The sequence below is a fragment of the Haemaphysalis longicornis genome, unplaced genomic scaffold (genome assembly GCF_048455015.1).
Source record: "Haemaphysalis longicornis isolate Haplotype H1 unplaced genomic scaffold, Haemaphysalis longicornis Haplotype H1 scaffold_5, whole genome shotgun sequence".
Taxonomy (NCBI): Eukaryota; Metazoa; Arthropoda; class Arachnida; order Ixodida; family Ixodidae; genus Haemaphysalis; species Haemaphysalis longicornis.
In genome coordinates this window covers 31,206,080-31,350,258 of record NW_027526385.1, presented here as the reverse complement: position 1 = coordinate 31,350,258, position 144,179 = coordinate 31,206,080, and the positions used below count along the sequence as shown (strand labels likewise).

General features: G+C 46.2%; 1 protein-coding gene and 1 pseudogene across 3 annotated transcripts in view; both read right to left on the bottom strand.

Annotated features, from left to right (window-relative positions):
- The window catches only part of LOC144138028 (fatty acid synthase-like), a 69,503-nt gene extending 10,126 nt beyond the window's left edge, over positions 1-59,377 (bottom strand). The window contains exons 1-21 of one of the 2 annotated variants that reach the window (XM_077670077.1): positions 59,190-59,377; positions 50,355-50,491; positions 48,512-48,844; positions 46,790-46,990; positions 46,255-46,377; positions 45,763-45,996; positions 44,125-44,426; positions 43,079-43,468; positions 41,584-41,773; positions 22,764-22,993; positions 22,096-22,299; positions 21,557-21,814; positions 20,952-21,168; positions 19,582-19,836; positions 13,450-13,623; positions 11,771-12,995; positions 10,551-10,705; positions 6,524-6,736; positions 4,678-5,007; positions 3,846-3,965; positions 2,664-3,022 (exon numbers count right to left, since the gene is read on the bottom strand). In XM_077670077.1, the coding sequence (XP_077526203.1) occupies positions 2,664-3,022; positions 3,846-3,965; positions 4,678-5,007; positions 6,524-6,736; positions 10,551-10,705; positions 11,771-12,995; positions 13,450-13,623; positions 19,582-19,836; positions 20,952-21,168; positions 21,557-21,814; positions 22,096-22,299; positions 22,764-22,993; positions 41,584-41,773; positions 43,079-43,468; positions 44,125-44,426; positions 45,763-45,996; positions 46,255-46,377; positions 46,790-46,990; positions 48,512-48,844; positions 50,355-50,491; positions 59,190-59,224 (5,685 nt within the window). In that variant the 5' untranslated portion in view covers positions 59,225-59,377. Of the gene's footprint in view, positions 1-2,663; positions 3,023-3,845; positions 3,966-4,677; positions 5,008-6,523; positions 6,737-10,550; positions 10,706-11,770; positions 12,996-13,449; positions 13,624-19,581; positions 19,837-20,951; positions 21,169-21,556; positions 21,815-22,095; positions 22,300-22,763; positions 22,994-41,583; positions 41,774-43,078; positions 43,469-44,124; positions 44,427-45,762; positions 45,997-46,254; positions 46,378-46,789; positions 46,991-48,511; positions 48,845-50,354; positions 50,492-51,232; positions 51,562-59,189 lie in introns of those variants that run through there. The other variant, XM_077670078.1, reaches the window with a different exon arrangement.
- A 15,193-nt stretch (positions 59,378-74,570) lies between these two features.
- Positions 74,571-139,483, bottom strand: LOC144138027 (fatty acid synthase-like; annotated as a pseudogene). The gene is made up of 26 exons (XR_013315804.1): positions 139,354-139,483; positions 138,526-138,664; positions 135,150-135,478; positions 130,981-131,181; positions 127,421-127,543; positions 124,504-124,737; positions 121,536-121,837; positions 120,082-120,471; positions 117,585-117,774; positions 114,917-115,146; positions 111,061-111,264; positions 109,747-110,001; positions 109,323-109,539; positions 104,032-104,286; positions 102,900-103,073; positions 100,624-101,848; positions 97,674-97,828; positions 91,975-92,187; positions 87,825-88,154; positions 87,108-87,227; positions 84,770-85,134; positions 81,809-82,162; positions 80,104-80,347; positions 79,475-79,711; positions 78,446-78,663; positions 74,571-74,791 (listed from the first exon to the last, which is right to left on the bottom strand). The product of XR_013315804.1 is annotated as a fatty acid synthase-like (transcript).
- Between the last annotated feature and the right edge of the window lie 4,696 nt (positions 139,484-144,179).

Sequence of the window (144,179 nt, the reverse complement as noted above, 5' to 3'; positions counted from 1 at the left end):
CCTTGCCAATAGAAAACGACCAGAGGGGTTTTTGTAGGTGCGGCAACCTCTGGTAATAATAATGTTGCCGCATTGAGAGATAGAGAACTGTAAAACTAGGGTGATGAATAAACATAAAATATTATTATGGGAACTGCGCAGTGTACAGCTGTCGGCAAGCTACAGTAGAGAATTTATTTTACCATGTGCATCACACGCCACGACGATGGGTCACGCGAATTGAGAAAAATAGTAAACCGGTAGATGTTGTGGTGGAGATAGCGGCATCGCTGTGAAAACGCTTTAAATAAAATCCGCATATCGCATTTCAGTGCGCTCTTTATAGATTGTGTCAGCAGTAAGTAAATACCAACACAGCAAATTACCATACTGCGCACTCCATACCAATTTATAAAACAATAGTGCATGTAATGGGGTCCTGGTCAAGGAACACAATGCTTGGCGGACAATGAGACCTTGGTTTTGATATAACGCCGGGTACTGGAGTTGGCCGTGTTCGGTGTCCCCGCATGTCCGCAGCCGTCCCATTGGGGGTTAGGGCGTAGGGTCTCTAACCCCCCTTAGGAACACTAACCCTCAGGGACCAATGACTGTTAACACCACACGTTGGACGAGCATATTCTGTATTCCTATTTGGTGTGCATGGCTGTGTAAAATTTGGACGTTTATTAAAAAAAATTTTTCGTTGTTGTATTTTTGTTGATTCCGTATACGTTACCTTGGTACAAAAGGATCTGGTCAAGAGTAGTGTTGTATTTAACGTTTGCACCTTTCTTTGCGCTTAAACTGTGTCATAAAGTATCCATCAAAACCCCCCGAAACAACTTCTGTACTACTGAGCGTTTTGCTTAGGAAAAAAAAAAAAACAGAAAATTTTTAATTTATAAAGCAATAAGCTCCAGTAGCCCTTTGAATTTGCATCGAAGCAGAGTGAAAGAAACGAAGAAATTTCCCAGCTAGAAGGATAAGCTATTCTGCGCCAATTACGAGATGCCGAAAGTATGCTGTCAGCCCCAAATGTACGGGCTGTGTATGTAAATCATTGAGTCATTACCTCAGCACGCACCCGAATCGTTTCGACAAACATCTTATTAGTCAACTTTTGTCTCGAAATGTTAACAAAACCATCTTTAGAACGCTTGTCAGTGGGTAGGATGTGGGCCAGGTATTTACGTGCGCTCGCTGAACGACAGAATTAATTTTGATTTATGTTTTGTATTTCTATTGGAAGGTAATGCAGTAATGCGGAAGGTAATGCGGTACATAGCGATTGGGCACTACACCACAGTGTAGTGAAGAACAGCGACGCAAAGTTCGCACGCTAGAGCAAAAATCTTTTTGCCGGCTACAAACTCTTTCAGATTGCTTGCGAAAATAGTTACTCTTTACTTAGAATTATACAGGTCAGAATATGGGCTATGCCTATGGACTATGACGCACGTCATAGTGGAAGGCGCCGGATTAATGTTGGCCACCCGCGGAGATCTTTAACCTGTGCCGAAATCTCGACACACGAGCGTTCTCGCATTTCGCCTCCATCAGAAAAGGAGTTACTGCGGCCGAGATCAAACCCGGGTGTTTTGGCTGAGCAGCACAACGCCTTAGCCACTGAGCCACCGCGGCGGGTTGAGGTGGTTGGTTCGTGTTGGCTTGTACGCCTCTCACCACTACACGCTAAAAGAGAGAATCGATGAGACCACCAGCATAACGAGCTGTTTGTGTTCACTTCTACATCGTCTGAAGGCATCAAGTTGTCTGATGCACTAGACTCTCGTTAATACGAGGTCCACGAGGACCGCAAGAACTTTAAAATAAATGCACTTACAAGGGGAAAAAAAAACATCATTAATATTTTCCAACACGTCTCCCTCCTTGATTTCGTTCAGAATCTCGACTTTCGTCACCATGTAGAGCGTAGGACACGCGTATTGCTTTGATTGCTTGAACTTATCACTAAAATGAAAGCCTGAGGCATTCACCGCGCAAACTGCTTACGAGTGAACGAGTGATCGAGAATGAACGAGTGTTTCAACTGCCCTGCTGCTTTACCAATTGTTCTCGGCCTCGGATTCCATAGCGCCGACAAACTACAGAGCACAGCGTGGTTTTGACGGTTGCAAACTTTGAAGTTCATCGAGAAATGATGGTCAGCTCGATGCTTTTTGTTCGAAATAACTCCAATTAATCAATATTTTCGGCATTAGCTTGGAATTATGGACCAATGTATTCCATTGAATTGCATGCAAAATTCCCTGGACTAGCGCATCACTTCAAATTCACAGAAAATTCTAATTAGGTGACTTGGAATATCGAGAGGCGACTGCACATTTTCTTTGGTTTAACAACGTCTTTTCTTTCCCGGTGTTATTCAGTACCCAGGTACCTTCAAGAACATAGCAAGATGCAATATTGGTTGTGTTTCACCGAGCAATATTCGGGAATTAATTTGTAAATTGAATCAATGAATCGAACCAACAATATTGGACCCTCAACAGATTAGTGTAGCCACCACAGCGTTCGATTCCGCTTCGTTTACCCAGCGGGCTTGTAAAAGCACCGTTCCGTGCCAGACGTCTTTTTGGTACTTGCACGGACAGCCGTGTAAGGTTCTCTGATGCATGAAGGAGTGCAGCAAAGTAGTAACTCCTTAAAACGTGGCTCACCTCGAGAACTACTTTACCGATGTGGCTTGCCGACGCCACGAAGCGGAAGGCCTCTTGGACTTCCTCCAGACGGTAGACGGTGGTGTGCAGAGGCCTCACGGCTCCGGAGGTGATGCCGCCCCGTATGAGTTGCGCAATTCGACTTTTTACCGGAGCCCCAGAGGTGTCGTCGCTAAAGAGTGCATCAGGAGAAATGTTGTGGAAAGTGACGTTTTTTGGAAGCGTGGACTTCTGCAGCGAGACATCATCGAAGAGACGATCGAAGCAGGTGATGTCCAGGAAGCGGCCGTGTGGCGCGACGCAGCGCAAGGTTGCCCGGAGGTTTACATCTGCCAGCACGTTGAGAACGAGGTTCACGCCTGCATTTTCGAAGCAAAGTATTAGGTGTTAAAAGAAATGACTACAGGTTGGCCTCCAATATCACAATTAGCGGAAGGCTACGAAGATTTTTACGAGTGTCGTCAACACGTTTTTGTAATTTTAGTACATTTCGAAGTACTTCAAGGTAGTTCAAGTACTTCAAGTACTTCAGTATTTCAAGGTAGTTGTGTATCCCCTGTCAACTTCTTTCTTCCCATTGTTTAAGAGTGTATTTAGATCTCTATGTTTGTAGCACAGGCGTTGTGAGGATCAGAAAATTTGTGGTACAATAAAGGTGAACTTGTGGTCGGAGGTAGAGCAAGGCGGGAAGCTAGAGCCCGGGTCGCGTGCTGTGAAATGGAAGCAGCAGTGCGGAAAAAAAGGTGGGAGGAGGGGTTTCAGAAAACAAGAGGCAGCCCATGCCTGTAAGGGGAAACGCAGCGGCAAAGGAGGGTACCCGCTGCCGCATGTGCTAAACGAGCCACCTTGAGAGGTGAACAAAGGTTGCTGAGGTGGTGTAGTCGAGGGGGCTCCTGATGTGGTGCCGAGCGCGGCGGCAAAGGCGAACAGAAAGTTCGATACCGGGTCAATAAAATATCGAGCTAGGCTTCTGCGTTCAAATTTACAGAATGTTCTCCACATACGTAAACTGCCACCGAAGTCAGTAAATAAAAAAATGCCATCACATTTGAACCAAACGAGTCGGCGGAAAAAACCTACATTGGCTTGTTACGATGTCAATTTTAGAAAGCTTTCAGAGAATCTTCATGACTTTCCAAAGGTGTAATTATACAGTCCTATGAAATATCGTACGTCACTCACCCTTTCCGTCCGTCTCTAGCAAGAGGTGCCTTTCAAACGACGTGTCTTTCGAAATCACGATGTGCCGTTCCTCCAACTCAGGGAAATGGGATTTCAGGAACTCGTGTTTCTCAACGGAATCTGCAAAGAACACCAAGAAGGGCACTATTGTGTTCCTTCTAAAATCATCATTTGTGAATCACATGACCGTCAAATTTCTGTGTTCGATCAGTTCCGGAAACGATTTGCTAGCGTTTAATGGTCGGCAAAGGTGCCACTTATACCCAAACAGTACCAGTTGCTGATTCTAACAGGTCGTTCCAAAAGGAGGCTTCTCAAACCTGCACCCACGAAAAAGGCTCTCTGCATCTAGTGAAATACGTGGTTTAAATAATAAAAATAGACCACAAGAAAGGCCCAGGAATGAATTCGTCAGACATTTTGTCTTCTCCGTTCCGTTAACGAACCCGCATCTTGAACCGAATGTATTAGACGAGTGTCTTCGATCGATTGTGAGGTTGAACTCGCCCAAGCTGTAGCCGGGCTACGTGGCGTGCCATAGTGAAGGTCTCCGGATTCATTCTGACCACGTAGGAAACTTTATCGTGTGCCGAAACCTCAACACACGGCGTTTTGCTTTTTGCCTTCACCAGAAACGGAGCAACAGTGGCCGGCATCTAACCCAAGTCCTTAAGCTCAGTAGCACAACGTCTTAGCCACTGAGCCACTGCAGCGGGCTAGAGAAATGACTTATTTTTGCATGAGTTGTAAGCGACAATGTTAGGGCAGGGCCCAGCCAGCATTGCAAGTTTCTCTCACTCAAGCTCGGGCTAATACCGTCGTACAAACTCACCAACTGTTGTAAACACGGTGCACCCCATGGACAATGCGATCGAAATGGCGGCCTGACCGACATCGCTGCTGCCTGCATGAACGAGAATTGTCTCTCCAGCGCGGAGGTTGCCCCGCAGCAGCAAAGCGTAGTAGGCGGTGGAGTAGACGGCTGGAACTGTGGATGCCTCTCGCAGACTCCAGGCAGCAGGCACTTCCCACAGGAAGTCTGGGTCTGCCGAAACTACCGTTGCCATGGCCCCTGATGCGACCAATCCCATTACCCGGCGTCCAGACGGGTCGCGACCCGAGAACTCTATTCCCAGAACGCTGTCCGAGTTTGCCAAGCCTCCTGCACGAGAAAGCACTACTTAAATTTGGTTTTATAAGAATAGATAACGTGCGCAATGCATGCCCCTATGGTTATAGGACTTGTATAAGCGATTTTCACGTCAATACAAGAAGGGGGTAGACGCATTGACGACCAACTTCTTCAGAAGCAATCTAAGCCTTAGGCTTTCCGTAACCGCAAGCTCGATTTATGTGTCACGTTACAATATCTTCAACGCGCACAATCCCTTTAGGGTGCATTTTTGGCGTGCGTAAACTGAAAGAAAAAAAACTGGTTTAATGCGAAGCGGGGAGCAAAACTTCTGTAAGGTCTGCCCATATAGTTTGTGCCAGTTTAGGAAAATATTCGCAAGAGCTTTCGAGGGGGCACCGGTAAAAGACAGCCATACAAGCTTGGCGTATGAGCTGAGGTTGTGCGTGTGATTCTCAGATTTTGTTCATTCTCTCTATGTGGACAATCATAGCGTGAAGCTGTGGGGTATGCCTGTCTCACCCTGACAAAACAGACGGCGTCATAGGTGGCTGATTTTAGCTCTTCGAATGACATGGCAATGTCCTTCCACGACAAGCGGAACGTGCGCCTGTAGTAGTATTAAGGTATTGTCCATAAAACGCATAAGTTGCTCTATGACAAATTTGTAAGCACCTTCTTACGAGATTTCCCAAGTACGTCAATTTGGTAATTCACTGCTGATGCTAGACGACAAAGATCACTGTTGGTTTTTGGGCGACTTCGTGCCCAAGATGCCTGATCGTCAGTGTTTTGACGATAACTTACTCAGTAAATGGCTGTAACGCTATAGGACACGTGACAGTTACCCGCTAAAAAAACTGTGCTATCTACACTAACGTGAAACCTGGGGAGGGGCGAAGCATGAAGTGCATAAGTGCATTCTTGTCGTCTTGGCGTTTGTTCCCGCGGAAATGAAACCATTGGGGGGGTACAGGTATACAGCTTTGCTTTAAAGGTCTCGTATCTTTGAAGGACAAAGCGTGCTAGGTATTGGAAAATGAATGTCCCGATGTGTCCTTTTAGTTAAGAAAGTCAGCTTCTTTACCAGGAAAACCTGTGTAAGCTGCCACGTTGGTGGGATTTAGTTTAAGGTGCCTTAGTTAAGTTAGGAGGTTTAATAAAGAAATGCTATATGTACGTTCTCTTTAAATCGCTGCGGTTGGTGCCCTAAAACGTTTGATCTACAGATTCCAAGAGATTCATAAAGGGGCAACTGAGGTAAAAGTTTTCATTTGTTTCCACTCCTGCCACGACTTTGTTTACTCGCACAACCGAGTGTACAGCCACACGATGTTGTAGCACTTGACGGATTCATAACACTAGGTTTGAAGCCTGAACACTCTTTCAGTTCGCCGGACAACAGTATCGTGCGTATGACTAAAAAAGGCAACGAACTAATGTTTTGTTTCCAGAATCTCAGAACTTATTTGCTCAGTAAGAATCTTTGTTACGTCAAGCCTTCTAAAAGAGGAAGCTCCCACATATGTACACCACATAAACTCACCGGGCAAAGCATTGCACCAATGTTCGCGGTTTCCTATCATAAGGTCACGTGAGGTTAACGGGACGTAGTATACGCTGCACAGTAGTCGCGCTGTGTTCTGGGGTGGACATGGGGATCTGTACGGCAGGGAAGACTCGTGCCACTTAACGCTGGAGAGGTCACCCGGAGTCATGCTAATGTAGGCGAACTTCGTGGTCTTCTTCGGGGCATCACCTGTAATGTACAGGTATAGAGACCATAAGCTCCGTTAGGTATCATAAGTACCGAATGGATATTGTGGCATTTATCATAAAGCCATGATTAAGATAATTAAAAACATTGTTACAACACACAACGCTGGTACAGGCTGCTAGATAAGACTCTTTGTTGCATTAATATGATAGTTCAATTTGTTATTTACGAAACAGCGCTGCTTACTTCCTTAAAGGAGCCATGAAAAGAAAACACAAGTTTGGTTCATTCAAAAGATTGCCTCATTAGAATCATACTGACACCACTTTTAACGTAAACTTCGCTCAAATAAGCTCTATAATTAGAAAAAAAGGGAATGGGAATGCGACCCAATAGCTCATTTCCCGCAACAGAACCTATGATGTCATACCAGCCAGATCTGCTATTGGCGGAGGCCGGTGAAAGCAAACGCAAATTAGGCAGAACTTGTAAGCTTGCCGAACGAGCTATTAACGCTTAAATTTAGGGTACCTTTTTTTTAAGCCGTAAGAATGCTGGGACAAACAGTGGAAGTTATGAAAGCCCCGGTAAACATAGTAGTACCGATGCATACTGCTGTTGGTACTGCGCGCACTATGCTTGATTTAGCTGCACAGGACTGGGGGCATTTGGGGTCCTTTCAGATGACACTGGCGGATTGACGCAAGCAACGGTGTCTTACGTGACCATATTTGTCGAGCGAGCACTAGGTTTCACGAAACGATTCTTTTCTCTCTGAACAAAAACAAGCCAGGTTTAAATACGGTCAAAAACAAACCAAAGGCAAAAAACGGCTTGCCCCGGTATGGTAGCGCCATCTATGTTCACTAACGGTAAACAAGGCTTCCCAATAGGCTGCGGAGCGGTCGGTTCCGGTGATGTCATTGCAGACCGCGAAAACGCATGATTTAGCGGGAAAACCAAAATTTTACCTTAAATTTATTAATTTCTCAGTGAATGAAGTATTGTTTGCATTCGGACAAGCGCTGGGGGCACTTTAAAACACGAAATCTTTCTAATAACACAAACTTGTATTTCGTCTTCATGGCTCTTTTAAAAGGTTTCCAAGTAAATATGTATTGTCTGTGTGTTTGTTTTTAGTTATGTTTGAGAATACTTGAAATTTTTGCAATTGCTGAAAAGATGTCATAGGTACATGAGTTGTTTAGGGTTTGTAAAAATTGTTGCAACCAAATGCAGTAGGCGCGATGGGGCAGACACGTTGCTGTTATTATTCCCAGACACGGGGACCCGTACTGGACCAGAAAGAGAAAATTGCTGCTGTTTAAAGATTGAAATACCCTTCCTGTCGGCGGGAAATGAGGTACCAATGAGCTTAGCAGCCTTTGGAGGAACGCAGAGAAAACAACTGATTTATCTGTTATCAGTCCCTCGAAATGAAGTGACCTTATTACTATTAAAGACACTATAGTGTTTGGTGGGATACTCAAACACAAAAATTGATCTTTCTTCCGATCGCTCTGTCTGCCCCACGACTGAGCCTTCGGGGCAAAAGTTTAAAGAATAATTGAACAAGGCGTTTACCAAGGCAGAACCGTTCTAAACTCCTGGAACCGCTGACAATGGTCACCATATCCCCATTATTTGGCGCAATAGAAACTTCAGCAGCATTGAGGCGAAATATATGTACGTAACCGACAATTCCATTGCGAATGCATTGGTTGCACCGATGAGTGCGCTGCGAGTAATTTATATTAATGGCGTACTTAATGAAGAGAGACGAGAGTGTGAACGTAACCATTTATTCATTCATCAGCACCTGTTTGTGTTATCGTTGTACCTGACGGCCACAATCACCGCCTTGTGGTCGCTGAAGTGCACGGTCAAAGGGTCTTTGAGAAGCATACGCGCGGCACAGTTTCGCGTAAAAACCACATCAATGCAACCCGCGCAACACGCCCGCCCCGCGCGCGAGCTCTCTCCGCCGAGTTCCGCGATGCGAGCGCCCTCACACGCCCGAGCGCGCTCCTCCTCTCCACTCACTCTCCGCTACTCCGCCCGAGCTCCGCGATGCGAGCGCCCTCACACGCCGAGCGCGCTCCTCCTCTCCCCTTGCCCTCCGCTACTCCCGCCCGAGCTACCACGTGCTCCGGTTGCTAGGCGCGCCACAGCTGTTGCTAGGCGCACGCCGGCCAACGCACGACAACCCCCGACTAATAAATGCATTCGCATTTAAAACAAAGGGCGCGCTGAAAATGGTGCAGAACGGGTCCAACACATCGCAGATGAAAGCAAGTGGAAGAAGAGCAGATCTCCGGCTTGTGCTGTCCCATGCAAAACAAGAATCAAAAGAGAAAGAAAAGCATACGCGCTGCCCTAGGAGAAGGTGCGCGAGCCACGTAAAAGCGATAAAGTTGAATTGCGTTGAAGAAACCTTTGTTCAGTTCACCACGAGAGCAGTGAGACAGGGACGGTGAGAACGCGAGGGATGGTAGCGGAGAGCGGAGAAAAGGTAAGGTGGAAGAGGCGGCAGACGACTGTCACCTTTCGTCGAAATTTGCAGTGAAGAAAGCGAATACGCGGACAATTTTTTCAGGCTCAGCCATACTTGGCTTTTCTCCCTATTTTCCGGTGGTGGCTGATGTTGCATTTTTGCCATGGACACAGCTGGGTTTTGTCTTACTCTCTCCGCGTAACGCTTCCGCGAGGCCTGCTAAGCGACTCGGGGTGGGAGCCAGGGGAGCTCAAGTGAAGTTACACCAGCTAATACCCTCTTTGTCCCGTGCCGGAGCAGCCGGCTGGTGAAGTGCAGTTGATGTCTTACCTTCCCTGCGCTTGAGCTGATGGCGTGTTCGCCAGGGAAATTTAAACGTTGAACGTTTCTTGTTGTGCGCATTTTTTAACCACCCACTTGTTCTCTCTCATTGTTCCAAAAACTCAGCAACTAATCCAAGCGCAATATCGCTCTTAAAAAGTCAATTGCAACCGATGTATGCCAAAGCGAATGCTTCGCGCTACGTCGCTTCCCAGAAATGCGTAGGGTCCCCCATTTTTTTCGATGCAGCCCATGCGCACACAACGCCATGGAAGATCCGTGGATGCAAAACCGACTCCAGCTGGAAGTATGTGTACACTGTTTTAAGACGCATCAGCAATGACCGCGAATGTTAGATGTGGTAAAGACACATTTAAGCACGCTTTATTGAACCAAGAAACGACGCCACGCCCAAAATGCTCGTGTCTTCCTGTAAACAGCGATTTCTGAAGGATTACTTTCGCTCGGTGTTCGCGAGCCTCTTAGCCTCTCATTAGTGAAGGACGCAGATTCTTAGCGGAAATCTAACTAGCTCATAAAAGGCGTCGATGGCTTGCGTGCTTCGGTGGCCGTAATGCTTCCCACAGCGGCTGTAAGGAGTAGTAGTGTTTGGACGTAACGGCATATGTACTAGGCCAGTTTCTGGGCTTTAAATTACGTTCAGACGCTGCCCTAGGTCTCTGAACAGTGAGGTATTTAAGATTCTCTGATCGGGTATAGCTAAATCGCATTTTGCCAGAAGCGAAGTTCGCTTGCAGCGTCGTTTTCTAGATGAGGAGCTCCTGGGTACATGCTGATTCGTGTCACTTGGTCAAGGTTACAACCCATGTTCGACTAGCTGATAGATTCTCGGTAGACTGAAACAAAACAAGAGCGGGATGTGCCTAGGTTATCACGGGTGCATTGATATATCTGGTATTTTCAGACTCCCTTGGTTTATACCGGGGTTCGCTCTTGATGTTGCCAATATCAGCTGAGAATTGCTTAAGGTGTAAAACATGAATTGTTGAGTCATTAAGAGCAGAAATAGGATATTCTTACTTGGCTGTACACGGTTGTGCATGTAGGATCCCCACTGTCCATGACTGTAAACGTTCATGACAAGATCTTTGGAAAAAACGTGTGCGTACTCCGGGTTGCTTGGAGAAACATTTGAAAGTTTTTTGCATCCGCCGTGGCTCGCATCAAAAATGCATCTGAAAACAGCGTGAGTAAAATTAAGCACCGCTGCTTTCTCTGCCTTTAATCAGCGAACAAAAGTTGATGAGATGTTTATAAAAATGCAGCAAGTGGAAGCACATACTTCCAAAAACATAAGAAACCTGCCTTACTTCTGCTCAGACTAGTAAACTGCGCGAACAATTCTTGCAGGCCATAATTTAGATTAACAGCCACCGTCCGGGAAGAATAAGCAGATCTTGTGATGCTTCAAGCTAAAATTGATTAAAGAGAATACTACGACAGTCGAGGCTTGAGCTGAAGTAGGCGCAGAAAAGAGGTAATAAGATTTTCAGAAGTTATTTGCAGCTTGGTGTCCGTGGAAACAAACAAAATATTCGGTTTAATTAGGAGCTTTTGATCCCCAGAAATTCACAATTTCGAGTCTCGTTGACCACATTAAAAGATGTTTTACGAATCCTTTATATCCTTAGGGGCGATTGTATAAACAGCCGTTCAGAATATATTCATTGATTGATTGTTGGGTTTAACGCGCCGACGCAGCGCAGGCGATGAGGCGCGCCGTAGTGGAGGGCTCCGGATTAATTTTGACCACCTGGGGATCTTTATCGTGCGCCGAAATCTCGTACACACGGGCGTTTTTGCTTTTCGCCTCCATCAGAAAAGCGGCCGCCGCGGCCGGGAATCGAACCCGCGACCTCGTGCTCAGCAGCGCAACGCCTTAGCCACTGAGCTACCGCGGCGGGTCAGAATATATTCAGCTCCACTGAAAGGTAGAGCGTGGATGACCCAAGGCAGGACCAGTTGTTTTCATTATACCGTACGTTTGGGTTCCGAAAGAAATTAAGTTTATTTTGCGCTTAACAGGAATAGCAAAATGTGTTAGAAACCGACGCGTAATATGCTAGAAAACGCATGAAGCTGCGTGGAACATGGCACTTGTTTTAGTCACGTGAGGTTGACAGGCGGCTAAAATAAGTACTGCCACAGCACAGATGGAGGAGTTGTTTGGTCAAAAGACTGTATCCCAAATTTCTCGGTATATAGAGGTTAGGCCTAATGTGTTCTTAAAGAATTCCTACCTGATACGCCTCCCGACACTTTCCTGACGAAGACACTTCATTAGCCCCACGGTTCCTCCTATGCCATCGTTTTCGTCGAGAAGCCACAATGTTTGTCCGGGAGGCCCGCTTTCGCAGTTGAAGGCCTTTTCTTTTAGGGTCTCGACCCAGTCGTAGCTTGAACTGTCCACATTGATGATTTCCTGCGTGGCTGATTCTAATGGAGGAGGACACATTCGAAATAGCATCAGAGACGACCACCCGTTGGATTTCTGGGCGACTAAGCAGAATCCGTTGCATTCGAACGCTGCCTGCGCTGCTTCACAAGTGGGAACCTCAAGGGGCGTTTCGTTGACACGTTTCAGGAAAAGTTCTGCAGGGGTCAGAGCTGTGCGCATGGAGATGAGCACAAACGCGTATCTGCTGCAATATCTTGAGAGTTTCCGTGACAGGGCACTCAATTCTATGAAGTCACCTGCGTGCACTCTTGCGACGATTAAATGGGCTTCGTGTAATTCGCCCTCTAAGGAAAAGACCGATTCAAAATCGGTCATCTTGATGCTTTCCGAGTGCTCCTCTGTGTTTGCGCAGACTGGGAATGCGTGGGCTGCAGAATAATCTGTCTTAAGCACTGGGTTGGTAATAGAACAGAGTGACAGCACCCTGGGTGCCAGCAGCAAGCTGAATTTTTCTAAGCCCAATTCCAGGATTTTGAGTTTGTTGCCAAACGAGTTCTCACTGACGACGTCCAGCAGGTACCTCAAAGGGTCTTCTGCAAGTAGTGCTGTGTTCAGCAAATCTTCCTCGAGGTCTTTTTTATGACCAGATATCGCTGATCGGACGCTGGTAACCAAGGAAGACGGTGAGTCCTTTACGCAATTGAGAATAGTGTTCAGGGTCCTGAGGAGGCCATGGTTCTCGGCAGGGTTATCAGGGAAGTAATGCAGTGATTTAGCTGATGCTCCAGGAAACTCATTGGTCATATGCAATGCGTGGGTGTCGTTACTATGGCAGAGGTCTAGAATGCGACGGGTAATGACGGAGCAGATCTCAACGTAATCTTGCACTGAAGCCTGTCGTTGTTGAATGTCGGAATCACTGTTGAAGTACGGCACAAAATGGCACTCTTCCAGAAGTGGTACTTGTGATTCCCTCGAAGGGAGGGTGGGGCTGAAGACAACATTCCGTATGACCATTCCGGCCGCGCTGCATGTGTTGAGATACCGTTCGTACACCACGTCCACACCTGTTCAGACGAAAATGGAGGAGGAGGATTCTTTGTTTAACTACATCATTTTGTCTTTTCAGTAATGTTTCTTTTAAGGTTTGGGCGGCTTCAGCAACACTTCAGGATAATTGGTTATTATACATTCCTCTTATTTATCCCATTACTGTGGGAAAAATGCCTCAAAATTCCTTTATTTTGCTTTTATAAATTGCATACAGTACGTATTGTAGGTATTTTTTACGCTAGTTCACTATGAAGTTTCTTTGGAACAGACGACATCAGTGTTGTCGAAATTTTTAAGTCGCGTTTCGTTAATATTTCTACAGTGCGGCTTTTCCTAAAGAGTAATTTGTGAAACCACATTAAAGTCATCACATTTATAATGTTTTAGTTGTTGTATTATCAGACATCGTGTGCTCCTCGGTGTTGAAAGCATTCGAAAATCAATGATACAAAATTGATGATCACTGACCGGCATCTCCAACGTTCGCGATAATGCGTTCTTGGACATGAGGGTCTACAGAGCAGTACTCTATTCTCCTGGGCAACGTCGATGTTCGGAGGTGGTCGTTTAAAGCAACAAATTGGAGCATGGCATCCATGAATGTCACCCAGTTGTCCTCCCACTTGAGCTTGCCGTGCTGAACTGTAAAGACATTATTCAAGTACTTCGCTTGCTTACTGCGCACCAATGAAAGGAAATGATTACCGTTCAAGTGATCTGCGCAAATGAAAAGGTATGAACTGAAACGTAAATTGGTGCCTCACCGGGATAGAGGGATGGCGGCGCGTGGATGCGCAGTTTCACGCACGTAAAAGGTGCGGACGTATAAATTAGATTTCTTGAGGGGTATTTAAACAAATTTGACCTCCCTAAATTATTTTAAAATATTCCGCGTAAGTTCGTCTTGTTTTGCACGTCTACTTCCTTTCTGCACACGGACGACACAGAAATTCTGACCAACAAGAGGCTACTTGCTTTGCTGTAGTAAGAAATGCCACACGAACGCCACGGGAGCCTCGGCCGTACTGTAGCTTGGAGTAGAGACGCGGGTTGGATCGAAGACTTGGAAGCCATTTTGTCAGATGGTTTCGTAATTCAGTTCAGCATGAATATCGAAAGAATGTCTGAATTATTTATTTTATGTCAACTTCGGCACGCCTCGTGGGATATCGGTTGCTTCGGCGTGTTTTAATCCACTGTTTGAAAAAAAAAAAAAAAAAACTCGCACTGCAGAGATCCAACGCAGAGCTGGTCAGCTTCATTGTTTAGCTGAAAACCAGTGAAGTAACCATACCAGTGTTTTTCGAAATGCTTCCAGTGTTATATAAATTGCCTTTTCAAAATGGCAAGAGAAGTGTCTGAACACCGATAGTCAGATACTTGGGGTCGTTGCCTTTGGAGCGGCTGGGCCCCCCAGAATAAGTCAATATGGTGGCGCCATCTGGCAAAAACCGTGGGCACGACACTCCGTGGGTATCCTAACGCCACGGCCACGTGGGGCCAGCGATTTCGCTGATGCAATCTTTCGATGTTTTGTTGCGACGTTCGTATCTGCAACCCGGATTGGAACGACTCTCGACCGCGTCATTGCAACGCGGCCTAAAGAAGGTTGAACTACTCAAGTACTCCTCGTACTTCAGCGCACACAGACCCATGCTCTGCATGGTCGGAACGGACAACGAGGAATATGATGGCACTCTGCTTCAGTGGACATGAGTAGGCTGATGATGATGATGGCGATGATGATGACGACGATGATGATGATGCCTCATGTTGGTAGTGGTTCCAGTGCGACTGTGCAGCAGCATCGTGCCTTACACCCAGGCGTCACCGGAGGCGGGAAGGCGTGTACATCGGCGCATCATTAGTACATGCGCACAGTCAGTGACCCTTCCACACGATAAATAAATCTATGTTTTACGAATAATTCTCCTTTGAAAACCACAATTCTGTGCGCACCACACTCGAGGCGAAAGTTGCAATCTCCTGGAGTTACCGGCGCATGCCACGCCAGCAGAGCGAACGCAGTAAAAATGAAATCATCTCGAACAGACCTCCATTTCCACGACGGAAATGGTAGGGCAAAAGCATCACGTGTGACATAGACAGCCGCTGCAGAACACTATCGTCTTCTGACGAAATTTGCAGCGAAGCAAGCACATATATACGCGGGCAATTTTTTTGTCTGTGATAGTTCAGGCTACCATGTTGGAGTAGTTTAATTTCACTTTAAAAAGAGCCTATTTTCGCTTATGCCTGCAGTGTAAGTTTTTTTTTCTATTTTCAGATGCATCTGGGTCGGGGGAAAATTACGTTTTCCTTTCGCTTACAAGAAAACTTCAATTCGGATTGTATTGCTTAAAAAAGTACGTAACCTAAGCAAAGGTGGGAGCAGACGCGAATGCAAGATATGATTGCATGCCGTTTGCAGTTTATCCCCTACTAAGTATGCTTCGAAGTATTTTCCTACGCCGACAAACCAGACACGCTGTTCACGCAAGGCCATGAGATATTCGGATTTTCAGTGGCATGCGCAAGCTCCCGTATTTCCACACTCATCGGCCACCTTTCGAATCCACTAATCCTATCCCACTTTGACGGCCGAAGCATGGTCGGTGGTGCTTAGTTCTTTTAGCTGATAACCAAACCGATATGCAGCGGCTAATAAATATTTGCGGCCTGGAAGCCACTGACCTCGGATTAAACTTCAGTGCAGAAAAATCAGGAATAATGGTTTTCAATGACGCTACCACCGACGTATTGTCTATCCAGCAAGGCGAATTACCTAGAGTGAAGGAATATAAATATTTGGGAGTGTGGATAAACGAAGGGGATAACTACTTAAGTACTCACGAGGAGCAACTTAAGGTTAAGGGAAAGCGAAACGCAGCTATAATGAAGCATAGAGCGCTGTGGGGGTATAACAAATATGAAGTAGTAAGAGGAATGTGGAAAGGAGTAATGGTTCCGGGTCTCACGTTTGCGAATGCTGTACTCTGCTTAAAATCAGACGTTCTATCAGGCCTTGAAGTAAACCAGAGAACGGTAGGACGTTTGGCCTTAGGCGCGCATGGAAAAACAACTAACGAAGCAGTTCAGGGAGATATGGGCTGGGCGTCGTTTGAAGTTAGAGAAGCTCAGAGTAAAATATGCTTTGAGATGAGGCTGAGGGCAATGGATCAACGAAGATGGGCAGCTAAGGTTTTTAGGTACCTATACTTGAAAAGCGTGGACACGCAGTGGTTAAGAAAGACTAGAAGGCTAACGATGAAATACGGAAAGAACAGTGGGGAATCCAAAACAGCCAAGGTAACCAAAAAAGAGGCAAGGCAGATTGAAACGAATAAATGGAGGGAAAAAATGGAAGCTAAAACGTCGTTAGAGATGTACAGGGCTGAGAAGATGAACATCAGAAAGGAAAATTTCTACGATAATTCCCAGGGCAGTGCTTTGCTTTTTGAGGCTAGAGCAGGTTGCCTGCGAACTAAGAGTTTTGTGGGGAAGTATTCACAAATAGATTGGAGTATGCGTGGTCTGCGGAAAAGAAACAGAAACTATGCGGCACATCGTGTTAGAATGTGAGAGTACCGATCCAAATCTACATGAAGGGAATATTGGGCTTTCAGAAGCCCTAGGATTTAAGGGTATCACAGAGGAAGTTAACTTCAAGGCTGTCGAGGGGACGAAAAGAATATTAGAATGCTGGTGGACGAAAAGCAGAGAGGGGAATATTGCCTAGGACAGTTACCACCTGTAACGGAAAAAAAAGTATTTTGTGCCTAATAAGCTTTTTGTGCCTGCCCTAAGCAGCGCTAATATTGAACAAAAAGTGTAAAACATAGGTATATTAGTCCTTTTTGGTAAGATGACATGTCATCACCCCGATACAAAGGGGAAACTAATAGAAATCATCATCAATCATCATCGGTTCCAAGAGACCGCACCACCCCTTGCTTCGCCTTGGCTTACCTTGAAGGTGAGAGGGACGCTATAAGGCGTTTCCTGGGCCTATACCCGAAGTAAACAACTTTGATAAAAGATCCTGGCACACCTAAGCAGTTTCGTATGATGTATGAATGCGTGTGAATCACTCCTAACTCAGGAGAATGGACCACTAAAGAGTAGTGAGGAGGAGGGTTATGGGGAGGTATGTCACTAATTTTAGGGTCGATATATTATGTGCTGTTGAATTCACGGCTATTTAGTGTGTGCTGTAAGAAAGCCGGCAAGGTTTCCAAATTTATTGACGCGTAGGTCTCACAGCACCAAGCAAGTTGAGAAAGCCAGGTTCGGAGACCAAGCTATTCGTCAAGCCTTTTTAAAGTGGGGTTCGTTACCTTACGCCAATCAATGGCTGATTTGACAGTTTTCTAGCGCAACATGATCAGTGTTGTTTCAAAATTTCAATGTCAAACCAAGTTTTTTTTACTCGTCCCTAGAACCTTGTGTCTAATCGCTCACCAGACGCAACTCGAAAACAGCGTCGGGCCGCGCTGTATGGTTCCGCGCATCAGGGAACAACGCATCTTTTGCAAACTCAACCAACTAACGCATGAGTAATTCTCTCGCGTGAAAAACCAAATCACTACTGCGGCAGGGTTGCGTATTGATGTTAGACCGCAAATTTCACTGAAAGTTATGGAGTTTTTGAAGAAACATTTACTAGAGCAAGCCCCTATTTCTTAAAGGGACCCTGCAACACTCTTTGAGCAGTGCAAGTAAACCTGCGCGACGTTTAGATTACACTGCCAAGAATACCTGAGCCAAATATTACACGTGCACGTGAAGCGGTGAGCGCGCAAATCGATGTGAAAGACGCGGAAAAACAAACCGCTCTCTCTTCAGTTGTCCTCATTATGCATGGCCTAAGGGACGTCACATAGGCCATGGCTGCCCGATCGGCTGTCACTGGTCAACTTCGCGGCTAGATTCTCCCATTTCCGTCGTCGTCATCGCTGTGTACGAACCTCTTCTATGCCTGAACCTGTAGGCACAGTTTTGCCGTTTCTTTTGTGTTTTGAGTGGACGCGGAGTTTGAGTGATGAGCTCAATACTTCCTTTTCAACGGGACCACTCGACTACAAACGTTTATTGCTTCAAAAACGCCCTACCAGCCCGAGCGCGCACTTGCGAGCAGGCACAGATGCCTGCTTTTTTGTGGCACCAGACCGGAAATAGGCCCCTCCGCGTTGCGGAGAAAAGGAGAAAACTACCCGGCATGTGATATATCGAAGGCCGCCGAAGAGAACGCCGCGAGCCGCCCCCCTCTCCGGGAAAGAGCGCGCAGCTTTCGTCGCGTTCCGCGGTCGAGTTGAGAGGGAACGATTATGCGCGATTTCTCATCGCGCGTAGTTTCGTTAATTCTGAACGGATTTTCATAATTCTTGCGGGAGGAGATTTCTGGGACAATAGACTTTATCCCAAAATACACTACTAGTAGTCGATGGCAAGTGTTGCAGGGTCCCTTTAATGTTTATTAAAATGAAAAGGAACTGCGAGTCCCTTGGCCATGCAATGAACAACCTTGGTATAACAACAGTATATGGTGCACGGTAGGAGCAAGATGATAATGTCGGCGTACAACAGTGGGTGGTGAGCAACAACAGTCTTGGGTGCATGATAGGAGCGGGTGGATAATATCAGGCGACAATAGTGGGTTGTGCTACAAAATGCAGGTGATTGTCCCAGGCCGCTTTTGCTACTTTGGGTTGGTGTAATGATGACAGCGCCGATAAACCCCGTCTTTACGATGACCCCCCTCCCTTCTCGTGGCCTTGTTGGGTCCTCCCTCCGGTGGCGGAATGTTGGGGTGGCCTCCGCCGATGCCAGCGAGTCGCAACCCTTTGTATGGGCCTCTTCGGCGGCTTTTACGCGGCGTCGGGGAAGGCTTTCCTTCCCTCCTGACCTTCGGGGACGGCCAGGGGGGGAGCGGAGGTCAAAACCCTTATTGGCATGTGCGCTGCTGTGGGGGAGGCGGCATTGCTTGCGCCCTGCTCGCGCATGCTTCAACTAGTTTGTTCGGAGCTGCGGTCCAGAGCGGTCGCGCCAAGACTTGCTCCCGTGGTGGTTTCTGGGCGCCAGAGCCCCACGAATTTCTCGCGAACCATGCGGCGGTTCGGCACCTTTTTTGGCCTCCGGGCCCCCATCAGGGATCGCGCCGCGATACCCCCTTTTGTGCGCTGCGGCGCCTTTTATTGTAATTCAGTTTTCGTTTGTCTTGTGCTATGTTTGCTTCATAGTCTGTAAATAGGTGTAAATAGACTTTTTCTTCATCATCTACTTGCCTCGTCTCGTCATCGGGTCCTTCACCACCCTCCACGATGACACCAATCACCTTGAACAACGAACCAAACTTTACTGTTGGTATGTTCGAGGAATTAAATAATTCAACGAGTTTGGTCGTCGGGTAACAGGAGCGTTATAGACAAGAATCTGTCTTTCGTTTTGAAATAGACGAAATGTCCATAGGTCATGTTCAGTAGCATCCGGAATTTCCCAGGTGAAGCATAAGCTTGGATTGGGAAAAGAATGAAAAGTTCTCGTCGCAACACCTACAGGTGCGCGCTGGTCAGAGGCGTAAAAAAGAAAGAAATTACTCACACTGAAGATCAGCTTTTACAATGCCCTGCAAAACCCCGTTGCACTCGTATCCCCGTAGCCGCAGTTCCTTGTAGACGTCCTCGGCGTCGAGCTCGTACACCACTCCTCCTTGGGGGGTGCAAGGTGTTCCGACGTTGAAAAACTTGAGGTCTTCCTCAGCAGTGCGAATGCGGCCAGTCGCCACAGCATTGTCATCGTTGCTCACTCGAAACTCTCCTGACTCGTGCATGACGTTCACCAGTAAGCGGACTTTACCTGTGGATCACAATGAAGCCTGTGAGGGTGAATTGTGGTAGGGAATATGGATGGCTACTGTGGGTTATTTTCGCGCTACCTGCAGCGTGACAGCCGTAGGACCGATACGTAGCGGTCGCGTAAAATGTGCCTTTGAACTTGATGTCGTCATAAGTGTCGGACACGTGCGGGACGCTTTTTGTGTTCGAGTTTGCAGTCCCCGGATCTTATTTCCGACGCTTGACAGAAGACACGGGGCATATCATGAGGGCATCAATTTTCCGAGTTCATTCATTCATTCATTCATTCATTCATTCATTCATTCATTCATTCATTCATTCATTCATATATTTTACAGGGTGCTTGGTGAGACTGTGCTTCAAACAATGCAGAATCTGCTTGCGCTCAGGTACAACACTCAGCTGTTGTACACGAACAAGGTACAACAATATTAAAACGTGATCACTGATACGGGAGCAAATTGGCAACACGAGATGGGAAGTCAGATATGGGCAGCTTGGGTTGTTCGTGTAATGAAAAGAGGAAGGAAACCCAGCAGACAAGAACGCCAAGAACGAGGCGAGAGGACGAGTTTGTCATTCTTGCTATAGAAATAAAAATGTCTCTGTGTGTGTGCGTGTGTGTCTGTTACGTGCACACACGCACATACGCACATACACACGCACACGCAAGTATGCTCCACGCACGTTTTGTTTAATTAGGTCCCCACAACACTAAAACCAGGAACGTTTATGTTAGTTTTGCTTTCGCTCACTGCTATCCTGAAATATATTAAAGTAGCGTTGTATATTTTAAGAAAAAGGGTAGTTTGTCAAAATGCAACAATATGATTTATAGGATAGACACGTTAATTTCGAAACAACGATATCTGCTTTTTTCGTATGGCGGGTTAGGTCCACATGGATTCTTAGTGAAAAGTTACCTAAGCTGGCGTTTCGGAATGGGCAACACAGGGCGCTCATTAAAAGGGTGAAAAACAAAGGAAAAGGAAAACACGGGGTAAGCGAGTAAGGTGTGATTTAAATTCTGGAAGATTCCGCGCGTACACTAAAATTACGAAGATGCAGCTCGTGGGCAGGTAAATAATTTAGCGTATGACTACACCGCCAACTCACCACTCGTGGGTAATATGACGTTCTGATGAAGAGTCACGTTCTCGAAGATGACAGGCACCTGGTCAAAAGGCTTGGCACAATCTGCGGTCAAACGTTTCCAAGCCAGGACCATGTAAGCAGCAGCGGGAAACACCACCTGCCCATTCAACTTGCGTTCCGTGAGGTAGACGTCATTTTCATTTGCCATCAAGTCCACCTCTACGACTTTCTCGGACACCTGCGGATGCGCGGATGGTGGTGATGGTTAATATTTGAAGAATTGTGATTTGCTAGTGTACGCTGTACCCACAAATACTCCCACGGTTGACCACTTCACCTTTGCTTATTTAAAAATTCACCCTCACCATGAAAAAAAAAGAAAATAAACATGCTAAATACTGAGTATACACTGTGCATTTATATTAATGAGTCCTGTATTTCAGTTGTGCCAGTGCTTCAAGCACGGTCGTTTACGTCCTTCTTTACTGGAGGTCCCCTCTCAGCCCTTCGCTCTTGGACCTCCGTCTGTATTTCCCCTCATGGAAGTTTGATTAATGAATGAATGAAAGAATCTTGTTCTTAAATAATGGGCGGATGAGAGGTTGATTCCGTGGAACAAGTTTCACCTTAGGTTTGTTGAGAAAGTCATGCCATCCCACGACGTTCCAGCTCTGAGAGTGGTCCCAGCTGACGTAATGCGCTATGCTGGGAGTACCTCGAGGAACAGGCCATGCCACAGGTGGGTAAAGTGAACGTAGTTCGAGTTGCACACCAAGAACGTGCAGCTGCCCGAGCGTCCGTAGAAAGAGTGTCTTGTTGTCTGAATCGCTCTTCATGAGACCCAGGCATGTGGTTGCCTGCCCCAACACTCCACGCAGAATTCCCTTGAAGAAGAAATGTGTAGAATACATCTCGGTCTTTCAAAAATACAAGATCAAAGGCTACCAATAGAGTAGGAGGCATGCCCAGATTGTTCGCAGGAAAAAAAGCTCTCGCGCAAAATGCTCGTAACAGATGTAGATGTAAAAGGAGGACCAAAAATACCCAGAATTTGGAGTACTGGCTGCGGAGAGTAAAGGTATTGTATTTAAACAGGTATTTCGTCGATGGTGATATGATCGCTACTTCATGAGCGCATAACATCATTTATGATTAGTATTATTACCTTCAGCATAGAGTGGGGGGCGATCTCAATCACTATGGCCTCACGGGGTACGTGCTGCAGAGCCTTGTAAAATAACACAGGAGAGAGAAAGTTGTTCACGAGGTAATCCGCAGAGCACCTCTGCGCGATGGGCTCTTGCCAGCTGCTCTCCGGAACTGAAGAGCTCACCCAGTGAGAACTGCGCAACTTCGGCTCTTCTATCACCTGGTGGACAGAGTAAAAGAAACAGCATTTTACAGAAAATCAACCTTAACATGTCTGGTTTCGCCTGGTAGTTGTAAGGGAATGTGGCCATCTGTGTTGGTGGAAGGCCTGTTAGGTAAAACATCCTCAGCAGTGGTTTTTCTGGGAGCCTCTACAGTCATGCTTATAGATTCATATGCACTGCTGTTAATCTTGAGGTGCCCGTGTAGAGATTAACCTTTTAACTAACTTAACATGTATCTGTGGGGCACTGAGGGAATTGTAAGTCAAGCGTCGCTATGACTCAGCACGTTAAACTGAAAATTTACATCCAGCCCTTTTATTGTAATGCGTTTGTTTGTGAGGCCAAATACTTCGAAACAACGCCTTGCAAGGACTTTTATCGAAAACACTCGGAGCAGTGGCTTACTATGAAAACAGGAAATGTCGATTGACGCACAAAGGTTAGTAAATAAAAACTACACCTGCTTGAGGGCTTCCCGGAGTGCAGGTCCAACGCTGCGTATGTAAGGGGAATGCAAGGCCATGTTGGCGCTGTTCACTTCGGAGACGAATACGTTTTCCGCCTTGAGCTCTTCTACCAATCTGGCCACGGGATCAGCGAGACCGGAAACTGTCACATAGTCCTCGCTGTTGTGGCATGCGGGAACTACTCCATCACGGCATCGGGATTCAGCCTCTGACCACGGAAGCCCTGCACATATGTGTTCAGCACTGACTTTTGTTTAGTGCAGGTTGAGCCGAATAGCCGGGCCACACTGGGTAGAAGGGTCATATAACGTAAGGGTGACAAGCAGCAACACCTTGCGGTAAGTGGAGAGGGCTTGTGTGCTTCTTCGCCCTGCTACTACTTTGTCACTTACGTCCTAGAAGGACTTATACGCATTGAGACTGACTTATAGTTATTTTGTACACGATGCTTGCAAGGTTTACACCACTATGCAATATGTAGAAAAAAAGGGGCCTCCTACAAACCTTAACAACTGTATTTGGACGTACTCGGCGGCGACCGTAACTTTACAAGTAGGGTTAAGAGTCACTATTTATTCTTTTGGGAAAAAAGCTAGCGGAACACTGGGAAGAGAAAATTGAGAGAGAGAGACACAGAGTAGAGAGAGAAAAGGAGAAAAGGACAAAAGTAAGGCGCAGGGGACATTGAAGGGAGGAAATGACGGCAGTTCGGCTAGCTTTTTCAGAGGCAACGGCTTGTTCATGAGCAGAAAAAAATAACAGTTCGTGTTCAGTGCCGCGAAAATCCGGTTTCGATGCAACACCATGATATTACATCTATATATATATATATATATATATATATATATATATAGTAAGGAAATGAGGGGTTCGTTGAGGCAATACAGAAATATAGGTCGGCAGTCTACAATGCCAAAGGAGGCATAGGGGTGTGGTTAGGCTTTTTTTCTTTTTCACTACGGTTAATTAGGTAAACTTTTTTTTAATATACAGAAGAAAGAAACAAAAACACGTGCCTAGAGTGGGGACCGAATCCACGCCTTTCGATTACATGTCGAATGCCTTACCAATTCGGCTATCTGGGCGACTGTGTTCTCCTTCACTTTTTGGGCTATTTATATTTACTAGAGGTGTATCTGACGCTTGAGGGTGGTAGCCAGCGCCACTCTGACTATACGGGGAGAAGGTGACCTTCTTTTTAACCCCCGGGGCGTGACTCGAACGTCTACAGCCTGTCATGAGCGGGTTACTGGCGGGAAGCCCTCTTATGCTACCTAGGCATCAAGGCTGCCATAAACCGAGACCCTCGCTAGGCTTTCGCAGAATAATATAGTGAGGAAATGAGGGGCTCGTTGAGGAAATACAGAAATATAGGTCGGCAGTCTACAATGCCAAAGGAGGCATAGGGGTGTGGTTAGGCTCTTTTCGTTTTCACTACGGGTAATTAAGTAAACTTTTTTTTTAAATATACAGAAGAAAGAAAGAAAAACACGCACCCAGAGTGGGGACCGAACCCACGCCGTTCGATTACATTTCGAATGCCTTACCAATTCGGCTATCTGGGCGACTGTGTTCTCCTTCACTTTCTGGGCTATTTATATTTACTAGAGGTGTATCTGACGCTTGAGGGTGGTAGCCAGTGCCACTCTGACTATACGGGGAGAAGGTGACCTTCTTTTTAACCCCCGGGGCGTGACTCGAACGTCTACAGCCTGTCATGAGCGGGTTACTGGCGGGAAGCCCTCTTATGCTACCTAGGCATCAAGGCTGCCATAAACCGAGACCCTCGCTAGGCTTTCGCAGAATAATATAGTGAGGAAATGAGGGGCTCGTTGAGGAAATACAGAAATATAGGTCGGCAGTCTACAATGCCAAAGGAGGCATAGGGGTGTGGTTAGGCTCTTTTCGTTTTCACTGCGGTTAATTAGGTAAACGTTTTTTTAAATATACAGAAGAAAGAAAGAAAAACACGCTTCCAGAGTGGGGACCGAACCCACGCCTTTCGATTACATGTCGAATGCCTTACCAATTCGGCTATCTGGGCGACTGTGCAGGCGTGGGTTCGGTCCCCACTCTGGGCGCGTGTTTTTCTTTCTTTCTTCTGTATATTTAAAAAAAAAAGTTTACCTAATTAACCGTAGTGAAAAAGAAAAGAGCCTAACCACACCCCTATGCCTCCTTTGGCATTCTAGACTGCCGACCTATATTTCTGTATTTCCTCAACGAGCCCCTCATTTCCTTACTACATTATTCTGCGAAAGCCTAGCGAGGGTCTCGGTTTATGGCAGCCTTGATGCCTAGGTAGCATAAGAGGGCTTCCCGCCAGTAACCCGCTCATGACAGGCTGTAGACGTTCGAGTCACGCCCCGGGGGTTAAAAAGAAGGTCCCCTTCTCCCCTTATAGTCAGAGTGGCGCTGGCTACCACCCTCAAGCGTCAGATACACCTCTAGTAAATATAAATAGCCCAGAAAGTGAAGGAGAACTCAGTCGCCCAGATAGCCGAATTGGTAAGGCATTCGACATGTAATCGAAAGGCGTGGGTTCGGTCCCCACTCTGGGCGCTTGTTTTTCTTTCTTTCTTCTGTATATTAAAAAAAAACGTTTACCTAATTAACCGTAGTGAAAAAGAAAAGAGCCTAACCACACCCCTATGCCTCCTTTGGCATTGTAGACTGCCGACCCATATTTCTGTATTTCCTCAACGGGCCCCTCATTTCCTTACTATATTATTCTGCGAAAGCCTAGCGAGGGTCTCGGTTTATGGCAGCCTTGATGCCTAGGTAGCATAAGAGGGCTTCCCGCCAGTAACCCGCTCATGACAGGCTGTAGACGTTCGAGTCACGCCCCGGGGGTTAAAAAGAAGGTCCCCTTCTCCCCGCATAGTCAGATGGGCGCTGGCTACCACCCTCAAGCGTCAGATACACCTCTAGTAAATATAAATAGCCCAGAAAGTGAAGGAGAACACAGTCGCCCAGATAGCCGAATTGGTAAGGCATTCGACATGTAATCGAAAGGCGTGGGTTCGGTCCCCACTCTGGGCGCGTGTTTTACTTTCTTTCTTCTGTATATTAAAAAAAAAGTTTACCTAATTAACCGTAGTGAAAAAGAAAAGAGCCTAACCACACCCCTATGCCTCCTTTGGCATTGTAAACTGCCGACCTATATTTCTGTATATATATATATATATATATATATATATATATATATATATATATATATATATAGCAGAACAGAAAGATACGGGGCGAAGGCCTCAGTAAGGACACATATCAAGGTTGCAGTCGTTCATTGCAGGTGCTATTCGGCTGTTTCCGAGATATTTAATAGTGCCGAATGACGTGTGTCTGTCATGTTTCTTTATTACAGTGCTAAATAGGCGAAAATATAAGTCGAGAAAAAATCCGCCGTTTTTTCCGGGAGCGGGAGTCAAACCCATATATATATATATATATATATATATATATATATATATATATATATATATATATATATAGATATATATATATATATCAGGGCGTCGAAGCGAAAAAAATACCGGTTCGGTTACGGTTCGGGTTCGGGTGAAATAATTTCGTTCCGGTTCCGTTCCTGTTCGACAAAATCACGTACCGAACCGGTTCGCGAACCGGTTCGGGAGCTTGAACCGGTTCGCGAACCGGTCCGATGAGTTGAATTATCACTGAAATTAGAAAAAAAAACATTGACTAGTTCAAAACGACCGTCAAGTCAAAACACAAGCAAAAATTCAAAATTCTGCTGTTCCCCAAGGGCTGTGGCGCAATTGCAAAGAAAACTTTAAACAATCACGAGATATTAGAAAAACAGATAAAGTGGCGACGATTTACCACCTTCTTTCTCGCTCAGACTCTATGTTGTCCCAGCGACTATTCATAAAGCCACCGCCAAGAGTTATGACGGTGGGATATATTTTCTGTCCTTTCCTTTTTTGTTGAAATCGCAATCGTCGCTATGCAATCACCCATCACGCTAACCTTGAAGCCTTAAATTTAGTCCTGCGTACTGGCGCGTTCAAATACCAGTGCTCAATACCAACGGCGCACATTTTTTATATTTGTAACAAAACAGAAAAATCCTACAACAGGCACATAAATACTACCAATGAATTAGAATATTTGGACACCCTGAATAATTTGTTAGCTGTCACCTTATCGAATGTGTTGGCCACACTTTTGTTAAAAGTAAGCTTTAGTTAACGCTCAGTCACTGCATTATTGCTCTGACCACTGCAATTCCTTCTGCGATACCGAAAGTGTGCATTACAATCAGTATGTCATCGTACCGCCTGAAACCCTACCATCGTTCCGTGTGCTACATTGCGGAATCTTATAACAGAGAATGCGGTTACAAAATGAAAGGGAAATTTGACACGCGGAGCATGAGATGGGACTTTTAGGGTAGACGCTCTTTAATTCGTCCACAGCAGTACTACCCTCCGAAAAGAGTCGCAGTAGAAGCAATGTAGCGAGTTGGGCAAATGGCTTAGCAATCGGCTTAGCCACTGAGCAGCTGCTGCGGTCACACTTGTCAAGTATTAATAATTTGCAGGTGTCGGACCTTGTCAACAAATTATGAAATGCAAAAAGTTTGCACACATCGGGTGTGGGCTTTCGCTGTTGCGCAGTCGAGCACTCCTGCAGCCTGATTGCTCCAATGAAGTCGCAACTACGGAAGGGCAAATTCGTTTTATACCCGATGCAAGCTGCCGAGAATGACATTTCGTTTGGTCAGCTTGCACTACGCTCGCGCATTCAGCAGCAACAGACCGTTGCTACATTAGTGCTCATTCATTCCCCCTGTTGTTACATAGAGCGTGATAATGTTCAATTGTGTTCAATTCAATTGGGGAAAGTGCGCGAGCAAGTACGAAGTTGATGGTACGTGAAAGAAAAAAATGTCTGAATTGCATTGACTGTGCAATATCAACAACAGAGGGTCGAACCGTTTCGGCATGAACCGGTAACCGTTATTTCTTTTTTCGGTTCAGTTCCGGTTCGACACCCTGATATATATATATATATATATATATATATATATATATATATATATATATATATATATATATATATATATATATATATATACATATTAGGGAAAATAAGGGTTGGCAGTCAAGAAAACCTCGGAAAGCAAAGGGGAGGTTGTGGTCGGTCATGGAAAGAGATGAAGAATTTTTTGAGTCAGAAAGAAATTGGTGACAAAATGCCCGCCGGGTGGGATCTGAACCCCCGACCTCCAGAATACCGGTCTGGTGCGATAACCACTACGCTACCGGTGGGGCTGTTTCCCCACCAGTTTCTCCGGTATTTATGTTAGGTATTTTTTGTTTCCTGTACTTGGGGGTGGTAGCCAGCGCCACTCGGACTACACGGGGTGAAGGGGACCTTCTTTTTTTAAACCCCCGGGCCGTGACTCGAGTGCCTACGACATGTCGAGAGTGGTCGTCCAGCGTTGAACCCTCTTAAGCTACCTTTGGCACCAAGACTGCCAGAACAGAGGCCCTCGCTAAGCATGTAGCGAATCAGAAAAAGGGAAATGAGGGGCTCTGTGAAATAAGACAGCAAATAAGTGTTGGCAGTCAAGAAAACCTCGGAAAGCAAAGGGGAGGTTGTGGTGGGTCATTGAAAGAGATGAAGAATTTTTTTAGTCAGAAAGAAATTGGTGAAAAAATGCCCGCCGGGTTGGATCCGAACCCACGACCTCCAGAAAACCGGATCCTACCCGGCGGGCATTTTTTCATCAATTTCTTTCAGACTAAAAAAATTCTTTATCTCTTTCTATGACCCACCACAACCTCCCCTTTGCTTTCCGAGGTTTTTTTGACTGCCAACCCTTATTTTCTGTCTTATTTCACAGAGCCCCTCATTTCCCATTTTCTGATTCGCTATATATTTATATATATATAATGTTAGGATGAAAATAAGGGGTATTTGCGACAGTTACACAGTCTGCGATAGTGGCATGCAGCAGCTCATAAACGAACAGTTCGCAAGGTGGCCGATCAACCTTCTTCCTTCTTTCTCGAACCGAGTATCGCCCAGTGTCTCTCGTCGTCTTCGTCGTTTGCCTGTATTTGGAGCGTCACGTAACATGACCCCTCGGCGGCAAAAGCACCGTCCCGGTGTTTGCTAGGAGTCGCTATCGGCAGGCGTCCGATAGGCCTTGAGGAGAGATACGTCAACGTCCGATGAAGGAGATGCTTGGGATGGGGAGGGCAGTATAGGAGAAACTTCGTACGTGACATCCGTCACCTGTCGCAGCACCTAATAAGGTCCGCTGTAACGGGGCATCAATTTTGCGGAAAGGCCAACACGGCGAAGAGGCTTCCACAGGAGCACCAGAGAGCCAGGCGGAAAAGACACAGTGCGGTGCTTATCGTCATAACAGGACTTTTGGGCCACCTCGCAATTACACCACCGTGCGCGAACGACGTTACGTGCCAGCGCAGCCTGCGTAATGGCGGCGTGGGCGCAGGCTGTCGGTGAAGAAGTGGGAGCCGGCAGTAAAGTGACCATTGGCAAAGCTGGTTCTCGACCGTACAACAGATAAAACGGGTAATAGCCGGTTCTATTATGGCGTGAAGAGTTATAAGTGAATGTGACATATGGAAGCACGGCATCCCAGTCTTTGTGGTCAGATGAGACATACACGGCTAACATTTCGGTGAGTGTACGATTAAAGCGCTCGGTCAGACCATTTGTCTGGGGATGGTATGCTGTGGTCAACTTGTGCTGGTGAAGCACAAGCGAAGCAGGTCGGCGACGACTTTGGAAAGAAAGGAACGACCACGGACTGGGAGAAGTTCCCGCGGAGCACTTTGCGGCAAAATGACGTTTCCTACGAGGAAGTCGGCAACATCAGTGGCACAGCTTGTTGACAGGGCATGGTTGATGGAATATCGGGTGGCGTAGTCGGAAGCAACCGCAATCCACCTATTGCCGGACAGTGATGAAGGGAAAGGGCCAAGGAGGTCCAAGCCGACGCGGAAGAATGGTTAGGTCGGAATATCCACGGGCTCAAGGGGACCTGCAGGGAGCACTGACAATTTCTTGCGGCGCTGGCACAAATCGCAAGCGTTGACGTATTGTTTGACCGTCTTATAAACACCAGGCCAGAAGAATCGGTGGCGGGCGCGGGAATAAGTGCACGCAACACCGAGATGACCCGCCAAGGGAACGTCGTGAAGCTACAAGGAGGATGTCAGGCCCATCCGAGCGGTAGTTACTACGGTAGAGGACTCCCTCACGGAGGAGGAAGGCTCGTAGCGATGGGTCAGATGGGTCACATTGGAGGCGTTCGATTATTGCGCGCAATGAAGAGTCACGGTTTTGCTCTTCTCCCATCTGTAGGAAATCGGAGATTGCCAAGATGTGGGCATCGTCAGCGATGTCAGTGGTGTTCGGCGTACCGACGGGATAAGGGGATGGACAGTGGGCATACTTGTGCACATCTCCAGACTTGTGAACGACGTTGAAGTTTTACTCTTGTAGTCGTAGTGACCAACGACCAAGCCGCCCGGTCGGGTCTTTTAAAGACGTTAGCCAGCAGAGCGCATGGTGGTCTGTCACTACGGTGAAATCGCGACCATATAAGTAGAGTCGAAATTTTCCGACGGCCCACACCAGCGCAAGGCACTCGCGTTCCGTAATGGAATAGTTGCGTTCTGCCAATGACAAGAGGCGGCTCGCGAACGCCATCACCCGCTCGTAACTGTACTCGACTTGGGCAAGCACAGCACCTATGCCATTGCCACTGGCGTCACTGCGCACCTGCGTGGAGGCAGAAGGGTCGAATTGGCCCAAGATTGGTGAGCAGGTCAGAGTGTCGATGAGGCGAGAAAAGGCTGCGGCTTGCTCAGGGCCCCTAGCAAATGGAGTATCGTTCTTGAGAAGTTCGGTAAGGGGTTTGGCGATTTCGGCGAAATTTCGGACGAAGCGGCGGAAATAAGAGCACAAACCGACAAAACTGCGCACATCTGTTGCTGAGCGTGGAACGGGAAATTTTCGCACAGCTTCAGTGTTGTCGGGGTCAGGTTGCACTCCTTTAGCATCGACCAGGTGGCTGAAGATCGTGATTTGCCGATGTCGAAACTTGCATTTGAAAGAGTTAAGTTGAAGTCCGGCTCGGCGAAAAACGGCCAGAACAGCCGACAGTCGATGGAGGTGGGTCGAAAACATTAGAGAAACGATGGTAACGTCATCAAGATAGCAAAGGCAAGTCGACCATTTAAAGGCGTGTAGGAGAGAGTCTGTCATCTTCTTGAACGTAGCTGGGGCATTACAAAGTACGAATGGCATTACTTTGAATTCGTACAGTCCGTCAAGTGGGCTAAAAGCCGTCTTTTCACGGTCCTTGTCATCGACAGTGAGCTGCCAGTAGCCGGAGCGGAGATCAATGGAAGAAAAGTACGCGGCACCATGAAGGCAATCGAGCGCATCGTCGATTCTTGGAAGCGGATCATCATCATCATCATCATCGCCAGCCTATCTACGCCCACTGCAGGGCAAAGGCCTCTCCCATTGTTCTCCAATTACCTCGGTCCTGTGTCAACTGTGACCAATTTATCCCGCAAACTTCTTGGTCTCATCTGCCCATCTAACTTTCTGCCGCCCCCTGCAACGCTTGCCTTCTCTAGGGATCCACTCTGTTACCCTTAATGACCAGCGGTTATCTTGCCTTCGCATTACAAGCCCTGCCCACGTCCATTTCTTCTTCTTAATTTCTACTAATATGTCTTTAACACCAGTTTGCTCCCTGACCCATCCCGCTCTCTTCTTGTCCCTTAATGTTACACCTATCATTTTCCGCTCCATTGCCCGCTGAGTCGTTCTCAATTTAAGTTGAACCCTCTTAGTGAGCCTCCAAGTTTCTGCCCCGTAGGTGAGTACCGGTAAGATGCAGCTGTCATACACTTTCTTCTTCAGCGACAATGGTGGGCTGCTATTCATTATCTGAGAATGTCTGCCATATGCACCCCACCCCATTCTGATCCTTCTAATTATATCTGCCTCATGGTTGGGATCTGGGGTTACAACTTGTCCTAAGTAGATATATTCGCTTACCATTTCCACTGCCTCGCCACCTATCTCAAACTGCTGTGCTGTCCCAAGGTTATTCATCATTACTTTAGTTTTCTGCATATTACTTTTTCAGGCCCACAGTTCTACTCTGTTCACCCAGTGCGGAAAGCATGCTTTGCAATTCGTCCCCCGAGTTACTTAGCAAGGCAACGGATATACGTCCGTTGGATATACGTTGGAAGGGATATATGTGGAAGCGGATATACGTCCTTTTTTGTGATTTTGTTAAGGTGCCGGCAGTCCACGCAGAATCGCCAGGTTCCATCTTTCTTTTTAACCAGGACAACTGGTGACGCCCAAGGATTTGGGGATGGCTCAATGATGTCTCTATCAAGCATTTTGTCCACCTCCTTTTGGCTTACAAGCCGCTCAGCGTGGGACACACGATACGGCCGTTTGTGCACAGGGCTGGCATCTCCGGTGTTAATACGATGACGGACGATGGATGTCTGGCCCAGAGGACGATCACCGAAATCGAAGATGTCGCGGTATGACTCCAAAACGCAACGCAGTTCCTCAGCTTGCGTTGCCGTTAGATCAGCTGCAATCATCTTCGAAGTTTGACATCCTCCCACGGAGGAGTAGGGCGGGGTGTTTTAGCATGGATTGGAGGTTCGAGAAAGGTTGCTGCGCAAACGTCGTAATCACGGAGCGGCGCCAACGTGGCGAGTGTCATACCGTGCGGAAGAACCTGCGGACAGAAGCTGAAATTCAGGAATGGCAACGTGACTTCGTTGTTGGTAACAGTCACTACGGTATGAGGCAGGCTCACGCTGTGCGCAAGCTGCACATCAATGATTGGTGACACTACGTCACCATCATCATCATCATCATCAGCCTATCTACGCCCACTGCAGGGCAAAGGCCTCTCCCATTATTCTGAACGAGACAGTAGTTCAGAGGAGATAGACATCCCATCAGTAACGACCAAAGAAGTAAGGAAGGCTTTGAAAGAAATGAAAGGGGGCAAAGCACCTGGTGAGGATCAGATAACAGCATACGTCTTGAAGGATGGCGGAGAAATTGTACTTGAAAAACGGGCAAACCTGAAACGCAATGCCTAATGACCACAGTGGTACCGGAATCTTGGAAGAACGCGAACATCATCCTAATCCATAAGAAAGGTGACATGAAGGACCTGAAAAATTACAGGCCGATCAGCTTACTGTCAGTCGTCTACAAGGTATTTACCAAGGTAATCGCTAACCGAATTTCTGCAACCTTAGATTTCAGTCAGCCTAAAGAACAAGCAGAGTTCCGTAAAGGTTATTCAACAATGGACCATATTCACACGATCAATCAGGGGATTGAGAAGTGCGCTGAGTATACTGAACCCCTATATATAGCCTTTATAGATTATGAGACAGCATTTGACTCGGTCGAAACCCTAGCAGTCATTCAGGCATTACAGAACCAGGGGGTAGATGAGCATTATGTAAGAATACTAGAGGATATGTACAATGGGCCTACAGCTACCATCATCCTCCATAGGGAGAGCAGTAAAATACCTATAAGGAAGGGTGTCAGACAAGGATACACAATCTCTCCAATGTTATTCACAGCATGCTTACAAGGAATATTCAGAACGTTGGATTGGGAACAGGTGGGTGTACGGGTTAATGGAGAATACCTCAGTAACCTCAGATTTGCTGATGACGTTGCCTTGCTAAGTAACTCGGGGGACGAATTGCAAAGCATGCTTTCCGCACTGGGCGAACAGAGTATAACCATGGGCCTGAAAATTAATATGCAGAAAACTAAAGTAATGATCAATAACCTCGGGACAGCACAGCAGTTTGAGATAGGTGGCGAGGCAGTGGAAGTGGTAAGCGAGTATATCTACTTAGGCCAAGTTGTGACCCCAGATCCCAACAATGAGGCAGAGATAATTAGAAGGATCAGAGTGGGGTGGGTTGCATATGGCAGACATTCTGAGATAATGAATAGCAGCCTACCATTGTCGCTGAAGAAGAAAGTGCATGACACTACGTAAACACCGCCAAGAACTTGGGATATGCACGACAGGAGAACATACGTTATTGCTCTCGGTGCCAAGCGAATGTGCTTTTTCGAGGTAAGCCTGTCGTCGGGCGCGTCGTCCGGAGCTGGTAAAATCGGCATCTGAGGCCAAGGACACCGGTAGGACAGTCAATGAGGGCGGCGTGCTCAGATAAAAAGTCAAGGCCAAGGATGAGGTCATGCGAGCAACGTCCAAGCAGAGTGAACAAAACAGTCGTTTGATGACCAGCTACAGTCACACGAGCAGAGCACATTCCGATAACAACAGGTGTCCCTCCATCAGCGACTCTAACAAGATGTGATGTTGGTGGCGCCGTAACTGTGTAAGCGGCGGCGAAGATGAGCACTCATAACAGATAAATGCGCTGTTGTATCGATGAGGGCACTGACAGAAAAGCCGTCAAATTCAACGTCCAGTAAATTGTTCCGGGTAGCCGAGGTCAAGAGAGGATTTTCGGACGTAGCCGGGAATGCAGCGTCACCTCCGGGAGCTGCATTACCTAGTTTTACGAAGGAGGTGGAGTGTAGTGAGACGTCGGAGATGGGCAGCGAGGTTGTAGTGAGCGGGACAGGCGGCGTTGGGGCGAAGGTGAACGGTTGGACCTGGTGAGGCTACTTAAATTTGGTCGGGTTCAGCAAAGGACGGGAAGAGAAGCAGAGAAGCAGAAGCAGAAGCAATAGCCTCCATTCTCGGCGCACGATTGGGGTGATATCCGACGGTGACGAAACAGGATCTTAATGACGGAATCTACAGTGGCGTATATATAAGAGAGAAAATAAGGGTTGGCAGTCAAGAAAACCTCGCAAAGCAAAGGGTAGATCGGGTGGGTCATTGAAACAGAAAAAGAATTTGGAAAGACAGAAAGTGGGGAAAAAATGCCCGCCGGGTTGGATCCAAACCCACGACCTCCAGAATACGCGCCTGGTGTGATGAACACTGCACTACCGACGGGGCTATTTTTCCTTCCACTTTCTGGGGTATTTCTGCTAAGGTATTTTTGTTTCCTGCGCTTGGGGGTGGTAGCCAGCGCCACTCGGACTACTCGGGGTGAAGGAGACCTTCTTTTTAACCCCCGGGCCGCGACTCGAGTGTCTACGACATGTCGAGAGTGGTCGACCAGCGTTCAACCCTCTTAGGCTCCCTAAGGCACCAAGACTGCCAGAAAAGAGGCCCTCGCTATGCATTTAGCGAGGGCCCGGGCTTAAAAAGAAGCGTTAGGTCGTGACTGGGTCGGCAGGATTGCTCTCATATAAGTTTTTTTTTGCTTCACTCTCTATATCAAATTTTGCTATATCGAACTATTTTACAATCCTCGCGCTGTTCGATATAAGCGGGCTTTACTGTATGTCCTGCAGTTGATAATTGGTGGTCGAAAAATTCCGGGATTTTTTTCACGCACTGTCCACTGCGCAACTTCTCTCGTGTTTTTCCCTTCAGATCAGTCGCAACAGTGTCAACGATATCTTCGTCATCAGAATATGAGGGAAGGTATGCGCACCAACGTTTAAAAGGTATTATAGTGCAGGTAGCGCGCGCTGAGTGCAAGGCTGAGCAAACGAAAAGTCACACTCGGCAGCCTACAGGAGATATGAAACATCGACTTCGCCCTTTCATTGCTGCCACTGTGTAGTGACAGTCGGGCCACAAGACTGCTGCACTGTGCAAAGGTGAGGGCCAACTCCCGAAACGTTCATGTTTGTGACATTTCATTCACCTGGAGAGTGCAAATACTTGAGAGGTGTGACCTTCAAAAACTTTTCGGTGTTCAGCCTTTGGCTGCTGACCACAAGGCTGCTGGTTCGAACACCGCGTCGGGCTGCCGTTTTTCTAATCCAAATGAAAAACAAAAACTTCCATATGCAGAGACTTCGATGGAGGTAATGATCCCAGGTGGTCTGAATTCTCCTTCCGGCCTTCAATACACGGTGTACGCCATAGCCAAGGACTATACTTCGGGTACCAAGCGCGCCTATATTATTTGACAAGTGTGTTCCTACGGGCCCATATCGTGGTTTCATGTTATCCCACGCCGAGTTCCCACACGAATAATTTACGCTGTTCTTTGGTGACTTCAGCCATTGAATAAGCGAAACACCAGAAGGTAGAGTTTACTCTAGACTTTTCTTCTTTGCCCAGCCTTCAACATATTCAAACGTGTCATCACGGAGAATGCAGCCAGCGCGGTGGTGCCTGATATAACAGTCAGTTTTTTAGTAGGCGTAGAGCGGACAACTTAACGTTTTCAAACGGATTCAAATAATGCCAACATATATAGCAGCTCTGTTAGCGTACGGCATCCCTGTCTCCATTTGGAAGAAACCTATACCTCGACCTTTCGGGCGCTACGTATTTTGTTTTGGAAAGAGAGTGACACCAAACAAGTTGGTGACACATGCAGAAAGGGAGGCCTCTCCCGCGTTATTCCATTTGCACAGGGCTAATGCTTCGCGATTTTTCCGCTGTTATACATTTTCAGGGATGCTTTGTTTTCCGACATGCACTTCCCTGACTAGTCTAACTGACTGCTCTGCTGCCACTGCTACTGATTCCGCGGCGAGGGGGTGATACCGCTGTCGATAACGGTATCACCCCCTGCCTCACCCCAGCCCCTCGTCAAAAAAATTCAATCTCGTGCTTCAAGAGCACCTCCTCGTATTCTTCCCCGCCCTGGGTTGTGTGTTTGCGAACGCGCCGCACATACCCAGTGCGCTGCATTTCCTTTTCCTTTCCCTCAAACCACAAGCACGGCAGGCGAGTCGCACTTCAGTTTGTGATCACATCATTCTTTACAAAATCCCGCAGCGTAACGGAGAAGTATTCGTATATGGTGACGCACACATTCGTAAGAGCTATCTCAAAATGCACCCCGTGATCAGAGTAATAATGAGTGATTTAACGTTAACTAAAGCTCACTTTTGACCAAATGTTGACTCACACCATCGAGAGGGTACTGTTGATAGATTATCTTTGGTGGCCAGACACTCGAATTGATGGGTAGCATTTACCTGGTTGCTATAGGATTATTATGCTGGTGCTACGCCTGATGAAAAAAGTACACTGCTTGGATTTTTTTAAACACGTCTTATGTCGATGTACCGAAGGGACTCGACTGTACCGCGACCTAACTTCAGGGGTTTAGCGTTCGAGGTGATGCATGTTTCCAGAGAGATGGTGATTTCAACTAAACAAATAAAAAACCCCACAGACATTTAATGACCCTTCTTCGTTTTAAGTGGTCGCTAAGACAACATAAGAGCTGGACGGGAAAGCTGGTAAATGATCATTACTTAATGTGTTGTTTTATTATCCAGCCTAATTGCTCACCATTGCTCTTGAAATTGCGGAAAAGGTATTGGGAAAAACCAGTATTTTGAATTCCCCAAAAGTACATTTAGTTTTAGTGATCGTTGCAAAACATTTCTATCAGACCTCATCAATATAATAACTCACCAAAACACCATAAGTAACTCACCCTAACATAGAATTACACAGGGGGAGGTGCATATAACTGCCCGAGGGACGCAGGTTGTTGACCCTTTGGCTAGGGAAGGATGAATGCAACCCATCCGTCCGCCCAGACAACTAATTGTGCATGTTTGAGTCGCACATCCGGAGATCATGCCGACGCTTTCAATGGCCCTTCCTATGCACGTGTAAGGTCGTCTTCACTGAAACATGTGACTGCGAACGCGTCCTGTGCCCCTTTGCCGTATTAGCCCCGGATACAGGGATCGCCGAGGCAGAGTTGAGTGGAGAAAAAGGGGTTTTCTCGATACTGGGTACATTTTACTAGCTCAAAAGACGGACCACACAAGTAAGAAAATCACAGGACGAACGTTAGAGATAAACTGAATTCATTAGAAAATACACATACACACTATGACAACTGCGCATGCGCCTAAAAAAGGGGAGAGAGAGAAAGGGACACTTAAAGGGACACTGAAGTGATATGTAAACATTGCGGGATTACTTGCGCAAATTGTAGTCCGGGGTCCCCAGGCCATGTTACGACCACTCTGGGCGCGTTTACGCGCTTTTATTTAGTAGAAAACTTAATTCGAAAATGCTGTCCTCCTCTCTTTACGCTCGCCCATTTTCTGCGGCGTATTCGTGTGACGTCGAGAGGAGCCGAGCTCGCAATTGGCTGAGCTATCTGCACGGCTCCCCGGCCTTCAGACAGAGTCAGTCGGCCCAGCGTTTCGTTCGCCGGACGCCGACGGGTCGTCGCAATTCGTTCGCTCAGTTGAAACGAAGCCAGGGCCAGGACACGTTTGTGAATGGAAGAATGGGCCTTTCTTTACTTGGTTAGTTTGTACATTGTATCTAGCTCCAAGTCAAGGTCGCTTCACACAAGCGCTGCGCAAACGCACATGCGACGCTTCGCTGACTGGTACGCCCGTTGGAAAATATAAGGCCTCTTGAAGGCGGAAGAAGAGTCAGATATTTTTACCGTACAGCGTAAAAATAGGGTGCGGGAAGCACTTTTTTGCGCTGGGCGAACAAGCACAGCGGTCAGCAGCACGACTACGCATCTGCGAACGCTTTTCCGTCTACGAAATGCAATTGCTAGACGTGAGCTATTGCGAAAACTCGGGGGACGCTTACTGCACGAGCACAATACAACAAATAGTCACCTAAGCTGCTTGAAATGCCAAAACTAAATAAAAATGTAAACATGTTGTACAATATATACCTTATATTACCATGGAGGGCGCAGCCCGTCTCGTAACCGAGTTGTCTAAGGCTGCAGGTATGTCGCCGCCGAGTGTTTTGCAAGTCACGAGTTCGAGTCCCCGCGGGTACGCGCTTTTTTTTTTGTAAGTTAACTTTTTCGTTTTCTGCCGATGTTTTCTACATTGAGTTTACCTTTGGTTGGGCCGCAACGTTCATGGCTCCACGAACTAGTTCACAGAACGCGCGCAGGCTGGCGCGCGTACAGGCATTTTACGGTACAGGCATGAGTGAGGCAAGCTCCAAATAGGGGGAGGGGGGGGGGGGGGAAGCGCATGACATTTGTGCGTCTGCGGGCACGCGGAGGGCGTCCATGCACTGCGTAGGCCTCGGCTAGTGAATGCTACGATTCCAAGCCGTCCTGGGAGGCTTATCTTTATGCATTTTTACAGCTGACAACATGGCAGAAGCGCGGTACGATGATTACTGAGTTATTGAGAATGCCCATCCAACAACGCACAGGTTGTGTTTTTCAAAACCGAAACCGAAACCGAAACTTGTTTGGTTGCTCACCTTGGGCATCGTCCAATCACGGTCCCGCTCCTCCCAATGTCACAGCTTTAGTTGGTGCGGCCGCCGCAAACCGCGCATGGTAGTTTTTCTTCTTTGGCGCTTTGTAAAATAATTACCGATTTGTCAACCGGATAAACGATGAAAAGTGGGCTAATTTGAGCCAGTCTACGCAGTGCAAGCAAAATCGGGAGCTTGACAAATTCACTTCAGTGTCCCTTTAATAATCAACCCGTGTGCGGGTTAATCTTTGCTGCGGGAACCTCACTTGCTTAATGGACAGTGCCACAGAAGGGGTGCTGATACACTCATCGCATTCTTGATCAATACAATACGCCTCGTAGATTTCACGTTCCCGTTAGGAGCGTGACATAAACAAGATTTCTGTTTTTTCTCGACTCAACCCATTCATGTAGAATGGTGCAGGGCGAGTCGGAAAGCCGTAGAGGTAAGTCCGCTCGACTCGCAGACCGGAGGTGGGTTCATTCGCTCGTTGTGCTGAGTCTACGAGCTATGCGGAGCTGAATAGGTCCTTTTCCGGCAACTCCTATAGTAACCTCGCCTCAGTTCTTTGAACGGAGTTCATATCAGCGCGTGGGGGGGTGGGGGGGGGGGCGGTAGATCCAAGCTGGACCCCCCAGTCGACTCGACTCTCCCTCGTTGAGTCCAAAAACACGCGGCTATTGACGGAAACCACGGGAACTTGTGTGCCACGACAGGGACTATTTGAACGCCCCTCTGGTGTGGTTTTCTCTTTCCATTTTTAAGTGCGAATGCACTTCTTAAGCGACCCTGAATCACGCGTCCACCGCCGTCCGTCCGTCCGCACCACATACCCACTTAGGGCGATTGGCCAAGAAGAGTTCCTAATTTCTTTAGCACATACCAACTTAGGGCGATTGGCCAAGTAATCTGAATCACGCGTCCACCGCCGTCCGTCCGTCCGCACCACATACCCGCTTAGGGCGATTGGCCAAGAAGAGTTCCTAATTTCTTTAGCACATACCCACTTAGGGCAATTGGCCAAGAATCGGGCGTGAGAAGGGCTAATGCACCCGCTGAAAGGAGTACTGACACGAAATTTCAAAGCTGAGATCCGCTCTAGCAATCAAGTACAACGACAACACAAATAGGTGTCTGTGAATAAATGCATCTTTCTTTCTTTGTAGTTGTGTGTGTGTGTGTGTGTGTGTGATCTCTCTTTCGCGAACATTACCGAACCGCGCTAATTCAACTCCTGCATTCGCACTTTCACATTCTTCCCCTCGGGGAAATGCGGCATTGCGTCCGCCTTGTTACACCGGCGGTGTTTTTTTTTCCACTTTACCTATAAGAGGACAAACGATGGTGGTTTTTGCAGACTGTGTTTGGATAGATTTGTCGGTTCTCCTCTTCTGTTTGCATTTATTTTTGCGAGAGCCTTTACTCGCATCGTTTGGTAGATGTGTTTTGTATTTAGCTCCGTCGCCCTTGGACTACGATCTTATGAATGCACAGAGACGAGACATTTTACAGTTTGTGTTGAGAAAGGTAGGCTTCCGACAAAAGCGTCGACGAATTAAGAGCTGTGCGACAAGCGCATGCCCTTTTTGTCCTATTTTTACGGCAACCGAAGACAGCCCTTCTTCGGTTGCCGTAAAAAACACAAGATAATGGAGGGGAGCACAGCATTCCCGGTAGCGTAGCTGCTTTTAAACCAGACCGCTATTTTAGAAGTCGTGGGTTCGGGGCCCACCCGGGGAGCGTGTATATCTCTATTTTCTGCCTATAATTCAAATATTTCAAAATCTATATCTGTTTCACGAAGAATATGACGGACCACATTGTCCCCTTGCTTCCTTTGCGTCTATGACTGCTGGTCCTAATACCTGTGTTCATTCAAGTAGCTCCTCATGTCCTATTCTGATTCGGTATAGATATATATCGCGCGTGTGATATATATGGTTTTCTTGAGACAGCTTTTCACAACAAATATACAAGAACAAGGTTTTGTACACGCCTACACCGATTTCAAGTTCGTTCAACGAACGACTGTTACGCCCTCTGACTCGTACTGTTTGGTTGTCTATTGTAGCTACGGGGCGAGCATTCAGAAATACGCTATTGGGGTGGTGAGCTTAATATGAATTGGTAGGAAACTCCCATTCAGGCATGTCTTAACAAATTTGCCGTAGTATAACGTTTTGTGTATATGTGCACGTTGAGTTTATGTTACTTTAGTAAGCAATAATACGTTGTAGCAGCTTCACATATCGCTTTTCCTAATAGATAGGCATTGCGTTTAGGGAAGAGGTGAGATCTGTGGAATATAATCGCTACTTCATTATGGTATCTAGGACGTTTTCAATTTCAATCAAAATAAAACCAAAACATGCGTAGGCTCAAGCATAGCGAGAATTCTGCTTTCTGCAGTTACCCGAAGTGCGGAAGTGGGAAAAAGCCTGCGAAGTTACCGACTACGGCCATGGCTCCCTTGGGCACATTTCCAAGTTCGAGGCAGCGTCCCCTCCAGTACGCACAGAGCACGGCCTGTTCAGCACTCAGAGCCCCGTCGGCGTACCCACAGCCGATTTCACCCAAGGAGTGACCCAGGAAGCCGTCGGGTCGAACACCCACGGCAGTAAGCAGATCAACCAGGGCGACCTGTGCAGTAAAGAGAACAATGCAGAAATGTTCTTCGAGCGTAGATTTATTTCTCAGAGCACACTTGAAATGTCGGCTGGTGCAATGTGGCCCAATACGTTTAAGAGCGTTTAATCCTGCAACCGGCATTCATGCTTACCTAAGTGTAACGTGGTGTTGTAAAGAGAAGCAACAATTAGGGTCTTCATTAAGATTATACTAGCTGTAACACGAGTGGAAACTGGAGAGGCGTAATGATGGCATGCCGTGTAAGTGCGAATAACTAGGGATACGGCGGTCTGCATTTTCAGGGCGCTGGTCTAGCAAGCTCTCGGCCGTCACACAGCGGCTGCAGAAAAATGTGGGTTTTTGATTTTGTAATCTCGATTCTGTGATGATGCTAAGCACAAGAAGATTGCACGAAAAGATTGCGGGAGTTGATTGCACAGCAGGCTGTTTCAGCAAGTTTCGTCAGTCTATGCAGCTAAATTGTTAATAAATCCGTGCATGCCAATGCGAGGACAAAGTACAATAGAATTGTGCTTTAGACATTATTACAAGCTACAAATGCGAAAAATGTTGAAGACCACAATAAACTCGATTTTATGTAGCGTGGCCTATGTCTCTTAGATTTTATACCTGAGGCGTTTCTCAAACCGCACGTTGTCCAGGTACGTGCAAGTTGGAAAATTGACAAAATCTGCCATTCGCTGATAAATTGTATTAGCGTGGCTTCGAAGTTACCCTAACGCGCAATCCTACCAATAACGTTACGCCTAGCGCTATATGAACAGAAGTCCGATTCTTCGCATGCTGGACTTATTAAAATTATTATAAGACTGGTCACCTCCCACTTTTGTAAAGACCAATAAATAAAGAAAGAAAGAATTTCTTACAAGTGCCTGAGTAGTAAAAATTGGACAAGTTCACAAGATGACATGCCCCGCACGTGGTAAGAAGAAACTTCATGTTCTACCTCTAAGCGACTACGCGACTACGCGTATGCTGGGTTAAACTGAAAAAGTAGCGATTTTGAGAACAAGACCATATTTTAAGTGAGTGTGGTAGACTGGGTATCTTAAGCAGGTGCATTTTTATGTCAGCACCGGCCAGGATATCCCGCACTAAACAAGAACCACACCATACGGGTGCTCAGACGTTCGCGTCTAAGCTTCGCCAGAGCAAAGTGCACTTTCTCTTCCCACTTCATCAGTGATACATAGGAAAAATGTTTTAGGCGTAGGTTAACCTAGAATCTCAATCACCCGAACAAGCTAAAATACGGCACATCTATCTAAACCACAAATAACAACTCAGATGCCTTACCTGAACAGCGGAGATAGACACGAACGCAGACAGTACGCTCTGTGTGTCATTGTCTTCACTAGTTACCAGCCCTATCAAATCAAAGTTGAACTGCTTGAGTACTTCGTTAGACTGGTGAATGGAGCGGGCGAACACATCGAATTGCATCATCTGCAGGGCCATGCCGTTCCACTGACAGCCGATGCCAGTGAAGATGAACCACAGTGGCTTCCTCTTCAACGGAGCCTCTTCAGGATTCCCTTTGACAAGGGCCTTGCAATCTCCAGACGTGGGTACCACGGCAAATCCTCGAAAAGGAAACTGCTTCACGTTGGGCTGACCAACTTCGTTTAGAAGGGCGTACGTGGAGTCTGGGTGGGGTGCTTCGGCTTCCAATATTTCCAACGTCCTCTGCGAGCGCCATTTGGAATAACATGAATCATCACTAGAACGGTTATAACGAACATATCGGACTTCAATAAACTCTGACTAACCGAATATAACACGCCACAAAAGTGAAGCGCTCATTCTGGGATATTAGTCGCAACCCGAATGTCCAGCCTTCACCGCTCATCCTTGCAGTCATCCTTCATCTGGTGTAGCAAGCCTTGTCACTAGCAGGGCTGACCTCACCATTTTTCATTAAAGACCCCTCTTTCTCTGCTTGTCACACAATTACGTTTGTCGAAAATAGTTATTTTTACGAGTTTGTCTTTTGGCAGGCCGTATCCCGTCTTAGCTGTGCACGTTAAGACCATGAACGAAGGCACCATAAATCGACTATATCCTGTCACGTGTTTTGCGGTTCTAAATTTAGTTCCATACAGTGATAAACATTGAAATCTTTATCGGATGAGCAGATTCTGAAGTGATCTCTCTTCATAGGCGGACATTTACATTATTCTATATGAAATGAATGCGCAAGGTTGTGCGAATGAAGTTACGTATGTTTGAATCGTCTGTCTGATTGTATTTTTCAAACCGCGTGAAGGCAAAAACAAAACATTTCACCCAGACTGAGATGCAGGCAATTTCTCCGCAACATGTTAGGCCCCGTGCATACTCACAGCCAACGCATCTGCATTCCTTCCTGCCATAAGTACAAGCCTGGGAAGGTCTGGCTTCAGGCGTGGGAGGCTCTTGACATGTGGCCCCAACTTGGCTTGTAGGATGGCGTGAACGTTAGCGCCTCCAAAACCGAATGAGTTGATTCCGACCATTGCGCCTGCTAACGACTTGTGGTGGTCCACGACCTCGATGGTACCATCAAGTAGCGACGGAATATCTGGGTTCGGTTTCGTGAAGTGCAGGTTGCCGGCAATGGTTCCGGTTTCCAGCGCAAGAATCACCTTTGCTATTGAGCAGATGCCTGAATTGAAACAAAAACAATGGTTTACCGCAAGTCATTGCTTGAAAAAAGTTAAAAGCGTGTAGCATAATATTAAGGTTGAAGCATGGTAGCATGAAAATATGGCTCAAATGTGCTTTTGTATTCGGGACAGTATTCAAACAGTGCACATTCGTGAGTGTATACGAGTTAACGGTTGGTTTGGAATATTTATGGGTCACAATTTTGCAATGGCCATATACCGTAGGCAATCGATAAGTTTTTGCTTGACATTTACACTGTCTTGCTTAAAGGACGCATAGGCGTTTGGAAATTCCAACAAATATCGCGTTCCTATTTAGTAATGACAAAACAGCGTCGCTTGGGATTTTGCTTGATCAAGATGAACAGAAACTCAATTCAGCAAGCGCAGTAGAAATTCAACAAAGTTTATGACATTCCTTCCTCTTACTTCTCGTCATGCGGTCTTTTAGGCGACGTCGGAAATATGCTCATGAACACTGCACAGATGAGCGCTGCACTTCAAAGCTTTCATTGGCGTGAATAGAGCCACAAAAGCTCTAAAATGCTGCTACCAGCAACTGCGGGTCTGATATCTAATCTAAATCGTAGTTGGAGACAAATGCTAGCCTGTTCGGATGATCGCCCCTCTTCGTCTCAACCATTCTTGGACAAGTACCCCAACGTGATTCTGGCACAAGAAAAGGGACACAAATACAGTATCATAGAAGCTGTGGGATAAACAAACGTTGCTTGGTTTTACAGGGTGCGGGTGTATCCTTAGCATCGTATTACAAAAATGTTGGCGGTTAATTACCATTTCAAAAAAATGGTAGAGATGGAGCGCTGCTTCAGGTTGTTGTTGCACTCACGCAAGCTGTACACAAACAGATAACCTCACAGTTGCCAGTACATACGCACAAATCCTGACTTTACCCCTCTGCAATGGAATGTGTTGTTAGGGCTCTTAGGAAACAATTACGCAATGACGTACAAACATACTCTAGCCTCTAAGATCTATTGCAGGTTCTCACTATCGCCCTTCATTTCGTACTCAGGTAAAACGTGACGCATAACCATAGTCTACGGAAATAATGCCGATTACATTATGTCGATGTAATGCTGATTACAATACATTATACACGTAGGGTTCTTTTCAAAACAACAAGTGATTACATTACAATAAAAACAATCATTACATTAGGCCAATGTAATGCCGATTCGACGACATTATACGTGTAGTGTGCTATTCAAAAGAGCAAGCCGGGCTGCATTTCTCGTGTGGTGCGACATCCCATGGTTACAACCAAGAGAGGTCGTTCAGAGGAGTCACTTTACATAAGACAATATCTCTTACCGGAAGCAGCTTCAGCATGGCCCACGTTGCTCTTCACGGAGCCGATCATAAGCGGGCTTTCACGCGGCGATCGGCAAAAGAAGTTGCTGATGGCGCCAACCTCTTCCGGGTCGCCCACTTTAGTTCCTGTCCCGTGAACCTCGACGTAGCACACTTCCTGGGGTTTCACTTTGGCTTCAGCGTAGACGTCGCGAAAAAGCTTCTCCTGCATTTTCCCTGACGGGGAAGTGATTCCTGGAAAGATGCAAAGAAAGCAGCCGTGAGAAGCGGGGATTGTTTCCTGTTATGGTGCTGCAGTGAACACTTGTAATGTATAGAAATATGAGAGAATGATCACTCAAATGAGAAGTAATCAAGCTGAAGGTTTGATCTGCTTCGTGATCGCCTGACGCACACTTGGCATTTTGTTTAGCCAGAAGTTGTGTTCCATTCAATTGCAACCGTAAGCGTGATATTGTAAAAAAAGACAACAGCAAAGAAGAAGAAAGTCACCTTCGGTTTTGTAGCCGTCCGAATTAGCACTTATGTGAACCAACTTGCTGTACACTCGACGGGCCTTGGATGCAACTTGAAGAAAGATGGCACCGACGGTGTCGCTTCTCACGTAGCCATCGGCTGTATTAAGAGAGTTGATGTGAAACAGAATAAATTTTAAAAACTGAACCTTTTCGTTTGATGTCACGTTTTCTATCGAGCACACGAAAATTTAAAAACCCGCGACATCACGTGCGTGTTGCAAACTAAACACAGCCGCCGTGTTCTCAAATCAAATGCGCGATCTCTGTCAGCCCAAGCAGTTTCACCACATTGCCTCCGTACCTACGGTTGTTTCTTATAAATGTACGAGTGCCAATGCGGAACTCGGCAAAAACACTCTGGAAAGGTAGAAGACACCAGGTTCCTGAAATATATAACATGTTTCTTTCTCTGGACACTTAGTTATACATTTGACGTGTTACCACTTTTCCTATTACTTGCCTTTAGGAGGTGTGTCGAGCAGGAAATTGACAGTTACTTTAGTACTCACCATCAGCATCGAAGACCTTGCACTTGCCCTCTTTTGAAAGCATGGTCAAACGACAGAGCGCAGCTGAAGTGGCAGGGTTAAGAATCAAGTTGCTTCCTCCCACAATGGCCGCCTCGCATCGCCCAGCACGAATCGCCAGCACAGCGTGGTTTAGCGCAGTCATCGTAGATGAGCAGGCTGTGTCGACTGTCTCGCTCGGCCCTGCGTTTGGAGCCATCGAAATGGAATAACTAGCGCTCAAACTTGTTAGTAAATCAAGAAGGAGACATTTGCATATAAAGAAAAACCAAGCAGTTCCGCCACACTAAGTAAATTGAAAAGATGCTTTGTGAGCTACACTGCCTATTTTTAGGCCACCCAAAACGACTCCGGGTTAAGCTAGGAAGGAAACCTCGTAAGTGGTACAGGTTCCTCCGGACACATGTTCATTTTGAACTTTTTCTCCTCAGACGATTATCGACCACCTGTTGCGAACATGTTCTTGCTTACGTTCAGCACGCGATCACCCCACAAGGTACCCAGGGGGCCACGGAAACTTCACCTCCAAACGGCCGGTCGACAAAGCCGATCTCTTCTGAACTTTACGGTGAATACGCGAATAATAGGCGTGAATATTTTAACGGCGTAGGGCCTATTTGTGCGGTAACACAAACAAGTGCGCCATTTCTGTACGTCAACCGCGTGCGGTCTATGAACCGTGAATTGGCGAGACACAAACGCGTTCTGCGCCGTAAAATAAGCGAAAATGCTCTAAAACTCCGAATATATAAAACTGCCGATAATGTTTCAGCGATGCGGAGCTCAAAGCTGCATAACTGCGCTTCTTCTGGTAGATGTTTAAAACAAATAACCTGTATTTCCAATTACACAAAACCCACCTATACAGCATATTTGCGACTAGCTCACAAGACACGCGGAAAGTTGCAGACCCAAAAGTGTACACAACAAATGTAATCGTTACTGCTACTGCCAAGTCATTCAGGTGAATTTCGAAAACCGACGACGAATCGGTCGCTCGGCAAAGGAGCGCACGTCAAAGACACCCCCCTCGCGAGGGGCATGATCAAATGCACAGCATTTTCGAGGGGGTGTGCCGGCAAGTCGTATTTCTCGATCGCGGGACCCGTGTTGCCATCTTTCGGAGGCGCGGGACAACTTGTGGCGCTTTCGAAACAAACCAGAAATGAGTGAAGGATATAAGGTGCGTTCGGTGCATCGAAATCTGTGTCGGTTTCGTGGCTCAGTCGGTAGTGCGCCGGGTACCTTGCGTTTCGAAACGCCCGCGGCGTCATGGGTTCGAAACCGAGCGCCGGAAACTGTTATTTCTTTTATAGTGTAGTGGCCTGGCTGCGGACTACGACAAGGGGCGCCTGCGGACTACGACAAGGCACGCCAACGCCGCGTGACATTGTGAGTTACTAAAATGCTATGCATTTAAAAAGTCCTTCTTGTATAGTCCCTGCCACAGAGGTGATTTAGGCCACCTCTGGGGAAGATATCTTGTCTGGGTGTACAGTCAGCATGAGTTAAGCGCGCGAGAAATCCTCGGGTATCATTCGGGATTGCCACCCGACCTTTGTTTTTTAAAGCAAAGTCCCCAGTGCCGGTCATTTGTTAACAAAATCGTGGATTACGAACAAATCAGTGTTATTTAGTTTATCCCATAGGGCGCATTCGCAAATTAAACAACATTAGGGAGCATGTCAAGTGAGCGCCGCATACCATGGAAGTCGAAGGAGTAGGAGATGCGGTTGGACAACATTGAGAGGCAGCTGCCGAGCATGGCATAACCACGAGCGTCATCTGGTGCCGACTCGAGCATGGCGCATCCAGTCTCGGAGATACTGCAGCCGACGAAGACGCCTATCTTCCTTCCTCGTAGGGCCGCTGGGTCATACCCCGCATCGATGATGGCCTCGTATGATGTCTCCAGCAACAGCCTCAGCTGAGGGTCCATGACTTCTGCCTGCCTTGGAAGCACCCCGAAGAATTGGGCGTCGAACTTGCGCAGGTCACGGATTTTGCCGACGCGCTTCGGGATGGCCATAAAACCACCTGCGAAGGTCCATGCCACAATGCTTTGCCAGGTGACATTGTATGAGTATGCGATTGCATATATATAGTAGAGATTGCAGTCGATTTAGCAAAACTCCAGCACTAACTTAAGTGCATTGTGTTTATTGGAGGCACATTTTTTCACTAGGCGCCTTTCAAAGTCAACACATTACAACACATTACCTACAACATATTACCTACACTGAATGCGGAAAACTCGCATCTAAAGGTTCAAAAGGGGCTACGCCGCATTATGACTACAAGAAAGTAGAAACGTATATCGGGCAAGAGGTGTCATTAGTTTGTTATAACAAACGTTTTTTGCCTGTGGGATGCGGGGATTTTGTACTTACTATTTGTCACCTAATATCTTAGGGACACGCCAAAGTTAGGGCGATGTGTACGAGATTTCGGCGCACGTTAAAGATCCCCAGGTGGTCAAAATTAATCCGGAGCCCTCCACTACGGCGTGCCTCATCGCCTGCGTTGCGTCGGCGCGTTAAACCCTATAATTAATCAATCAATCAATCAAAATAGGGTGAAAAGTTCTTATTTTTTATTGCTTTACCGAATTTTTGGTTCCTCCCAGAGTTGTTTTCACACTATTACTGGTAGGATTGGTCTACTGGTAGCCTTTTATTCTTCCAATTTGGTTTCTTACATTGGTTCTTAGCGGACACACGACATAGAAAAATTGAAGTAGCATCTCCTGACTGACAAACGTCGCCGCTGTTACTTTAACTGTTATTTCTGCACCATTCTGTAATTTTTTCCAAAAAATACTTTCAGACAAAACATACTCCCTTGGATTTTACATTGCATAATTTTACATTGTCTTGCGGTGGTTCTACGGCACGAATACAAGCCATTGAAGACTTTCAAGCGTACAGGTCAGCCAGCCTGAAGAAAGGTGCCAATGAATCCTCAGAATTTGCAATGATGAAAACAGACTCAGATGAGCTCGTGAGTTAACCCTATATGACGCAGCAATTGGTTGTCAACAGGCATTCCAGGCGAGAACCTGTAATGCTAACTACAGGCTACTTATTTCAATGCAATGATAGTCAGCATAAATTGTAACTCACATAAGGCAACTTAGTTTGGAACGGAACAAAATCTTCCAATAGTACCACAAGCATTACACGTCGACAATGACATGGGGCGCATTGCACCGTAAATCAATTTCTGCAATCGGTCACTTTAATTTTGTCTAGGTCTTTTATCCCTCCGTGATGGCTAGCTCGCTTGACTCTGACGCAGGAGATACAATGTCTTGTATGAAATTTATTTCAACGATAAGGCAAGAGTATATTTACGAAAGTAAAATATTTTCTGGACCGTGGAGCCTTGTAATGAAATCCATTTGCTTTGTTTACCCACGTGCAAGGTATTTGTCCGCATTGACGTGAAGTGTTTCATTTTCTTAAAATATACTGTTTCCTGTGCTGCTGCCTACAGGATACAGTTGATACATGCATCAGTGCTGAACTTTCTGCGTTCAGTCTCTCACCTCGAGGCCATCGGGTATCGTCATCTGTGATGAAGTCGTCGCCCCTGTAGAGTTTTTCTCCGAACTCATTTAGGCTGTCGGTTTGAGGAAAGCGAGCTGAAAATCCACTGATGACAATATCGTCATCAGACATCCTCCTGTAAAGAAATATACAGTCACAGTTTTAAATGGTTTAACCAAACGATAAAGTCGCCTACGATTACATATACCAAATTTTGTATTGCCGAAATATACAAGACGGGTGGTTTGAAACAGTTTAATAATTACAGACAAAACAGCCTGTTCTGCTATGCAAGTTGTTTACCAAGTTGCTTATTAGTTGATTGCATAACTGACGCGCTATATTTCAGATAACTGGCAGAACTGGCTGAATTTAGGGAAAAAATGCGCGGCTACGATTACAACTAATAGCATGAAGCCAGGAAAGCAAGTCCCAGCAGGAAAGACCGAATCACTGAAATGACCGGCATCCTTCCCAGGGAGGCGTTATTTAGGAAGCTAAATTGAGGCACCTTGAGCAGCTCGAGCAATATGGTTTATTTATTATTACACTCATGTATTCCTTTTATTCCGGCAAACTTGGACGCCTAGAATCAGTTACCAAATCGTGCTTTTGACAGCCTGTCGTTGAAACGTTTCTGGCAATATTGAAATCTGCGTTTTCTGGTTCCTTTTTCTGCTCTAATGGGTACGCTAAAGTGGGTGTCTCTAATGCCACGTTTTTACATTCTACATGCTAATGCCTGCCTGGACTCAAGATACTCTGTAGTATTGTAGTCTATAAAGGCAAATAAAAAACTATAAATACGCAGAAAACAAATACAGGATGAGAAAGAAGCCCGCCGCATGTGAGAAAACATCACAGTTTACTCACGTACCACCCTCGTAGAGACCTTCCGAGGGAAGTGCAATGAAAATCAGCACTTCCTTATATGACAGACAACAGTCAGGGGCTTGGTGAAATGCCAGGAAAGAGTTTTAAGTAAGGCAGGAAAGGGATTGGTTGGTATACACGAGTAGTGAGAGGGGCGCAGCTGTGTACCCAAACGCACACATATCAGCATATAGAGAGCGCAGGAAACGGTGAAAGAATAAGAGTAAAATAGATAAAACAGCGAGTGGTGCCAACGTGTCGTGGAGAATTGCCTTAAAAGGTTGGCTACAGTCCAAAAGTGCTGGGTAAAAATCAATAAAAATTTAAGTGCGCACATGCGGGGGAATTCCCACCAGAAAAAAACAAAAAAAAAACAGGCAGACCGAAAAACATGGCAGAGCGAAGGAAGTGCAGACACACCTACGCTCATGTACAAGGCAGGAATGGCAGGAAAATGTTCGAAAGAGAGAGAGAGAAAGTACTTTATTAGAGGAAAGCAGAGAGGCCTGCCGGCATGCTAACGCCTACATGCTACTCTGCGGGGATGGCCGGAGGGAATAAAGTTGCAATAGGAAGTAAGGCGGGTGGGATAGAAAGAAGAAGGAAATAGAAGAAGTAAGAAAAGAAGGTAGCGTGTGTGTTGGGGACCGTCAGTGCGACATGTGAAAAGTCTAAAGACGGTTGCAGAGTGCAAGAATGTTCAGGTCTTATATCATCTCAGCGACACCGATGTCATGGAGGTATTCAAATAATCCGAATAGCACTTTACGCTGAAACGAGGACGATGGTTGTGGTTCCAGAAGTGCTTTTAAAGTTATGAAACTGTGGTTGAGGCATTCGACCTACTGTGGGAGGTTGTTTCTTGCTCCACTGTATGTAGGGCACTCTAGTAAAATATGCTAGACTGTTTCCGGTGAACCGCAGTTGTCGCAATAGGGGTTCGAGGATACGCCAAGGCGATACCGGTAGGTATTTATGAGAGCTACGTGCAGACGTAATCGATGGAACAAAATCTCTAGCCGACGTGGAAGTCGCTCCGGTAGCCTCAGTGCCAAAGTAGGATCGAGGTGATGCAGAAATGGGTGCTGGTTTTCCTGGAGAGACCAGAAGGTGCTTCTTTCCCTAAAAACAAGCTCCTTTGCTGATGCCAAGGCACCGTGCTTTGTGAATAAAATGTTCTTGACGTTCCACATTCGTAATCCTCTCTTGGCAGCCTCATCTGCTTTTTCGTTGACTATGATGCCGCAGTGTCTAGGGGTCCCCTGCAGTATCACGCGGTGCCCGGCAAAGCCGGCTAGATGATTTAGGTATGAGACATCACGGGGTATATGTGCGCGAATTGTTAAGGAGCTGGCACATCGAAGAGTTTGTAGCGCTGTCTTCGAATCTGTAGAGATAACCCACTGTGTTGGCTGCTGGCGGAGAATGTAGCGAAGTGCTTGTTTAATAGCAAGAAGCTCAGCAGATGTTGGTGACATTGGGCGCTAAAGACGGTATGACAGTGCTTGGCTGGTTGATGAAATGAAGAGTCCAAAAGAACTGAGGTAAGGCGTGGATGACCAGTGAAAATGTGGGTCACATGAGAGTATTGGGTACTTATATGGGCAAGTGTTAATTGAAGTGGGCAAATTTGGGGCATAACGTTTTTTATGTGAGTCCAGGTATGTTAACTTTTATGCATAGGGGTGATAGAGTCCAAGGCGGGAAATCAGGTGGCATGATTTGTCGTCGCTGGTCAGGTATAGAGATGTTTATAGTATTCATAGTTTCTGCGAAGCTTGAATTTTCGACTTTTTGTTGCATTGTACCATACCTGCCAAGAATTTAGATTTTGCGAGCACCGTGAACCTCAAGAATATTCGAAATGTTTCCTGCATTCTAAGAATATCTTTAGGCAAGGAACCAGCCTCTGCGATAGTGCCAACACACGACGAACCCTTGGGGAAACAAAGACAGGTACGCCAGCAGTTATTCGTGACCGTATTGAGCTGCTTTTTACATGTGGGCGACAGCCGTTGCAGGACAGGCAGGCTGTAGCGCAGCAAGCCGTCTACATATGTATTGCCGAGTACCACTATAGATCTACAGTCACTGCCCCATGGACTTCCGGCAAGAGACCCTACACGCCTCGAGCGCTGCCTGTAGGGGCGCCACTGAAATCCCCCTTGCACCCTGTTTCCAAACCAGCCGCGGGAGTCGCCGTCCCGCTCCCCACTGTCGCCGCTGCTTTTGCGACACGTTCACGACTTAGATGTACCGTTCGCATGCATTCGAAACACGTATCAATGTGGAGCAATCGCTCTGTTCGCAAATGTGGTGTATTTACGAGAACATTCCGACTGTAGAGCGCCACGTGTGTGTTACAGACCAATGAAGCCGGATTATGCATGGCTGATTATAATTTCACTGCCCAGAAATTCACTAACGGTGTCTCTGTAAGCAGCATTTCCTCAGGTGGTCATTCGATGCCTATACACCATGATGTAAATCAGTTTCCTGCGCTTATATATCCCAGCGGAGCACTAATACCTGACAGCACGCCAGCTACGATTGCTAATATAATACTGCCGCGAACCATGCATTGGATTTGTTTATTTGTGTTTTGCTTTTACCGCCCGGCTGCGCCGGTCTGTGTTATCTCCGTGCCAAGGGAAGCGCGTGTTCCATTCTTTTTTTCTGTGCCGCATGTGTTATCTGTTCAGATAGGGAGAGCATTCCGATCTAACGAGAACATCCCGGAATAATCTTCTTGCATCTACAATGTTCTCGATGCGAATCGACGGTTCCAGAACCACGCGCGCCGAAAGATAAAAAGCCTGCAGAGCAGACGCCGGGGCATTCGATTCTGCGACGCTCGCCGACGCACGTACGTCACTTTGTTGACCACTGCTTCGCCGCCTCTGTATTCTTTTCAGTTGTTAGGGGAGCACAAGTTCGCTCCAATAAACTTGTTTCTTTTCCAAACAACTGCTTCGTCCTTGGCTACGTGACATCTGGTGGAGGTGCGGGGTACGCACCCTTCATGCCCACTACAACCTCTGGAAGCCGCCAAGCTAGTCCAACAAGAGCCAGCCTCCGCGTGCAAGATTTACCACCCGAGTTCGGTCTACTACCGGAGAAGACGAAGAAGAAAAACGTCGCAACCAGCACCATGCTCAACCAAGCCAATCCTCCTGTCGTTCTGCAGCAGCCACGGGAACCGCCATCATTCCGAGGAGCCCCCGCAGAAGACCCAGAAGAATGGTTGGAGAAACTGGAGCGCGTCCGGAAATTCAACAGGTGGGACGACGCAGAAACGTTCCGGCACGTTTTCTTTTACTTGGAAGATTCGGCTCGCACTTGGTTCGAGAACCACGAGAGCTCCTTGACAAACTGGGCTCAGTTCAAAAGCGAGTTCACTAAGACCTTCACTACCGTCGTGCGGAAAGAAAGAGCCGCCCTTTTGTTGGAAACACGCACGCAACACCCCAACGAAGGTGTCGTGATCTTCGTTGAGGAGATGAAGCAGCTATTTCGCCGCGCGGACCCCGAAATGACGGAAGAAAAGAAGTTGCGCTTCTTAATGCGCGGAGTGAAGGAGGAACTGTTTGCTGGACTTGTCCGAAATCCGCCCAAAACCGTCGCCGAATTCGTGACCGAAGCCAGCACCATTGAAAAAGCTCTCGAAATGCGTGCTAAGCAGTATGACCGCAACTTTGTTGGCGCGGCCAATGAGAACGACTTTGGCTGCACGCGGATCCCGGCCGACAGCCTACGCGAGACTATCCGCGCAATAGTGAGAGAGGAGCTGCGGAAACTTCTCCCAACGCCGCCGCAGCCCCAAGTCGCTTCCCTCACCGACGTGATTAGAGAAGAAGTGCAACAAGCGTTGGGAACTTCTACGCCATCCGAGGTACCCCGAGAGCCACAAGCTATGACATACTCCGCGGCTGTTCGTCGACCCCGCCCTGCTCCAACACGCCGTCAAGAGGCCCCGCCGTACCGCCGCCCACTGTCACCCGCCCGACCCCCGGTAGCCCGAAACCAGACGCCGAGGAAGACGGACGTATGGCGAACTCCCGATAACCGTCCTCTGTGCTACCACTGCGGAGAGGCCGACCACATTTACCGTCGCTGCCCATACAAGAGACTCGGACTGCGTGGTTTCTCCGTCGACGCACCTCGCCCTCTCCCTGGCCAACGACCACGGGAGATCGACGAGTATCTATCTGAAACCAGCCGTGGCCCAGCGCGTTTCAACCGTTCGCCGTCGCCCTACCCATACCAATCGCCGAACCGCCGTAGCAACGCTGACTTCGCCCGTGGAAGGTCCCCCAGCCCACGCGGGGGAAACTAAAAGCAGCAACTTCTGGAGGTGAAGTTGCTCTACGGCGAAAAACCGGAAACCCTCCAACGACGCAAGGACGCGCCGAAGAGAGTGATTCACGACATGCCCTCATCCCGACGACCCGACCTAACCCTGATGAGACTCCCGAACACGACGACAGCTATACGCCGCGACGCTTACCCGACCTGACCGAGACGTCCGCTGAGAAGACGTGGACAACGACGACGCACAGTGCCCGACCGTCAACACGCACAAGCCGAGATGCGACGCCCCGACGCACCCGGAACTCGAGGAAGGCGGCATCCGACGTCAAGGTGTCCATCGACGGTTTTGATGTAGTCGCCCTCGTAGACACGGGAGCCGACTACTCCGTAATGAGCGGACCATTTGCGTCTAAGCTGAAGAAAGTTATGACCAGATGGGACGGTCCGCACATACGCACAGCAGGAGGCCACATCGTGACGCCAAGTGGAACGTGCACATCGCGCGTCACCATAGACGGCACGACGTACCCTGCAGTGTTCGTCGTTTTGCCCAACTGCTCCCGCGACGTAATTCTCGGAATGGACTTTTTGACAGACAACGGCGCAATAATCGATCTCCAGACGAAGTCGATAACTTTTTCCTCCGACCACTCCATGACGCCGGAATCGAACCCCGAACGCCGTGCAGCTGTAAGGATCGCCGATGATCACGTCACCCTGCCACCCCGCGCAAGCTTGATGATCACCGTCTACTGGGAAGGTGCTGCTCCCGACGTCGACGCTATCGTGGAGAGTGACCGAAGGTTGCTTCTTGACCGCGGTGTGTCTGTCGCAAGAGGCATTGCGCGGTTTAAGCAGCGCAAATCCCACGTTTTGGTCACCAATTTCACCGAGGAGTACCAGCATTTAAACAAGGGCGCTGCAATTGCGTTCGTCGAAGAAACGCAACAAGCAAGTGACGTGATAGCAGTCGCCGACTTTGAACGCGCACCCGACGATACCTTCAATCTTCCGCAACCCTTCGACGTGAATCCGGCGCTACCGCAAGAAGAAAGGAACAAGTTATTGGCTTTGCTGCGTCGCTACAGCGAGTGTTTTTCGTCGAACTCAAAGTTACGTCAAACACCTCTGGCGAAGCACCGGATAATAACCGAGGATGGAGCCCGACGTACCCGACAGTCACCGTACCGCGTCTCTTCCCACGAGCGCGAAGCCATCCGGACTCAAGTCGACGACATGCTCAACGACGACATTATACAGCCATCGAAAAGTCCGTGGGCTGCGCCGGTCGTACTCGTGAAGAAAAAAGACGGCACACTGAGGTTCTGCGTTGACTACCGGGGATTGAACAAGATCACCAAAAAGGACGTGTACCCCCTGCCACGAATCGACGACGCCCTCGACCACCTCTGCCATGCGAGGTACTTCTCATCGATGGACCTGAAGACCGGCTACTGGCAAATTGAAGTGGACGAGAGAGATCGAGAGAAGACTGCATTCATAACCCCGGACGGCCTATACGAGTTCAAGGTAATGCCGTTTGGGCTATGCACGGCACCAGCAACGTTCCAAAGAGTCATGGACACTGTGCTAGCTGGCCTGAAGTGGCACACCTGCCTCGTATACCTCGACGACATTGTGGTATTCTCCCGGACTTTCGACGAACACCTCGCAAGGTTGCAGTCAGTACTCGAGGCCATCCGTACGTCGGGATTAACGCTGAAGCCTGAAAAGTGCCGCTTCGCGTACGAGGAACTGAAGTTTTTGGGCCATGTCGTCAACGCCGCGGGAGTCCTTCCTGACCCGGCGAAAACTTCAGCCATAGCGAACTTCCCAAGGCCGAAAGATAAGAAGGGCGTGCGCAGATTTCTTGGACTGTGCGCATACTACCGGCGCTTCGTCGCAAACTTCGCACGCAGTGCAGAGCCGCTCACGCGCTTGACGAAAGATAGCACCGCTTTCAGCTGGGAAGACGACCAAGAAAAGGCATTCTGCGAGCTGCAAAAACACCTGCAAAGCCCGCCCGTGCTCGCTCATTTCGACGACAACGCCGAAACGGAAATACACACGGACGCCAGTGATATAGGCTTGGGTGCCGTCCTTGTCCAAAAACAAAGCGGGTGCGAAAACGTAATCGCCTATGCCAGCCGTGGTCTGTCGAAGGAGGAGAAAAACTACTCTGCCTCCGAAAAAGAGTGCCTGGCTATTATATGGGCCATTTCAAAATTTCGCCCATACGTGTATGGCAGACCGTTCAAGGTTGTAACAGACCACCATGCGCTGTGTTGGCTCGCGAATTTGAAGGACCCCTCTGGCCGTCTTGGGCGGTGGAGTTTGCGCCTGCAAGAGTTCGACATTACAATCGTCTACAAATCCGGCAGGAAACACTCCGACGCCGACTGCCTGTCCCGCGCCCCTGTCGACCCACCACCACAAGACTCCGATGAAGACAGTGCGTTCTTCGGGGTTGTTACGGAGAGCGACCTAGCCGCCCAGCAGCGTGCCGACCCCGACTTGCGAGTAATGATCGACTACCTCGAAGGACGAAACGTCGCAGTGCCTAGAGCGTTCATGCGTAACTTACCAGCATTCAGCCTCAGAAACTCCGTCCTCGTGAAGAAGAATTTCAGCCCCGGAACAAGAACGAATTATCTACTTGTCATCCCCGCAGACCTTCGTGACGAAATTTTGGAAGCGTCCCACGACGACCCGTCTTCCGGACATCTCGGCACAGCTCGCACTATTGCAAAAATTAAGGCGAAGTACTTCTGGCCCCGCCTTACATCCGACGTCACCCACTACGTTCGGAGTTGCCGGGACTGCCAGCGACGAAAAACGCCGCCGACAAGACGCGCCGGACTTCTACAACCGATCGCCGTCCCGCGCAGGCCCTTTCAACAAATTGGAATGGACCTTCTAGGCCCGTTCCCGACGTCACGATCGGAGAACAAGTGGATTGTCGTAGCGACAGACTACATGACGCGCTACGCAGAGACCGCCGCTCTTCCGCGGGGGACTGCACAAGAAGTCGCCAAGTTCTTTATAAACCAAGTTGTGCTGCGACATGGAGCCCCTGAAGTCCTAATCACGGACCGCGGAACGGCCTTTACCGCGGAGCTGATGCAAGGAATCTTACGCTACAGCAACACGGATCACCGAAGAACGACGGCGTACCACCCCCAAACGAACGGACTAACAGAACGTCTGAACAAGACAATTGCGGATATGCTGTCCATGTACGTCGACGTTGAACATAAGACTTGGGACGAAGTCCTCCCGTATGTCACGTTTGCGTACAATACAGCGACGCAGGAAACTACGCAGATGACACCGTTCGAGCTTGTCTACGGAAGACGCCCGACTACGGTGCTCGACGCCATGCTTCCGCATGTAGAAGACGACGACCTCAACGCCGACGTCCAAGGATACCTTCAACGTGCGGAGGAGGCCCGCCAGCTCGCTCGAGTTCGTATAAGGGACCAGCAGCTGGTGGATGCCGGCCGCTACAACCTCCGACGCCGAGACGCCGAGTACCAACCAGGGGATCGTGTGTGGGTTTGGACTCCCATCCGACGACGCGGACTGAGCGAGAAACTTCTGCGACGGTATTTCGGACCCTACCAGATTCTGCGACGTGTTGGCCAACTTACCTACGAAGTGATCCCCGATGGTGACTCCGGCACATCACGACGACGTACGCGGCCCGAAGTCGTCCACGTGGTTCGCTTAAAACCTTTCTACGAACGATGACGAACTTTTATTTTCATTTTCGGACTGTCTCTTATGTTAGCATCGGGTCGATGCACTCTTAGAGGGGGGGGGGTAATGCCGCGAACCATGCATTGGGTTTGTTTATTTGTGTTTTGCTTTTACCGCCCGGCTGCGCCGGTCTGTGTTATCTCCGTGCCAAGGGAAGCGCGTGTTCCATTCTTTTTTTCTGTGCCGCATGTGTTATCTGTTCAGATAGGGAGAGCATTCCGATCTAACGAGAACATCCCGGAATAATCTTCTTGCATCTACAATGTTCTCGATGCGAATCGACGGTTCCAGAACCACGCGCGCCGAAAGATAAAAAGCCTGCAGAGCAGACGCCGGGGCATTCGATTCTGCGACGCTCGCCGACGCACGTACGTCACTTTGTTGACCACTGCTTCGCCGCCTCTGTATTCTTTTCAGTTGTTAGGGGAGCACAAGTTCGCTCCAATAAACTTGTTTCTTTTCCAAACAACTGCTTCGTCCTTGGCTACGTGACAATACCTCGGGTATTGATCACTACCTTAGAGAGCTAATGTGGCATAAATTTCATGAGCGTTCTACTAAAAAGTACAGTAAATAATACAAAAGTATACCTGGGGTTCTGCACCAGACAAACAATTTAACGCTTGGTCGTCTTGTCCTGAGGTTAGCGCTCGCAAACATTCATCATCTGCTACAGATATCCTGAGCGACCAACGCGGCGACGGCCTTTTAAAGCAAGCCGCGTTCGTGACTAAACGCGCCTTCGAAACATTACCATACAACACAGGGAGCCTGTAGAAACTAGTACAAACCTAAATCAGATGGCCTTATCAATTAATACCACAATCTTCCAGCGGCACCTTTTATCATCGTCAACTCCCTGCCCTGTATTCGGAAGATGCGTCCACCGAGTGATAAGCTGTGCGTTGAAGTGGAAAAAACGAAAGGAAACGGAACGCGCAGCTTGTGTGTGATTACTAAACGTTCATTTCCTTAATTTCGCTGTGCACTTGTGCACAACGATAGTTAAACGTCCCCCTCCCCTCTCCCCGCCCCAAATGCGGCGAAATATTAGTGCATTTCGCATCTAGTGAGTATAATCAGCCCTACCTTGCTTAAGTTTCGACAAACCTTTGTAGCATTTCCGAAGCTGCAGGGTGTTTTTTTATTCCCGTACGAGCTGTTCTGCTCCTTCCGGACTTTGAAGAACATTTGTTTTTCCGTGGTCTCATTAACTTGCCTTGGTCCTTGCTAAAGGAGGGAGTGTGCACATATTTAAGGAACCACAGCCTTGGAATACCTTAACATTTTCACGTGGCTTATATTCCTATAAAACGCTTAAGTTATTGCCAGGTATTGGGCAATCACATCCCCGAAACATGTTCTTTTGCGACGTATATATTCGAAGCAAAGCCGCATTCGTTGTCCGCGCTGCAAAACGAAACCAACATCTCACTGGGCCAGTATAGGGTCTCAACGAGGCGACGATAGAATTCACTTGCGTCTGACAGATACGGAGGTGACAGTGGTGATATGCGGCTGCCGTCGCCAATGCCCGGAAGAGCGGCCTACAAGCACGGAGCCGCTTCACCGGCTTGCTCTTGGCGTTCGAGCACTCTACCAAGAGGCAGAAGTTTTTAAAGTGCCCTAAACGTACCCTTTGCCAACACATATCCCCATAAGTTGTTTAGGGTGCGGAAGGGAAAAAAAGAAGCAAAAGAGAACCAAAGCCCTGCATGAGTCCCGATGAGCCACGCAGCGCTGCTCCCGTAAGCGCCGCGGAGAAGCGGCGGCAGGTGGCGCAGCGATCGCGAAACTAGAGGCGTATAATGTGTGCCACCGCAGATGTAGGAGTACGCAATCTGTTGACTTCGGGCGTCCAGGATAGGTTTAGGCCCACGATGATCCCTAGGTATTTTTGGGCTCGCAAGTACTGCAGGGAACAACCGCAAATGCTTAGAGGGTATTGGGTCATCCGCTTGCGGGTGAACGCCATGTAAACGCTTTTCTTGGAAGAAAGGTGGAGACCCTTGAATGCAAGGTACGCAGACTTATTTCTCGAAGCTTTCTGTAGTCCCTGTTGCTTTCTACGACGTGACCTTTCCGCAAAACAGATGGCGATGTCACCCGCATAAAGTGTGACCTTGACGCCGCAAGGGTGAACACGCCTAAATAAATAAGCGTAAGGTTGAATAACAGAGGACTTGAAAAAACTCCATAAGGCACTCCTTTCCGTATGCTGTGAAGGGAAATAGAGCCTTCTGTCGTACACATAAAAATTTCATGCCTTTGGGGGTAGCTCGCAATCCAGGCATACAGGGTTCTAGTAAGACCAAAGACAACTAGGGACTCTAAAATTGCAGCGTGCACGACTGAATCAAATGCTGACTTTATGTCAAGAAATACTCCCATGGGTATGTGTCCAGCTTGTAGTTCTTCCAGTGAAGCGACGAAGGCGATTATGTTGTCAATAGCGGATCTGTTTTTCCGGAACACATTAATTTCAGGTGGGTAAAGGCTAGTGCTTTCAAAGTGCCAGGTAATTCTCCTCAATATCATTTTTTTTATGATTTTGCTATTTCAGCTTAGTAAGGCAATAGGCCGGAATGAGTCGAATCTTGTTGGTTGCTTCCCAGGTTTTAGCATTGCAGTAATTTTAGTGATTTTCCATTCTGTAGGAGCACGACCACACAGCCAAGTTGAGTAGTATCAGAAGGTGTAGGTGGGAATGGTGAGACAGTTGGGAAATCGTTTCGTAAGGTATGTCATCATAACCGGAAGAACGTTTCTTGACATTTGAGATGGCCGTGTCCAGCTATTGAATAGAAAACGGAAGGTCCATTACGGCTACGGCGTTTGGTGGTGCTACGGTGGGGAAACATTATGGGGATATTTGAAACATGGATACTGTAAACATGAGCTGGCAATACTCCTCAGCAGCTTCTTTTTGTGATATGCATTGGTGTAACGACAGCGCCTTGAAAGGATACAGGGGCTAATTGTCGTTGCGTATACCTTTTATAATGCGCGATATCCTTGACAGTGGTTTGTGAACATCTAATTTTGTGCAAAAACCACGAAACCGTTGCTAGTTTAAGTTTTCTATATAACCCTCACGTCTCTTTGCTCTTTGGGAGCTGGCCGCAAGTCCTGTAAGTTTTTAGTACGTCGTGCCTCACGTTCAGTGCGTCTACGAATAGCAAGTGGCCTTTCATAATATGGGTCGGTCTTAATATCTGACCCGCCGCGGTGGCTCAGTGGCTAAGGCGTTGCGCTGCTGAGCACGAGGTCACGGGTTCGATTCCCGGCCGCGCCGGCCGCTTTTCTCATGGAGGCGAAAAGTAAAAACGCACGTGCGTACGAGATTTTGGCGCACGTTAATGATCCCCAGGTTTTCCAAATTAATACGGAGCCCTCCACTACGGCGCGCCTCATCGCCTGCGTTGCGTCGGCGCGTTAAACCCTACAATAAATCAATTTTTATATCTAGGCGCTTTCTTACTACAATCCATGACTCTGTCCGACAATTATAATAGTTTGTATTAAGTCATTGTCATGAGTTGCTGCGGTTATTCCCACGTTAGCGGGGTTTTTGAATGCTTCCCAATCTGTGCGCCTGACATCGCTTTGATGTCGACGCACAGCTGCATCTTTATAAGATATTTAAATCGGAAAGCGATCACTGCCTCTCGTTTCCAAATCTGTACGCCAAGTAAATGTTTGGATGAAGCTGTCTTACACTGAGGAAAGGTCAATGCAGATGAGCATTGTGGTATATTTTAGGTTGGTGATGCTACCGTCATTGAGAGGTTCGATAACGCGAATGATAAGTAGGTCAGCAACTCTTGGTCCACGAGAGTTGGTGCGTGCACTTCCCCATATTTTGTTGTGTGCGTTGAAATCGCCGCATATGATGTCAGGTGGGCGTGTGCCTGCAAATATATTTTCAAGTAAAAGTTCGGAAAGTTGGTCGAGTTGGCACTGATGCATATAAAAAAAATCAGCGCGCTAATTAACGGGGACAACAACACATGAAGACAGCACAAGCGCAGACTATCAATTGCTTTATTTTACACATATCAAAGGCTTAAATGACCAGGCGCCCATTCGAAACGTTCCACATGCGTCACAGTTCTCGGCGCACTCGGGGGAACGTACAGAACACAGCAATAACAAAACCACGAAACAAAGTTTGAGGCCCACGAATAACAAACAACTTCACAGATAACCGCATCACACATCGGTTAAGACCCCCCCCCTTTCATCTATCGCCCTGCTTATTCGAGAAGTCGCATACTTGGATGTGCAGTAAGCGCGATTTCGGTGCCTCTTCTGGGCATGCATCTGTGGGGGGAAGAGGAGGTCTTAACTCGTGGGATGACGTTGTCTTTGCAGTTTTTCGCCATTCGAGCGCCTCAGTTTGTTCCGTAGTTTGGTTGTTGCTGTTTTTTGTACGTGCGGCCGAGTGCGTCGAGAACTGTGACGCATTAGAGCCTGTCGAATGGGTGCTTGGGCACTTAAGGCTTTGATGTGTGTAATAAAGCGCCAGTTGAGAGACAGCGCTTGGGCTGTCTTCATGTGTTCCTGTCGCTGTGAATCTGCGCGCAGTTTGGTTTTTGAGATATATTTTCAAGCCTGGGAGCATCAACTACAGCTCTTGGTTCCAATAGTAGGAAGCAGTAAATGTAAATCACTGAGTCCCCAGCACAGTAGTGGCACACACATATACCTCAGTGTCGTGAGGTTGGACGGGTACGCCTGCAGCTTTTACACCTTTCTGAAAACCCATGAACAACCGACTTACTCTCGTTAGGCGGTGCGAGTGAAGGAAATAAGAATTTCTTAGCCAGCTGGAAATAATAATTTCTTAGTCTGTGTTCAGCCAGCTATCGTCCAAAAACTATGTACAAGCGCGCTCAAATGTAAAATTTGTTTAGTCTTGAAGAAATGGCAATCTCGATTGATTGATTGATTGATTATTAGGTTTACTACTCCGATGCTAAACAGTCAATGAGGCGCGCCGTAGTGAAGGCCATAGAGTTCATTTTGACCACTTGGGGATCTTTAACGTGCGCCGAAATATCGAACACACGGACATTTTCGCTTTTCGCAGAAATCGAAATCCCCGGACGATACGTCGAAATAAAGTCGTTAGGTTTTAGGGTAAGGAGCAACAAATAAAACATGGGTTCATTTCTATGGCATGAAAGGAACCTAAAACATAAAATAAAACACGTGCAATCCCCTAGACTTTTTGAACACATTTTACGTGTGCGGCACATGCATCAACAGCGAATTTGCGATCGGTTGTATGTAACATATCGTTTTGATGCATACACCTGGAGGTGAGGAAGGAACAAGCTCATCGCAAGGCAAGACCTCCAGAAGGGCTACGGGAGAGGCTTCTGTTCCGCTGCTGCCTGTGATGCTGCTGCGTGAGGCTGAAGAGGATAACATGCGTGGCTTTGTAGGGAATTGTTATTCAGGAATATGGTACAAGAAACACAACGTTGTTGGTCTGCGCGGAATGCGTATATTCTTCACTCTCAGCACCACGAATAGCACATAAAAACCGCAAACAGGAGTTATCATGGCTGAACTACATGGAAAGAAACCCTATGTACGCAGATGTATTGCCAGGTGTATTGCTCGCTGCCTGCACCGCCCAGAACGCCCTATAAACAACGTAACGCCAAACACCTCGCGCGCACGTACACGGCCGCTCTGAACGCCAGGTAAACAACTAGAACAAAACACTCACAATGGAGACTACACGGCAGCTGTCACTTTAATTCCTGGATAGGAAATATGTGCCGTGAGAGGCACATGTATTTAAACAGCATGGCAACAGCACAATGTAAAAATCACGAGCCCCACGAATAGCACAAAAAAGCCGGAAACAGTGGTTATCATGGCCGAAGTACCTGAACATAAACCCTATGTACGCAGGTGTATTGCCACTATTGTAACTACTGTAACAATATTTACAATGCACTATTGTGTGCATTGTAACTATTTGTTTCTCTTTTATCAGGATGGCGTTATCGGGTACTCAGATGTGAGCGTCACCAGCCATGTGATCTCGCTTCTGTAGCGATCGCCCCCGTCACCAGGTTACACTTCAGCTCTAAGGAGCTCGAGGCCAACTGGGTGGTAGATTCGTTCACTTACTTTGCGCGTTGGCCACACCCATGATTGTCAATATAGGCCTGCATACTTAAACATCTAGTACAGGTGCCGCCCTGCCTATACGCCGCAACGTCTGGAAGAGAGCCTGGTCGCATATGACTTGTATTATTACATACTACGAAGGCTAAACTTCGCAGCTGTAACAATACTATCAGGTTGCCTGTGGCAAAATATACCATTCTTTTGCCAGAATAGGATCTGGCCATCCAAGTGTTCTATTTAGTGTAAAGGGGGAGTCCTTTCTGATGCAGTGGACGCAAATATTCTGCGGCTTCTTCTGCTGATGATAATTACACTTCGCGAACATTTATTGTGACTACATTTTATCAAAATATACTTTCGAAGTCACATCCCTCGGATGCAGAATGCTTTTTGGGCTTGTTTCGCAATAACAGTGGACAACGATGCGTCTGAAGACATATTTATGCAGTTGATTAGCATGCCATCCACACAGCTCAACCTAACGTATTGCGTAGAAAACGTAGCAGCATATTTTTCAAGGCTTGCACAGAAACACCTGAATAATTTGTGTGTCTTCAATTTTGTTGTCAAAGCAAACAATTATCCGGGGATCTTAAGTGGGCAAGGCGGCAGCGCGTCTGCGACCATGTTGGCCAAGCCTGCCGTATTTCTTGTGCAGATCCTGACCATCGTTTCTTTCCACACACGTGGAAACATGGTAACAAGTCAAGAATCCCTTCCCCCTCTACAATTCGCCCAGCGAAACATCGAGTTCACTGGGAGTCTGCAAGATCACCGAGCCAACCCCCAGGATGATCGCCACTACACCTGACGTGCGCTTGACCTACAGGATGATGTCACCAATCGACGAACCCTCTTCGGCCTGGATCTTCAGTTGGGGAGGCGGCAGCGCCTCTGCTCCCGTTTTGACCAAGCCTGCCGTATTTCTTGTGCAGGTTAGTTACTTACCCGTTGATATATGCTACCTTAGAAATAATGTGAACCTTTTGCTGCTGCCTTGCCCCCAGAGCCTTAGTGCGCTTGCAACGTGGTTTTGTCCGTTTTTGTTGATTTACTGGGTCTGTTTGGCGACATACAAGAAAATCCAGGGCCCGATTCAACTGTTTCCAGAGAAGTGCAGCCCGATGTAGCAGTACAGTAACCTACCTGAGGGACCATGACCTTATCCTTACGGTTTTTTCCCGCCAACATGAAATGCTGAAATGCTTGAATGATTTTGGCGCTGCGGCGGAAAACATAACTGACACACTTTCCAAATTCAAGACTAAGCTTGAATCGTTGGAATCCTCTTTTGAGGGCCTTAACTCTTCGCTTTGTAAGGTTTTCGCCATCGAACATCAAATGAACGCAATCGAAAAAAGCATGGCATGGTTAGCCAATAAGGTTAAAGAACTGGAAAATCGTAGCCGGCTCAATATTTTCGTACATGGCTTCGATGAACCTTCAGACAAAACACTGATTACGCTAAGCGAAATTATAACCGAAAATTTCTTCAACACCAAACAAGGTCTGATTGTAACTGGAATAGAAAGGAGCCACAGGCTAGGCAAAAAACACCCTAACAAAATCAGGGCTGCAATTATTCAACTGATTGACTTCCGAGGGAAGCTACGGATACTAAAAAAGTCCACCAAACGTAAAAGTTCTACTTTATATATTACTGAAAACTACTCTTTTAAGGCCCGCCAAACAAGGAAAAAGTTATGGGACAGCAGAGCCAGCCACAGGCAAAAAAACGAGAGTGTCAAACTAGTTTTTGATAAGATTTTAGTAAGAAAAAAGCTTTATGCTTGGAATGATCAAACTAACGATAGAGTCTTTGCTTCGAAGCTTGCGGAGACATGACCTAAAGGATGCGGCGATTCCCTGAATCTGTTAAATGTTAATTGCCGGAGTGTCGTAACAAACGGACTAGATATCGAATACTTGATAGCACTTCATGACCCCAACGCTGTAGCACTCACAGAAACGTCGCTTCATGATAGTGTTTTTGACAACGAATTTGTGCCGCCAGCGTACTGTGCGTAAAGACAAGACCGTGGTTCCAAGGTAGGGGCGTCGCCCTACTCCGCACGAAAAACTTGAAGGTAATGGGGATGTGGGATGCTGCAACTGTTGATGCGCTATTGTATAAATTGTTTTGTGATGGACTCTGCCTAGTGTTTGGAGTTTTTTCAGGCCACCGGGGGCTGATCTTACGGGGTCAGAAAACCTCATGCGCAACATTACTTTATTAAACATCCCTAACTACAAAACGTTCTTCATGTGGTGATTTCAACTTACGCCCAATCAACTGATCTTCTTTCACCACTGGCTGCAATAACACTAATAATAATAAAGAACTCATTGATATTGCCTTTCGTTTTGATTGAACAAAACTGGTACAAGATTATAATCGGGTACAGGGCACGAGCACGTTATTCTTGATCCAGTATTTGTTCAGAGCAATATACCAGGTGAAATTGATTGTGAAGTACTAGATGGAATTTCGACCATAATGCCTTTCTAGTAAATTTCAGCTCGATTAAGGCGAAGAAGGTCATCACATCCACTCGTGTACTGTTTTCTCGTTAGCAGGTGATGTGTCAATTTTGGATAAATTAAAGCTGGCCTATGATGAATTTTCTTCTAGTGCCAGCTTGTGCGACGTCCACACAGTTAAAGTTCAAGAACACCATTTATGCATGTATTCAGCTGTTTGTCCTATTCAAGAATAAAAGGGTACATTTGTGCAATCCCTAAATTACGAGGGAAATTATTCCCCTCTAAAGGAAAATCAACCGGCTTAGGAAAGCTCGTAAAAAGCTATTCAGGGAAAATTGAATGATAAAATACCTTTTCCGTCGCGTCAATGTACGGATGAAATGCAAAACGCGAAGCCCAACTTTTTTGGCGTTCGCTTGAGCAGCATATAAAAGACTCGCTTCTGGCTCTTTACATCACCTAAGCTGTTGACGACTGACAGTTTTGTCGTTAATAATGTTTGTACTTCTGATGCCAGTGAAATCCGTAATATTTTCAACTACCATTTCCAATCAGTCTATACAGACGATAATAACGTAAGAACAGTGTTTCTCAAACATATAAAGATGCCCCCGATTGATTGTGAGCTAAATTTGTGGCTTTATACTTAATGCATCACTGTCGATGGGTAAATTGCTGGACGACTGGATGCAGTCTCTGAAAAACACTACACAAGCAAGGTAGCAAGCAGAATATTCCGAATTATCGCCCAATAGCTCCGACGAGCTCTTGCTGTAAACTGCTAGAGCACATCATTCACAAGCACATTACCATTTTCCTTGATACCCATTCAATTCTGTGTGACATCCAGCATGGCTTCCGGCGTGGTTTTTCCACAATAACCCAACTTGTTGAAACAACCCATGATTTTGCTTCAGCCATAAACGAATGACCTCAGGTGAACGAAATTTTTCCGGATTTAGCAAAAGCTCATCAAACTCGCTGATCTTCTAAAAAATTTCCAGCTCTATATTTGGATTAGCTCTTTGTCACGGGTCGTAATCAATATGTATTATACAAAGAATCTACTTTAAAAGTTTTTAATGTATGATCTGGCGTACCACAAGGGTGATTATTGGGCCCGTTACTATTCCTGATCCTTATAAATGATGTTGTAGACCAATGCGACGTCAATACAAGAGTATGCAGACGACTGTGTAATATACTCTGTAATTAGGTCACCCAGCGATCAACCAAAACTCAGCACCAAACCAGGTAAAACAATGCAATAGTGCAATACCTGGTAGATGTCCGCAAATTATAAGAAATGTGCTATTATGTCTGTTACTAACAAAAAGCACCTTTTTTATCTACACAGCCGATGGTACTACATTAACACTGGTCAAAGAGCTCAAATACCTCGGTCTTATCATATCGGATGACCTCCGTTAGAACAAAAATGTTGATAATATATCCAGGAAAGCAATGTCTACACTTGACTATTTAAAACGATCAGTACGCAGTGCTTGAAGTGACACTAAGCTCCTGGCATATAAAACATTTATTCTACCAATTCTGGACTACGCAAATATCTGGGATACCTACACTGCTAATAATCTCCGCAAATTAGAAAGGGTACAAAATAAGGCCGTGAGGTTTATCTTCAACAGCTATGGAATAAGACTAGTTTCTCAGTTTCTCAGAGCAGGCTTAAAACAAATTTCAGCACGAAATTGCATTTGTCGCTTTCTTTTCATGTTAAAATTGGTTTAAAGGAGGCTCCTTAGCAAAACATCTGATTATGTGGAGTTTTCCTCATGGTACTCTAGAAGGCAACGACACGCGTTCAGTTTAGTGCATTTAAGAACCGAAACAATGTATTTAAATACTCCTTGATTCCTCGTACCATAATAAACTGGAACGACCTAAGAGCATATGCGGTTGCAGAAGACAACATTGAAAATATTTTGACCAATTTTGAAATTTGAAATTGCTATTGCCAAAGTGTATCTGTGCTAAATGCTGTTCTATTGGTTAGTAGATTACTGTGCCTACCCGCATTTCCGAAAAAATCTGATATCTTGCTTCCAATCCATGTTCCTCACGTTGTTTGACAAATGCACTTTTGTCAAATGTCGAGGCAGTACTCCGGAGATCACTGTATTGTGCGCACTGAAATACTCTGATGTTGTTTCGATGCTTACTAATCCAGATGTGTACACATGTATCCAGGCATTACCCCCTCTGCTACAACCCTGTTCATTGGGGTTAGCAGTATTACTAAATAAGTAAATTTCTTGCTTTACGTCCTCTGAATTCGACCAGGAATTGGAAGCCAGAAGCATCTCGTCCATCTCGCCCACACCTCGGTCTATGCGTACCATTTTGAAGGTAAGATTGTTGTGTTTGTCCTCTACCTGCACCCTGCAAAGCGTTTATGATATCATCTTTTACTGTTTTTTTTTTGTTCTGTACACCAGGTTTGGAATAATTCTATTAAAATTGTGTTGGGGTGGGTTATTCTATCCATGCGGCAATTTCCGCGAATTTTTTCGTTTCTGATCAAGGCCTCCGGGTTTGAAAAGGTGCACAAATTAAGTCTCTGGGGTAGTCAAGGACAGCAGCGACTGCATTCCTGCCGGCAACCTGTGTCATGTTATTCAAAATTTTCAGGACCCAGCCAACAGTAATTTGATGTCCAATAGCATCTGCCAACATAGTACTTTTGATAAGTGAAGTGAAGATTGGGGTCCCAAAAGAATTCCTTGAAGAGAACGTACTACCTGAACGCACTACTTGCCACACTTGTTGAATACCTAATGCGTTTATCATTTCTTCTTGCACAAGTGAATAAACAATAGCTTTATTGTCCTCTGTCTCCTGGACAAATCGTGATAACGAAAAAAATTTAGGTTTCCTTCCTCGGAATTTTGAGAGAAGCGCGAAAGCTTACTTACAACAAAACTGCGTCAAAAGTGCATCAGAATCTTCGCTGAAAGTGCATCCAGCTTGAGCTAAAGGTGCACCCAATTGATCTTCAAACCTTCGAGGCCCAAATCGCAAGAGAAGAATGAACCCATAAAAGATTTTCCGCGCACTAAGTAAAGGCAGCCACCACGGATTTAAATGTGTGCCAATACGTGGTTGATGAGAATAAGGAATACTTCTCTATGAAACATGCTTGTATTGTCTTATGTGCCTTTTTTCGCGAATTTCAACCAACTGTTTTGACCAAATGGAAGCGAGGTTTTATGCACAAGGTCTGTGTCCAGAGATCCTGTCAGAGCTTTTTGGTTGACAAACTGGCCTATGGGGAAGTGCATTAGTTTTTTATAAAGGACGCCATTGGTCCCACTAAAAAAGCTCTCGTTTTAAAAAGCATTTGTGTGCCCTAATAACGTCCCACAATGGTTGACTGCCGAACGGCCGCGTCATTTCTTTCTGCACTTGTGAATAAACCATGGCTTTCATCCCCTCTCTGTCCAGGTCAAATTATGACAAGGACAAAAGTATTTCTTGTGTCATTTATTATATAGTTTAATGTTCAGGGGCTGCTATCGTGTTTGATCTTTTTCTTCCACTAGCTCCTTGCCTTTCCTAGGCCTAGTAACAACTCTAGTGATACTTGTAAAATGAAAATAACTATGCTGTTTGGATGCGCAGGTACTTTGTGTTTGAGAGATAAGTGATTTGTTCTCTACCTTGTATTTAAAGTCCATCAAGCTCACTAATACTTCGCGGTAAAAATATCAAAGTTCAAGGCTCGAACTGAAGCCGCGCCCTTAGCCAGTGGCGCAGCAATCGCAATCTTTGAAAGGCGTTTTTGCTGCCCTTCACTGCTGTGATTGGCGGCTCTGCAGCCGCAACTGTTAGTTTAGGCTCTGAGTAGCATGGTGGCCTCAACAATACGGGCAAATTGGTGCGACATATAGACATTACTGCTTTCCCTTTCCAAAAAGGCAGCGTATTTCAGCGCCATTTTTGTGCTGAAATCCGCTGAAAGCGATGGTTTGCGCAGCTGGCGCCGCTGAAAGCCGCTTGCGCTGCTTAGCAGCGCTTCAGCCCCGCTGTCAAGGAGCGTCACGCGCGCCGGAGTGGCGTAAATCTGCTGAAATGTGCTGCAGGCGCTCCAACCTCACTTGTGAACAGCGCTTTCATGCTGCAATGGACGTGTCGCTGGCGGGCGGTACGCTGGACCGAAGCGGTGCTGGCACTGCAGTGTGCGTGCGCGTGCTGTGCGGTGAAGCAAAGAAAAGCTTTTCGTGCAGAAACTTCGCAAAAATGCGCTTTTAAAAAATCGCGGCGCCTAACTGACCAAAATTTTCAACTCTGCCCTTTTTGCTGTCGCAGAAACAGCAACCGCTTAACCTATTAGCGCGTGCGCAGGTGCGTGATTACGATCGAGGCAGTGGCGTTTGAGGCACTTTGTACAGAAAGTTGTATTACTATATGGCAGAAAAAGCTTTCTCTGCTCTTGTAGGTGTGGTCAGCTGCATTTTCTTTGCTGACATATTTGCCATTCTGTGTTTATGTTTTTGATGCAACGATTTTAGAATCGTTGAAACGCCATGTAGAATATAAAGAATATGTAGAATATTACGAAGAATATTAAGGAAAATATTGATTGTAGGGATGACTGTCAGAATGTTTTGAAGTGAAAGCTTTTTTAGTGGGGCCGATTGCGTCCGGTCAAAAAACTAGAATGCATTTCACTTTAGACCGGCCGGTCAACCGAAAACTCTGATTAGGTCTCTGGACGCATTGCGCTCGCGTGAAACCGGGTTTCTATTGTGTCAAGACGGCTGCTCGAAAATTGCGAGAAAGAGAAGGTTCTAGATAATACACGCATCGATGATAAATAGGGAGTGAAACAGCTTACCTTTTTTTCATAAACCAGTTATCTGTATACATTTAGATCGCTCGTAAATGGTTACTTAGTGCGCGAAAAATCACCGCATGGGTTTTTCTTCTTGGTCTAAGATTTGGGTCGTTGGAGGTTTGACTATCGATTAAATGCACTCTCCTTAGATTAGACAAGCTATCCATTTTCACTTTACTTCCTTAATTAAGGGGTGGTAAAGATTTCAGACGAAGGCTACAGCTGCGTAATTTACGATGGAAAGACTTACAGTGACCTTTCAATACAGCTGCATAAGTTGTGACAGAATCCATAATTTTTCTCCTGTAGATTGTCAGCAAGCCGTGTGAAGAGTGAAGCTCGCGTGGGCTTCATTGGATTCGCAGTAGTGCAGATGGGGAGCGCGTGAACTCTCTTTTGAAGTTTGACGACGGCGGATGTGTGAGGAAATGCCGTGCACAGAAGGAAAGAATGCTGCGTGACCGCCTTGGGATTATATAGATAGCGGCCATTCCCTGCATTGCCACTAATTTGCGGTTGGTGACGTTACCAGCAAATAGCGGCCTAACCGCGGATCTTCGTTAAGGCAATACCGCTACCGATATCCATAATACAGAAAAATAAAAATTCCTGGATTTCGGCATTTACCATTTTTCTCGTGAATACATTGACAGTCCGCCCTTGTTTCCACCTACGCATGAGATGGAGTCACGAACACTCATTCAGCAGCGTTTTCAAAAATAGCACGCTACAGGGAGAGAACACATTCCTAGGAAGTGGCCCATTTAGCGTCTCTCCGGGCAGCCCATCTGAGTACGCCGTCATGATCACATGAAAATGGAAAAGGGCTTTAACCTCATTAGCTAGTGAGCAGTGCATTCAAAGGAAATCGGTTCTTTGCTATTTCATACCGCTGAAGATATTAAGTGCAGAGCACTTTAGGCGCTCGCCTTGTCGTCCTAGCTCAGTCGCTCGACCCAAGTATATAGAGCACCAAGGCGGCGTCCCGGGGTAACGCTGTTGTTCACGTTGTACCCCAGAGGCTTCGAAAGCCAAGCGGTTTATATAGTCATAAGCGTTCGAAACTCGTGAAGCGCTGGCGCTTGTCATATATCTTCCTGTTGTTTAGTGCAAAGAAAACTATAGGTACACTTAATTACTGTACGTAATTAACCGGCAGCGCCAGCGTTCCTTTAGTTAAGGACGCCCGTTGGGTTAGTTTTTACAACAGTAAACGCAAAATGCTGCAATGCAACGACGGTACGTGCTGGGAGAAAAGTACAATGAGAACAGAACTCCCTCTGGGGCAGTTTCAGGTGGTGGCGCACGAGCACTGCGAAGGCGGCAAATTTGAATTGCATGGGGTGGTAGCAGTAAGCGGATAATGGCGGTACAGCCCATTTTGGAGAATCACTGCTCTGCACTTACGACAGCTTTCAAATTGAGGGGAACGGCTTTAATTTTAAAGCAGTTACTAAAACTATCAAGAAAACTCTCGAAAGTTTTGTGGCATCTTTCTACGCTTAGTGATGTAGAAGCACCGCGGGCATTTCCGTCATCAGAAGCGCATTCTTCGACTAAGAATGACTGGAATATTGATGATGTACCCAAAAAAGTTTTGACTGAGGTTCTCAAAACAAAATTGACTGATAATTCTTTGCTATCAAAAAAAGGGTATACGCAGATAACGAAAATGAAAGCGGTGAACTGCAAGCATTCTCCTTAACACCCATTTATTTCGCTGAAACACCTTCGGAACGACCGGTCTCAATAATTTGTAGTCATGGGACCTGGGAAGGCCTCAGTGTAGAAAATATGTTTTATTGTTTCAAAACTTGAAAAAAGGGGTTGATGCATGTAGTCCACACTGGTGCTATACACAGGTGTTTATACACAATATGGCAGCTGTGGAGCGGTTGCGAACACAGATGTCGGCAGCATGTCTCCGTGGGCTTCGGGCCTTCTTGGCCGTTGGGGCTTGGAGATTTGGCTACCCGGTATTGTCGGATTAGCCAGTAGCAGCTGCGAAAAAATGAAAACCGTAACGTCACTTTTTCCGTAGAGCGCACACTGCTTTAAAATAGAATACCCACACACTAACTGGTACCGATATGAATACCTCGGACGCGATTTCTGCTGGTCAATGGAAAAGCAGCATCTGATAGTCCATAATGTTTACCGATTTTTTTCTTAAACCCAACTATATATTCTACTCCCAGTTAACATATTCGCTTGTGCTAGTCTAGATCACTGAAGCTCATTGTACGGTTTCAAAAAAATTCCCGCGTGCTGCACATAGAACTGTTAAGAGTGTGTAAAGCAAGAGAGCGAATACCAAGTGAGGCCATTTTTTAGATATCTCAGGCAGGCTTCGGCAGGCGGCGCAAAAAGGAGCACTTTTGGCGAAACACGTTCCATGCTCGCCGGCTGAATTCTTGTTGCTTTCGCTGTATTGGGCCTTAATAATGCGCTGATTGTTCGCAAGGGCGGTTGTCGCCACGCCGAAATTAGTGTACGAGGAGTATAAATGTACTTTAAAAATAAATAAGCAATTGTGAAACATTGATTCATATTTTATCTGGTGTTTACAAGAATACCTAATGCAAACTTTGAGCACAGCGTGAGCTGCAGAATGTGCTTGGTGACGGCGCATAGCCGCCGCGTGGGCGGCGAGCACCTCTGGTATCTGGCGTCGCCGGCGCTGACTCGCCCGGGCAGGCTTACTTCGTCTCAGGAAGTATTAGCGTCATTAGTGAATGCACGACGGCGTGCGACACTCGCACTTGATGTGGCAGCTCGGCCGTCGCGGGGAATTTCTCGCGCCTCTGGTATCTGGCGTCGCCGGCGCTGACTCGCCCGGGCAGGCTTACTTCGTCTCAGGAAGTATTAGCGTCATTAGTGAATGCACGACGGCGTGCGACACTCGCGCTTGATGTGGTAGCTCGGACGTCGCGGAACATTTCTCGCGCGGCCTCGGTGTACCCCCTCCCCCTCACACTTTCGCCTTAATTTTCTCAACCGTTTCCCTGCGCGCTCTACCTTCGGTGCCCTCTTGATTCTCTTTCTTACAACGAGGCCTACGGGGAAAAATGATGTGAAAGCACAGAAGCGGGCGCTCAAGAGCTGCGCTCTCAATCTTGTGCGTCTCTTGTCAGCCTCTTTATTTTCCACGTAATCCACTCGTGCTCAGTTGTCCGCAGGCCAACCAAAGTGTTGTTGTCTGCCCTAACTTGAGACAGGATATACTTCAATTGAGTTTGGTTCTCAATCCAAAACGCACGTTTTGGATCACTAAAAGTTACTGCAATCATTCCTCCTCCTATGGCTCGTCGGACCAGCCGAATTTTCCTGACAACATGCCTAGTAAGTACCTGGGCCTCGGTGCGCAAATTATTACATGCATTACGAATTGACCGTACACCTTTTAGTGGCGGAAATAGTCATCTAATAACTACTTCGAAGAGCCTACCTAATGAAATAAACCCATAATAATTTACCACAAGATTTCGATGTGGTAGTTTAAAATTCTTTTCGCAACTCGCAGACCATTGAGATTACTAAGCGGTAAAGGGAACAAAGAACACATTTCAACAAAGCACAAGACCATGCAAAAGATCGAGAAGGGCGCAGAATGGGACCGTAAGCGACCCGACGACTCCCGTATATGAAACATCACTAAAGCCTCTTCGCGACAAGTAAGGTAAAACTCCTCGAAGACACATTTTGAGGCTTGGGTAACGCTGTCTTTTGGCTAAACGTCAAACTGCACAGTGGAACCACATTCACACGGTTTATTAAGCCTTTCACGAAGACGAATATACCGAAAACGTCTCGGTGTGTTCTTTGTGCAAAGGCTGCCACCTGCGCCATAAACCATTTCTATCCTCTCTTGCAGACACTCGGTTAACTACATTTTTGACTTCGCGGAATTCTGGTAGCAAAACTAAAAACTCGAGCGCCTACTTATTACATTCCCTTCATATCCGTAAAGCACTTACTGCGTAGCGGTTAGCTTAGGGATACTGGGCAGAAGATTGAACGCTCCTGTCGACGCACTTAGCTTCCGCTCAACGTGTCTACGAGAGCAAAAGCTTACGTACCGTTTATTCCCCGAGAGTATCTGCTATAATATGTTGAGCTTAGAGAGGCATTTGAGGACGCAAACGTGTATGTGCACATTCATCTTCGATACAGGAGTGCTAAACACAGGTTTAAACTGGTTCCTAAGTAAGACAGGGTGACGTTTGCCACGTTATATATGTAGTTTAAAGTGTAACGTAACGAGGTGGCCTGCTTAAGCGTCTTCTGAGGAAGATTGGAACAAGGATTATGTACTGATATAACAAAGCTCCAAGCGAGGACCTGCCTTTCAGCCCAAGCTAGGACGAGCTGTGTATTTTAACCTAACGGAAGCGGGTACATAGGATGACGAGGCCAAATTACGAAGGGTATTCGATTATACAACTCCCGGCGCCTATATTGCGCTGGGTCTTTATTATTTCTCGCGGCCCCCTGCTATTATGGTTGCATTCGCAACAAAGACAAAAATTATTTATATTTTAAATTTGCCGCGAGCGGCATTTCACGTCTATAACTTTTATTTCTTTTTAATACATATAAAGCCAATTTCACCACAAGAAACTTTTAACTTAAGGGAGAAAGAAGCAGACATTTGCGGACACAAACTTTACTGCTTCTATTACGACAGGAATAGATAAGGTATGTCCGCGAGATCCTCCCGTCAGTTCGTTTAAAAAGCACGGGAAAATAAAAAAAAAGTTTCTGGAAGGTGCCTCGTTGGTGCCTTCCAACGACGGCATGGAAAGAGCGCGGTGAGAGAGCTGCTTTTGCTGCGCTGCAAACGTTGCCAGGGGGACGTCCAGACGAATCGAGCCTCGCTGCCGGCTTCCTATGGCACCCCGTAAGCCCGTATTCTAGGCGGTTACTGTGACGTCTGCCAACTAGTATACACGCCGTAGAATAAAGCCTGTGGCCAACACAGGCCGGCAGAAGGGGAAGGAATGATAATTATGGCGATGGAACGCTGATTCAGGTAAACAACAAAAGGGCCCAAACACAGGGAATGCCGCTAATTAAGAAAGCAAATGTGACCACGGAGGCGGTTAAAGCACCAAGAACGTTACGCACGGTGCGCAGAGGACGTATGAGAAAATTTTCGTACATGACTTCGAAATCCCGTCAATGTGTGCGATTTGGGACAAACGAAATGTTCGCGTCAGAAATGGGCGAGGTGGTTACGCATTCTCAAATGTCCGTCGATGCATTTACAATTATTAATATTGAAAAACAATAACAAGTTTCTAAACGATGTTTCCAGTGGCACTAGTTGTTCAGAATTACTTGTAAGTGATAACCTGAAACAATGCTCGCTATCAGCTTGTAGAAGATCACTTCGTCTTTCTCTGCCTGGCCATTGCGGCTTTCAATTTTGGACAGACTCGCATTCTTTTGAGAACTTTAGTTGAGCTTCCGGGATATTTTGGGGACGTCAAGTTTAGATCAAAAGCCAGATCGTCTAAAATATCATACCAGCAATGCGCTTGCATTTTGAAACCTTCAGAAAGCGCAACACTAAAAAAACGCGACACGAACAAAGGGAACACTGGACGAGCGCTTACTCACAACTCTTACAACGAGATGCGCTTGATAGCGTACCTGCTTGTTCACTCATATGGACCTGTTCTTGTGCTCTGGTGTCGTTCCTTGGCTCATCTCTGTCAATCGATGAACGTTAAGCTCGGAAATTTGTTGCATGGACAATACATGCCCGCAGTGTCGCTCTATAATATCCTGTACTTTGACTCCGATCATAGAGTCCAGGCCAAGTTCGCCAAGGGTGTCGTGGGGCTTGAGGGTCGAGGAATCTTTCATACCTGGAACAGGGAGCATCCAAGTGAAAAAGGTGCTGCCCTAGAGCGATCCTAGCCTTCGCAAAATAACTGGCGAATACACTCGAAAATGTAAATTTCAACGTGTTCAGCCCATATCCCGGAGGACTTTCGCGGCATAGTTCGGTATTTGAACAATGGGTCGGTTCGAAAGTTTTCGCGCTCGCGTTCAATGGTGTTGATCCGCTGAAGGCCCGCGCAACTGGAAAGTGTGGGGTACTTGCTAGAGTATTTGGGCGCCGCGTCATTCTTTTAAAGCACTTAGCCATGAAATGGCATCAATAGCACTGTTGTATACCCACTGAAGAAGTAAAAACTACCCTTAAATTGATATGCAAAACAGAGGAAATCATTGCTCGAACTACAGCGCAGAAAGAAACACACAAAAGGATAGTGCTTATTATTAACCGGAATAACACTCTTATATTAAGCAGGTGTTCGCGCTGGAAGGCTAGTGCGGAGGGACTAAGTGTAATGCACTTATTTATCTGTTTGTCTGTTTCATGCTGCTTCTGCCTCCATATCGTTCATCTATGAAAAGGTTTTCCGTGTTTATAAACATTAAGTTGGAAGTCAGCTCTGGTTATGTTCCTTTCCTGTTCTTCTTTGTGTGTTTTTCTGCGCTGTAGGTTGAGTCATGTCAAACCAACTAGCCCAAACTTCCACTTTACCAAGAAGAAATCAGCGGTTAAACAAAGTCTGTTGATGTCGTAGCCAACGTCAGTTAGCCCTAATGGTTACACAGCTTTACTGAAAGAGAAAGCTGGAATTTGGGATGCACGAAAATAGGACATACCCAAGATGTTAGCAATCAATTGTACGAGATCTTGCGTGTCTTGACTTGTGGACTCGGGCGACTCGTCATCCTTTACAGAGCACGACACGACTGGGACCTTTTGGTTCAAAAGGCGGTCCAACACTTCCAAGCAAGACGTTATTTGCTGAGGGCGTGCACCAAGAACCCCGGCGTCCAAACCAGTGGCCTCGTGAAAGATTCCGACGTCAGCAATAGGGCCCCACTGAATGGCAAGTGCTGGCACGGAGTAATACATTACAGATATGTCATGCCACTCTCAAATTTCGACAAAACATAAATCAATCACTGGGGATGTAGATCTGAAATGTAAGATAAAATGCACAGGTACCACAAAACGCAGTGTTCAATACATGCCCGAATTCATGAAAACTGTACTACGCTGATTAAAAGAATCCTGTACCATTAAAAATTACATCTGTTACTTTCAAAGTACAAAGGCAGTACAAACTTGCACTCAAGTTTCTCCTCCAGTCAGTAAAGAGGCAAAGATGTCCTTGGCTTCAGGACTAAAAATCCCACTAAAAACCCTACAAATCAATTACAGCTTCGTTAACTGCTGCAGAAAGAAGAAGGCATCCTTTGGACATAAGATAACAATTAAAGCTTACCGGGATACCCATCAGTGGCACGACGCTCGCAGATGCCTTCCATGAGGGAGTTAGCGTAACCATAGTTTGTCTGGCCTGCGTTGCCGCGGCAGCAAACCACAGACGAGAAGACGATGAAGTGGTCAAGCTCAGGACAAAGCAGTCTGGTCAGTTCGTCGAGACGCTGAGTGACTTCCACTTTAGGTTTGCAGGCTGCCGTGAAACTTTCTTCAGTCTGGTTTTCAAGCAGGGCATCACGGAGCACCTGCGTACAAAGAAAAAAAAAATGTTATTCATCTCTGTTGAGAAGGAATAGTTGCGAAGACAGATTGTAAAGCCTGCAATAAAATTTTCCACCAGTAAAGTGTGCACCCTGGCGATGCAGGCGCAATTCAAGGTTCATAAAAAACTTGTGCAGCACCATCACTTACTATACGTTCTTTTAGCTTTTTTCTTTAGCCACAAGCTGCCGTGTATGGTACACTGAGAGCACAGAGCACCTGGAAGCAGGAGCTACGCATTGACAACGTTTTATAGAAGGTAAAACCACCTTCCTCGCGGTACGAACTGCTCAACTTTGGTGTGGGTGCGATTAGCAGGTTTTTGCCAGTTGATGATCACGACCAGTGATTTACAAAGCCCAAGTGGCTCTGCACGGCAGAATGAAAACCAAGCGTGTTCGTGACCACACAAAGCGTAGACTCCTAAGTTGCGCTACCTTTGTCTTGATGCGTATGATGACGCTCTCGAGTTAGAGGCTGTTTTACGAGCAATCGAACTGAGAGACAAGAAAGCGGTACTGTTTTTCTATGGCAAACCATTATTGTTACGCGGTTTCTGTGTTGGACGATTAGCTATAGTTTTCGTCAAAATTTTAGGTGCTTTCGATTACCATGAGCCCGTGGGCGCACACAGTGCAGGGCGCAGTTTACACAATTAAAAGCTCAGATGAGTAAAAACCTCCCACCGCAACACAAAACATGGTGCTCGGAGAAGAACTGGGGAACACTATCAAAGAGAACACACCGCATCGCATCCCTGTGAGGTCACGTGACCTCACATGGACTATTATGATGACACTCTACAAAGAAGGTAGAAAAAAGAGCTTTTGTACTCCACGAGAATACGCAGCAGGGAGAACCTGAGCAGTCAATTTTCTATTGCACCATCACGATCGTGCCGAACAGCTTAAAGGGACCCTGCAACACTTTTTTCAACTTTTTTTGAAAATCTTAAATGCTTGCAGAACGTAGTCACCCAACACACGCAGTACAGAAATCAGGGGGTCGCAAAGTGCCTCAGCGAAAACTTGCTGCTCTGTGTCCATCAGATAACTCGGAAACTAGCTCAAAAGATTTTTCTCTCTTTCTCAGTCTTGACGCTCTTAGACGGACCGAATTACGTCACTGAGGCCATGTAGCGGCTGTTGGCTGGTTTTCCTTCAGTTGCAGCAATGAACGCTTTTCGCTAACAACTTTGAAAATAAAGCCACAAAAGCAAAGCAGAAACGGAAGGCGTATCTCGTGCGACGAGCAAATCACACGCTGGCGCTCCGTACTGGCGATACCTGTAGCTTTCGAAGTGCTTCCAGACGCGAAGGAAAGAGTCAAAGCGTTTATCGAAAGTGTTGCGGGATCCCTTTAATAACTGCCTAGTGAAACGTTTGCTGCCGCGGCATGCGTAAAGCGAGAAAATTGTTCTTATTTTCCGTGTTTGTTTTTCTTACCGCAGCGAGGTTGAAAATCCCTCCTACTGGTCCTAGAGCCATGGCTGTTTCGATTATTTTTTTAGCACTTTTCTCCGTTGATGCATCGTCTGTGCTGACCAGGACTTTGGCACCAGCGCGCTCCCAGCGCCGCAGGCAGAGTCGCTGGTATCCATTTCGCACAGGGGACCTCGAGCAAAGCAGCAGGCTGCGGCATCCTCTTGACACCATCCAGTCAGCGAGCTCCAAACCGACACCACCAAGGCCGCCTATTACGATGTACGACTTGTGTTCGTAGAACCAGGTACGCGCCAAGGCCTCGACGCTGAGCGAAGGCGATGGAGCAGCTTCGTGTTCGCTTTCCTCGGGACGTATCTGCAAAAAAAATTCATTTCGCGCTATCAACCGTGCATCTGCAGGCAAGTGCTTATAAAAACTTACATAAGCTCGTAGAGAGCACACGGGCACCTATTGCGACAAGGTATGTTTTGTAAAACGACACAGAAATGCACTCGTTTGTTGTAGTTTCAACTGTCAAAGTGTCAGATCAACCGACAATTAGTACTTCGATTTAGGTGACAATCGGCAAGCTTAAGTTTCACTTCTGTTGTATCACTGTTTGGCGGTTACTGAGACACTCGTAGTACAAAGGTTTATCTTTGCAATGACATATTTGGCAAAATGGTCGTTAGAGGGCCTTCCCTGTACCACAAAACTTTTGTTAATGGGAGCCTTAAACTTGCAACACTTCAGTTGCGCACGAGGGTGGGTACCAAACAGTCCGTAAATATATTTAGTAATGTGGTGATATGAAGTTGTCACTCAAAATTGACGCTTATAAGGCTAATGAAGATACAAGCGACCGAGTTTCCCTGTACTAGAAACAAAAATAGTGTAGTGTAAAAATCAGTATTGTGAAATGGGCCTTTTTCCGCTGCCATGAAGGTTCCCGCGCATAAAAAAAAGAACGCGAGAGTAGATAAAGGTGTAGGGTATACAAAAAACGGACAACGAGTAATGCCCATATTGCAGTTGTCATGCGGCTGCGGCTGTAGTGAAAAGTATCAGTTCATGAAAGCATCAGGGATACGCAGCCATACAGAGAGAAAAGGTGAAACGTTAGGAGTCTTGCACGTTCTTGCCAGTGCGATAAATAAAAATTGGGTACCTTGTGGCCATCGGTACACCGCAGAGTTTTCAAGGTACTATAGTATTGTGCCGCTAGGTAAACAATTTCAGACATCTATGTTTAGGCTTTAGGGTACGAGACGCGACCGGGTTTCTTCGCCGCCGAGAAAACGTCCTTGGAACGAAGCTCCTGCTTTCACAATGCATGCTGTCCAAGCTGTGAAGGTCAGCTGGGACAGCAAGACACTTTTGTACACCGTGCAAAACTAGCTGGGCCGCAGCAGTGCTTCTAATTTTTATAGAACTTTATGAAGCAAGAATAAATGTCACAGCCTTAAAAGTAAGCAATCTTGTGCGCTAAGCACAAGAAACACAAATTTCGACTTGTAGTATTTACCGTACGGGAGGCTTACGACCCAATCCCTGTCGTTCCAGCAAGCATCTGAGTGACCGCCTTTCGTCCAAGAATGTTTCTGGCACTGTATTTACAAAACATAGTATAGCATGTCGCGTGTGGGACAGTTAGCATAGACTTGCACGGACGAAATTACTCTGGAGTAAAGGTACATGTTATTGTGGGACTTATTGACCAAGTAAAGTTGAACGGCGTATCAGGCTACATGGCAAGGACTTGTTTCGTAACGCCAAGTTACCCCTTACACCTCGTGTGTTTTAACCACTGCCTTAAAGCGCGGCTATTCCACCGTGACATCTTTCGCTTTTACCCTCGCGTGCAGAAGGAAGCACATAGGCGAGGACTTGGGTACCGTGTTTATTCTTTCTTCTTCCCGCTGAATTTAGCTTCAGCCGCAAATTCTGTGGCGTTATTCTCTGGGCGGTTGTTAGTCAATCACTAAGAAGGTTGTCAGCCCAGCAAGAGGAAATAATTGATGTCTTCCCAAACAAAATTGTGGCGTCCTTGTCATCGATGAAAGAAACCCACGGTAGAGAACAAAAACTCCGCCGTGTTTGACGTTGAACAAATTTCTATAATTGTTATTCATTTATTTATTTATGAGTACCCCGAAGGCCTTTGGAGGGATATTACATGTAGAGTGGGAAACACGCCATCAGCATGGCAAACAATACAAAGAACGCGATCAATAGAGATAAGCATTTTCAATGGCACTCTTGAAATTGACTTTACCGGTAATAGTGGCAATGTTAGAGGGAACATTGTTTCATTCATGGGCAGGGAAGAGTAAAAATGAACGCTGGAAATTTGTGGTCAGGGCACGTGGCATTTTGACGGCATTGGCAGGACAAAGGCGAGATATACGATGCGTTGGAACTATGATATTGTTATTGCGGGGGAGTGAGGAAATGAATGGGCGACAAAGGCACTGACGAGATATGTGGAGTCGGGGTTCCAATGATGGAAGTGGAGGTGACGTTTCAATGCCGAGATGCTTGAAGGGAAAGAGTATACTGATACAATGACACGCGAAGCACGATTTTTAACGGACTTGAAGGACTTTGTAAGGTTACCTTGATGTAGGTGAAAGACAGCACTAGCGTACTCTAATTTACGCTAAACAAACGTTTTGTACGCCAATAATTTAATTGCAGTCGTAGCGTATGACAGATTTCTGCCGAAGAAACCGAGGACACGGTTAGCAGAATTTGTAATATAAGTTGATGTGATCGGCCCAAGTTACATAATGGGAGATGATAAACTTAAGTAGTACTTGAATGAGCCGGTGTCAGCTGCTATTCTAACTTTAGTCTGTTGTGCTTGTAGAGCCGTTCGTGTGTTTCTGTGAGTTTCTCTAGATATCCCGACCATACCCGTGTAAAATTCTAAGCAACCTAAAAGAGGGCAGGAAAACGGTGACTTCCGAAATGATGGCTTACCTGGAGAACCACTTTCGCGGTGTGCTTTTCAGACGCCATGAAGCGGAAGGCCTCCTGGGCTTTGTCCAAAGCGAAGAGGGTGCTCTCCAGAGGCCGAACGGCTCCGGAAGCGATGCCGTCCCGCACGAGTTGCGCAACGTGACTTCTGACTGCAGCCGTGGAGGCATCGTTGCAGAAGAGTGCATCCAGCGAAATATGGTGAAAGCTGATGGTTTTGGGAAGCGTGGACTTCACAAGCGACATGCCGTCGAATGTGTTTTCGAGGGGGCTCACGTCCAGGAACCGGCCATGTGGGGACAGGCAGCGCAAACTTGCCTGAATCTCCGGCATCTCTCCGGCTCCGGCGTGGAGCACCAAATTCACACCTGGATGTTGAGGTCAAATAATCAGTGTGAGGATAAAATGATTTGCTAAACAACACAAAAGCAGGCTTTCTCTAAATGATTTGGCTACTAAATGTGCTCGAAAAGGGCGCTACTGAGACAGAGAGGCACAGAAAATGTTTTTTTCTTAAAAGAAAGCATAGATGCGCCTGCCGGCATGTTGTCGCCTACACGCTACTGTTCGGGAAAGAGGATGAGGAAAGGATTTCTGTACACAAAGCAAGAGGGAAGAGAAAGCGGAAACGAAGAATTAACAGAAGAGAAAAAAAACGAATAAATGAAAAAAGCATGTAACCTGTGGATTTGAGACCTTAAATGCGTTATGTAATAAGTCTAGATGGTTTACTTAGTAAGAATGTTGACGTGTAGCAGCCCTAAAAAGGCTTGTGAAGCAGAAGGAGGAAAAAGACGTGCGCTGAGTCGCAACTAGTATTTTATTGATAAGGAGTACCAATATATAGTTTGATTGAATGTAAGGTTTAACGCGGGGACGCAACGGAGGTGATGAGGCGCGCCGTAGTGGAGGGCTCCGGATTAATTTTGACCACCTGGGGATCATTAACGTGCGCCTAAATCTCGTACACACGGGCGTTTTTGCTTTTCGCCTCCATCAGAAAAGCGGCCGCCGCGGACGGGAATCGAACCCGCGACCTCGTCCTCAGCAGCACAACGCCTTAGAGCACAAATATATTGCCGACATGTAGAATCTGCAGTAGAGGAAACACCAACAAAATCTTAAACATCAGATAAAGCACAAATAAAAGCATGAGAACCGCTCATCTGGCTAGATAGACTACAAAAACGCCGTTTCTCCTCGTACGTCGTCAGAGAAAGCTGGCTTACACATTTGTCCGTATTCTTGTTGATATGGCACGCTTCAACAACTTCACGTGTCAGATAGTCTTACAGGTGAACAAAATGTCGAATTCATCGAAACACGGCGTGCAGCAGCCTGGCCGTAAGTACGCTGATAGGTGGGAAGATGTGTCCTTTGTTAAATTCTTACTATAACCAAGCTTATAACGACCCCTTAAAGTCGGCGTCAGCTCTGAAAACGAAGGTATTGGGGAGACATTTTTTAAGAAACACTTAAGCCGTCTAGTGTTAAAATATGGAGTCTCTGGGACTTTTCAACAATTTGCTAAGGTTTTTTATACGCTGGAATGTGCTGAGCACTCTCTTAAAATTCCCGGGGATTTGGTGGGGTGCTGCAAGGTGGCGCTACACTCGCGTGTGATTCTTCTTCAATCACTCTGTTGCCAGAAACGACCTACTAGATACAAGCCACCGACAGCTTTGCTGCAAACAAATGAAGTAGTTTGGCTTTGCTGCATTAATAAGCGGCTGAGCTAAGGTGCTTGAGACGCGCCTCTGTGCCTTTCCCTACGTTTCTGCCGTTGGTTGTCTCGCTTCGGGCATTTATGAAAAGGTGTTTATTCCCATTGTGTGGCCACAGCAGAGAATGCTCCGCTTTTTTACGGCCTTCTCAAACAGGAAGCCACAATGTTAATTTTGATATGGAACATGTGACTGCATATGCGCTGGCGTGCGGCCAATACCCGAAAAAAAGTGCTCATCTGCAGCGTCACTTTTGTTGCCAAAAACGAAGAGCAGCGTAACTAAGGCAACTGTGTGAGTCAACTGCCGTAACTAACTCAGTGAGGGCGGGTATACAAGAGGTTTTGCATTGACCTTCGGATGGTAACCAGTTAAAAACCGCTGCCTCTCCCAGACGAGCGCATTTCCGCTGGCAAAGATTGCCATCTGTTTTCACCGAAGGTACATGTTTGCATAATGTATAATATCTGGTAATAATACGTAGTGACAACCTATCCCTTTCACCGTTTAATTGTGGGTCTCCCTTTATGCATTTAGTACAACAATATTTACGGCACTGAGTGTGGCTTATCAAAGTTGTGATTCTACAGACATCTCGAAAATCTTAACTTACTCACCCTGGCCTTTTGTTTGTAGATGAATGCGTCCTTCTAAAGATGTCTCGATGCAGTTCATGATGTTCTGTTCTTCCAGCTCTGGGAAGCGCGATTTCAGAAACTGGCGTTCTTCCGTAGAACCTGCAATAAGTGCCAAGGGAAAATCTAGCAAGGTCTCATTGAAATAATTTTTGCTGACTAGGTTTTTTTTACCATGACAGTGTCAGATACAAGGTACCCACCATTGACTAGCCTCAAAGCGCTCAACTCAATCGCACAGAATAATACAAGTTACTTCGTGAACGCCCTTTTTGATTGGCATGCATGGAGGCTGGCAGAACCATAGAAATCTTCTGGATGAATGAAACGTACAAAACAATTTATCTCGTGTGTGGTTCGTATGGGTTCATTCCAATAAAATACTGAACAAAATAACAGTTAGGTGATATATTTCTTAATTTTGGTGTAAACGTCCTACATTAGAGGGTCGAAAGATAAGTGCACAAGACTTGTGAGGTGGACTTTTTTTCTGTGTGTAGGTCTCGCTTTGTTGTTCCATACCAACATGAATAAACTAAATCTTTTGAGCATTACCGCTGGAAGAAAGGTTTTTCGTATGCAGGGACCGTGAATGAGAATTCATGATTATGCTGAAAAACTACACGGATTTGTAATTGTTTGTATAGTTTGACACACCTTGTTTGGTGATAGCTCAGCTACAAGATTGTCAGAACTCACCAACGGTTGTGAACACGGTGCATCCCATCGACGAGGCGATGGAAATGGAAGCCTGACCAACTTCGGTCGTTCCCCCACAAACAAGGAGAGACTCTCTTGCGCGCATGTTTACCCGAAGCACCAAAGCATAGTAGGCGGTACAGTAGGCCACTGGAACTGTAGATGCTTCTCGTAGACTCCAGTTAGCCGGCACTTCCCACAGAAATTCCGGGTCGGCCGCGACCACTGTCGCCATGCCCTCCGATGCCACAGATCCCATGACCCGACGTCCCGACAGGTCGCGACCCGAGAACTCTATCCCGAGGACGCTCTCAGCCATGGATAGGGTTCCTGAAAAAAAAACGCGAAGTTCGTTCGCAAAATTGCGTTAAGGCACACAACTGTGGCAGAAATGCCTTTAGGTCTTTAAATTGATTGATTGATTGTAGGGTTTAACGCGCCGACGCAACGCAGGCGATGAGGCGCGCCGTAGTGGAGGGCTCCGGATTAAGTTTGACCACCTGGGGATCTTTAACGTGCGCCGAAATCTCGTACACACGGGCGTTTTCGCTTTTCGCCTCCATCAGAAAAGCGGCCGCCGCGGCCGGGAATCGAACCCACGACCTCGTGCTCAGCAGCGCAACGCCTTAGATAGGTCTTTAAATGGTAAAGTGCTTTTGAAGTGTGTAACAGGCGCACGGTGGCCACGCCAACTAACAGAAAAAACTTCTTATTTGGTCTCTTGATGTCTCCCACAATTATCCCCCCCCCCCCAATGACGATCCTGTTTCCAGAAGTTTATTTAGTCCTTGCGTCTCCGTCCCGCTTTACTCTTTACTATACAGTTGAAATAAATGGTAGGCTTAGTTGAAAGACAATGGCGGTGGTAGTTCATACTGAATTGGAGGCGCTGAGTTACTCATTAATTGAGTCCTAACTCGCGCAACAACGTGTTCTGTCAATTTTATTGAATGCAATTTACCTCAATGCAGTACCTCAATGCAATAATACCCCAAAATTTCAAAAATAGTTGCAGACTCCCGTTAAGGCAAGTGGGCAGCAGTGTGCATGTTGTACGTTGCTATTCAGAATTTTTAGAAAATATGGCACATCTTTCTAATGCACGAAAATGTACAGTTTATACCGATTTGGAGTAAACACGAAGATATGATGTATCCAGCACATTGGAAAAGCGAGAAAAAAATATGAAAAGATGGAGGAAAAATGTGGGTGGCGATTACAATGCTCCCTAATGCACAATTTCAGCGCAGCACGACCTGCAGAGTGTTCTCAGCGACGACGCAGCTGTTGCGCCGCAGGAAGTGATTGCGGCATCAGCGAACGCACGATGACGCGCGCTACTCCGGCGCACTGGGCTCTGGCATTATCTCGTAGCGCGTCGCTGCCGCAGAAAGGGTCTCACAAAGCAGCGTCGGCTCGCGGTTCTCCCGCTCATACTGTCGCCATATTCTCCACCACGGCTTTCCTGGTCACCCTATCCTTCGTGCCCTTTTCGTTTCATCGGTTACAACGAGTCCGATGGTTATGCAAAACCACAGCAGTTGCAGCTTAAGAAATGTGCTCTGAAACAATCGCGAAACCACAATTAGTGACGCTTCTCACTTTAAGTCCTCCATCCGCATTTCTCTCCCCGAGACCACCCTCTTTCACCACGTACTTTTATTTTCTCGTTTCCACACTTCTTCCGCACCCCTTTCTCATCTAGTCGCTTAATGAAATACTGAAGGGATTTGTAAAGATTGCGGGATTACTAGCGCAAACTGTAGTCTACAGTCTCTAGGCCACGTTTTGACCACTCTCACAGCGTTTAGGTGGCTGTATTCAGTAGAAAAACCTACTCGAAAGTGCTGTCGTCTCTGCATCCTCCCTGCAGATTTTCTATGAAGTTTGGTACGACGTAAAACGAGATGGCATGGCTTGAATGTGCTACTGCACGGCTCGCCACACTCCGACAAAATAAGTCTGCTAGAGTTTAGTCGGACCGCCGCCCGCGGGTCGTCCCCATTCGTTCGGTCAGTTAAAACTAAGCCAAGAAATGTCTGTGCCAGCAAGAATCTGCCTTTATTTTGTTTGTTTGCCGACTGTATCAGACTCTAAGTCCAAATAGCTCCACACATGCGTAATGCGACGGTTCACTGAGTGGTACGCTACTAGAAAATTTTAAGGCCAATTAAAGGCGGGGGAACAGTCAGCGAAGTTAATATAGGTAAAACAAGTTAATATAAACCGAAGCCTTTATTTGAAGCGTAAAACCAAGGTGCGGGAAGTACGTTTTGCGCTAGGTGGACCTACATAGCGGCCAGGATCACGACCACACATTTGCGGTCGTTTTTTCGTCTAAGGAGTACAGTCGGTGGAAAGGAGATATTTGTGGAAATTTCGGGGACGCTTATTGCACCAGTGTTATTCAAGAAACCGTTATCTAAGCGGCTTCGAATTAGAAAATTAAATAAAAATGTAAACAGGCTATAAAATATGTACTGTTTATTTCCATCCATGAGAGCAATGGCTTACGGCCGAGTGGACTGGAGCCTTATGTCCGTTGTTTTGCAATTCGCAAGTTGAAATCCTTGATAATTCATGTTTTATTTTTTAAGTTGTTTTTTTTTTGTTTTTGGGCAACGTTGTCAGTACTGAATTTACCATTTTTGCGCTGTAACGTTCAATTGCTCCACGAGCGAGTTCTCAGAACGCGTGCAGACTGACACGGACGCACTGTCATGTTTTCGTTGGCATGGTGTTGCCTTACGCACCCGCTGCTTGCGGGCACAGTCCCGAATCGGCCAACCTCTGGCTTAGTGCGAACACGCCTCTTACAATACAGGCCCGAGCCAAGCAAGCTCCAAAAGTGGGGGAAACACGCATCGCATTTGAGCGTCTACGGTGACGCGGAGGCGTTAGTCTACTGCGTTCACCTGTGGAAGTGATCGTTACGGTCACAAGTCGTGCTGGCAGGCTTATCTGACGGATTTCACAGCCGACAACATGGCAGAAGCGTGGGAGGCCTATTATTGAGTAATTGAGAACTCCCAGCGGCCTATAGCGTCGGATGCCAATGATGTTATTTCACAGAACCGAAACCAAAACTGGTTTGAATTCTACTCTTGGACATCGTCCAATTCCAGTAGCACCTCGTATGGACTTCACTGCTTTAGCTGTTGCAGCCTCCGCAGACCGCGCATGGCAGTTGTTTTGTCTTTCAGGCTTTGTAAAATAAATAACGCCTTATCGTATAAGCCATGAAAAGTGTGTTTATTTGAGCCAGTATACGCAATGCAAGTAGAAACGGAAGATAGACAGAAGCACATCATATCCCTTTAAGATACATTTGCTTACCCCTTTTCACTTTCTCCCTCTAAGGACATTGAGGCTGATACCGACCATCGTGGTATTCACCGCATTTTCCTCCCACTTTTGTGATCCGGGTCCAAACCCTATACAAACTCAAATGTGTTTTTTGTTGATTTAGTTTTAAAGTGGCCGTTATTTTTGTACCCCTTGTGTTGGCTGAAAACGACAACGACGACTTTTTAAGTTTTACGAGACATCTAAACCTCTCGTCTAAACATTTTTCTATAGAGCTCTGGCCCTGATCAGTGTGAGTTGTCGCGCTTGTTACTTCTGAGCCTGGTGCTCACGGCTCCCACCGTCTTTCATGGCTGCCACATAGCGTTGCCTTGATTCAAGTCTTCGATTCAGCACAGATTCGCTGTTTGCACCACGTTTCGCTGCGTGGCGAAGGTGCTACCGTTGGCCAGCACGCACGATCTGAGAAACACTTTTCAACGCCACCAGCCGCGGTGTGCGGAGGCGAGCGGCTAGCAATGTGGAGGGACACCCTTATGCATACTTTCTGGTGCAAAAAACACGCGAACACCGCAGATGAATGCGCACAAGACAAGCACCCTGTTCTCGTCTTTGTGGCCCTGGAAAGTATGCATAAGTCATCCCAGTACCAACTTGCGCAACTTTCCGTTGTAATGTAAGATAGCCAGCGCCGCATGAGAGTAGGAACACAGTAGGAACAGCAACTGGAGCGCCCAAAATGCCGGGAGGAAAAGCAAACGAACATTCGATGCAATAGGAAAACTTTGGGTGCTAAGCCACAGAAATAACCAAGGCCACACAGGCCGAGTACTATTTTTCTCACCAGGCAAAGCATCCCGCCGAAGTTTGTTGGTTGTGATCATAATGTCTCGGTTGTTCAGCGGCGCATAATACACACTGCAAAGATGCCGCTCGGTGGTCCGGGGTACAGATGGGTATTTGTACGGCAGTGAAGACTCACACCACTGCACGCTGGAGCTGTCACCGGGAGCCACGTTTAGGTACGCGAACTGCGTGGTCCTCTTCAGGACATCACCTGTAAAATCCAAGTAGAGACCATTGAAGTATCCCTGCAACGTTTTTCTTTCACGAGCTTTGCGGGCTTTACATCCGTTCATCGTTTCATGCAGAGATAGAAGAAAAAAGAATGACCAAGAGTCGTGCAGAATTGAAAGAGTTATTCAATTTTTAAATTTCAGAAGACAAGCAAATTGAACGTTTATCTCCCTTTCAAAGGCCGGGGGACAGCTGCTCGCTGCCCACTCTCCCCGATGACGTCACTTCACGGGACCAGGTAGGGCAGCGAAAACTGCCACGTTCCGGACGTTTTAAGGCAATGGTTGTCTGTCCAGGGAAGCTATTTTCCGCGCTTCTTGACGGCGCCGTGCCGCGCCAACCGCACCGATACAGCTCCGACAAGTAAGAGAAGGTGGAGACGCGCGCCGAAGCCACCTGCCGGTGGCTGCGTTGATTTGTGTTGCTAGGCTCTTTTTTCGAAACTCTACCATACTCTTCAATCTACTTTTGGTCAACCGGTCGGCTGTTCATAACAAAATATGTTTTGAATTTATGTCTCCAGTGATTAAAGCTGTGAAGTACATGCGCTTCCTTGCTAGTGAGAGTTGACCTGAACGCTACTTGTGGGTTCATAGAAAGGGGAGAAGCAGTAACATATCGTGGTATAAAAAGTAGCTGCCAAGTTAATCACGCACAAAAAAGAAAACAAGCCCACGCGGGGTCATACCATCGACTTTCAAAACATGAGTGTGGTGCGTTAACCACTCGGTGTTCCAGAAATGAGGCCTTTTTGTTCGATACAGAGCTGTATCGAGGGATTGCAGTGGTTCCAGAGTACAAACGACAATGACTTTACGTATACAGAAAAAAATTGTTTGGGTACTGTGCGAGTAAATGGTCAGCATGTTTGTCCGAGGGAGTGGGAACTAGTCGGGGAGTAATAATCTGAAAGCCACAGATTATTTGTCGAATTAATTCAAGCGAGGGCGACGGTGTCATTTGGGCAATTTTGAAATGAGCTTGCTTGAGCCGACGGGCTCTTGAACGGAGCTTTTGATAAAATCTATTGCTGCGCGGAAGTGGGCTCCAGTGTTTCCCGGCGATAGCCCACCAATTGAGTTCCATCTCCTCTTCTATTTTACCTTAACCTCCATGACAGCTCATCAGCCCAGGGCCAGTGCACCGAATAGCAGCAACGGGGCGAGGGGCACAACCTTGTATGAGTGCCTGGGGGTCAACTAATATATGTGTGTAATTTTTGTAGCTTTCCGAAAAGTTTGGCAGAGATAGCATTTGTTTATGCGAATCGATCTTGCAGATTAACCCAGTCTGCCTAATACTTAAACAAATTTACCAAGAGCTATCCCGTTTAACTAAAAAAGATGGCCAAATTGCGAGCTCCCTGACGTAGGCTAAGTTTTTCATTAAAGAAATGCACGACTAGAATTACAGTTGTCTTTGGTAACAGTTTTGTAACAAAAAATTGCCTCCGTCTCCTCGCGAGGGAACCCTGGTGTGATGCGGCGCATCTGGGGGTTCAATTGGCGTTTCCATTGGGTTGATTCTCTACATCGCGTGAAACGTATTGTGAAGGCGTAGTACGCCTTCCATCACATACGGATGTTCTCATACACGGGACGATGGAGGAAATTTTACATTTTCGTGCACATGCATGCGCGAAATGAGAGAGTACACGTGATTTTGCGGCTACCACCCAGTGCGATACCCGCTTTATATTCCCAGCGCTTGAATGAGAGGAGACCGAGGAGGAGAGTCGCGCATGCGCGCACATGCGCACCGCAGCAGCTGTTAACGCAGCGTTAACGCAGCGAAGCGCGCGCCAACCAAACGCGCCAGCTGTCGTTATGATAATGCGCCGGAGTGAGAGTGTTGCACACAGCTGTGGGAGAGGCGAACGGAGGAGGGCTGCGGATGGACGCCGCCGCCGACGACGACGACGCAGGAGGGACATGCCTCAGAGCAAAAGATGTGCCGCACCTAAAAGAGCTTGGTTGAATTTGTGCCTTGGCAGCCGACTTATGCTATAGAAAAAAAGTGTGATTGTTTTTCGGTGAACCAAATTCAGCTTCCCAGCGCGAAAGAACGTCTTGAAACGTCGAGACAACGAAGGCGAACTGAAAACCATGAAGCTGCAGTCCGTTTTGCGATGCCCGCTGATAACAACACTTCTGGCATGGGCGCCGACATCTGCCGATGATAGACACCGTAATATGGAACGCAGACGGGCCAGGCCATATGGCATGCGTTGTAGCGAAGCGGGCAGACGCCGGACGTGGGGTGATCATGAGCTGATCGTAACACGGCTTGAAAGAGCACACAAGTGCTCGAAACGAGCCGTAGTGTCTGTTCTTGTTACTACCACGGGTTACTTTATTTTGCTCTGTTTAGGGAAAAATTTTGAGTTAAAGCATTACGTAGGTGCGTTTGGTAGACACATTTACATATACAAAATATTGCAAGCTCAGGCAATCGTAGGGTGCGTAAAGTCCCGGAGTTCCGGTGTCATATCCGGAAACTTTGGGTGCACGTGTCACATTTGTTTGCATTTGTGAACGTAAAAATTGGATAACTTTCTTATTTCTGTACCGATCCTCATAGTTCGTTTTGCGTCTGTATCTGAACGACGCAACTAACATACGTGGGGCCCGAAAAGTGCCTGTAACGAAACCGTTGCGGGGGTCTTCCGACTTTGCTTGTAGTTACAGCTACTGAATTGATATCGTGAAAATTATTTGAAGGCTTGCAGAGGGCAAGTAAACTCTATTATGAGTACAGAAAATTTCTTGCAGTTGCTGAATTTATTTTTCATTAATGTTTTTGTTTTCATGGTATCCATGCCCTTCATAGGCCCATAAGAATTTAAAAATATCCCACTAGAAATTTAAATATCAAGTGGCATTGCGTGCGACAGTCGAATAACATCCTTGTTATATTTCTTCGTTTTCTGATACCCGGTACAGATATAAGGCTTCCCATGAAATATTTTTGGGAAGCACCAAAACACGATGAAGGAGAAAAGCAAACTAAGTACGAAGCTTCAGTAAACCTTTTTGCATGAGTTTTATGAAAAATGTAAACTTAAAGCATAATATTATAAGAAAAATTACATTTGTTGAATATTTCGTATTTGCAAGAGTTCAGCGGCGCCTCGGATTATTTTGATTATTCAAAACGGCTGTAGCATGTGGCAATATTTTCTTGAGGGAACACCGTTTACGTCGACCAGTTGCGGCATGTCCGAGCTAGAGCTTTTATTCTGGCTGTGAGCTAACAAAACAAAAAGAAAGTGGTGACAGAACATGTTTAGTACATGCTTGGTTTCATAAATGCAAGATGTTTAATAAATGCAAAAGCAATTGCAGCTTGCGAGAATGGAGCAGAACGTTACTGAATCTATAGGCATAAGAAGTGTAGCCACAGTGAAGGTGAAATCGACACAAATAGGCGAAGGCTTCTCCAACCGTAAGCCCTGCAAAAATTATAAATTTGGCTGAATAAATCCCGGAAGAGACGCGAAGTGCAAACACATCCTTATGCCTAACAGCGTTTTTGTGGTTGGAATATTATAATGCATATACCCTCAGCATTATGCTGTTTGGGGCTCCACGAAACTGATTGTACTCACTCTGTACTCAAAAGAAAATTTTATCACTTAACATTGATTCATACGTCTCTATATACTATAATAAAATAAAGTAGTGCATTTCTTGTAACTTTGTAGCCAATAAGGATAAGAAAAAAGGCCCCGGAATGATCCGGTGCCATTAAACGAGATAAAACAGAGCTTACGGTATAAATTCCGTGGACCAAGTCACGTAACAGAAGCAGTGAGAAAATTTCATTTGGACCAATACTAAACATAGTGGACCACAGCTTAAAAGGGCGAAATTATCCGCTAACAAGCACCGAGTGTTTTCTTTTTGCGTTCCAAACTACAATAAGTAAATGTATTAATCTTCGGAGGGTTTGGAGAAAGTTAGAAATTTTTTCGACCATACTTTTGGAAAATGAATTGTTTGTGTAAGGAGAAAGAAGGACTGAAAAAATATTAACGCGAAAGGAATATACGCCGTAATGGTTGCGCACTAAAGATAAAGAGCGTTGTTTACTAGATACACAAGAGTGCCACTGAACGAACTCCTACATAAGCCTATTGATGGCTAAATGCTCCAGTACTCTCCGAACCTACGAAATTTTGCCGCGAAGCCAAGGAACACAGCTCTTGCATCAATCGTCGGCTTTAGCAGGATTGTTTTGCAGAATATCCATGAAGAACTCCCGTCACAAAACCCACAACCGCGGCACCACGTCTGTAGCGCTTCAAACGCATCCACAAAAACACAAAAGTTAGTTTCAAAAAGAAGGCGAATCAGAAGCGAGTCATGTAATAAACCCGGAAAATTTTCCTCAAGGTCTTCTTATCGGCCTGCCGAACAGTGATTCGTAGACTTTACAAGGCTTAACTTTCGCTGATTGTGTTTAGCCGGCTTGTTTCCTCCTTGGTAAAAAAATGAACTGATTAGCAACCAAGCTTAAAAGTGACATTGATTGGCTAGACTACAATCACGCATAAAAATGGCTTCGAAAAAATGAGGGGGAGGGGCACCACAAAAGCGCTGGGTGCACCTTGACACAACAGCCCTTGCCCTTGTAGCAAAGAATGATCCTTTCGAACCCACTGCACACACGTAAACAACCGTTTTGCGCTGTTGGGATAATGCTCACTGATGCCGTTTAGATAGTACTCTTTGTTTTAGGAGCGTTGCTCTGGTCTTGCACCTCTTGCGATATTTTTCGAAATGTGAGAACCAATCGCTGTGTCGTTAACCGGGTGAAAGCCGGCCGCTACGGCATGGCTCCTAACGCGGCAAAAAGGTACATGGCTTACTTTTTTAATCAACCGTGAAGAGGTTTTGCGTATATTTGCATGCAGTATGGTTTTCACTGAGGGTGTCTGTCATTGTCACCATAAGAGCCTGCCATTCTTACATGCAGCTTTAAAGGGACCAGGCAACACTTGCCATAAACGCTTTTGCTGTTTCCTTCACGCCTGGAAGCATTATGAAAGCCGTCGCATTCACCAGCAAGGAGCTGCACTGCGTGATTTGCTCGTCGAAGCAGAACTATGCGCGCTGGGTTTTAGCTGTGATTTTGGATTTTTCATAGTGGCTATCGATTATGCTTGCGGCTTCAAAAGAGAGGAAGCGGCGAATAACCGCAACATAGGTGTAATGACGTGATTCGAGCGCTCAAACACTCAGAAAGAGAAGAAAACGTTTTGAGAGGTTTCCGAGTTATCTGATGGCCGTAAAGCAGTTTTTTGTCTGAAGTACTGTGTGTCCACCTAATCTTCTGACTGGATGTGTTTGCGGACGACGTCACAAAAAAATGTAGAATTAAAAAAAAAATAAAAAAAGTGTTGCAGGGTACCTTTAAACAATTAATTGCCATAATGTCTTAACAGAAACAATTGTATATACTTACTGGTCTGCATAAGGGTGTGCCTGTAGGATCCCCACTGTCCATCACAGTACACGTTCATGACAAGATCTCGTTCCAAGATTTTTCGGTACTCCGGGTCGCTCGGGCTAAAGTTGGATGCTTTATTCGATCCGGAATGACTTGCATCGAAGACGCACCTGGGTATGGCGCAAAAACGAAAGCGGAATATAACAAACCACGATTGTCGTGGTTCGAAAGCGATGAAAATTAGCAGGAAGAAAGTTTGGAATATTCCAGTAAGTGAGAGTACTCATTTTCTAACATTTTCGCTCTCACTAGTAACGGCATAAATTGAATACGTACGCGCAACACTGGTTTTAATTGAAACCTTTATGGCCGATCACCGTTAGGGCGCTTTAACCAAGTGGCCGGGCGCCTTCCCCGAAGTGTTCAAAAAAAAAAAAAAAACACGGCAGTTATTTTCCAGATATCGGTGTTATAACGTGCAAAGGGTAGTTTGCAATAGCATAAGTGCATGGTTGTTACACTCGAAGAAGTTGCAATTTGTTTCAAGCTTGGATCTTCCTGTAAGAGGAGGCCTCAAGGCAACTTTTCAGCCTACCCGCCGCGGTGGCTCAGTGGCTAAGGCGTTGCGCTGCTGAGCACGAGGTCGCCGCGGGTTCGATTCCCGGCCGCGGCGGCCGCTTTTCTGATGGAGGCGAAAAGCAAAAACGCCCGTGTGTGCGAGATTTCGGCGCACGTTAAAGATCCCCAGGTGGTCAAAATTAATCCGGAGCCTTCCACTACGGCGCGCCTCATCGCCTGCGTTGCGTCGGCGCGTTAAACCCTAAAATCAATCAATCAATCAATCAATCAATCAATCAATCAATCAATCAATCAATCAATCAATCAATCAATCAATCAATCAATCAATCAATCAATCAATCAATCAATCAATCAATCAATCAATCAATCAATCAATCAATCAAATGTGCAGCATCAGCCTATTGTACCTAAAACATGTAGGAGTACGTGAGCAAAACCAGTTGTGGGAGATGGAATATTCCGGCATTGCTGGTGGCACGCTATGCTGTGGGCAACGGCAAATACATTGGGCTTGCTTATAACTTTTCTGGAATTGCTTAAAGAGATGTTTGTGAACAAAATGTTGGTGGCCTATTTTTCTGAGGATTTCAAGCTCCTCTAAGGCCGTTTCACTATCCATTGACTGGATGGGATCACATAGGGGCCTGCGCACGTAAGCTGTCTGAATAACCACTCCCGGAAATATGGTAACCGAAGTCGGCATTGAAGTTATCGCGTGTCGAAAGAGCACTGGCTTCTATCCTGTTATCATACGCCTATTGTAACGATTTGTAGCGCACGAATGTTTCATAGATTGTAGCCGCAACACGCAAAAGAGCTTCCGACTAGAAACGCTTTCATCATTACCGCTTTGAAGGGTATGAACGACTTCCGAGGCCTATCTTAATACGCGAAGTAAATGCGGATAAGGATAGATGAATATCATTCTCCTATGTTGATCAGGTGTTGGCACTATTTGATAGAACTTGTCTTCCGGAATGAAGAACACTATCTAGAAGAACGAGGCTCGCGGCACTGCAAGTAGGAGAAAAAAGTGCACCAAAAATAATATAAATTTTATTGTGCATCTCTAACCATGCCTGAGCAGCTTGTCCCTTGCCTTCACGGGCTTGCGCTCACCTCGATCGGGAGGCCTCGGTTCTGGCTTCCGAAGTCCGCATCAAGGCATTTTTCACACGCCAGGACACCCTGGTCTAACCTTGCTTTTCTATATAACCACCCCAGTGGTATCGTTGGCTCGCTTCAGTAGTAGTACCATTGGCTATCCGTCGACCCTTTCAATGTTTACCAGCATCGGCATTCGGTTACCGCCGCTATTTCCATTTCATCCTCCTAGGCGCTAACTCAATGCTATCCTCGCTTCAAACGGGTCTTTGCGCTGGGACCCAGGAAAAGGGTGCACGTAGCAGCGACGTACTTCTACCTCCCGATAAACAAGCCGCCAGCTGCGCGAAAGCAGCGCCACCACCTTCAGCTTAGATTCACTTCAGCTTTACGCCCGTGCCCTGCCCTTCCTATTTCGCTCTCGCATTCGGTCCGTAAATCGACGGCGTATATTTTTACGCACACAGGGATTCTGTTGCTTACGTATTACAAAAGGCAGGTGTTTTTGGTGAATGGTAAAAGCAGCTGCAGGGATGACGGGGATTCAGTCCCGCGAATGGAAGGCGTAGCAATATTCGCATAAAACTTTTGCCTCTCTGTTCTTTGTAAAATACAGCCACTGTATTTAATAACGTCTCTAATTCCGTTTAACCACCTTTGTGAGGGCTCGTCGACCGCATTCAACACATCTTACTAGTAGTTTGCACTCATGGCTCGAATGGGGATTACGCAAGTTTTTCACCAAATAGTAAAACTTTGAGAATTCCGAGAGAAGTGTGTGCTGTTTAAATAGAAAATTATGTTACCCCATCGGAGTATCAGTTGTTTTGGAAAAAAAGGTCATAAGAAAGGTGCCAAAGACATATGCATGAAAGGTTCCGAAACGGCTGCGGGTTCAGTGTGAAGTTCGGTGAGGTGGCACATTTAAATATATACAGATTTTACACTTCCAGCGGCCGTCATTTGGAATACTAAGTGTGAATCATGCTGGCTCATAAAATCTAAGCTTCATTATTGTAGGGTTTCTAGCTCCGACGCAACACAGGCAATGAGGCGCGGCGTAGTAGGTGGCGCCGGATTAATTTTGACCACCTGGGGATCTGTAACGTACGCCGAAATCTAGAACACACGGGCGTTAATGCTTTTCGCCTCCCTCAGAAAAGCGGCCGCCGCGGCCAGGAATCCAACCCGTGTCCTTGTGCTCAGAAGCACACCGCCATATCACCTCAGCCATCGCGGCTGGTGTGAAATCTAGGCTTAAAGCATTCCGTTGTATGCCTACCTGATATGCCTCCCAGCACTTTCCAGAAGAAGGCACTTCAAGAGTCCCATGATTCCACTGATTCCGGCGTTTTCAGACAGAAGCCACAGAGTTCTCTCGCGTGGCCCGCTTCCGAGCTTTTGCGCCTTCTCTTTGAGCGCCTCGACCCAGTCAAAGTCCGAGCTGCGGATTTTGACCATTTCGGGAACGAATGATTCAACCGGCGACGTACACTTTCGAAACAACAGGAGAGACGCCAATTTGTTCGACTTGTGCGCGACTAGTCGAAATCCGTTGTCCTCGAACCTCGCTTGGAGAGCTTCACAAGCAGGAGCTTTGAAGGCCGTTTGGCTGGCATTTCTAAGCAACAACTCGGCGGGGCTCAGAGCTGTACGAACGGCGATAAGAGCAAAGGCGTGTTCTTTGCAAATTGAGGACATTTGCTCAGGAAGAGAACGGTACCTTACGTAGTCCACAGTGCTCACTCTTGTGACTACTAAATGGGCTTCGGATAGTTCACCTTCGGAGGAAAAGACCGATTGAAAATCAACTACATTGATGTCCTTTAGGAGTTCCTCCGAGATTGTAATGTCGGTGAATGCGCGGGCCACAGTGTACTCACTCTTCAGCGTTGCGTTTGAAATGTGCAACAGTGAGCGTACCCATGGTACCAGGAGCAAGCTGTTTTTTCCGAACGCAAGCTCCAAGACCTTGAATTTCTTGCCGATCACGTTCTCAGTCACAATGTCAAGGACGTGCCTCAAAGGGTCTTCCCCAAATAGGGCTGTGTTCAGAATGTCAGCCTCGAGGTCCCGTTTGTGAAGAGATACAGCTGAGTGGACGCATAAGGCCAAGGAAGATGTCGAGTCATTTACGAACTTGAGAACAGTGATTAGGGTTCGTAGGAGGCCATGATTCTCGGCAAGATGCGCCGGGAAGCTGTCGGGAGATTTAGCAGCGATGCCATCTACTTTAAAGAACTGAGTGAAGGGATCTGTGCCGTCTGGAGAGTAGAGATTGAGAATTCGGTAGGCGATGGAAGAGCACATCTCAATGTAATCTTGCAGGCTTGCCTCCCGCCGTTGTCTGTCCGCCTCGCTGTCAAAGTAAGGAATGAAGCGAAACTCTTCTAGGAGGGGCACTTCTGGATCACTGCTACGCGGAATGGGGTTGTATGTGACATTCCGTAAGGCGACTCCGCCCGCTCTGCACGTGTTGAGGTAGCGTTCATACACCACGTGTGCACCTGTTTAAAGAGAAAGAAATGGGAAAGGAATAGTGGTAATGACTACTGCCTTCTTCGACAACATTTTTTCTATGGGGCAGTTGCAAGTTGGGCGAGTTGGTAGGTGTTCATACTTAATCACTGCGCGAACGACAAGACAGAAGAATAACGACAAGACAGGCGCTGACTCTTAACTGACTCTATTGAAAAACCGCCCCAAACATTTATACCGACTGCCACAGGTGCGGCTGCCATCCGGTGTTTGAGGAAACTGATATTGTTACCAAGCATCCGAAGCAGTTACACCGAGAGATAGTTGAAGCCTATCAAATTAGCAAGAGGGACGAAAAGTGCGTGCGCCACCCTTCAGTGGTGCGTACTGATAAAGAGGTTCAGTTCATGGATAACAACAGTTAAGTCATGTTTTTTTTTCTTTTTTCTGCTTTTATTTGTTTTTGTATGCTACTTTTACGCGGGCGGTGTTGTTTGCCTTCGTTATACTTCGGTATAATTGTTTGTGGCGGGTTTTCAATTATTTCAGTTGAGAGTCAGCGCCTCTCCTGTGGTTATCCTTCTGTCTGTCCCGTGTTTCGCGCTGTGACCAAGTATAAATTTTTCTATAGGTCTGCGACAGAATGAACACTTTCACAGCAGTTAACAAGTCTACACCTTTATCGCTTACGTTACCACCAGCAAAAGTGAAAAATGTAGAACTTCCCCGTTCCCGACTCCCGACAAATGTATCGAATGTATCCCGATATATGCGATAAAGAGGGAGTTTTTTCTTGTTGCATTGGATATTATTTTGACCGAAACAACGTTGCTATTTATATTTCTATACCTCGTTTGAAAGCCCCAGTGCGATTTCCGCTGCTCACCAAAGTAATGACGAAAACAGCAATTTTATAAAAACCGATTCTGTGAACTCTGAGGCCACAATCTTCCACAGGGAGCGTATAATTTAAAAGCACATCAAGTCGTCTCAATGACGAACTTCAGATTTTTTTGAAATTTTAAGTGCAATATTCCATACTAAACACGTTGCAAAATTAGCAAAATAAAAATCAATTACCGGCATGGCCAGCGTTCTCCACAGTGCGTGCATGTAGCTGGGGGTCTATACAACAGAACTCGATACTCGCGGGCATTGTAAATGTTCGGAGGTAGTTGTTTAGTGCAACAAACTGGAACATGGCGTCCATAAATGTCACCCAGTTGTCCTCCCATTGGAGCTGGCCGTGCCGAACTGCAAACATTTTAACAAAGCAAGCTGCTTACTTATACCTCAAGATACATATGGTTATAAAAACACTGACACAAAGATGAATACCGCAAAAATAGGTGATCTAAAGGGCGAAGTAACGTCCTCATCCACCACTTTTCAAGAACTGATGCGTGTGCATGTAAAACAACAGTGCGGCATGGTTTTCACGATAATTGCGGGGACTTCTAGAAGTTTTTTGGTGAGCCGGATGGCTTCGTTGCGCACAACTTTTTTACGAACGTAATGATGTAGTCTAGTTGGTTGCAGCGCTATAATAAATTCCTTGGTATTTCGTACAATGTAATAAAATCATTTTCCCTATTGTATTCGCCTACTTCTTTTTGTTTTATACGCATGGCTGCGCAAAGACTACGCATGGCTACGCATAGCTACGCATTAGCACTGTCAACCACAGCTTTCCCACATATAATTTAAAAATGACCAGAATGTTATTTTGTTTGGGGTATCAAAAAAGCATACATGTGACCTTCGTTCCAAATGTCGGTACTAGACGGAACAGGGCTACGCAAAGAATATTGGTTAACGGGGCTTAAATATAGTGGCACCACAGAACATGTGCGAAACTCGTTTTTAATGTTTTCGTGTACAAAAATACTACTCGAATGACTGCGGGAAGGTACGCCCTTACTTTGTTTGCGCATGCGTAATTTAATAATTAATTTTAAACTTTCGATAATAATTTTGAACTTTAAATTATTAACCAACCCTAACACCGCACGCATGACTGCTGGTTGTGAAGTTTTACAAAAAATAACAGGTAGAACTTTGCCTGTTGTTGTTCTTAGAATTTGATATCATGTTATAGATATTTCGTTTCTAAATCAGGCAGTGCAAACAAGCAATTCATCCCCTGAGGAAGCTTTGCCTATCGGATGAATAGATGTGCTAGACCAGAGGGGAAAAAACACAGAATACTCACAGTTAATATCGGTCTTGCAGATGCCCCGAAACACCCCGTTGCACTTGTAGCCTAGTAGTCTGAGTTCCTTGTACACGTCCTCAGCTTCTAGCTCGTAAACCACTGCCTCTTCTGGCGTAGGATGTGGTAAAGTGTTGAGAAGCTTTATGTCATCCAGAGCAACACGAATGCTTCCACTTGCGGCAACAATACCATCTTTGCTCACTTGAAACTGTTCTGTGTCGCGCGTGACATTTACCCGCAAACGAACGGCACCTGTGGACAAAGACCAACTTTAGGGGCAAAGAACTTTACGGCCAAGGCTTGTCCGGCGTCCGTGCTCGCGGCACAGCACCGTGTAAATCGAAACATCTGTTAACAAAAGCTTCACAAAAGGTTAACAAGAACAAAATAAAAGGTTTACAAAAGGTTAGAGAGAGAGAGAGAGAGAGAGAGAGAGAGAGAGAGAGAGAGAGAGAGAGAGAGAGAGCGCTTATTGAGAGCCTTGCTGCGCATGCGCTAAGAGCGTTGGGTTGGAGTTAATATGATTTGGATTGCATTGGAATTGGATTACATTGAATTGTATAAGATTGAGTTGGATTCGAGATCGTTTTGGCAGCAGGAAGCACTCTCACGGGTAATTAACAGTAAGAACGATCCCCAACGCTTCGCCCACTCGTGATGATTCACATCGTGGAGATGCGGGAATTCTTTTCAGATTTGGTTCCCGTAGCGAGTTCGTAACGCGTTTCGTTCATATTAATTCTTTAGCTGCAGCATGACCACACGACTGATATGCAAACTTTCCCTAAGGAAGACCTGGCAACATGACAACACAGTGCTCAGAACCTTTGTGATTCACGTTTTGGTTTTAAGTTGTCGTGAGTTGAAAAACATATAACGGTCTTGTTCCGAGTTTTCCGCTGACGGTGAGCGCAACCAAGAAAATGCTGCGCGCAAAATATAGCTCTACAGTCAAACCCGGCTATAACGAACCCGGATAGAGCGAATTATGCTATATGTCGAACAAAAATACGGAAATCCATGGGAAACATATTCCTTATAACGAAGTTCACATCCGATATATCGAACTCTGCGCGCCTAGAATGGCCGCCGAAATGCATAGTCTCGGAGCGCCGATTGAGATGTGGATTGGCCGCGACCACGGAGCAAGAGTTGCGACTTAGACATTGCGCCTCGCATGGAGCGACATGACACCCGACACTTTCCGTAACTGTTTCCGACGCACGGGACTCACGACGGAACCCGCGCAGTCAACGAGTACGGACAAAGACAGCAGCATCGGGGAACTGTGGGAAGAGCTCCCCCACATTCCCAATGATGTAGCGAGTGAAAGCCGCCCGACGCTTATAATGAAGCGCTTTCGGCAGTCAATGTGCTCCGCCAATGCTTCTTAGATTTTGGAGGACGCGGACTCGAACTGGTGCAAATAACGTTTCGTGTAGAGAATGCTATTCTTGTTGAAGCCACCAAAACGAAAGTGAAAACAAAAATGACCGCTTTTTTCTTTGCAAAGTAGGCAGTTCAGGCGGAAAGTAGCCTTAATACTTGCAATAAATGGATTATTTTGGGTATGGTAACGGCTACTTTACTGTGTTCGTTTTTGCATGCGGGAATGGTGGAGTTGAGGAGGGGGAGTGGGGCTCCCGCAGATTGCGAACTTGTAAAGATAAGTTCATTATAGGCGGGTTTGGCTATATTGAACTATTAAATATATCGAACTAATCGCTGTGCATATTGCAATTCGCTATAAACGGGTTTGACTGTAGTACTAAACACACACAGTGGGAGAAACGAATAAATGCGCTGGTCACAAATGTTTGAAAGAAAGGATGGCGCGAAACGTAGCCTTCTACATACACACAGAAACATAAGAGCAGAAAGTAACATCTATAAATACCACTCAATTTAGAGTCGGCCTGCCACATATTGTCAACAAAAAATTGTTGTAAAATGTGATAACGACTGTTCACTCATTCACACTTCGCGATTTTTTAATGGAGTAGGCTTCGGAAAGCTCATTTTTCATGGTGTCTTGACTTCTGTCAGTGGTAATTGTCCTCTTGAAGCGCAGTGCCGTTCTTTATTGATAAATGATTCGAAGACAATACCAACTTTGCATACCACGTATTTATGACGCCCTTCCTTCCGCATAAACCAGGTGTCTCTTTTCAGCTGATACGGCTGCACATCCAACTAAACTTGCACGTTGCGCAAAAACAACGGGACCTTGTTTTGGAGCGACCCGCTCAAGGTCGTGATCTACTGTATGGAACCACGGTACCTCCTCAGGCGTTGTTTTTATTTCGGCTGTCACCTCGGATGTAGCCGCTTACGCTTCAGTTTCAGAAGCAAGGCTTTCGATGCAGGCGACAGGTGCAAACTAGGGTAACCGGTATCAAACAATCCTGAAACTTGGGAGTCTAAACTGATATGCATACGATAAGAAGAAGACTTTGTAATAGCGCCCTCCCCTCTAAGCATGCACGTCAAGGCAGCTTCACGTTTTACCGCTTTTGAATGAGCAGATTCAAAGGACAGAAGCCACAGGGACAGAAGTTCAACCTACAGTGTTGTCTGCTACGCAGAAGTCAATGTCTACAAACAGGTAGTTATGCCCGCCTAACAGTTCAGCTGTCGAAGCTTGAGCTCTAGCTGTGCGGAGCGTTAACAGGAAGCTCCGCTTGGCGAAGTGGAGAGGGGAAAAATGCTATGCCAAAATGTGTGAGGTAAGTGGCCTGGACGCAAGGTGCCCATTAGCACATTTTGGGAGTTAGGGTGTCGCCGAAAGATGTCGCCGAAAGACGGTAGTCGACTGGCGCCCCTGCCAAGTGCAGACCTCCTTTCTCTTTCCGGCTCACCTCTCATAGTGTTCCTCGCTCCTCTCTTTCCTCCCAAGATAACGCGCTAGAGTTTTCATCAAGTCAGTTTAAATTTACAGCGTTCCACTGCTCTAAGTCGGGTATCTCGATGCCAGTGCTGCTGTACGGCAGAGACGTGCGTGAATGAAGGCGCCCTTCTACAATGTCTTTATTTTCACGTTGCCCTACTCCACAAGCGTTCCGAACGGAGCCTGGGTCCCACCTAATGAAACCTTTGTTTGCTATTGCCGTTTGATTTCATAAAGCCGCCAGTAGGTGCCGCTGGCAACAGCAGATGACGGTTTTCTGCCGTTGATGTAGTATGTCGTTTGCTAGCGCAAAAGCCAAGCATCCATAAAGTTTTTAATAAAGGAACACAGCAAGTATTACTCATGTATTGATTTGCTTCCTTATATTTGCGCAATGTTTTCTCCTTGTTCAACAATGTTGACAAGTATGAACACTGACACCATATTCAGACGTCTAGATTTAGCTGTGAGTATATGAGACTATTGTGGAGCTTCCGTTTCAGTTTGGCCAGATGGCTGAATCGTGTTACAGACAGACAGACACAGAGACAGACAGACAGACAGAAAGATCAAAATTTCTGTGTTTAAGTAGCCCAAGAAAGACTATCGTCTTTAAAACCACTTGCCGTTGTAGGAATCGAACGTGGGTCTCTCGCGTTACAAAAACGGCGTCTATCCGGTTGCGCTGTCATCGCATTCGGGCACTCAGCATTTCCTTGGAGTTTGTACCGCGGGCGTCGGCTTTGAACTTTAGCTGAATTGAAGTACAATTTTTCTTCGAACTTTGGCATTTCGAATTTTCCACTTTAGTAGGGTGGATTGCGGAGTTTGATGTAACTCAATTTGCATTAAAAGCTTCGCGTTTTAATCATCTTTCTGTTAAGAAAGGGGCAGGCCTAAGAAGAGCCAAGTTAAACCTAGTGAAGACCACCAACTTTGCTGTTTCCTCGCTCTTCATAAATAAATTGCGAAGGTGGCCGGCATTTTTGTATTTCTTTGAACTTTCGGCTAGCGGCCAAATTGATGAAAGTATGTAACAGCTCCGCAACACTTTTTTGTTGGTTAGACCTTCCCGTCTGTTCAACTCAGTCGAGTGGTGGTCGACGTATGGGAAAACATTTTGGACAACTTCATGGTTTACTTCACATAGTGAGCAGCTATGTGAGCAGCTATGCACCAACAGCCCCCGCCGCACACTTTATAGAAACTAGTACGACCTGTTTAATTCCGATGGTGGGCTTGGTTCTCATTTTTTGACAAGTTTTCTCAAACATTTTTCTAATTGTATCTGAAGTCTTCATCTCAGTAGCCAGCGATAACAAGACTTGACCTTGTCCAGTGTCTTAACACGCCGCACTATTCTTCTCTTCGCACACGGGGCCAAATATGCCTGCTCCTTAGTTTCAACATTCGCGATTTATTCGCACATTGCTAGGCCCAACATTATGTTACCCCACGTAAGGTCTGAGTAACGCTCCAAGAAATTCCCACTGATGCGAATTGGCCAGTAAGAATGAAAGCTGTGGTTCGGGGCTCATGGTCTATTTACCAATTCAGATTTTCTACGATATAACAATCCTATATTTAGGAACACTCTGCGGCGTTCGATTGGACAATAATTTTTTCGCATTCACAAAGCAGAAGTTCTTAGAATTCATTTTTTGATATAACCCCAAAAGTATAGACAACGACCGAAAAAAGTAACAAGCAGACGCTCTTGTACTTAATACGTCTTCCTGTCGTTGTCCGTACTTGCTATATACATAAGCGGTGGATCATCGACCAACTAGCCAAATACACACTCTGGTAGGTGCTTTAGAGCCCTTGTACTTTTTCTATTTGTTATAAGATGGCTACGGTCACTACCAAATGGGCCATACGCACTAGTCCAAAATGTAAGAAAGGCAAGCCGGAGGATAAAACAATTGAGGGAGTCTATTGTTTAAATAATGGAGCACAATTAGGTTTTGCATTTAGGCTGTGTACACGGCGGCATTATAGGGCCCTCTTCGAATAGTAATCTTATACGTCGGCAGCTTTAGTCACGCGCGTGTATGGCTACAGCACATTACATCACAGCGCTGATGTCACTACTAGCTAGCCGCCCCCCCCCCCCCCCCCCCCCGAGCGGCGAGAACATTACGCTCTAACACGCAACGCCTTTCTGAAGCAGTGCCTTACGATCAAGGGTCCTTCTGTGAACGCCGCAGTGCGGCTCTATAGGACGTTTTACGTGCGCCAATATTTCGGTCACAATCAGTGCTGCCGACGGCGACCGCGTTTGATGCAAAACTCGCACATTACCTCTAAGCGCTAAAACATACAACTATCAACACGGATTAAGTTATGCTTGCAACGATGCAGCCAGCTGGAAATCTATATCAGTCAGTCGTTCACTCACCACTCTTCGGCAACACGATGTCCTGATGAATAGTCACATGCTCGAAGATGACAGGCAGTTCGTCAAAGGGCTTCGCACACTGTGCGGCCAAGCTCTTCCAAGCCAGTACCATGTAGGCGGCAGCGGGAAAGACCACCTGCCAGTTCAACTCTCGCTCTGCAAGGTACGCGTCTCCCTCATTCGCCGTCAGGTCCACCTCTACAACTTCCTCGGACGCCTGTGGATGCGTAAGCGTTCTTTCATGGCAAGTTTACAAAGCGCGTCTGGTGCTTTGAGCGTGTTGATAGCATGTTTTCGAAACTCCATAGGTTGTATGCATTTGGTTGTGCTAATTTAAAATCCACCAAAAGAGAGAAGTATGCACACTTTAAGGGTTCCATCACTACCAGCAGAGCACTGAGGAATTTATTGGATGTCTTCTCACCTTTGCATTGTTGACCATGACCTTCCATTCGATGACGTTCCAGTTCTGCGAGTGGTCCCAGCTGACATAATGTGCAATGCTTGGTGTTCCTCGAGGAACTGGCCACGCCACAGGAGGGTAAAGGGAACTCAGATCGAGTTGTACACCAAGTGTGTGCAGCTCGCCCAGTGTGCTGAGGAAGAGTGTGCTGTTGTCGGAGTCACGTTTCATCAGTCTGAGGCATGTGGCATCACTTAACTCTCCCCGCAGAATCCCCTGGAGGAAATCAAGCATACAGTAAATGGCTGCCCTACTAGGTCACAAAATGTTAAGCGGCGCCAGAAGGGGAACGCTGTCTATATTTAGGGCATGTCTAGAATGTTGCACAGGAAAGCAGTGCTCGCGCGAAGCAGCGGAAGCACAGGTCTTTCCAGGAAGAGCTAACGACAAGAACATTGCGCTTTCGCTGCTCTGGAAGTCAGTGTTAACATTATATCTATTGACGGTGCCGTTTCAGTTTCGCTGAGACGAGTGCTATGAATTAGAAGACAGCCGTGGTGTGCGCGGCAAACAGGCTTCGACGACGAGGAACTTCAATGCGAAGATGAGGTGACCGAACGTGGATAATCGCCTTTCGTGGATACGTGTTGCGCGATATCTGGCCACAAGTGAACCGCCAAAATTGTCCGAGGCATAAAAAGCGACGGGAGTAGAGGAAGAAAAGTGGCCGCGATTGGGTGATAAAGCAGAGTGGGATCGAAGAAGCAAGGGTTCGGAAGACTCCCTGCAAGAGGCGGTAGGCGGGGTCTCCTAAAGCCGTCGTGAGGACGCCTGGAAACCCAGCCTGACTGCAGTGGAAGCCGTGTCTACTAGCTGTTCGTCGACCGCGCATTCAATAGCCCGCCTGGACTGCACTATGTGGCGTTTTGTGCCTACCTACCAATAGCCGCAGACAACCAGGACTTTCCAAACATATCCGCATTGAACGCGCGGTACCACATAAGACGTTTCATCTATCACTGGCGTGCCTTTAAACTGAACCGGGAACTGTTAGTATTGTTCTCGTCCTCGTCGAACTTGCGTATTTTTTAGGATGCTGTTTCTTCATGGTAGAGTTTATTATCGCATTCTGCCTGTCCCTGTACCGAAGTACTCCTCAACTCGTCCGGTATTGATAAATGTTTGTCTCCGTATTCTATGTACCTCTCAAGCGCCTGTCTCATTTGTGCATCGCGGGCTCCGAAGACTATCCTATCCACTGACCCAATCACAATAATCCTTCCTAACACCTATGCATACGATTCTGTTTAAACAACTTTGAGAAATTATTTTCACCTGCAGAAGCGAATGGGGAGCGATCTCAATCACAATGGCGTCTCTGGGCACGTGCTGCAGGCCCTCGTAGAAAAATACTGGCGAGAGGAAGTTGTTGATGAGGTAATCCGCAGAGCAGCGCTGGCCAATTGATTCTGTCCAGCATCTCTCAGTCACAGAAGTGCTGACCCAGTGAGAACTTCGCAACTTCGGCTCCGGAATCACCTTTGAGGCAGGAGAAAAAAGAGGATGTGTCAAGAAAAGAATTTATATTATACGAAGTTTTGCCCAGTTCGGCTACAGCAAAAGGATTTCCTCTTGCTTTAGCGCAACGATAGTTCTTCAAAAAAAACCCCTGAAAGATGATAGCAGAATTCACGCAAAAACTTTTCGAGCTCTTCACTAGCCACTTCGCAGTACGTGGTCCCATTTTTCTGATTGATAAAAGAACGGTTGTTTTTGTTTAGTTTCCTATTTTACGACTCTATATAATGTTATTCTATCTCAAACTGCAGAACACCGCGAAACAAATGAAACTGGTATTTTTGCTAAATGGGAGAATCTGCTCTAGTGTAATGGAACACTAGTATACCTTTAGGGATTCCCGCGAGTGTATCCTCGGATCTTGGTTAACAATAAAAAAGTTGCCCGCGTATGTGCTCACTTCGCTGTAAGTGCCGTCGAACCACCGCCGCTGCCATTTAAATGTCAGCCTTGTCTTTTCCGCCCACTTCTCCGGCCCCCACTTCTCGTTAACTCCAGTCTTGCTGGAGGTTTGCTCAAGTCAATGCAATTTCGTCGCGTTCTACTACTTGCGATCCATCTACTCTTCAGAATCTCATCACGTGCTATAGACTCGTGGTGCCATTTGTGAATTGTTGAACTGACAGGTCAAAACAATAATCTCAAAGGTTCTTTTATATCGATATGGGGGAAATCAAGCAGCCCTGTATTTTAATTAAAGGCACTATATAATATCACTTATCTCGTAAAGAAACGAAGAACTAGCAGTCCTTGTTGTAAAAACTGAAATTCCACAGCTATATAAAAAAGACGTGCTTCGGGCGCGCTGGCAACGCTCTTCTAACCCCGAATACAGGATGTTGTTGAGATTTGTGCGAAATAAAGTAACTCCTTTTTTTGAGGTTGGCGAGATGTCCGTACTATAAATGTAGTTCAATTAAAATGGATCTGCCTCCTGGAAACTTGAATTACCATTAATCGTATACTGGGTTCGGCCTCAAAGCTATAGAATAATGCAACTATTTCAAAACACTTCTTTGTTAACGGTCACTGTGCTCATGAATTGAAAAATCATTTTCCGAACCCGCAATCAGATGACAGCTTCCCACCACAGCTCTCCGTTCATCACACAGCAACACCTCTTCCGCATACTTGCCTCCCTTAACTGTGTTGACTTGCCGGACATTATACTTAGTTGAAAGCCCAAAAAAGCGGCAGCGACAGACGGTGTTTGCGTAATTGAACTGTAGTGAAGCTGTAACGTATTATACAACGCAATCATCTTTATGCTTAATTCTTTTTTGAAGCATGGTTTATTACTGCTGAGCTCGAGATTTCCCTGCCGAAGCCGCTCCATAGACGTGAAATCTTTAAAACAATGGCAGATTACAGACCCATATATATCCTGCTTTGTTTTGTACCAATTTAAAAAAAACATAATAAAGCGGAAGCTTCTTAGCAGGACCGAAGGCGTGCCGTCAAAACACTAATGCATTTTTCTATAGAGTGCTTGGCCTACCGAAAAGATCTGATAAGATATCTGGGCACACGGCGCATGCGTGCAGCATGGCTTACATTGTGTCAAAACGGTTATTGAAAATCGCCAAAAAGGAGCGGCTCTAGATAACACAATACACGCGTCGATTATGAAGATAGAGCGTAACAGTATTTTTTTGTCTCATTAATCACGTATTGGTATAGATTGAGTCCGCTCGTTTCTGGGAAAATGATCGCATGTATTCTTTCTTCGTTTGCGATTTGGGTCTTTCAAAATTTGGCGACTAAGTGTGCGCATTTTTATCCAAAGTTGAACGCATTTCTTGCGAAGGTTCTCACAAACTTTTTTCGCAGGTTTGATGCGACAAATTTTTCGTGCTTCTCTGCGCTTTGTTTACGAAAGGGAGGTAATTTTTCTTATTTCGTAGTAGTAGCACATTTAAAGAAATAACGTGCTTTTCGAAATCTCTGCTTGAATTTAGAACAGAAAAGTGAACTGCAATGCTATTTTACAAACTACTGTGACGTTATATATTCTGCCTTCGATACGATTAACGTCTCTTGTGCTCTTTTCCTGGCCGGCACAATGTTCGACTTTGTTTTCTATAATTGATCAAAGGCTTGAAATTTAGGTTTCATGGCCTTTTAGAGTAACTTTTAGGAAACTACTTTTTTAATCGGGCTCTAACAGTGAAGATAAAAAAATTCTTGAATTGTAAAGTTTTTGTGATCAGGAGAGGCACAAGGGTCTATTGTATCTCCATTGTAATTCCATGTGTGTGTCAAAGATTTATGTTCTGCCACAACAAGGGGCTGTCTGTTAAGTATGCACACGGGATCGTGCTCGTCTCTACTCACTAACTCAATGCTAAAGGGATTAATTCTTTTGAAACAATTGCAATTACTGTTATAGACTCTGATTATAATAAGCTCCTTATTTTAAATACGCAATAAACAAAATGTATATGTTTCAGAAGTACAGTAGACGCTCGATAAATGGAACTTCAACGCACCGAAAAATTAGTTCGTTTAACAGCGGTACCGTTTACTGAGCTAGTTGTGTGAAAGTGAAAATTTGTCTGCGTACACACTCCCAATAGCATTTCATGGAACTCTGTGCACTAGAAGGTGAATGTAGGTGATAGTTTTTCAGAAAGCAAGTACTTATTGAAAGTAATTATCCTCAGCGTTGCCTACAATGTGGAGATCCCTGTTAACATGGGTCCCTTTACTGATATTAATCTGCCTACATTTGATGCCTTCTTTTTTTAAGACGGTTGTGTTAAAACCCTTCTGGTGCAGCTCTTTTTTGACCAGTTATGTGCCTTTGCTACCTTTCAGACACAATACTCGATGCCTTATACAGCGTGTATACACGTTTTGGTTGCTACGTTAGACTTTTTTATGCCCAATCAGTTTCAACTCGTCACCCGATGAGATGTTTTCTGTTTCGTCTCTACTTGGTCTGAGAGCTTAACTGCGGGAAATCTTTTCTGCATTGCCTACCCATCATTAAATGCTTTTATTGCCTCTACTGACTGTGGATACGGCCCGGCAAGCCTTGAAAGACTAGGTATGATCAAATGTTGACGTGTTTTTCTTGCGATGAAATCAGGCTATTAATATTAGTATTACTACTAATATGCTTTTGCCTCAAGTATGCCACATTCTTGGTTTTTGCTGCCCAGTGTTGACAAGTATAATCTATGTTTCCAGATTTTGTGATATAGAAAATTTCTACCTATATATACTTCTGGTCAGAATACCATTAAGTTTTGGCCGGGCGACTGAATCGATGAACAGACAGGCAGACGAAACTTTTCGGGTTTATGTACCCTCAGAATGACTTTGGCCTTGAAAAGATACACACGCCTCGTTTAGTACGTCACTTTTTCCGTGAAGGGAAGTTCGGCACGTTAATACCAATTGGAGCTTTGAGATTTTCTTCTTGCTCTGCACTTTAGTTTTAGCTGCTCAATTTGCACTTCTACGTCACTCTATATGTGGTTCCTGAGAGAAAGTGTATTTCACATGTAGTAAGTTGTGGTAACGCAATAATTAAACAGTACTACTGTTTCCATGACATCAAAAATAAAAATTTCCTTCTTCTCACAAACGTTTCAAGGTTAATCTTCACCTTTTCGAGGGTCTCTCGCAATGCCGGTCCAATGCTGTGCACATGAGGGCAATGGAAGGCCACGTCCAGGCAGTTCACTGCTGAGACGAATACCCCCTCTGCCTTGAGCTCTCCTAGGAACCTTTCCATGGGTTCAGCAAGGCCGGATACGGTCACAGAGTCGGCGGAGTTGTGGCAAGCCAGAAATATTCCACTACCGCAGCGAGATTCAGCCTCTTTCCAGGTGAGCCCTGCAAGAATTTCCTCGAGCTTTATTATCACATAAACAGGGCAGCTGACAAATTTTACGTGATTGAAATAGTACGGGGATCACTGAGCGTAAACGGAAACAAGACAAGACTGGTATTTGGCATCAGGATTTCCCTAATATGTAGCCCCCTAGCACTGCGTGACTCATAGCGAGGTATTATAGCTAAACGTTTAACCTTCGTTTCTAGTACCATTTCCTACGTAAAGCATGAGGCATTTAATGCCGAAGACCTCGCTCTATGAAACGCAATCCAGAGCAAGCCTGGACGATGACGCGCCAATCAACGTCATAACTCCCTTCTGTGGCTTAAAAGGTATATAAAAAAGTAAAGGTTTTAAAAGCTCTTCATCCGACGACTTTTCAGCCGAGGCTAGCCGTTCCTAATATGTTGAGAGAGAGAGAAAAAAACATAATTAGGAGTCCAAAGTGTTCAATCTCGAACTAGTATGGGTCGGTGAAGGCTTCAAAAAGCTTACATGCGTCCAAAAGCATTCCAGCTGTCTCTGCTGCCGTACGTATGGTACGGAAATGTAACATGTATGTCCTGTCGGCCTACAAAGAGATTCCTCCAAAAATTCGGCAACACCAAAATACAAGACTCTAGTCTGGAAAACAAGCTATATCAACTTGCTTTCTACAGAGGGTGTTTGGAGATAGAAAATGTTTTGGTTGTTTGGTATTCGACTCAGGTAGCAGTTTTCACAATGCGCGGATCGGCTGGTGACCGTACCGGAACTCACGAACATTTCCCCTCCCATTCGGGGACGCCTTAACAAGACTCATTGCCTGATAGATTTTATATATCGATTTTACTACGAGTTTTAGACAAAACGTTGTAGTAGTGACCCAAATGGTTGATTCAGACTGAGGAAGCTGGCATGTATTAAAACACAGGCTCTCCTTGTTAAAGTGATGTGACCTTTACGTGGCAGTAAAAACGCTGAGTGTGAAAAAAAAATTCGCCTGGTATCTGCTCGTTTTGCTGCAAATGTTGCCGAAAGACTATGGACTTCTGCCACGTAAATGCCTCCTTTTTCTCCCCCGCCCACCTCTCCTGCTCTTCGCCTCTTTTTAAAAGCGCCTGCGATAAACACGGTGGAGATTAGCTAATGTCAGTTCATTTTTCCTGCATTCAAAGGCTCGTACCATTTAGTACAACATTCTGGTACTGTTTAACTCGGAAAAAGGCCACGAGGTCGATGGTCTCGGAGCTCTTCTTGTATCCTATGGTTTTCATTGCGTAAAGTGGGGTTTTAATTGCGTATTTGTTTTCACTTAAAAGCACCCTGTTAGTAGCAGTTGTGCATTGATGCTTGGCATCAAATATGCCGAATGTTTTCTTTTTTCTTAACGATGTTGACAAGTAAGAACGATGCTTCCAGATTTAGGGGCTCGCAAAGGTTTTGGCTCTGTGAACTTCGTTTACTTTTGGCCGGAAGCCTGAACACAGAGACAGACAGACAGACATAAAATATCCATCCATCCATCCATCCATCCATCCATCCAACCATCCATCCATCCATCCATCCATCCATCCATCCATCCATCCATCCATCCATCCATCCATCCATCCATCCATCCATCCATCCATCCATCCATCCATCCATCCATCCATCCATCCATCCATCCATCCATCCATCCATCCATCCATCCATCCATCCTTACATACATACATACATACATACATACACACATACAAACGTACTGACCAAAATTTTCATGTTGAAATAGCCAGCCTAAAAAAATTAAACCAACAGCACAGACTGCACGTAGCGAACTCCGATGTAAAAAGCAAAGCTGTTTGGCGTTCCCTAATCGTAAGGCTAAGCTTAATAGAACTTCTCAAAGTCAGCAAGACGCCTTGCACAAGCTAAGTCTGGCTGAGCGATTATCTATCCTCTTTCGCATTTCTTCAGTATTCCTGGCTCGTAATTCTGGATTCGCTCGACAGCGCCGAACTAGTTTTGCCGCCAACTCTTGCTGGCGATCCCGGATGCGCGCCTTTCTTCCGCCGGAAAGGGCGCGACTTAACTCATTTTCCGAACATTATTGTAACTGCCACCAAGCCCACTCGTCTATATTTCCGCGCTTCTTCGAACCATCTGTTGGGAGCACACTCTCCAACTGCCCGACTCTTCGTCTCCTCTCCTTGGCTGCGTGCAACGACGCTTGGCGCACGCTAACCCTTTGCGCTGCACGTGTTCTTAGCGCGTGCTCCTCGCTCTCTAGGCTATGCGTTTTCCACGTCGCTGCGTCCGCGTTACCACGCCTCGTCCCAGAAAATATTCGACCAAAAACAGCTCCGCTGATAAAAAGCCATGGCGCACTTGCTAGTTTCCTATGTACAAGCAGAAATGGGATGATTCCAGTACAACGGTTCACTCAATCGTGCAAGCAGAAGGAACAAGATTGAGTTACCGACTACGGCCATGGCTCCCTTGGGCATATTCCCCAGTTCCGTGCAGCGTCCCCTCCAGTATGCGCACAGCACGGCCTGTTCTGCGCTGAGAGCTCCGTCGAGGTACGCACAGCTGATTTCACCCATGGAGTGGCCCAGAAAGCCATCTGGTTTAATTCCCACGGCGTTTAGCATATCGACGAGCGCAACCTACAAAGCAATAAGACAAAATCAGTGATGCTGTTCCGAGTAAAAATACTTCAACACGCACACTGGAAACTTTATACTGGCCTTACTTTGCGCACAAGGGTTGATAGTGACCAGTCTTCAAACTCTTTCCTAAACACCGAACGGCATTCGGGAACCACAGTGACTTGCGGTTCAGTCACGAGGTTAATAATAGAGAGTTTCAGCATACCATGCGTACCGTATGTTCCGTGTGTTCGTTTGCACCGGGACCATACTGGGCATGTGGGCGTTGGGCCGGGTAGGGCAGCTCAGTTCCGCTAACAGGAGTCCGACCCTTGCCGTGCCTGCTCATATCTTCTGCTGAGAAGCGGCCCGCCCCGCCGTGCCCGCGCGTGCATGCGCTATCAGGTCCCGGGACAAACGGTACTCGCGGAACACACGGTACGTACAGTAAGCTGAAGCTCTCTTATTATGCCGGTTATGGTAACCTCGGAGACGAGAACATCCCCCTGTTCGTGTTTGGGAATTCGCTGTCTCTCGCAAAACCGGAGAGCCAGGAATTTCTACCTAGTTAGCAGGACACAAGGCTTTTGAATTGCGGTACTCGGCTATCCAAAGCATTCAATTCTGTTTTATTTTGCATGATAGTGTAAAGGTGGTACCAATGAGCGTATACGTTCTACATTGCTTGTTGGTAGCTTCCTACGGCCCCTCTCAATATTCTATGGGGAACGTTTGGGAGTGAATGCTTCTTAGACCGCTGCACTTATAACTTACGTGGTAACTGTGCTTTACGTGTTCGTACACAAACAGGAAAACTATATTTTGATCACGATAGACTGATGTAGGGTTTCTTTCTCTCTTCATTCAGTTGTTATTGTGGCTTAGATATTTGGCTGAGTTGTTGAGCATCCACTTATAATTTATGCCGTGTACATAGCTTTTGATCGCTTGTATACAAATCACCTTAAACATTTCACCATACAGTCGGGTTCTGTTGACTCCAGCCTAGGTAATCCGAACGTATTATTATTCAGCCAAAATGAGAATTCGTATTTTGGCTATGTTTTTCAACTTAGGTGGTTGAAATTTTAGAAGGACTTGTCGGTGGCCGAGTTGGCGCATCGTTAACGTGAAGTAAAAAACTGCGCAATTTGAGACGGCCACAAAAAATAGAAAACACAGGACAGGCGCAGGCCGTCCTGCGCCTGTCCTGTGTCCTGCGCCTGTCCTGTGTTTTCTCTTTTTTGTAGACGTCTCAAATTGCGCAGTTTGTTGCTTCACATTAAAAATTGAAAGTTTGATTTAGTTCGGTTATTCGGGAAGGACGTCACACCAGGTTCTTATTAACGCGTGCAATTCTTTTCGCCGGTGACTGGATTCGTTTAACTTCAATTGAAGCGCATGGAAACAAGCTTATAAATTGTAAAAATGATTTTTTTCCGTAAGATACAACATTTCCCGTAAAACTTCTGGTATACCTTGTTTGTGATTTCACCAAAGCCTTTGAGGCAAGTCAGGACACTTCACCAGTAGATATTGTCTCCTGCAGTAGTAGCACCTGATTTTAATAGCGGAGCAGTTCTAGGGCTGGCTTTGGCGACTGTCTCTCCTGGTATAGTGTCCGCTCTCTCTGGACTGGTTTACCCATCGCACAAAAACTGATTACCGGTATACAAAAACTTCATCAAAAATAATAGTCCCAGGGTTTTCTCATTTTGATAATGTACGGGTTATAATGCCCCGGAAGAAATGTCTTCTTGTCAATGCGTTTGTGTTTAGAGGTGAAGCCAACTATAAAAAAACATCGGTGTTAGGTTGGTCTTTGTGAGCTGGCTTTTCCAAACGATGTGTTGCACAGTGAATACTGAGGAGGATGAATATTAAAACTGGCTATAATCTAGTATTGCCAAGGCTACACTGAAAAAATTATACGACAAGTGGATGCTACGACAACTCTACTCTTACGCCGAATTATATGCTTTTGTCAAAATTAGTGCACAGTGAAGTCGTAAGCGTTACATAATTATTTCCTGGCCATCTACGCTGGAAGAATGGTTACAGAAAAAGGTTGTACCTGTTGTTATAGAGGACTATCGAGAAGCACATTACATAAATATTAGCTGCTATAACGACCCTAACATTTCGCACCACTGCTTCGGTCTTCATACATCTTCACAAAGTTGAGACACTGAGTTTTTGAATGAGTCTCTATTGCAGATTTAAAATAAAGGTATTGCATTCGGAAGGGAATCTACACGGGCTATCACGCCAATACACGTTTTCCACATACGGATTCAAGTAGAATCAGTACTTCTAATGCTGTACCTGAAAAGCGGTGATGGAAACGAACGTAGACGCCATGCTCTCTGTGCCCAAGTCTTTGGTGGTAACCAGTCCTATCAGGTCGAGGTTGAACTGCTTGAGGACTTCGTGCGACTTGTGGATCGAGCGGGCGAACACATCGAATTGCATCATCTGCCGAGCCATGCCGTTCCACTGGCAGCCCATCCCGGTGAAGACATACCAAAGTGGCCTCCTCTTCCATGGAACCTCTTTGGGGGCCCCCTTGACCGCAGCGTTGGATGTTTCATCGGGCGGTACCTAGGAAAATCCTCTAAAAGGAAACTGCTTCACGTTGGGCTGTCCGACGTTATTTAGAAGCGCGTACGTGGAGTCTGGGTGTGGTCCTTCGACTTGCAGTCTTTCCAACGTGCTCTGCGGAAGAAAGTCATTCCAGAGACATAAGCTACCTCCAAGATTGGTGTACCGAAGGCAGTGCACCTAATGTATCGTGGACAAACATAGTTAAAAGCAGTGCATAAAAAGCTCACATTTGTGGAGCAGAAGATGGTAACCGTAACAATAAACAAAATAACTTTACAGCTTTAAAGCAATGTGCTACTGATGTCGTCGAGCGGTTTCGCGGTCCGGGTAGATTTGACCTTCGTTTGATCGCAGCAACTCCGTGCCTTGCAACGGATCACCTCCCTCACCGGGCCGAGTCCCGCTGACCGAGCGGCGCCGACGGCCGCGTTTGCCCAATAAAGTACAAATAACGACCGCGTTAATCACTGACGCCTCCGTTGCTGGCTTGGCGTATGCGCTCTCCACAGCTGAGTTGTGCCGGGCCGTCTACTCTGAGCGTTCCTCGGGAGATTGAGGCTTTGCACCGTCGCTGGCAAGCGGTATCTGATCACCCCCGTGGCTATTGCCCGACGAGCCGTTCAGCTCGGAAAACACCGGAAGCGGGACCCCGACTGTGGAAAAAGCCAGGGGTTGGACGAATAGTATAAAAATTACCGCTGGATCAAAGGTTCATCAGGTAAAACCAAGACTTCACCAAGCCAAGCATTCGCAAGCCAAGCATTCCCTCTGCATATCCAGGGTTAGCTGAGCTGTGCCGCAGCCATTTTTGTAATTTTCTTTGGATGTATTCATGCACTTACGTCCTTCTAGAATAGAGCACAAAAACTACAGAAAGAAACCTCGTTTTTCATGTGTTTCCGGTCGTAATCCACGATAGTATGCAGTGATGTTTTCAAGCTCACTGTGGGCGAAGCACAGTGTTCTGCACTTATACCTCTTTACCATGAGAGGTTAACACATAAAATAATATATAAAATCGTGCGGCTTGGAATTATTTATGTAATATGTTCCTGTTGGATAAAAATTCGGGTCAGCACAAAGGCCAACATCATATGAGAAATATTCTACCAAACTAAAAGGTCACCTCAAAGCAAGTTTCCGGCAAGAACGCGCATGGCTTAGCGCATACTTACAGCCAGTGCATCTGCATTCCTTCCTGCCATAAGTACAAGCCTGGGAAGGCCAGGCTTAAGACATGGGAGGCTTTTGACGTGTGGTCCTGAGTGCGCTTGCAGGATGGTGTGAACGTTAGTGCCTCCGAAGCCAGATGCATTGATTCCTACAAATGCACCTGGCAAAGGCTTGTTGCGGTCCACCACCTCGATGGTGCCATCAAACAGGGACGAAATGTTTGGGTTGGGTTCCACAAAGTGTATGTCGCCAGCAATGGTTCCTGTTTCCATTGCGAGAATTACTTTCGCCATAGAGCAGATTCCTGAAGTTGAAAAGAAGCAAGGTTACTTTCAAGCCATTGTTTTAGAAAACGTAAGTTTGTAGACAGCAGTTAGGTGATCGGGATAAGTCGGCACTAAGGATAAGCCGACATCCTTCAAATTGTGATGTACGTTCGTGAAGAAGTGACAGGTGCATTTTGCTTTCCAACGTTTCCAGATCAGTATTTGGGCTCGCCTCATGTACCGAATATAACTGCAAATATCAGTGCACATTGTATATACGCATTTATAATTATTTCTTAATGTGTAGACGGTGTGAGAATTTATCCCACAAGCCAGTGCTAGAATTAGGGCTGCGCTTGAATTCGCTAGGAAGGTTCGTTGTTGTTTTTTGCTAACATATAAAGCGCCGAAGTGAGCCGTAATAGCCATAAGACCTAGCGAGCGACAAGGCGTCTTAAAGGATGTGAAGTCAAATTGAAGCCATTCTACGGGCGTTTAGGGCACTATCATTTTTTATCAGCTGAGCTTGGAGAGCAGCAAAACATCCTAACCGATCTGAACAGAAAACCATTTGCAGAAACCAAAGCCCCTAGTCAGGCTTTTCTAGAATTAACATCTTTTGAGAAGCACAAGGTGAAAATGTTACATGCAGAGAAATGAAAACGAACAAAAACGAAAACCAGGACTATTGGATATAACCACGCTTGAGTTAAAGTGTGTGGGGAGTAACTTTGCCCTAATGTGTCTGACAAGAAAGATAAAGTAAACGTTTATAGGTAGGAGTACAGCTGATGGGTACAATTCTGTTTCCGGAAGCAGATACGACCAAGCATGAACTCACAGGGGTGCGCGCGGAAGCACATACACGCGTGAACGCACTGCCACAGAATGTGGAAAGACTGGAATGAATTAAAGAATAAATGTTTTAAACAAGCATTACCCTCTGGCCTGGTCGGGAGAGGGGGGAGTAGTTATGATTTAGGGATCGATAAAGCCCATGATCTGTTGATAAGGAGGTGACCCTACTTCACAAAGGACCAAGGGCCACAGTCCTAGCAGAATTAAAACACGAGGGCAGTAATGAGTAAAAATCAGGGCACGCAGCTATACACGCAACACTCCCATGTTGAGACATGCGCGAACGCAAATGTGCATACCACACAGGAACCAGGGCCTGCACACGCTCTCATACACGCACAAATACGCAATTGCGGACAAAGTCGTCGCCAATCAGCAAACCCGTGGTGAATTCACCCATCAGCAGAATGAAGAGCGGATGCAAAAGCAAAGGGACATGCTGATACCAGCTCAAGATGAACATTGTGGTAATTCCGTGCTTGTTTGGTTAGAGGAGTTTGGTTAGCCATCACCTCTCGTTCCAGCCGTATCAGAAGCGATCCGAGCATGCCATATACTATGGTAGAAATATCTGTTACATTTCTACTGATTGCGTCTGCGATTCAAAATGAACGTCATTCGCTTGCATTTGGGTTTTTGCTCACACAAGCGATCAATTGATTGATCGAACGCGAGCTTTAACGCGTCGACGCCACACCTGGGTCATGAGGCGCGAGGTGTTGGACGACACTGAAATAATTTCGATTACCTGTGTATCTTTAACGTGCCCCGAAATCTCTACACACCTGCGTTTCCGCATTTTGCCTCCATCATAAAAGTAGTCGGAGCCGGCGTCTCTGGAATCAGCAGCATAACGTCTTAGCCAGTGAGCCACCACAGTAGGTGCGCACATAAAAAAATCCTTGGGTTAGCTCTGCTAGATATTGTTACGTAGGTAACGTTAAAGTAAATGTATTAAGTGTTGTGTTTACAAAGACTGAGCTGCCGCGATAACGAAGACAGACACACTCTACGTCTTCTTCTTGGCTGTAACGTAGCAAATGTCCACGGTGGAGTGAAGCAGAGTGCACTTTTCATCTGTGACAAGGAAATTCATGTTGAATTCCAATGGCAGATCCGAAGCACTAATCAGAGCAACCCGCCGGGGTGGCTCAGTGGTTAAGTCGTTGTGCTGCTGAGCACGAGGTCGCGGGTTCGATTCCCGGCCGCGGCGGCCGCTTTTCTGATGGAGGCTAAAAGCAAAAACGCCCGTGTGTACGAGATTTCGGCGCACGTTAAATATCCCCAGTTGGTCAAAATTACTCCGGAGCCCTCCACTACGGCGCGCCTCATCACCTGCGTTGCGTCGGCGAGTTAAACCCCCACAATCAATCAATCACTGAATCAATCAACTTTCAGAACAAATTTTTTGCTCCGTTTGGATCCAACACGTTCCAATGGCAGATCGGCAGCAACAAAATCATGTTCCCGTGGCAGATCGAGAGCGCAATCGCAGCCGAGATATTTCCGTAGTGCAAGAAAAGTTGTTTCCTCGAAATCGGGGAGTTCGCCAAAACTCGCTGGGGGCCTAGTCTCGTCCCGTCCCATCGTCGCCGTCTGTCTCCGCTCTGCACCTCTTTTTGAATCGCCAGGGTGCCCGCCCCGACAAATACACGTAACAGCCACAGTCACAACGAGAAAATAGATGCTGCATGGCGTGTCCGGTTCATGATTGCAACTTAACGAAAGCGAGTGGGGCAGCGGAAACTCGCAATCACTTACGCTGCGGCGGAGCTCGGCGACCGCTCGCCATCTGCTAGGCGACATCAGAAAAATGGAGCAGATTTGTAGTGCGAATACCACTTACCTGAAGCCCCTTCGGCATGTCCAACGTTGCTTTTGACGGAGCCGATCATAAGCGGCCTTTCACGCGGCGACTGGCAAAAGAAACGGCTGATGGCGCCAACCTCTTCAGGATCACCCTTTTTAGTTCCTGTACCATGGACCTCGACATAGCAAACGTCGTGCGGGTCAACATTGGCCTCTGCGTAGGCCTCACGTAAAAGCTTCTCCCGCGCATTTCCTGACGGGTATGTGATCCCTGCGAGATGTAACAGGTACACGATGCCTCAATCGACGTGTTCTAAACGATGCGAATTTTAATTGTGTCTCACCGTGCCGCAACGAACAAGTAAACTGAGGAGAAAAAAAAGAATGAGCCCCCCGGTTAGGTGTATTACGAAAATGGCAGAAGTTTATCTAGTGAAAGATTCTGTGTGTATAGTTTCAAATAACACTACTCTTTTCCTCACATTTCAAAGGCGGATTTGAGGGCCGGTCAAGTGGCCTAATTACGTCGACTTTTCACGGTCTTTTTCAATGTGTAATTATTGGTCATTCAAACAATTATCTTGTGTTATTTACTCTTTTTCGACTTCTTGATTTCAAATGTCTTGTCTCATCTCATCCAATTTTTGATTTCCCAGTCACCGTAAATGTGATTAGACAGAAGCCAATTATAATACACTTTGCATCTTATTTTTTCAAGGGGTAGCTGAAAAATTTGCGAGGACAGCTTCGCAGGTTAAGGCGTAGTTTTACCGTGCAGCACAAAGGCGGAAAAAAAGTACACAATGGCCAGAAACGTTCTTTGCAGCATTAATGCACAAACAGCTTCATAAAATGGCTGAGAAACTATATGAAACAAAGTTTCTGTTTAAACAACGACGAATAACAAGTACAACCACTGGGCATAAACATCAGAAGCAAACACATCAGTGGCACACATCAGATATAAGAAAGCAAAAGTCCTACTTTTCATGGAGCTCTTTTTAAATTTACACATGTAAAAGTTTATAGTATTTCTGCTAACGCACGTACTAAAATTTGTTTCCCACGATGAGTACAGTTTTTGATGACCATCGAGATTTGTGATTTTGCTCTGCTCGAAAGTCGCGTTTGAAAAGCTTTACTTGTCACTGACCAAAGTCAAAATATACAAATGACGTTTCCGGAGCACTACGGCTCCCTTGTTTTACTGGTCACTGAACAAAGTCAAAATATTCAAATGACGTTTCAGGAGCACTACCGGAGCCACAGTGCTTCCCGAAACTCTGATTCCCTTGTTTTACTGGTCACTGACCAAAGTCAAAATATACAAATGATATTTCGGGAGCACTACAGGAGCCACAGTGCTTCCCGAAACTACGGTTCTCTTGTTTTACTGGTCACTGAACATAGTCAAAATATTCAAATGGCGTTTCGGGAGCACTGCGGGAGCCGTAGTGCTCACGAAACGTCATTTGTATATTTTGACTTTGGTCAGTGACCAGTAAAACAAGGAAGCCGTAGTGCTCCCGAAACGTCATTTGTATATTTTGAGTTTGGTCAGTGACCAGTAAACTATTTCAAGCATGTTTCCTGACCAGACGGTATGCCGTCAAACCCCCGACTACGAAAGTGGTGTACTACATCGAAGCTTTCTAGGTCCCAGTGATGGCGTCCGATGTCACTACATATATCCCTGCAAAAAAGCCAACTTTACACTATGGATTTACAGAACGGTGGTGGTGATAAGCGAAGGTTAACGACGGGCCTGAAGAAGAAAACGCTTTCTGAGGTCAGCAGTGAAACCGCGTCTCTCGTGTGATGAAGCAGATGTTTTGATAGCGCCACTTCGATACGGCCGAAGCCGTTTGGATGTTGAACTTTTGCTGTCATTCACTTTGCACGAGACACATGTTCGCGTAAGGACGAACTGTGTCTTATGAATGGGGCTTAGTTTTTTTTTGCAACTTGGCATCTATATTTAAGCTGTCGCTATTTTTAATTTGAGTGAGGTTCTAACAATGTCCACGCTTGTAACTGTAGGGGGTTTAACCTTGATCACTGTTGGGATGTATAGGGAGAGGCCGCATTTTCTGGGATATTGTAGGTATTTATCATTTCTTAAACTACCTGTTCATTGAATTTTTATTGTTCTATAATCAACTTACCTTTCCAACATCACTTTGTTCCCACGTTAATACGGGGTTGTAAGCAATTGTTACCAAAAATATATCGTGAAGACTTAAGCAAAGTGCGTCACGTAAACAATTGGGGCGAAATTCTGAACTGATTTTTGACTTCCCCAACATTTCACAATATTTCTACTCAATTAGACTTTTATAGATAGGAACAACAAAGAATAGTTTGTCAGCTGTAATTACTACTGGGCGCCTGCTGGAAAGTAATGCACCCGACACAAGTTGATGCCCCAATAATTTCGACTCTATAGTACCCTAATACCAGAGCCTCTAATACATACGGGGGAAAATTACTTGTTATTGTTTTTTTAATCATTGTTGCACACCTCATGCCCAGATGGCAGCTATCATTCAAGGTGCATAAAATTGACTCAGATTAGAAGCTGCACATGCAGTGTTAGCTCACGAATGACAGGGCTGACAGCTTCAACCTTCAACAAGCACGTCAAGTCGACAATGCGCAAAGTTAAAACCTCAGTGAACTGTTGAAACGGGAAGCTCTAATGCAAAAAACGGAAGAGAGACCGATAGATGAAATAGAGTTTTGTAGCCCAAAATGCAACGCAACCATTAGCTGGCATTTCACCTAACCCAAAAAGGACCCTACGCTACTTTCATGCCAAGTGACGTAATTTTGTTGCCGAAAAATGTTGCGGCGCCGCATTATTCCCAGTTTCCCGGCGTAGTATAACGGCGTCCTAGCCAGAACGGCCTGAATGATGCTGCGCTAAATCCAATATAAGAGAAGGAAAGCCTTACCTTCTGTTTTGTAGCCGTCCGCGTTGGAACTGATGTCGACCAACTTTGCGTATACTCGACGGGCCTTGGACCCCACTTGTACAAAGAAAGCGCCCACAGCCTCACTTCTGACGAAGCCATCAGCTGTAGCAAGAGAGCCGAATTCCTGTATTTAGCAAGCTCTTGCTTCAAGAAGTGCATATTTTGTTTCATGTTTTAGAACGGTTACTACGTATATGGCATCGCCTACGTAGCATGCCGCGTAAGAAAAACGTGCCGTACTCAGAGTAGCGTCGCCGTAATATAAAATATTATAGACAAATGGGGCTTTAGAACACAAACAAAAACACCATTTTTGCAATATATTGTACGACCTGTTCCCAAATCAACTTTTACTACAACTTACCGTACGAGGTTGATCAACTCTTCATCTTATTGGGATCAAAAATTCAAATGGGGCGAGCACAAAAAAAAAACTTCCTTAGGGAGAGTACTGACAATGTTCCAAAGAAAAAAAAAATATTACATCCGTTTCCCGCAAGTACGAAGTAGACAGAGACCACAAAATACTTTGAAGTACATTGAATTTTGCTGCCGTCCACGAAATGTCTATTTTGGATTGCCTTGATAGTTTCTTTGATTAATTTATGGTGCTTTATAACAATGGCTTTGACACTGATAGGTTACGGTAGTTCTTTTGGAACGTTGTGGCGAAGTGCATAGTCAGCTACGTACACGGGATTACCAAATACATTCGATAAAACAATCCTTTGGTTACCTGAGAAATTATTCGTGGAAAAAGAAAACTAGAACACACAAAAAAAATCTTGGGCGAGAAATCGTACGCCTGAAAGAGCAGCTTGCATTACTCCAATGAGACAGGAACTGAAACGTCTGATCAAGAAATCCAGGGATAAGTTTGTCAATAGGACGTTGACTAAATATCTGAAGGAGGCGCCTTCGAAGTTCTGGCGCTATATACCTCCCCCGGCAAGCTCCCAGAAGCTACCGGAAATTACTCAACAACGAGTTTATGATTTCAACTTCTTTTTTGCTTCGGTGTTCAGTAATTTCAGTGGTATTATGCCCGCGTTTTCTGAGTCATCAATTCAGCAGCCGATTGAGGATGTAGTAATTAGTAAAGAGGGTGTCCTAAACCTTTTACTTAAAGGGGCACTGACACAAAATTTTGAAGGCGAGATAACTTCGGAGATAGATTGGTGGGAACACATATACATCATCTGCAAAATATCAGCGGTGAATACAGCCTAGAACATATTTAAAATCAATTTTGAAGAGTGCGAAACGCAACCGAGCGGCCAGCAGAGGACCACGCGCAAGTGTAAATAAACAACATCCAAACACGTCACGAGTTTGTGTTTGCCGCTTCCGCACTGCCGGCTCGCCGCTCCAATCGGAGGGCCGGAGGGCGGAGCTTCTGCTCTCGAGAACGAACGACCCGATCGTTGGCGGCGGAGGCGCCGTGATTTCGTCAGCTCATCGGGCAGCTGGCCGCGACCAAAGTTCTACAGCGATTCCAGGCACTCTGTTTCTATTACTGTTTATTACCATTGGATGCGGAAACGCGCCGGAGGCACGAAAAGCCCACTGAGCAAGCCGCACGGTCGCTGTGCAGGCGGCGGCCACGGCCGCGAAGTGGCCCACGCCGGCGCAGGTAGCTCGAGTGATAGCTTGTTACCGCTGCACGAAATTGTCCCCAAGTCCCGACCATGGTGGCTTACATGAGAAAGGAGTTAATGATGCCATGGCGGGTTGCATTAAAAATTGTCATCCGCACCGCTTACGAGAGCGGCACTCGAATATCCGCCGCAGTGCTAAGCCGAACACATCTGTAGGCGGACCTGTAGGCAGACCGGCCGGCTGCTCCCAGCGCGCGTCTTGCCACCCACCATCTCGAGCGTCGCGCGTCGTTCGTTAGCCGCGGTAGCATTTGCACTCGCAGCGCCTGCGTCACATCCACGGTCGCTTTTTAATTAGGCGCCTCACGAGATCAGTACGGGGGGGCATTCGCAGAAACTGCCGTCGATGCGGATTCGACAGTGCTACGGCGGCTCTGCTCTGTAACTGTGATATCCTTCCGATGGTCACGTGGTCAGCTTTGTTCACACAAAATCCACAAAATCCATCGTTTCGCGGCACTCGCTGAAACCGAAACTGTGACTGGCCGCATTGAAAATGCCTCTAATTAAACAACCGTCGCACGCTGAAGCAAATGAGGTTTCTACAGGTTATAAGTAGGTCACTAGCTACTTATCGCAACAAAAAAAAACAAGATGCAAAATTTTTGTGTCAGTGCCCCTTTAATATAAATACAAGAAAAAAGCCCTGGCCTGATGGTATACCAAACAACTTTCCCTCGACCCTGCGCAGTTGTTCTTTCCCATCAGCGTGGAAGCGAGCGAAGTTTAACCCTGTCCACAAAAGTGGCTCTCTTTTGGACGAGTGCAACTACTGTCCTATTTCGCTTATCAGCACATGCTGAATGTTACTCGAGCATGATGGCTTACCATGATGCGCACAATTGTTTGTTGCTTGTTTACGTCATTTGAAAAGAATCTGAAGCGTCTGTTTTCCTGAATAGCAGTGCCGAAGGAACTTCGCTTAGTTATTGTGTGCTTGTGTGCTTTTTGTTGGTGGCATGAAACTGCAATACTTGTTTTTTAGATGCACGTTTCCAGAGCGGTGCAAGAGTGCCGCCTCAAATGCGTCACGTACTGTTTTCGCGTGTGCATTGCACGCATGCGTGTTCTATTTTTATCCATAACTTCGAGCATCGGCTCGCCACACCATCGAGGAATTTTCTTCTAACCTGTAATGTACTTTTTTTTACTAATTTTTTGTATTTACACCTTGTAACGGTCCACTTCTTCGCTAACAGTATTAATAAATGAAATGAAATAAATTAACGAAAATTCAAATTAAACAAAAAGTGAGAATGGAATCCCTGTCCCTCCGAAGCGACCCTGCTTTCTCGATTTTGTTCAGAATGCCGACTTTCGTCGCTGCGCTGAGCGTACGCATGATAGCTGGAATTCGAAGCCTTGATGCGTCCACATCACAGACTGCTCACACGGCTCTGTACGCAACAAACAAGGTTCAGGACCTTAAAAGGAGAGATGTGTCAGTGGGCGCCAGCCTCGACTGAATAGCGCTGCCGTGATATAAACTGTGGTGCTGCCTCAGTTCTGACGGCGACAACATCAGTAGAGGACATGGTGCAGTTTTTGCGCTGTAAAATGTTAAAGTGTATCGTTGAAAGAAGGTCATCTCGATTGTTTTTATTAAAAAATAGCTTCCTATCAATCGGCATAATGGGTTGCAGCTTCAAATTATTGACCATTTTTTAGTTTTTCACGTGCAACATATTTCAGACCAGTATATCACATTTAAATAGCAGAATGTAGTAATTAGGAGAATTCAAATTTTCGAGAGACTGCCGTGACAGCTTTTTCCATGGTCACTGCTTTTTTAATTGTATTGTTTCTCCGATTTGCACTTACACGAAACATTTAGAAAAAGCAGTATCTCCAGCACAACAGTGCAGCTAACTGGGAACTTACCGTTGGCATCGAAGACCTTGCACTTTCCTTCTGGGGAAAGCATGGTCATACGGTGCAGCGCTACTGAAGAGGCAGGGTTGAAAACAAAGTTGCTTCCTCCCACAATAGCCGCGTCGCATTTCCCGGAACGAATCGCCAGCACAGCGTGGTTGAGGGCAGTCATTGTAGAAGCGCAGGCTGTGTCGACAGTTTCGCTTGGCCCTGAGTAATACATGATCCCAATGTAGAAGTGAGGCGAATACATGTTCAGAGCAGCAAGTAGTGGTACAGGTGCAGCACCTGCGTTTGCGTCGTGCAAGACCTGACAAGTTACTTTAGGCTGTTCACTCGCGCGTCCTGCCCTCTGATTATTCAGAGCGCAGGCCGTGCTCTGAATTGGTTGGGCAAAATTCATTATTGGTTGGGAAAAATTCCTCCACCTTTGGAGAAGGGCAATGTTTATCTGCGTAGTTATTCGCTTCTAAGGAACTCTTTGTTAGTAGGGGAGAAAAAGCACTGCTCTTGAATACACGTCCCTCGACGGAGTTTCCCTTCAAAAGGGACGTACTCCTACCCATATTCCGGCATCAGCGAAAGAGATTTTCGACTGATATAGGTTGTCTACAGGTGTATTCCGGACAAGGGATCAGAGGTTTCAAGTGCGGACCAGAGCACATCAAGAGGTTTCCAAAGTAAGCCTGATAAAATAAGGATGAGATTTTCGCAGTGTTCAAAAGCTTTGCGGAAATTGCGGTCGTGGATGGGTGGTGGTTTCCACAGATGTAGTGAGCGCACCTTGAAGTTTAGCTTTCACAAAAACTGTAACCTCCCTAACCCTAAACTTGGGTTTTTGCAAGTCATGCTCAATAGTTTTACCGCCCTACCCGAACATAACCAGTGGGGTGGACGCATTTTATACAAGAAAATCATCAACACAACATTAAGAGAGGACAGAAGTTTTAACGCAATCTATCTTGAACTTGTTTCGTGGAAGAGAAATCCTAAATAGTTTCAATCCTAGCAGAGGATTTCTGTGGTAGTTTTTTGATGAGCTGGTATAAGGTATTTGTAACAGTAGTGTAGTGATTAAACTTCCAAAAGGATATGGGGGCATGGAATACAACAGTTGTTATGTAGGGCAAGCCATGTGTCCGAAAGGTCATGGAAATTCTGTATTCACACATGTTCTGTTTAGTTGGACTGACCGCCAACGCCATCATATATGAGATAATGTTTATGAAGAAAAAAGTCGCTATTATTTTTCCACAGTGAATGAATGTCAAGAGCTAAAAAAGGGGTTGCGGCAAGCGAGATAGGGCGCACCAAATCTTCATTGCTCGGGTGGCAAAAAATTTAGTATTTAGGTTTGTAGAAGGACGAAACAACAAACTTCCAGCATTACAACGCTTACGCGTACATCAACAGAAATGTCCAGATTTGATCCCAAGAAATTTCTTATGCTTGTTAATTACCATGGCACAGTTTTAAGATCAAAGCACACATATCACAGTGACGGCAAGTGTTCCACATACATATGTAGCAGAAGAATTTTGAATCTCGAGGAGAGTCGCCGAAACAAGCTCGCGTGCGGCGGTGACGGAGAAGAGAAAGCTGCTTTATAGTAAAGCAGTGTACCTCTAACCATCCAAGGTAATTTTTGGATCGGCGGCAGCAGAGCACTCCCAGGGCTGCACAAACTGGCTACACAAACATACATCGCCGGCTACTACTGGCAACCAGGGAGGCCCGGGCTACACAAACTTCTGGCACCGCCAGGGGTCGAACCTGGGCCCGCGTGGAGGAAAAAAAATTCACGCGTCTCCACGAAGTGAATAATGACGAGTGGGCGAAGCACTGGGGATAGGTCTTACCGTAATTCACAGGTGAGAGGTCTTACTTCTGCTAAAACTATTTGAATCCAATCCAATTCATTCCCATTTAATCCAATTCAATCGAATACACTCCAATACAGGGCTCCTCGCACATGCGCAGCACGGCTCTCCTGGAGCACTCTCTCTCTCTCTCTCTAGCCTTTTGTGAACCTTTTATTTTGTTCTTGTTGACCTTTTGTGAACCTTCACAGATGATTCGATTTACACTGTGCTATGCCGTGAGCACGGACGCTGGACGGTCAAGCTTCGGCCTTAAGGTGCCTCGTCCCTAAAAAAGCGAGAGCCCGTCGTTGTACCGACTAACCTACGCACAGACGAGTAGAAGGAGGAGACAGGCGGTTGTTTGGATTCAGCGTTGGGGAAAAGGGGCGGGGGGGACTTTTTGCCGATGAAGAATTAAACAAGAGTGAGGGGGTAGCGGTGGGAGAGTTCGCGTCAAACACGGGCGCGTCGCCCTCTTTCTCACCCTTTCAAATACGCTGAAAGTGTGCCGAGAGAAACGGCGCGTTGCAAACTGCGCACTAAGATGCGGGCACGTGCGACATGAAAGCAAGGAAAAAAAGAGCAGAACTCCCGCTCGTGCTGTTCTGGCAATGGGCGCATTAGCAGTACGAAGGCGGGAAATTTGAATTGCATTGGATAAACCTGCGTTCAAATGATCAATACAGGAGTGCGACATGGAGGCGGAGAGTGTGATGGGGGGTAGCAGTGAGCGGATGACACGTGTGTGGATTCAAGTGACACCGCGTGGGTAATAGCGTGGGTTGTGGGTGCCGTTTACAGCTCAGTCCAGCCACCTTCACAGCGTGAATTGGAGCCAATTTTTTACCGGAGCTTGGTTTCCGCAATCATGGGCCGGTGCCTCGGTAGCTGATCCCGGCATGTAAGGCGCAATAGGCTCATTTTACGATTGGCCTCCGTTCATGGGCTCGTTCCCTCAGTAATGCATGGTGATAATTAGAGCGTCGGCTAATTGAAGCCTATTTTCGAAATTTTACGAGCGAAAGCTGTCAATTAGGACTCTAGTTTTTACTCGCAACCCTAGATGTACACTAGTTTATATATCCCGTGTCTTCGATTTGGCTGCCTTCGCTGAACTTATTCAGGCCGGGCCAAATTCGACTCATCAATTTGTGACAGAAGCCCGCGGCGCCAGCATTTTTTACTTCGACTTGCCAACGGTTCAGGGAGTGCAAGTTGAGTTGATAACTCCCTGCACGCCCCAGAAAGTATGCGCAGGACCGATTCTTTCGTGGCGGCATTTATGCTGCTATTGTGAACTGGTTCAGAATGTGGAGGCCAAATCGAGGGAAACTATGCGTGCTACATTAGGTGCTGCGTCTCGATCTCTGTTTGTACCAACAGAATGTCCTGCGTTTCATGGCTCATGGCTTTTCAAAGCAGCGAAAAAACATTGGAAACAGTTTTTAGGGAGCAACAATGTGAAAATAACTCAAACCAAGCACGCAAACAAATCGCATGCGGAGTGGAGGATGCTGGGAGCGGGCGCGTGCACCGGCACGTCTGCTTCTGCTATCTCACCTATGTCACGTCCGGCCACCACTAATGGCGACATTTTTTATTGTAGATTTCGAAAACGCCTATTTCTACAAGCCACTGGCGTGACGCACTTTCTTATTTTGAGGACAGACGACCAGCTGCTCGACTTAATCTACTCCGTCTTATATATATTTTTCTATACTAGAATTAAAGCCGGAAACTTACATAATAAAACATTCTTCCAGGCCTTCCTGTCACAAACGCAGCTGCACCATTAAGCCAATCTTCGCCAGAACTAATATTTAAAAACACTATTTTTCCCGAAATAAATACCTCAGTGCAATTCGTTGCCCCGAAACTAAACTCTACTTTCCGTTCCAACGTGAAATGCGCTTTGCTTCTTGAATTTCACAATACTTCTTTCATTTACCATGGTGTATGCTAAGAGTGTGGTGCTTTGATTTTGGGTTGTGTTGCAGTGAGTGTACTCTTCCTTGTGAAATCGCGGAAAATTTGATGGTGATTGACATATCATTCCATCATTTTATGTATCTTAGTAACAATGTTGCTGTAACTTTGTTGTACCTTTGTTTTAAGTTTGAACTTGCTGTACCTTTCCTGCTTGGACCCTAATTGATTCGCATTATGTGTAAATAAAATAAATAAATCAAATAAAAAACGTTGCGCTCTACGTTTGTGTCATTTTAATGGGTACTAAACAATTACAGTATTTTTACGTTTCCAAAAAATATCAGTAAGGTTGGTACTGAAGGACATAAAAAAAGAAAAGGTATTTACCGTGGAAGTCAAAAGAGTATGAGATGCGGTTAGAGAACATCGAGAGGCTGGAGCCGAGCATAGAGTAACCTTCGGTTTCGTCGGCTCCAAGTACGGCTGTGCACCGGCCATCCCCGACACAGAGCAGCCGACGAAGACGCCTATCTTTTGCCCGCGTAATGTTACCGGATCGTAGCCGGCGTCAAAGATAGCCTCGTATGACGTCTCCAGCAAGAGCCTTAGCTGAGGGTCCATCACTTGTGCCTGCTTAGCGAGCACGCCGAAGAACTGGGCGTCGAACTTGGAAAGGTCTCGGATCGTGCCCATGCGGTCCGGGAGGCCCATGAAACCTGAGAAGGTCAATATCACACCGCTTCTATGAGAACTGTATCTGAGTATACTGTCGTCTACACTTTTTTAGAAAGCCTGCAGTGCTTTTTTGCCCAACGCAAGGAGCACCGACCTACGAGCATTGTTGCATAACTGACGCATCATTTGTGGCTAGCAGTTTCGCATATATATTGATAACGCATTAATTCACGAGTGAAGACACGAAAGGCAGCATTAAGAGCTTCAAAAATAACCTCTGCCGGATAACGGCACAAGGCAATGGCTGGGTGTGTTATTATCTTTCCTTTTTAAAATTCCGTGGTGCGCTTCTACATTTCTGAAGGAGCACCGACTTATTTGCATTGCTGAATTTCCCGCAATTTTTCTCTCGCATTTTTTCGTAACAATAGCTCACTTTTTCAACCACTGCATAAGGCGGAAAGGGTTTAATAGAGCTTCCAAACTACCCTTTCCTGGAGTGAGACATTGAAAAAAGGGACCCTGCAACTCGTGTTTCAACTTGCTTTTGAAGCCAAATGGCGTTCACAGCATTATCTAAAAGGACATTCAGTACATAGAATACGGACCACGAAGAACCTCAGAAAAAAATTAGCTCCTTGAGCCCATCAGACAATGAATAACACGCGCAAATATATTCGCTCTTTTTCGGTTGCGCCATTGTTTGCGGACTTGAGTAGCGTGACTAGAGCTATATCACGGCTATTGGCAGGCTTCTTTTTAGTTTCAGCAATAAAGACGTTGGGCAGTTACTTTTAAAAAAATCCGCCAAAAGAAGGGAGACCTTCTCTACCGCCAAATAACGCAGTGCCATTCGGTGCTTGCGATAACTATAGCTTTTGCAGTGCTTGCTAGCACGAAAGCAAGACTGAAAGCGTTCATTAGAAGTGTTGCAACGTCTGTTTATTGTTCCCAACAGATAGCGGTGAGAACCGTTTTTAGCCGCTGAAAACCTGCATTTGCGCCTGCATATTGCCTACTTTTAAAACAGTTTTGCTTGTGCTATCTTCCGGACATGCCAGAATTCAGCTGGCAATGCATCTTTCTTGTTTCTCTGATGCGAACTGCGGTTGCTGTAACTGCCCTTCTCTAAGAAAATAGCCGTGTTCGTTTTTTTAATAGGCAGATCCACCTAACGTGAATTTCCGAAACAAGCAGAGGTTTGTTACCGGAGCTAAATGTAACGCCGTCAAAGCAATTATATGATATATTTTACACGTCAGCTAGGGGAAGTGTATGGCCACAAGTAAAGAAAAGTTATGCCGTGAATTTGAGGGGTGATAAGTTTGAATTTGGCTCATATTGAATTGAGAAACTCAAGTTGATGCGGCATTCTCGTGAAAACATTATTTAAATTAACTATCAAGCATGGTGCGATCGTGGTTTGGTGGAAAAGGCACTAAAATATGCAACAGGGCTTCAAGAATCCTAGAGCTATACCAGAAGAGCAGGTGAGTGCTCCTAGCACCATTAGCAGCTGTTTTCACATTTTTCCCTAAGATATGTTTCTCGGGCACACTTGAAGGGACTCATGAAGTAAGCGAGCTCTTCATGGCTTTGCCACGAATTTCCTAAACGCTTCACAAGAAGGCTACTGATGTCGTCCTCGTCACCTTAATGAAGTGGTTCGTATTGTCAGAGGCAAAGAGTGGAGATTTGTTACTGCTTGTAAGCAGCGGCTGTTTAGATGTGTAATAAAATGGGAAATATTGGGTTAACAAATAAATACAACAAAGTTATTTCGTAGAGACGGGTGAGAAGAAATTAAATCATTGTTTGACATCCCTAAATTTCATTTCGTTCATATCCGTTCACTTCGTCATTGACATCTGGGGTCAGATATTTCGCCGATCTCCTAATGGTCGTCTAAAGTCATGATAAGAGAGCTCCAAAAAGCAAAACAAAATCCAGAAACACCTACGAAACAGTCTCAACAGTTACGCCAAACGAAAACTCCCATTGGGCAAATGGATTTCGCTCATTTTGATCCGTGAAACAGCAGAATCTGCCTCCTTTTCAAAACGAACTACGATTTGCGTACACGTTTTCAGGACGTTATCTGAACTACATTCTTGCAACCCGTTTGTGAGGGGAAAGTTGTCGAGTATTTCTCGACAATGCCGCTTCATCCGACTCAGTTTCTGTTTCTGGATACGGCTCATTTCGAAAAAAAACGCCTGAAATGGCAAACAAGATCGTTTTTAACATTTTCGGTGGGATGCTCGCACTTCCCGCGGCCATAGCCGACACATGATGTAGGACAGTTGCAGGATCATCATATGAGTGCACAATGCCAAGAATCGTCTTCCTCTTATCCTGCCGTCCAATCATTCTGTATGGAAGCATAAACACTTTCTCACGAGACAAACTTTCTAGGCTCTTATTCAATTATTTTTGACCATCCTAAATACGAGGGGTGCATGTTTTAGCCCGCTTTCCTGAGTGTGTGTCAAATAAAACGCGTGCATGCTTACAAGCTTACCACTATATAATGGCACTTAAAAATACACAAAAGTTTGATTAGGCTGACTTAGCCTAACTCAACACGGTAACTTATTGCAATCTTTTCTAAGGGCATTTTGGGCGATAAAGGGCACACTATATTGCAATTCAGAGCTAACGTAAATTGCACCAACGGTATTGCAAAAATAATTCAGTTGACGCAGCGCACAAAACAACCAATGGCCGAAGGTATATAGAGGGTTCGCGTTTATTGCAAAGGGTAGCATGGCTTTCGTTGTACTCGAACAGCCGCAATTAGTTACCACAATTCTGTCTTTCTTCTTTAAAGAAACCGTTCATTCGAAGAATAGCTTTATTTTTTGTTCCGGACAGAAGAGTCTGTTTGGTTTAATTTAAATACATCAAAATGCAACTTTAGCTTTGTTCAGCCCCACGACATCTCTATTGCGTTCAGACACCTTTAAGATACATTTCCCTTTTTCCTAATCTACAGCTTTCGCGGCACCCCCAATATATTATTTTGCGTGCTGCATACAGGAAAGATACACGTACGTCTACTGGCCGCTTTCGGCTTACATTCACTCACCTAGGGGCCATCGGGAACCGTCGTCGGTGACGAAGTCATCGCCCCTGTAGAGTTTTTCTCCGAACTCACTCAGGCTGTCCGCTTGAGGAAAGCGAGCCGAAAAGCCACTGATAACAATATCGTCATCAGACATTGTTGCCTGCAAGGATCAATAATATTAACTTATGTTAAGGCATGAAACTAACTACCAAAGACACACCCGGATAAATGTATTACCAAATTCCACAGGGGCGGCTAAACCATTGCTATTGAACCTGGATAAATATTTATACCTACACAATCAAGTGCGAAAACAAGCTTCTGGTGGTTCATGTCCAAGACGTAGCGTGTGGACACTGCCAAAGAAGAGGGGCCAGCACAAACTTCACTCGCTTTGGCTTCCAGCAGCAGTACGCGCCAACCCCGAAAGAATGCTTCCCGTATACTTCTGACAATCAATACTCCACCTACCGCGCACACGCTAGCACGCGAACATACTAGAACAACCAGGTGTTTAATGCGTAAAAAAAAGAAGCTATTCCATTGAACAAGTGTTTGGGAAGGAGAAATCGAAGAAAGGCTCACATCGGACTGCGGTGGGCATGTGGACTGCAGAGCAGAGTTCATACAGCTCTAGGCTTCCAAGGTATAGGTGAACCCAGCAATTTTCGACAAGAACAGGAACGCAGAAATGACGACAATGCGTGTAAAAGTTAAAGAGCGCTTCATTCGGCTGATCCGCAGGGAATCTGTTTCGGCTTGCGGAGGCTGAGAAATGAAGCCCGGTAAAAAAGAAGAACTGCAGACGATGATCTACTTCTTACGATGACCATCACCATGCCATCTTACCTTATGTGCTGCTCACAGTCCCCACATATTCAACTTTTGGGCTGAAAATGATCTGTGCAAGCGCCAAAAGACGCCCCTTGTCAAAAAGATGACGCTTTCGGGGCCAGACTGCTACAGCCACTTCATTCCACTCCAGCTCCCTTTGCTTTCGGATCTGTCGCAGCAGATCTCACCGTTTTGTATATACGAATGCCTCCGGCTATCATTGACGAGTATCTGCTCTTGACCTTATGTCAAGTTGCAGAGCGATAGCGCCGTCTTGTAGTGTGTATGCAAATGGGCTACCCCACTTCTTTTCGTAAGCAAGTGTATTCCATCTCGGCCGCACACGCAACCTCTTAAGTTTCCGTGGCGGAGTTATCATGGCTAAGATAACCCTGAGGAGCTCGTTGAACTTCAAGCGCGATTTGGGAAACCGCGCTTGAAGTTGGGAAACCGCGATTTGGGAAACCGCGCTTGGGAGACGAATAGGTTTGCAAATAGCTCTTATCGTATTACATCCCACAACGTTTCCATCTGAACCAATCGGCCGTGACCATAAAACCTTTGACATAATTCTGACTGTTGTTGTCATTGTAAACAGCTCGATGCTTCTAAAGACAAAGGAAGGTTCTTTTCTATTTTCAATGATACATGGTAGATGGGAGAGCCGAGGGAAAAAAATCTGCTCGCAGGCAGCTTGACCAGACCGCAGCCCCTATTCCATTTGGTTCGGTGGAGCAGCCCACCTTCACAGCGCTACAATGCATGCAATGTACATAGTAGGTGAACTAAGCACACTTGAACAAAACAAAATCCCTTCAATATACTTTGGGGAAAAATAAAAAAATCAAGAACAAGAAGAAAATAAGTTGCAGTGTAAATACAAAAAAAGTTTAGCAGGAAATTAGAGGAAAAGAAAGGCACGAAACTTAAGCATTATAAATGAGCCGGAGGTTCTGGTAAGACCTAGAAAACAAACAAATGCCACCTAAATTGTAGGCGTTCATAAGAGAGGCTAACATGTAAGATAAACGCTTCTGACCAGTATTAAGCCCATTGTCGTTGGCTGTTGACTCCGATTGATGATAATCACCGCTTTCTTACCTGCGGCCGCGAATAAATCAGGTTCGCCCTCGAAAAAAACGTCGGCCCAGGCCTCGCCGTCGAGGGGATCTATCTCCATCTGTCTGCCAACACGGCCGCAGGCGTGAGAATGACACCGACGATTACTCCACCCGTTTCTGCCATTGTAGTCAGGTGCCCTACATTTCGTGATTGCTTTTTTTTCAGAGGATTCGGTGAAGAAACCTATGAAGCAGCCCTTGTGGTGTGTTACCTCATGCGCATGCGCGAGTGTTCGGGCACTGGAGCGCACTTGTTCTACGGCGTTGCTACACACGTTCTGGTGGTGTGGTTAGAATTCATTAGGTCCCAAACATTATGTTTCAAGACGACATATTTTAGGCATCGTCGCTGCGTGGCCTCTATGGTTACCTAGGTAAACAATTCTTAGTTTGGCCTACATCTCACTACGAGCATTTAATGCCTCTGCTGACTGCCGGGGACTGCCAGACAAGCTTTGAATGGCTTCGGCTGACCCAATGTTAAATGCTATTTCACGAGAGTTCAAGTAAAGCTATTATATTACTTGCTGTCACTACCACATTGCAATTCGATAAATTTCTACATAACGTTACTGGTCTCCATATTTTCATTAAAGAATTTTTTCATGTGAACGAGGGCACGTCTCCAAGTTCTGATTTTGTAGTCGCAGTCCCTAATAATGCTTAGTAATCATGGGGGCATACAGTGCTCAGTCTTTTGTGTCAGACACTACGCTACGGTTGCTGCCTGGTGGCTTCTTCCAAGCGCACGAAAGAATAAGCGTAAGATGTGTTCTCTGCGATGCGTTATTGAGTACCTTTCGAAGAGATGGCTAAGGTTACGTACTTGTATCTGCAGGAACTTGTACTACTGTTCTCGCCTGATTCAATGTTGCAATATACATTGCGTTTTTTTTTTGCATTTATAATATTGTGCTTCGTCATTAATCATGTTTCAGTTCGAGGCTACCGCGGCAGTGAATATCATTGGGCAATCTTACCTAAATATCCTGATAATGTATTTTTACGGAGTAAATCAGGGAACAAGGTTTATGTAGCAAATTTTGCCTCTTGGAGATAACTTGCGCTTCGGAAAAAAATTCAAGAAAATCACCGAAGGGGGCGAGATAGCCCTCAAAGTGATCAGTTCAGTCGAGAGTCGGTGAATTGGCTACTGCAGAGTTGGCTTTACATGACTTTATCTCTGCGCGCTCTTCTTTTCAAAAAGATCTTGTTCAACCGAGAACATTATCGGCGAAATAGGAGCAGCCAACGTTACTGATAAAACAGTGGAAATCTCTTCCTATGAAACCAGTTTTTCGGGGCCGGCGTACAACATAGACAACAAAGCCACGCTTCTTTTGAAGCACGTGATAAGATAGCTGGGTCGACTGCGCATGTCACAAAAGACCTACAAATGATCTCCAAAAGGTTAGTCCACGGCGGTGAGGGGGCACGAAGGTTTAGCAAAAACTAAGGAAAGCAACTGCCATTTTCACAACAGAATCATCCATCCCACTGTTCGGCCGAAAACCCGCCTTCTTCATCAATGCAAAGACATCAAAAATCTGGTGGTATACACACACAAAGATTGAAAACCACGAATGGGTTCATTTAGGGGAGGAAAAATTGTCACTTTAGGAAATTCAGTGACGCGTAAGCAGGGAAACGAGCCAGTAAACGTAGTCGGCAAATTTGCGTGTCACCAACACTAAAAAAAACGCCATATTTGGTGTTATAGGGACAGAATTCTCGAGGAATCAAAATTTGCGATGTCACCTCGTTCCTTCTGGGCGCGAAAAATATGGCAGAAGCTTCCATAAAAGGGGGAAACATTGACAGCGATGGTTTCCTGTTCAAACGTAAGCGCCTTTTTACACAACAAGTTTAAAGAAGAAACAGAAACGAATAGGAAATCGATAAAAATTTTGCGTCTCTAGTACAAAGTAGAAAAGATCAGTACTGTGGAAAACGTCCAGGGAGGCAGCAGAGGAGGCCGTCGTCTAGGAAACGCCAACAAATTTACACAATAATTACAGAGAACCGTGTTTAAAGCAGCCATCTTGATACCTCGCTAGTCGTCTTCGTCTTCTTCGTCTGTGTGCCTGCTGAGCTAGGTGCCAGCTTCATCTTTGTCTTCCATAAGAGTTTCAACATCTTCCCTCCCCACAAGAGTTCGTATGACCGGTGGTCAGCTTGCCATTCGTGTCCAGCTGGTGTCCGAATTTATCCTTTTTTTCTCATTTTTAGCCTTTTCTTTCTTCGAGACTTCGCCTTTCTTCTGAGTTTCGGTCTGGGTTTCTCCATGATGACCACGCGAGCTGATGAATCCTAGGCCCGACATTGTGCGCAGTGATTTTAACTGTAGTTGTTTCACTGGCGTATTGCCTTGGTACCCGATGGCCCAGTTGAAACCATGAACGCTTATGCCGTTTTCAATGTGCACCTCCCCAGTACCACATTCTCCTGGTTTCTTCGATTTGCGAACACATCTATCACCCTTCTTAATCATAGCTATCCCCATACCGGCGGCAGCCTTTTTATTTAGCCTCTTTCCTGAAGAAGGGGGTGAGCCGTCATTACCGTCGTCCACGGGAAGGTGAACGGTCATCGAGGGGTGCGTGGTTTTATAAAGGCTGCGTTCAAGCAGTTTGCTTTTTGTGGCCATGTCCGCGTGCGGATGTAGCTGGTGCACTTTTCTTGTCATGGCCGTAGGTCTGGCACTGTACGCGGTCCCGTCGCAGCCACACATGTACGAAGCGTCAGCGCGTTTGTCTCTTAGCAAGGACTGTGTTTTGACTTCTGTAGTTGTTTCTACCTCTGTCGGCAGTCCCCCTGCGTCTAAGTTGGCATGTCCTTTCTTGTGATTGTCCTTATTAATACTTTCTACAATGTGCCTTCCGACCCCAGAGGAGCTCTGAAGCACCTCGGGTGCGTAATCTTTGGCGGTAACGTCTTCGGAGGCCGGGCCGTCGTCCACGAAATTTTGTTCCAGTGCGGCTGCTGTCACCGTGGATTGCGGTATTCTTGCTGAATTACGTTCCGCTGCTGGGATGGTGTTCCCAGTATTATGGCGTCCTCCGTTCCGATCGAGGGAGGCACACTCGTCTGGGTTATCACAAGTGCCATCTCAGTCGAATGGTTATTTATAGAGGCGTATGATGGCGTTGGGGCTGGTGAAGCAAACATGCTTGAACGTTCTAAAGGTCGATGAGCTATGACTGGAATACACATCGATGTCGTTGTAGTAGTTTGCTCGCGAAGTCTTATTTGCAGTAAGGCGATAATCCTGTGCGCTTCTTTCACTGACTCTAGAGCGTCATCGTGCTGGCCGTCGATTCTGGTTCCGCATGCCAGGGCTTCCAGGTTCTCGCTTATTGCAGCAAGTCGATCGCCGCTGTGCTGGAGCCTGGCGGACGAAACAGCGGCCTCGACGTCCTTGGTTTGCTCGAGAGTTGGCGTTATTTCGGTGATGAGCTTCTGTTTGATGTCGAGGAGGCTTTTCTGAACAACACGGAGCCGTTTCCTCTGCCTCGACGCCTCCTCCTCGCTTCGGGGTGAGCAATGCGGTCGAATGATTGTATTCCGGTCCATGGGTCACCTTATCGTGTCGCTAGACGTCCCGGGTTTCGGCCCCATGTGGAAAACGGCCAGGGAGGAAAGGCAAGAGGCCGTTGTCTAGGAAGAGCCAATAAGTACCGCTTTACACTGTGAAGATGGATGACCAGCCCTGCTCCAAAG